Genomic DNA, 115,953 nt, shown 5'->3' on the forward strand with positions numbered 1-115,953 from the left:
AGCGCTAAGCAGGATAAGTAACTACCTTTGTCATTAGATTCTGGTATGTCTCGACCAGAGCACATAATGCGATGCCTTCGTAACGGGAACAAACGCTTAGCTAAAGTTAAACTAATGTGAAGCAATGGGATCCATTAAGACATTGTTAGAAAAAAGAAAGTATAAAACTTAAAAGCCGCCTCTTACGATCATGCACTTGGGCAGCAGATTCTAGAAATGCCTACGTCCTACTCGCAGGGAAGATATGTATAACTATCCACACAGATAGTCATTTAGTGGTCAATGACCGCCTATATATCCATATATATCAATCAGGTTTTATATACTTGATATCCAGGATTACACACTCTTCAACACCAGCCGCTTGTCTTTCTTTTCTAGCCCTTTCCTCCCATGTTTGCGCGCCATCTCACCCTGATCAAGAGGACTACATTTTAAGGGCGATAACTCCTGTGGAAAGTCAGAACTCGGAGAATGTGTTTTGATATATATCCCCAAGGAAAATATGAATGTCTGCTATAAAGTAGAATTATTACAAACAGAATTTGTAGAAGTTGTAGGTACTTGTAAGAGCCTTTTGGTGCGAAGAAATATGTCGTCCAAACAGCTGGCCCCAGGGCTTCCAAATTCTGGAAGTCGATTTATCTTTGCTTCGACAATAGAACCGTTATAGAAACAATATAATATTATGACACTGGAATACTCCAGCATTGTTTGCTGTTTGCTGCGATCTCGTCTATAATCACCTATAATCGTCCAATATCTATACACCAAGGAACTGATCTCAGGTGTTGATCAGTCCTAGTAATACCCAATTGGGTATAAAACAGAGTACTGGCAGAACTCTGATATACAACAGTCAGCCCAACGGAATATGTGTATTAGGTTTTTCATATCACGAAATCTTATGGGAAATCTTCTGTGCACGATAAACACGTATAGCTTTTCTCTGCTCTCCGTGGTAATGCGTCAATGTACATTTCAGAATAATGTATCTATTATGTTTCATTCCCTTGTTTTATCTTCGTGTGTCTTTTTGTTCACAATTACGGTAAAAGTTATCAACTTTATTCGTTTTTTGCTGATATTGTTATCATTTAAACTTGAATCGTACCTGTCATTTGCTTGGTATTGGCGAAATGGTACTGGTTTTGATTTGGTACATGTATTCGTGGGTTTGGACATTTTTTTGACACATTATTTATTCCCTTGGGCTTGGCCATTCTTGTGATTTTAATTGTTCAGCTTTAAGGTCACCTGACCCGAAGGGTCAGCATGACCTTTAGCCATCGTGATACCTCCGTCGTCGTGCGCCGTTAAACTTTTACTTTCAAAACGCTACTCCTTCTTAACCCCAAAGCGGAATTCTACCAAATATGGTGTGAATCATCATTAGAGGAGGGCAATCATATTTTATATAAATGAGGCTGGTGAAAACCAAGGGGCCCGAATGGCGGGGCTCCAAAAGGGTAAATATGGTAAATTGTTGGTTTGAAACCCTACTCCTCCTTCACTCTTTCGTGGATTACATCAACATTTCGTGTGAAACATCAATGGGGAGGGTAATCATATCTTATATAAATGAAGCTGGTATGGCCCCAAGGACAGAAGAGTGGGGCCCAAAAGGGGAACTTTGCTAAAAACTCCTCCTTAACCTTTGGGTCGATTACATTGTATACCCGAATTTGTTGTGAAACATTATTTGGGGAAGGCAATCATATTTCATTAAAATGGGACTAGATTGACACGAGTGGTAGTTCCTAAAAAGGGGAACTTTAAAACCCTACTTCTCCTAAAACTTTCAGTGGATTACAACCAAAGGAGTAGGTGCATTTAGGGTCATTTTGGCCCCATCTTTGATTTAATTGAATTGCATACCAGAATAGCAAAGACATATGAAATTTATGAAATATGGAGTTTCAAAGAATTCTGACATAAGGTTGCCTAGCAACAGGCCTGGTAACGCACCTATTACATTTACTCAATTTAATGGTGAATTGTACAGTTTTTCTTTAATTTTATATCTTACAGTTTGCCAATCAATGTTTAAACTTGAGAATATGGTTATATCTAATTATATTGTAAACTTTAATGTCATAATGTCTAGGTTACCTAGATCTAGTTTTTACCCTTGTTATACATAGCAACCATTTTTTTTCTCCATAGCAACAGAAAGAAAATTTCAATGAAATTGGGAGATACATGTTTGAATGTTACAAGAATCTTTATTTGACTATGATCTCTTTGTAAATACCCTGGTTATCCTTATCCATAAGTACAGCTTAATTAAAAGTATGACCCCCTACCAGAGAAACCTGGGAGACTAGCTTTTCTGTCTGCCCATCTTGTACAGACATGCATATATGTATTCAACTGTATATGTCATAATGCCAAAGTCAGTCAGCACTCTAGTGACTTCACTCCTTTAGGGATTTTGATCAAACTTCACAGTGATATGGGACCATAATATATCATCTAATTTTTAATTTCAGAGCTTTTGTATCAAGGTTACTGATACTGTTTTTAGAAGAGCCTGTAGGGGACATGTGTTGCTTAAGCAATATGCAGTGTGCTTTTTTGAGGATAACTGTGGATTTAGCATCCTTTTAGAACAGACTTAATTCCTAGGTATTGAAGCATTTCTACTGCATCTCTGAACCCTCTGTCAACAACAATGATGTCTTCTTCTGTTAACCAGTTCATCATGTTTTTCATATTTCCTTGTACTGTATGTTTAATAATTCCAGCATCTTTATTCTTGGAATCGGACAAAAAAGGACCCATGACAGACACAATATAGCCTGTTGTAGTCACATACACCATTGGCTTGACTAGAGGTCGGTTCTTATAACTACGTCGTTGAAACTGGAAGTTCCCACTCTTCTGGATGAAAATATATGTTCCATCTATTACTAAGATACCTGGAGGATTGCTAAAATTTCCAAATAGCTCTTGTGCTAATGGGCGGTTATGTTTACTGATAACCTTTTCTCTGGATATGTGATGGAATCCAAGAAATTTTGGTACAAAATTAACCCACAATGCCTCTCATGCTGAATTTATGGCCCGTCTTATCGCTGATTTCCCAATGTTAACATGGTTGATATCAGTCTATTGGACAATCCTGTGCGAAGTTTGACTAGCAGTACTGATAGGCAGGTTCGGCTTGTCCCATTCTTAGATAACTTCACGGTAGAGATATACTGGCTTAGATCCCCAAAGTCATTTTAGTTAGGCCAGTCAGGCTAACGTAGTCCCCATCAGTTAAAGAATATGGGTCATAAGTCAATCCTCTTCTGTTCATTTCTTATAGCTATGGCACGAACATTGTCAATCAAACTGAAAATCTCGGTACGATCGTATTTTTGACACAAAAAGTGAAAAAAAGATGTGGCCGCAGGCGTGCCCTTCTACCAAACTGATACCATATATTAATTACAGCATGATAAAATTATAAATAATAATAAGCATAATGAATTATTTTTCAAAGTTTGCTAAAAGGGCACACCTGCGGCCCACAATAAAACAGCAGTTATAGGTCTTCAAAACAGCAGATTTTCAGAAAAACGCTGGTTCCTATGGAAACTAAGGACGCGAAAGTTCCTCTTTCGACGAATAATAATCACAAAATAATTAATTACGAAAAAGATTACATATTGTAGAAAGAAAAAACAGCAACACATGGTTGAGATACTAGATTTTATTTTTTTTATGAAATCTAGGGCCGATTTCACCCCCAAACGGACTTGATCCTTTGGTTTGAAACATCATAAGGAGATGGCATTTATAACTTATATTAATGAGGCAGGTCCAACCGCTAGGGACAGAGGGGCATGGCCAAAAAATGGGAGCTTGGCTGAAATTTTGCTTTACGATGTTGCTCCTCCTTTAAGCCAAAATGGATCGAAACCAAATTTGATCTCAAACATAACTGACTGCCTATAGACAATCATGGTAATGATGCTGGATTTAGGGGTATTTGATTTCGTGTAGTATTGTCTAAACAGGTAAGATATTTAATGACGTGTTTTGTTCTTATAGAATGGTGTCCTGAAGACTCGAGGCGTTTCTCTAACTCTCTAAACAACATAAGCTAATAGATAACAAAATAAAAGAACCAAGTCCGTCCGATATAAACATTTGCGGGTTTTTAAGTCCACGTGACATTTATGTACAAATATAAATCACGTTGGACTGTTGCTTTGTGAAAAGCTTTTTAGGTTGTAATTGGATTGATGTGTATAGGCATAATGATGTATATTTTTACTTGGGTTTCTTTTTCTTTTGTAGGATAATATTAAACAATGTAAAGCTAAACTGTGTGCTCTTAAAAAAACAATCTATAAGATATAGCCACCAGCTGTTTATGTTTTGTTAGTTGTATGATTTCATTCCTATTATTTCCATGTCGAATAACGATAACTACGTCAATCAGAAATTCATAAAATACCCTGTGTAAAGGGTCACCACTGAAGTACACAATTTGAACTCATAGTCGACACAAAATGACTAATAAGGGAACAAATGAGACATCACAACAGAAGGAAATACATCATGTCGTTCTATTGTTATTTTTTTGTTTTTTTTTTTTTTGTTTATTTTTTAACGCCTCGCAGATATTTAAGCAAAGCCTGTTTGTTTTTGTCAATTGCGTATGTTTTCGGGAGTCTGCGTTGGTGTGAATCTCCATTGGTGTGAATCTCCATAAGACAGCGGGGAACTGATGCCGAATTAATAGTACTTCCTCCGGTTCGCATATTGTTGAGGACATCCAGGATACGGTTATATCAGTATGACAACGGGTTAACCAGTCGTCCCATTCCCAAAATGCTGAACGTTTAGCAGAAAGTAGTAACTACCAGCTTGATACACTACTGTATGTAACAGCCAGGTGTTAGATCCGAAAGTGGCGAAAGGTCAATTGAAGACCGAAAGTTAAGTTGCCTTTTACGCAGCAGAGACATTTTGATAACAGAATATACATGTATATGTACTTGAACAGTTTGAGAACATTAACTTTATGGACGTAACTTGAAAACATATACGAACAAAATGAAAGCCCTCTGCCAACCCTGGGAAACACATCAAGAGTATCATATTAGTCTGTATGGGTGATACTTATTTGTTGTACCCGAGGCACTTGCTCATTCCGGGAAAATAAACCATCTATATTAAGTCTGGCCATCGCAATCGATCAGTTGTGCAGCATATTTAGGATAAAGACACTTTTTTTTTAGCCTTGTAATCACCGTCAGAGTTAATTTATATCATTTCATATTTCATATAACAGTCAATTCTTGTATATTGTAGTCTATTCTGGCCATGTATACCAAAATGTATACCATTGTTCACAGCTATTTATATTATACCCGATGTTGTCCCCATAGTAGACTTCCGACGTATTTAAAGTAGATCCCCCTCTCTCTCTTTCTCTCTCTCAAAATTTCAGCAAAATTCCCCTTTTTGGACCCTGCTCCTCTAGCCCTAGGTGTCGGACAAGCCTCATTTACATTAAACATGATTGTCTTCCCCAAAAATGTTTTACACAAAAATTGGATGTAATCCACCAATGGGTAAAGGAGGAGTACGTTTTTAAAACGTTCACAAATGTTCCCCTTTTGGGGGTGGCACCACCGTTACTTTTTCTAAAATATGAACGCCCATCCCCAAGGATGTTTCTCAGTAAATTTGGATGTAATCAGCTTTGGAGTTAAAGACGAGTAGCGTTTTGATAGTAAAAGTCTAACGGCGGACGACTACAGACGGAGCACGATGTATATAGGTCATTCTGACCCTTTGGGTCAGATGACCTAAAAATATATTCGTTCTCTATTGCATTGCAACACTTGACATATCCATGTTTTTTCTTTCTTTCTGTGCTTTGTTTTCTTGCTCCATGTGTTAAACGTTAAACCTCCGAAAACTGAATCTAGTAATATACATATCGACATTTTTTTTATTAATGAAACATCATATAATAGGTTCAGCCTTTATTTGACTTGAATTCTGGTTGTTTCTTTAATCCGAATGACAGCATTATAACCATGTTTAAGTAGACAAATTATGGATGAATTAGTTAGTACGTGATATCATCATTTCAAAGCGTTATAATATCATGGCGTTTGAAAAATACATATGACATGATAGATTGATTAAATTTTGTTGGGTTATGTGCGAATCGTTATTTTTTTTACTTGACAAAACCTCGCATACCACAGTCTATAAAAATGGTTGTTACTACCCCTGCTTTGACTGGTTTGCCCGTTGTCAGTTTCAAGTGACTGGATGGGTGTTCTGTTGGATGTCTTTTGTAGCATGCTTCAATAAGGGAACGCTATGAAGTCGACATCAGCATCGCCCTGTCACAAGGAGATGAACAGAAAACACAACACAGCCTTCCAAAATACACACGCGTACACATCCTTAAATGACTATAGCTGTTAATAGGTCGTTAAACAATACTAAACCAAACCAAACCCTTTGCCAAGACACAAATACATAAGTATAATTCACATCAATAAATTATAATTGGAAACATTACAGACAAAGAATGATTTATGAAAAAGTTACACACAAAAATGAAGTAATTTCTGACAATATCCTAGAATATAATATATATAATATGACCAAAGCAATCTAATTGGAGTTTTTGGGGAAGAGCTCTTCAGCCGATTCTTCCCAACTCCAACATTATCTTTTAAACAAGGCGACATATAGGTATCACTATGTCGGCGGCGGCGTCGTCATCCGCCTAATGGTTTTCGTGTGATAATTCAAGTTCCCTTGAGCCAGTCAAATTCAAACTTCATACATTGCTTCCTTCGCCCGTTGTCAGTATAATGTGACCGAGTTGGGTATCCTGCTGGGTGTCTTTGGCAGTATGCTTCAGTGAGGTAGCACTATAAATCGGCAAAAGTTCCGGCCAATCACAAAGACACATAGCACAAACATACCACAGCCTCCCAAAAACACGCTACGCACTAACCACATGCATATCGTAGGCACGGGAGGCCGTCCTTAAATTACCTTAGCTGTTAATAGGACGTTAAACAAATAAAACCAAACCAAACCTTACCAAAAGTTTTTGCTTGGGATTGTTTTTCATGTTCAAAGGTCAAGGTCACTGTTACTATTAACAGAAAATTGGTTTCTGTGCAATAACTAGAGTTCCCTTGGGCCAATCAAACTCAAACTTTGAATAGCGATTCTTTATTAAAACTTGTTGCTTGGGATTGCTTTTCAGGTTTGAAGGTCAAATGTCAAGGTCACTGTTACTATAAATAGAAAAATTGTTTCTATGTGAAAACTCGAGTTTTCCTTAGTCAATCAGGCTCAAACTTCATATAGTGCTTTCTTACGAAAAGTGCTTGCTTAGATTTATTTTCGTGTTCAAAATAGAAAAATGGTTTCCATACGATAACTCGAGTTCCCTTAATGGGCCAATCAAACTCAATTTTTGTATAGTGCTTCCTTATCAAAAGTGCTTACTTGGGATCGCTTTTCAGGTTCGAAGGTCAAGGTCACTGTAAATAAATAGAAAATCTGCCCAGTTCCCTTTAGGTCAATCAACCTAAAACTTTATATAGTGCTTACTGGTATCTGTATCAAACCACTTAAATTTTGTTTTTTGTTTTGGATTTGCGGAGATTGAAACATCTTCATATATGTACATTGAAAAGCTTACTTTTAATTATGGAGTTAGGAATGCACTAGACTTAGTGAAACAAGAGATCCCAGAGGGATCTTGGCGCCCACCATTGAATGATCTTCATAGGTTCCATGTCAGATTGATCTTTTCTCTACTTTTCCCTTCATTTTACTAATCTGTGCTAATTGAGACATCCCTCCAGTATTTTTCAAACAAGGGAATCCTAGCTATATAAGAAATTTGAGATTTAACGATAATGGCTGTTTGTTTGCCAGGTTGTTTTCAGGACAGACTGGTCCAAAAATGCAATACAAGGGACCAAGGGGAACCTACTTATGAAATTTGAGAAAGATCCATTCAGTACTTTGAGAAATAGTGATAAAAAACTTCAATTGTCAAAATCCAAGATGGCGGTCTGTCGGCCATATTGTTTTCCAATTGATCTCAAAATGCAATAAGCATAACGAGGCACCAAGGGGAACCTCCATTTGAAATTTGAGAAAGATCCCTTCAGTACTTTCTCAGAAATAGTGATAACAAACTTCAATTGTCAAAATCCAAGATGGCTGCCTGTTGGCCATGTTATTTTCAGATTGGTCTCAAAATGCAACATGCATAACTAGGCACCAAGGGAAACTTACATATGAAATTTCAGAAAGATCCATTCAGTACTTCCTCAGAAATAGTGATAACAAACTAATTGTCAAAATCCAAGATGGCTGCCTGTCGACCATGCTGTTTTCTGATTGGTCTCAAAACGCAATATGCATAACTAGGCACCAAGGGAAACTTACATATGAAATTTGAGAAAGATCCCTTAAATACTTTCTCAGAAATAGTGATAACAAACTTCAATTGTCAACATCCAAGATGGCTGCCTGTCGGCCATGTTGTTTTCAGATTGGTCTCAAAACGCAATATGCATAACTAGGCACCAAGGGAAACTTACATATGAAATTTGAGAAAGATCCCTTAAATAGTGATAACAAACTTCAATTGTCAAAATCCAAGATGGCTGCCTGTCGGCCATGTTGTTTTCAGATTGGTCTCAAAACGCAATATGCATAACTAGGCACCAAGGGAAACCTACATATGAAATTTCAGAAAGATCCATTCAGTACATTCTCAGAAATAGCGATAACAAACTTCAATTGTCAAAATCCAAGATGGCTGCCTGTCGGCCATGTTGTTTTCGGATTGGTCTCAAAACGCAATATGCATAACTAGGCACCAAGGGAAACCTACATATGAAATTTCAGAAAGATCCCTTTAGTACATTCTCAGAAATAGCGATAATAAGAATTGTTTACGGACGGAGGGACGGACGGACGGACGGACCACGGACGCAGGGCGATTTGAATAGCCCACCATCTGATGATGGTGGGCTAAAAACATGTTTCTCTTAACGTCACATGCCTGTTAATATCGTGTATCTGTCTGGCAAATGCAACATGATATACAGTAATGAGGAATGCACTGTATCAATCCCGAGTTCATTCACTGCATGGGAATCAATCCGGCAAACCAAACAAATTCCATTTGGAATGGATACAATGAATTTCCAAGCTGTTTCATCTCCTAGCTTGTTGCGCAGGCGACACATCCATTTCCGTGGAATTCTTGTTTAACGGTTCTTCTTAAATACTTGTACTTGTTAAATTAACAATTCACTATTGACAGATAGTCGATGGCTTAAGGCTAATGTGTCAATACCAAAATGTACATGTGCGTCTATATTTTTTTTAAACCTCGAGCAGAATGGTCGCATTTGATTGGTTTAAATCGGGTAACATGGTGACCGGATTTGAGACTATTGGGGTTCTGTTAAATTTCTTATATCTAGAGCGCAATATTGTGACGCTAGTCTGTCGCTTCGAAACTGAAACAAATCAGGTATAAAATACGCCTTCTTGTGTGTTTGTTTGTACAAAATATTAAAAGCAGTTAAAACAGCATAGGAGTTGCATCCCCTACGCCAGTTGAAATTAGATGACCTCTCGCTCGACATGGCGTTATGTGCTATTGACAAATATGGGTCGATTTGGGCAGACGACAAAACACGCGGAGAAGGCTTTATTGGTTTGGGTTGCATACCAAACATGAAAACTTTTATCTTGAACAAATTCAGAAGTTATAGATAATTGTTAGATTCATTGTAACCGCTTGAGCATGACAAAATATATGCCTGATGTATCAAAGGTTCTTGGTGCGATGAATTCATTAGACTGTTTTTTTCAAGATTTAAAATATTGATATGGGATCCGGACGATTAGTTCATAAACAAACCATATTACGAATAATCTACAATCTTTTAAATCAAACGGGATTCTGATAGACAGTGCCATTGTAAGTGTCAAGCATTTCGCCAACATTGGATGGATTTCTGAGGCAACTGTTTACGAATCTGGCAGCCCAGGGTCGAACCAGCTCGATCTTACTTATATCTTGTTTGAAGTGGAGATACCAAACTGGGCTTGTGTCTTCCAGCTTCGGCCTGACCAGTGCTTAGTTGGCATTTTCCTTGATCTTGGTAGCAAATATTTTAAGGTTATGCTTCAGAAAAACCAAGGGAACTATTGTAAATGTTAACAATTTTACTAATGTGCGTCCCCCACTTCAGATCAGAACTGATAGCAACACCTAGGTACTTGGCCTTATCTACATGATCCATTACCTGCCTGTGAAGTTAGTTATGATTCAGTATGGGATTTCGGGATTTGAATAAGGATTTAACTTGACACTTTCCTGAGTAGAACGCCGTTCTCTTCCCTTCCCCAGTGACAAGGTATCGAGATCTTTTTGCAGAGAGACTGCATCACTAGTGGATTAATTGTGAGCTACATAATTTTGCAATCAGCAATCAGCAAAATGCCTGGCAGAGGGAAGGTACCGTTAAAAATATCGTTGATGTAAAAAAAACCAATCTCGGCCCTAAAGCTGGCCTGATTTGATAGGTACAGCGTTGAACGATTCACCATATATGTTTGGATCTGCCGATGAGGAACATACTTTTTGTTTTGCCCTCAATGCCATATTGATCTAGCTTATGGACCAAAAGTGGCTGGTTGACCTTAGCAATAATAGTGATGGATCGACTCATCGACTTATCCCGATTGAAACGCTATCGATGTCAATGCATCGATCCAGAAATATAAAATCAATACTATCAATAGTCAGGATAGTAAGCAGCAATAGTCATGTTTAGAAGGAATAAAGCGTCAGGCGAGTTCGTATTTATTAGGGGCGCTCACGTCATCATTGTAAACAAAAAGGCCGGAGCGGGAGTATGGAAACATTTTTGGATTAATAAAAACGGCCACAGATAGTGATAAAACCAGGGTAGGTTGCCGTCTCTGTATGACAGTACTTAAATACACTACAAATTTTACGGATCACATTCGCAATGAACACCTGGCTATTGACGTTACGAGCAAGACTGTAACTGTGTGTTGTATAATCCACTTTATTTTACTAGCTTTACCTTAGTCATAATCAGTCTTTTGTGTAGTTTGATTTAGTCAACGGTTAACCATTATAATGGTGATATATCACATTGTTTAATCTAGTTGGATAATTTTGTTTTCTTATATATGGGCAGAGTGAGAGTGTGATGAAGAACTGCCAGAGATTGTCATTGTGTTACAGTTTCGTGCTGATATTTTGTCTTGTCAAGTCATTAAAATGTTTGTATGACTTTAATACTGTGCATTATGTTCAGGTATACACATTTTTAAGTCTCAAACTTCATTTTTGACTAAAACTAAAACAGCAGGAAAGGAAATGATTCGTTGGAACTTAGCGAGAGAAGAAAAGGGAAAAGACTCGAATTCCGATAATGCCGGACGTCTATTTGATTACTGGTTAGCTTTTGAACAACTTCAGCAATCTAAAATTGTATCGATGTTTTGTTGTATGCATATTGCTACATTTTAAAATTAAGTATTTAAATGTAAACTTTGTTTATTTTGTTCAGTTATTACGCGAATATTCTGTTAATATGTTTAAATGAAAGCATTATTAGGCAAAGTTCACGTATGCTCAATATGTAAACAACAGCCATGTGTGTAGTTTATGTGCAGTGCACGTTGTTATAGCCTCGTTCTCGGCTCCGTGACAAATCTCGCTGAAGCATACTCCCGAAGACATCCAGCAGCACACACCACCCGGTCACATTATACTGGCAACGGGCGAATCAGTCGTCCCACTCTTAATATGCTGAGAGCTAAGCAGGAGTAGAAACTACCATTTTTAAAGACTATGGTATGTCTCGGCCAGGGGAAGCACCCAAAGCCTTCCTCACAGGGGCGAACGCTCAACTAAAGGCCAAAAGTGAGGCATTGTCAAGGGAGACATTAGGAAGAAGAAAGTTGTTCAGAAAGAAGGGTCATGAAATTCACAATTTTGGTGAAGCACCTTAAGACCTTTCTATCTGTGAAGAGTATTTGATTCTACCATAACGGGAAGTTAAGAAGATTTTTGAAATTTAAGACAATTTGACCCCTTTCGGCCCCGCCCCTCAAGCCTCTGGGAGTTGGGGACCATATAATTCACAATTTTGGTTGACATTGTGCCATGGAAGCTTCCTGCCAAATTTCATTGAACATGGTTGAGCGGTTTTGGAGAAGTCAAAAATGTAAATTGTTAACGATGGACGATGGGAGTGGGAGGAATGGTTCGCCTGGTAGTATAATGTGGTCTCCTGCTTGGTGACAAATGGAGACAAATACAAACATATCGCAGTCTCCAAAAATACACATGCATACACCTCGCGCATGCATTGAATGACCCTAGCTGTCGATATGAATTAACCAATATTAGGATTTACAATCTCGTCCATTTAACACATCATTGAACATACACACCTCACTGGCAATTTGCCTGTCGAAGGTGATACAGTGCAGACACCAAAACGTCGGGCTTCAATCTAATACTGATATACCTAAGTATACACCTACACCGTTTTTGTGTCGCCTTGAAAAGGGTGTCTTCGGCAGTATGCTTCAGTGAGGTAGCACTAAAAATCGGCAAAAGTTCCGGCCTATCACACGGAGACTTAACGCGAACATACTGCAGCCTCCCAAAACACACATACGCACTCGCCACACGCATGCATGTCGCACGCACGGGAGGCCGTCCTTAAATGACCTTAGCTGTTAATACGACGTTAAACAAAATAAACCAAACCAATCAGTTTTAAGGAGACAACCACGAATATATTGCAGCCTCCAAACACGCACACACACACATTCATAACACGCATGCATCTCGCGCTAAGGGAGGGTCGTCTTTAAATGACCATAGCTTGATAGGGCGTTAAACAATACAAACCAAACTAAATCAGTCACAGTAGCAGAATTAATGGATCAATATGTAGATAACAAAATATATTTCCTGATTTAGGCAACTATTAGTAAAGGGACTCCTCGCTAGAGACAGTCTCCGAGACGAGGTTTTACCTTGCCAATCATAGAATGATTAGTATATGTACCAGGCATTCTTACTTATTGAAACGTGAGGACCAGTGTCGGTGCGTTGTATGCAATGAACCATTTATCGTTAGACAAATTTTAGTGGATTGTATTGATCTACATCTTGTCACAAACAGCTCCTCTAACAGTATGATATGTGTTAACGAAAGCAAAATTTTGAAAATGCTATTGGTCTGTACCATAAGATATGATTAACCAAAGCAACATCTGTAATTTCATATTATACACGCGAGTGTACCGTGATAATTTTTTAAAGTATTTTGTTTGTTTGATGTTCCATTTAGTACCTAATTGTCTTACCACTTACTGCCACTAATGCTATTTTCAGTCTTAGAACGCCGTTAGGAATGTAATAATAATAAACATACAAAGCTGAAAACATGTTTGATAATAACCGAATCCACAAGCAAAGTAACATGTTTAACCTTGCAACACTGACTTGTATCTTAAATCTTTCCTCAATACTTTCTTTCAGTGTTTTTCATACACAATGTCTCCTTGACACATGTCCTCACATGACCTTGATCGTTGCGAGGACGTTAAACCCCTTAAAAAGAAAAACAAAGAAACCTTGAATATTCACATGCGATTTAAGAGCCGAATTTAGCTATTTCAAAACGAACCTAAAAACACTTGAAATTAAAACCCGATATACTCCCATCGTTCTCTGATACCATATACATTTATTTACTTTGTTTAGGTTAATACAAGGAATTGTTAATCCGATAAACATGATTTACCCTTAGGCCGAGGTAAATAACACCTTTTGAATCTGAACAATTCTTTGTATTGACCTCAACATGATAAATAACTGGTTTGTTGGAATTATATCCTATTTTCGCAGTGTAAATTATGTACTTAACACAAGAGGTTATTATAATGTGTATGTTCAATGAAATATTGACGGCAATAACTAAATATTCCTTTCGATAATGAATATCGTCACCATATTGTTACTTACGCAAGTCAATGTATTCAGGATTCTTAAAGACAGAGTATGCAAACATTTTATCTTTGTCATGTAAAACAAGAGACTTCACAACTGTACATTTGTACGTGAATTGACGCCGTACAAAAATGAAATCCCTCATTATTCTGTTAATTATCCAGATTTCAACCAGAAATATCATACACGTGCATATTTTTGTCAAATGGCAACAAATCTTTTGTGATGCCACTTTCTTGTTGAATATTTTGAGATTTTATATTTTTTGAAGACATCATTATGCTGTTGTCAATTTCAGCTTATCGTAAACCCGTCGTGCATATAGTAAACGATTACCGAAATACCTACGCCTTGTATACGTTCTGAGCGTACAGCCAATAAATGATCGTCCAAGATTTCTTTTGATAATCTTAAGCTTCAGAATCAATCAATTCACCGAGATAAACTGTAGACTAGAAATTCGACGGAAGTTGTCAACCAAGTCGGAAAGTAACTATAATTTTAGCTACAAAATTTAGGTACCGAAATATTTCATTAAGTAAAAATATCAAGATTAAAATTGTATATATATGTACTACATGACCATTCAAATTTAGATACATATAATGATGGATATATATTGGAATGTTGCAGAGCATCTTGACAGCTAAGGCCAAGGAAAAAAATGTTGTGTTTCCCCTTTCGTCTCTCAAAAAATTAGGGTAGGTAGGTAGGGATTTTTTTTTTTAACTTTTTTTTTTAAATAAATAATCAAATGTTCATATTTGAATATTTATATATGCTGTATATATCATTTCAATATCATTATATTTCAGTGTTTGATCATTCTTCTACCTAACTTCATTTTGAAATGCAATGTATTGGGAGATGAAAATGATATTAAAAGTATATCAAACTTTATTTGCAGTGTTTGTTATCTCTTTTCAGATAATCTCAAATAGGAGCATCATATTAATAGTCAGAACAGTAAAACCATGTCATTATAAACGCAGTTTATTGAGAGTTTCCACTCTTCGATTTTTTTCCGTATGGACGATAACATGGAGGCTGTTCATGTTCGAGACATTCTAGACACACGGGCAGAACAGTTTTATATTGTTTCTTTAATTCCTGATCAACCTCCCCATCACAACCACCACAATAGTAGCACAAATCGAGTCGTCCAAGAGATGCACTGTAAAATGGTACTTCGATGGGATTAGCGCAGGTGAGGGTCATTCTAACCAATGCTTTGCCATGAAGACCGTGGCCAGGGGGTGTCAGAGGTGATCCACATGTATATATGTATTCGCTCATTAGTTCCGCAAGTTGCAGTTCCTGTCGGCCAGAGAACTTTAATTTACTGTACACAACACGTGGCTTGCGGCACTCGACACAAGTTACGGAGGATCTTGCGGTCTGTGCTGAAAATGAGAAGTCTCCCTCCAATTCATTTTCAGAAATGAAAGATGTTTTAGGCTGCCTTTTTTTGGGAACTGATCCACATTTCGTAGTTGGGGTCACAGTAGACTTCTTCATATCAACTGTGTTCGTTGGCATCAAGTCTGCAGTTTCAAGACCTTTCATCTCATTGTAAGTCATGTAGTGATCAGCATCTCTCAGAACAGGGTCTTGAAGCCATTTTGGACGAGTGGAATTGGGGATTTCCTGTAAGCAGCAAGCTGGGTTGTCACATTTTCTAATCTGGAAACTATACTGTCTTTCCTGGCAATGTACTTCCTTCCATGCAACATATGCAGGAACTTTCTTGGTGTGTACTTTCTGAAGCTTATCAAGATCCATCTGAGGAAAAAGCTCTCGCAGGTGTCGCTTTAATACATCAATCGCTTCATCTGTAACTGGATCTGATGCTACAATGGGGTTTTCTTTCAATTTTAACCGTCGAAATCTGTTGCTGATTAGTGCTTGAACTGGCTCAACTGATTGTGTGTACAAATTCCGTAGTTCCGGTTTCTTTGAAGCCATCTCTCGTATTTCTTTCATGCTACCACATTTACCCAACATCCTTTCGCTGTCAACATCTAATGATACTCTTTCTAAGGCACAGTTCTGCAAACCTAAATTGAGTATGGACATAACCCTTTCTGCAGGATTTCTCCAGCTATGTCCCGGAGCACATCTTCCAGCTACAAGAAGATCAAGGTTGTGCTCCTTGAACAAACAGATACTGGCACATTTGACACTTTCAAGCGTGTTCCTGTGGTCTACACCACCATCAGTGTACTTAAGTAGAACTTGAAGACTCCTTCCAGCGAGACGCTTTGAAAGTGATGCAGCATGTCGGAATGGATTTGAGGTTTGAAAGACGGAATCATTTACGGTAACCGAGACCTGTCCTCTGACAAATGACTTTTCAACTGTATCAGGAATGTCACACTCTAGTATAACTGAAGGTGTTAATGATGACTTTGTCATATCATGATCAGCCGCAACTAGGGTTGTTGAAGTCGGTGCTATGGTTTGCTTTCCTCTCACTCCAGTGCTGACAGAAAAACCTTGTTCCCCAATCGGCACCTTTGCCTTGTCATCACAGCTAAATAAGGCAACAGAGACTCCCTCTTTCTGTAATTCAATTGCCATTTCCTTCATGTATTTAAAAAGAGCATTGCAGTAATGTTGATCGGGGTGATTCATCCTTAGCTGACGCCTCTGTATTTTGTACTGCACATCAATCTTTGATGTAAAGTTCCAGGCTGATTTAGCGTAGGGGTTTCTGGGAGCAAATTGCAGTCTGACTAGACTTTTTGATGGAATCAGTGTCATTTCTGGACATCTTTGACGAGCTTTTTCAATCATATCACTAAGGGATATCCATTCTGAGAGGTGAGAGGTTCCTTGTCTGCGTTCATCTGCTGCTGTGGATTCTTCAACTAAATCGGCTAGGTGCTGAAAAAAGGTATCAAACTTTTCCGATGGTCTGCCTGGATTGCAATGTCGTAGATCAGCAATGAGGTCAGTCTCGCCCAAAGAAATCAGACGTAGCCTTTCTTGTGTGTCAGGATGTTCAGCTGTTGTTGCATCCATAGTTAATTCCTTATAGATGAAGTTCAAAATCATTGGAGAAACATGAGCAATGTTGTTTATCTTATTCTTGAAAGCGCGTTTCATTGACCTGGTGTGAAACTCACAAAAACTGTCTTTATTTGTCATAACAAATTTTGCCCCATCTACCAAGATCTCTTTCTCACTTCTTTGTAGCTTTGACTTTACAATACACACTGTTGATGTTGCACTTCCCCCAGGTGAAAACTTGTAGACATCAACAGGGACAGATAACTGTAAGTCCTCGAGAAACCGTAAACGTTGCAAGGCACTTTCAAATGGGACTTTAACATGTTTACTTTCATCAAAAAAAAACAAATGAACCCTCTTCCTTTGTCTTTAATTCTGCATCAAGGTTTAGATATTTCTCATTAATTTCTCTTCCTGGCTGTCTATGCTCCACTGTTGTGTTTTCCCCCACTGTTCTTACAGGGTGTTCAAGTTCGTGATTAAAGTTCATTTCTTTTGCTTTGTTGACAAGATATGTTTTGTATGAAGAGAGGCAATCAGCAAGACCTTTAATGTTGTCATGAACTTCCTTCCATGCTGGGGTGCTCTGTGTTACAGGTTTCAGCAGCAAGCTATACAGGGCTTGACTATGGCTTTCTAATTGATCAGCTGATAGATTTTCTTGTTTTATTTTCTTTTTTCTTGTGTCATTGAAATTCTGATATTTATCAAAGACCTTTGGTACACTAACAACACCTTTGCGTCTGCTTTCACTGTTGATCCTGTCATGGTGGTTGGTGATATACCATAATGCATTGCAGAGTACCTACAACAACAAAAGACATATTTACAATATAACATATTATTTACAAAACCTCCAGTATAACCTGTATGATGTTTTTCAATCTCATGTTAAAAATAAATATTGTGTGCATATTTTTATTTTTATAATATATTTAAATGATCCACCATTTTAACAGTACTTTTGTAAACAATTCATTTTTGTGCATGTTTAACTTTCAAATTTTATTAATTTTGTACAACATTTTAATTTTACAAATTAACCTGTATGTAAAGAAGGCAAATTAAAATAACCACAAGACAAAGTATTAAAGATCAAATTAAAAAAAAAAAGAATGAAATATTGACACAGATTAAGATTCCAAGATATATATCCACAGAGCAAAGTTAGTGTTTTTAGTTTTTATAATATAGATCTTCTAGTATTGGCTATGGCTGCAGCACTTCTTCATCACACACTGGATACCATTTGTGGAATAGTGCGAGTCAGATTTATATATGTGCACTAGATATAGGGACAGGAAAGGCAGCATTCAAGACAGAGTTTAAAAGCAAAACTGAAGGCAATTTTGAGATTACAATGAGTTAAAAACACATAGCAGGTTTAATATATAGATATACATATTAAACTACTATTCACACCACTAGAGTTTAAATAGACAATACGAACCTCAATGTGTCCTTTAATCCTGCCACAAGAAAGATATCATTTAAACTATATATATTCTAACATCAAATATTTGATATCTTAGACAAGTATTAAAATTGAGTATATTAAAAAAAGGGGGAAAATAAACAAACCTGTACAATATAAGGTCCATCAGTGTTGACATGTGCTTTGGGGAAATCGACTTTACTCGTTTTGAATTCATCTACCAGTCCATTAAATAATTCATCTTTCTGGTTCAGACCTTCTTTCACTCCAGAACTATGCAAAATACAAAAATTCCAGAATGAATGTTCTGAGGATGGTATAGTTCAGTATCATATTATATCAACATATTTGAATTATTTCTGACTGTCAGGATAGTATACATATGTTTGGGCTGTTCCCCTTATGCTAGCAGGAACATGACATAGTAAATGCACACTAAGTACTGTTGTTTTAACATTCAATACATACATTCGTTCCTTCTTTTTAACGAAATCTCGACCCCCTGCCATCAAGAGCTCAAAGGCATTGATTGCTTTTTGTGTTGCTTGTTTGGATGAGTCCTCGATCTTCTGTTTAAGTTCCTCTACCTCATCATCGCATCGACAGTGATATTCCAAGCTCTTCACATTGAAATTCATAACATCGCCAACAGACAGCCCTGGTCCAACCTCAAAGGTAGTCGACTGTCCAACCTCCCTCCCCAATATAACACAATCACCTTTTACAATTTTTTCGTGATATCTATAAAATATATCTCCACATAGCGTTGTTTGCGGCAGTGATGTCATAATTCGCTTTTCGTCCATGTGTTTACATTTTTTTATCGTCAGTGCCAAAACAGACGACGGCGTGCAAAAAGCCGCCATGTTTTTTGAACATCGAGGTCATCAATACGCTTTAAAACCAGTGCCCGTCATATACAAGCGTTTATAAGACTTGGGTGTGTATAATAATAAAACGGAAAACGGGCTAAATTTACGAAAATTTCCGGATTTTCAGTATTTCAAACAAAAAAAAATTAGGGTCGGTGGCCTAAAATTAGGGTCGGTCGGGAAAGGGGAAACACAACATTTTTTTTTCTAGGCCTAAGTACGGTCTGTTCTCACATCCCAGTACAGCATCACTTTCTATACCACTCCTGTACAAGCTAGGTAAAACTACTTTCATTTCGGTACTATGTACTCTTTCAGATTTTATGTTGGATTAATCACTCTCGTCGGACAGTAACAAACATCGCAGACGAATTAACCGCCTACTCTGTCTGTGGAAGAGGTTTGGTTTGGTTTATTTTGTTTAACGTCCTATTAACATCTAAGGTCATTTAAGGACGGCCTCCCGTGCGTGCGACATGTATGAGTGTGGTGAGTGCGTATGTGTGTTTTGGGAGGCTGCGGTATGTTCGTGTTAAGTCTCCTTGTGATAGGCCGGAACTTTTGCCGATTTAAAGTGCTATCTCACTGAAGCATACTGCCGAAGACATCCAGCAGCACACCCCACCCGGTCACATTATACTGACAACGGGCCAACCAGTCGTCCCACTCCAAATATGATGAGCGCTAAGCAGGAGTAGCAACTACCATTTTTAAAGACTCTGGTATGTCTCGGCTAGGGGACAGAACCCAAAACCTTCCTCACACCGGCGAACGCTCAACTAAATGCCAAAAGTGAGGCATTGTCAAGGGAGACATTAGGAAGAAGAAAGTTACCAAGAAAGAAGAGAAAAGATAAGAACCCAAGTTTAGTCGCCTCTTACAATCATGCAATGGGGGCAGCAGGTACAATTCTTACAATAGTTGAACAGTTGAAGCGTGGTAACTAAAAATACAACTGTCACTACCATTTATGGATTTGACCATTTTGCTATGTTCTGATTGGTGGAAATGTATATGTTCTTTAGATGTTTTTATCCACAATTCAGTATTAAATCTCACTGCGCATGTGCTCCTTAGCGACGAAATGAATCGTCAACGGAAACAAAAACGGATTTTGAAATGTGGACCGACCTGCGCGGTGCACCTCAGGACGACCAACAAAACACTGCGCCCCGTGCGTCCGTGTCTTGTATGGTCTAGCGTGACAAGATATGGATACTTACAAAACAAAGGTGTGTATCACACACATATAAAAGTTGTCAAGTTGCACACAATGTTGATATATCTAAAGTTTGTGAAACAGCTGTGATAGATGTTACCTTCTCTTGACATTGATCGTCTATATGACCCAGTTTTATTTAGATATAGCGATTTAAATGACAGCATGATCATTCACCAGTCAACGTTTGCTTCTCCTCGTCTCTATATCGACGACACGAACCTGAAATATGACTTGAATGCGAATTATGTATTATATTTTTGATTCCCGTTGATAAAAAACGGTTTGATGTTTCTGTTTACGGGGGATATGATGGATAATGTCTGCGCAGCATCCGTCATGCATTTTAGTACTGTCCTATATAACACACCTCTAACACAGATTGATCAATATGTTATGTTAAAGTGTGTCGCTTCCAGACCGAAACATTCAGCCCCGAAGCGCCTGACAGACAGAAGTAGAAAAAGATATCAGTGGTAGAGACACAGATAGTAGAAGCAGAGACACAGATAGAGGTAGCAGAGACAGATAGTAGTAGTAGCAAAAAGACAGATACATGTAGTAGTAGCAGAGACACAGATAACAGTAGCCGAGACAGATACTAGTAGCAGAGACACAGATAGTAGTAGCAGAGACAGATAATAGTAGCAGAGACACAGATAGTAGTAGCAGAGACACAGATAATAGTAGCAGAGACACAGATAGTAGTAGCAGAGACACAGATAATAGTAGCAGAGACACAGATAGTAGTAGAAGAGACACAGATAGTAGTAGCAGAGACACAGATAGTAGTGGCAGACACAGATAGTAGTAGTAGCATAAGACAGGTAGTAGAAGAGACAAGGATAGTAGTAGCAGATACACAGATAGTAGTGGCAGAGACAGATAATAGTAACAGAGACACAGATAGTAGTAGAAGAGACACAGATAGTAGTAGCAGAGACACAGATAGTAGTGGCAGACACAGATAGTAGTAGTAGCATAAGACACAGGTAGTAGTAGAAGAGACAAGGATAGTAGTAGCAGATACACAGATAGTAGTGGCAGAGACAGATAGTAGTGGCAGAGACAGATAATAGTAGCAGAGACACAGATAGTAGTGGCAGAGACAGATAATAGTAGCAGAGACACAGATAGTAGTAGAAGAGACAAGGATAGTAGTAGCAGAGACACAGATAGTAGTGGCAGAGACAGACAATAGTGGCAGACACAGATAGTAGTGGCAGAGACAGATAGTAGTAGTAGCAAAAAGACAGATACATGTAGTAGTAGCAGAGACACAGATAACAGTAGCAGAGACAGATAATAGTAGCAGAGACACAGATAGTAGTGGCAGAGACAGATAATAGTAGCAGAGACACAGATAGTAGTAGAAGAGACAAGGATATAAGTAGCAGAGACACAGATAGTAGTGGCAGAGACAGATAGTAGTAGTAGCATAAAGACACAGGTAGTAGTAGAAGAGACAAGGATAGTAGTAGCAGATACACAGATAGTAGTGGCAGAGACAGACAATAGTGGCAGAGACAAGGATAACAGTAGCAGACACAGATAGTAGTGGCAGACAGATAGTAGTAGTAGCATAAAGACACAGGTAGTAGTAGAAGATACAAGGATAGTAGTAGCAGATACACAGATAGTGGCAGAGACAGATAATAGTGGCAGAGACAAGGATAATAGTAGCAGACAGATAGTGGCAGACAGATAATAGTAGCAGAGACACAGATAACAGTAGCAGAAACACAGATAGTAGTGACAGACAGACAATAGTGGCAGAGACAAGGATAATAGTAGCAGACACAGATAGTAGTGGCAGAGACAGATAATAGTAGCAGAGACACATATAGTAGTAGAAGAGACACATGTAGTAGTAGAAGAGACAAGGATAGTAGTAGCAGAGACAAGGATAATAGTAGCAGACAGATAGTAGTAGAGACAGATAGTAGTAGCAGAGACACATAGTGACAGACAGACAATAGTGGCAGACAGATAGTAGTAGTAGCATAAAGACACAGGTAGTAGTAGAAGAGACAAGGATAGTAGTGGCAGAGACAGAAAATAGTAGCAGACACATATAGTAGTAGAAGAGACACAGGTAGTAGTAGCAGAGACACAGATAATTAAAATACTTTGATAAAAAAATTGTTCTGCATAAAATGTATCGTTATATTGAAAAGACATGCATGGCCACTATGTATGTCATATTTACGTCGCTGTGTATTGTGATAACGTCAGAAAAGGACAACCTTGTGACAACCAACGTGCGACGTTACTGCTGCCCTGCAGGTAGGGCGTAAGAATTGTACCTGCTGCCCCCATTGCATGATCGTAAGAGGCGACTAAATTTGGGATCTTATCTTTTCTCTTCTTTCTTAACAACTTTCTTCTTCCTAATGTCTCCCTTGACAATGCCTCACTTTTGGACTTTAGTTGAGCGTTCGCCGGCTGTGAAGAAGGTTTTGGGTTCTGTCCCCTAGCCGAGACATACCAGAGTCTTAAAAAAATGGTAGTTGCTACTCCTGCTTAGCGCTCAGCATATTTGGAGTGGGTCGACTGGTTGGCCCGTTGTCAGTATAATGTGACCGGGTGGGGTGTGCTGCTGGATGTCTGCGGCAGTATGCTTCAGTGAGATAGCACTTTAAATCGGCAAAAGTTCCGGCCTATCACAAGGAGACCTTACACGAACATACCGCAGCCTCCCAAAACACACATACGCACTCACCACACGCATACATGTCGCACGCATGGGAGGTTGTCCTTAAATGACCTTAGACGTTAATAGGACGTTAAACAAAATAAACCAAACCAAACCAAACCAAACCAAACCAATACACGTGACCCATAGCATGAACAATGACCGTAAAGTGTCTTGCCCAAGAACGACGGCAAAGACTGGTCCGGGTTTTTTTCACCTTCCCGAGAGAGACAACCCGACACAGATAGAGTGTCGACTTTTCAATTCACGTGATTTCGTTATTATTGAGTTTTAAAGACGTGACCTACTTAACTTTCAATTTAATCTGGCGTGGTTTTTCTCAGCTTTGCCCAACGTAGCTTATTGAATTTTTTTGTCGTGAACATGAAGGCTTATGGTTAGTTTCTTGATAGGTTTATGATAAGAACTGGATAGTTCAGTGCCTGTTAGAGACAAATATACGACCTGTGGCCAGTGTCCGGAAGTGTTCAGGGTGATTACGCCGTAAAATAGTCAGTGTGTAATATGAAATCATATCTGTTCTAAACAAATGTCTTCTTCCTTATGTCTCCCTTGAAAACATGCCTTTGCCCTTTAATTGTGCGTTCGCGACTGTAATGAATGCTTAAGCTTCTGTCTGCTGGCCAATACATACCAGTCTGTATAAAATTGTTGCTGCTGCTTCTGCTTAGCATTAAGTATCTTACGGAGTTGGACGACTTGTTTCCCCGCTGGCAGTTTAACGTGACCAGGTGAGGTGTTCTGCTGGATGCCTACGGCAGTATGCTTCAGTGAGGTAGCACTATCAAGTTTACATAAGTTGCGCTCCATTACAAGGAGGCAAATCGGAACATATCGTAGCCTTCAAAAACACATAAACAATACGCAAACAGCTCGCACACAGGAGAAGCCGTCCTTAAATAGATGTTGATATTACGTTTTACAATACAAAAAAAACATACCTACTTTCCGAGAGTCGAATTGCTATATCTCAACTCTCTGGGTAAGATTCTTACCTGCGAAATAATCATGTTTGATAACATGTTTGATAACTGCAAAAATATTCACCGACTGGAAATTTAAACTCATTTAAATGTCTTCCATAAAATCGGTGCGATTTTAATTCCTTGGTGATGGAAACGACGGAAAAGACAAAAAAATCAGCGGTCATTGTAGTCAGTTGACCCAACAGAGAAGTATTGTTGTATCAACCTTTCAACCTCCATGATCATATTGTTTTCTGCAAAATAAAGAAACATTGCAATCTATTAATACCCCTACATGTATACTTTACATTGTATCGTCGGCAGCAAGATGACAAAACCCAGACTTTTTGGCACAGCTGCTCTAGATGACTGCTTGATTGTATGGAGCCTGTAAGGTGTTCGTCGAATCCAGATGTAGCAAAACACATGATATCCTTAAACGTGACGTTATTGTTGTTTACGGTACAGACAGGAACATTCGGATACAGTACGTAGCACCTTCAGTAGTGACTCTACAGGAATTATTAAGTGTTCACCATATTCAAACCCTGATGTTTTTCTTATGTCAGTGCTATAAAAGTCATAAGTTCTGTTGAACCAAGCTGTTCCTGGTGACCTTTGGAAATTAGCTTGGGGACTTGATAAGAGTATTGATATAATGTTACCAAATAAAACTACACTAGACTATCCTACTGATAACTACAATGTTTCAGCATTTCGAAAACCAAGTACCAACAGGGGAGTAGAATGCTGTATTGTATGAGACAAATAAGTTACACTTGCTCTTGCGGAGACGTTAAATATCTTACAGTAAAACATTTCTAAAAGTCTGCGTGCGAACACACACAAAAAGCAAAACAATTCTCCGGGTGCATCCAATTTATTGGTCAGTTGGAAACGAAAACGATCAAAAAGTTACGATAGGAAATAGTGCCTAATTAATTTACCTCATTTACCAGGATCTTCGATTGGAATATATTACCGATGAGCATAAACTTCGATTCGATCATGTCTAGTACTCGAGAATATAATATACAAACCGGCGGTCAAAACACGAACGAACATATTTTCGTACCAGTCACGTTACAATTATCAAGCAATATGTGGATAATATTCAGAAATGACCACTAGTTTATATATATATAATACATTTCCCTAGTCTACAAACATATCTTTCCTTTTGGTATTGAAAGTTCAGTGTCCTCTACTTTCTTTTATTAAATAACTTAACTATTTTGCAGATCTTAGTGATTCTCGTTTTCATGTTTCGGTGAAAGAAATTTTATGATCGACCTCAAATGCATTTAATTTCAAGGAGTGTACGAAGTGCACTTTGAGACATTAGCACCTTTCGACAAAAATGAGGGTTAGATACAGTAGTGCCGGTGAAAAAATAAACTATAGCAAACAGCTGTTGCGTCAATTAGAACTCGTCTGTGATGCCAATGGCTTGAAATGTTGATATCTTGGAGGGGGATTAAATAGGTCAAAACAAATGTCAAAATCTAGACGGAGAGGTGCAAATAGCCCAATTATTCGATTTATTTCTAATTTTCACTTTTTACAAAAGAACGTCAATTATTCTTAACTATGTCGTTATTTAAACGAATTAGAGTCGGGCATATAAATTACGTCAAACCTGTGGGACAGGTTCATCAACAGTGTCTACCAGCAGCAACATCACAGGATTGAACAAAAAAATATCAGTACTTTTCAATATAAATTGCAAATATATACGAAATTTCGCAGATAACATGTTCCAAGGGATGCAACTCAAATTAACTCATTGAAATTAACTGCCAGGCTGATTTGAGCTTTATGTGATTTTAAGTTCAAAGTGAACGACAGCCTTTACTTTATCCAATGTGTAATTAGCCGCATATGTACATTATATATCTACATTGGAGGGTTTTTAAACTCGAAAGAAATATTACTCTAGAAATGACAACCTCTGATAACAACGAGATCTAAATATAACAGAAATTAATCAATACAACGAATAGTTTGGGTTATTCCCCTTCCGCCAACAACTACTTTAAGCACACCTTAAAAAAAGAAATATGCTTAATCGACAAACTTCATACTTAAGCATTCAAGAAAATAGAAAGTACGAAAATGAATAATAACTATAATTAAATATTTCAAATCACATCTTTCCGGTGAAAATCCTCAGTTATTCAGAGACTGAATAGTCTGTAGTTCAAATCATTCTAGGGAGTGCATGATTATTAACTGGCTCAAAACGAGAAGAAACGACACGCAACAACTAATATCAATGAAAAAAGTTTTTTCAGGAGATGACAGGGCGTTAAGACAACCATTTGGTCCTATATAATCAGACTGTCTTGATAGGACGTTAAGACTACGTTAGGGTCATGTATTATCAGGCTTTGTTGATAGGATGTTCAAACTTCCGTTTGGTCCTATAAAACCCACATACGCACTTACCACAGGCATGTATATCGTACGCACGGGAGTCCGTCATTACATGACATGAACTGTTGATAGGACGTTAAACAAATAAAACCAAACCAAAGAAAGTATAACCAGATTGTGTTGATAGGATGTTAAGACAACCGTTTGGTCCTGTATAATCAGACTGTTGATAGGACGTTCAGACTACCGTTTGGTCCGGTATAATCAGACTGTGTTGAGAGAACGTTCAGACTACCGAGTGGTCCTGTATAATCAGACTGTGTTAATAGGACGTTTAGATTACTGTTTGGTCCTGTATAATCAGACTGTGTTGAGAGAACGTTCAGACTACCGTTTGGTCCTGTATAATCAGACTGTGTTAATAGGACGTTCAGACTACTTTGAGTCCTGTATAATCAGACTGTATTTATAGGACGTTAAGACTACCGTTTGGTCCGGTATAATCAGACTGTGTTGAGAGAACGTTCAGACTACCGTTTGGTCCTGTATAATCAGACTGTGTTAATAGGACGTTCAGACTACTTTGAGTCCTGTATAATCAGACTGTATTTATAGGACGTTAAGACTACCGTTTGGTCCGGTATAATCAGACTGTGTTGATAGGACGTTCAGACTACTGTTTGGTCCAGTATAATCAGACTGTGTTAATAGGACGTTTTGACTACCGTTTGGTCCTGTATAATCAGACTGTGTTGATAGGACGTTCAGACTACTGTTTGGTCCAGTATAATCAGACTGTGTTAATATGACGTTTTGACTACCGTTTGGTCAGGTATAACCATATCTAAGGACGTTAAACAATACAAAATCAAACCTACTGTTTGTTTTCCTTTGCTTTTAGGTGTTAAACGTCCTCTCAACTGCAAGGGTCATTATCAGGACTGGTGTCAAAATGAGACACCTAGATTAGGAAGTGAGGAAAGAGAGGAAGGGTTTAAGATCACAAGTGTTCCGATGGGGGTGGCAGGATATCCATTTTGGTCTTTTCAGTATCTCTTAGATAGAAGACATACTAATATTCCCGATTCTTCGTGCAATATAATTAAAATCTAGATGGTCATTCTCACTACGTTACACGAACATCAAATTACTTATCATTCAAGTGAATTCCGTATGTCCAAAATAGCATGACTAGAGTGCATGGTTTGCAGAATCTGACAATTTCTTTCATAGGGAACCAACCAATTGAAAAAATAAACTTTTGAAACATCCCCTGTGTATAGAAAGTTGAGCCTGGGATAAAATGTCTGGCAGCCACTGATTGGCCAGTATGCTATGTAACAACATACAGTCAAACCTGTCATATGTGACCTTCCAAGGGAGTCGATAAAAAAGGTCACATATGACAGATGGTCTCTTAATCCAGGTTCATAGAAAATGAAATGTGACGAATGGGTGGGATCGATGACATCGAAAAATTGTCAGTTAGACATGAAAGTGAAATATTGAGGTAATCCTGATATTACCCCTTATGCGAAGTTGTTAGGTGTTCATGTAATGCAGTGAGCATCTCCATTTTTTGTAGCGGAACTGAACTGGGGTCGATCGTCGGCAACCAGGTATCTCAATTGGTAGATCATCAGGCTAGTGTTTGGAGGTCCCGGGTTCGAAGCCCGGTCTGACCGTGCATTTTTCCTCTCCTTTTACATATGGCGTATAACAAAAATACCCACGGAGGTGGTATAGGGTCTCGTGTGTGTCTTCGGGGTCGAAGACTTTGTTGAAGGAGGGAGGAATGTAGCGGAACTGGACTTTCTTTCCTGGTCTCTGTTGGAGAGCCACAAGACGAAGATAAGGAGTTTTCCAGTGCTTCAAGAACATCTGAAATGCTGCGCGTATCACACTGAAATTGTAGAGACAGATCACTTAGGGCCCCAAGAATATCCTGAATGAAGTACATATAGTGGAGCAGTTTTTGGTTCTTCAGATGTTTCAATATGTTCTTTGCCTGACCTTGAACATCTGCACTTCCCTTCCCTCCTCAACAATGTCTTCAAAATGTGTAGAATTTCGAGTGCTCTGCTGTGTGGCATCCAGCGAGTACGCTCAAGGTTTGCTGGTCTGAGCATTTTGACTTCCATAGCTTCAGTCACCCTTTTTAATTCACGTAGGGCCATTGCGGAATAGTGCTAGTGCTTGTCTTGTGGAGATGCATGAGGGCTGACTTTTATATCAGCTAACAGATCTGCATTTCTGCTCTAGCTCTAACCAAGATGCAATAAGCTATTCCTTCCATCCATCCACACCTGCCATTGCCTTCTATATACCCGCTAGAACACTGACTGCATGTGCATGTTCAACAGCTTTCATATTTACATACAAACACTGAGGAGCCCCTTGCGCCATCTGAAAAAGACATAAGGCACGTGTGTCATTAAATAATCACAAAGTAACATGAATCTTTAGAACTGTGCCAACAAAGTCAGCACAATATGTCAAATGATTGTCACTGACAGTAACAATCGTTTACCATTTTGTGCTAATATAGAATGCCCCCAGAAGATGACAAGAAAACATCAATTAAAATCGGTCAGTTACCCCATGACGGCGAACAAAGCCTTAGTAAGCCAAGTCAATAGTTATAAAAGTTTGAAGGTGTCAAAGGTAAGTTATGCAATCTAGGTCAATCTACTTGTTTTTACACTTTAATGAGCTTAAAGTAAGTTACTAGTCTAGCATACACCAGTTCATTTTTACACCCTGGCGTTCTTCAAAAGTTCGAGGGATGCACTTATCAGGTCCTTATAGATGGATTCAATGAATCTGAAAAGAAGGATTTGTGATCAGATTGTAGTATTATTAGCTCACCTGCCCGAAGGGCAAGTGAGCTTATGCCGTGGCGCGGCGTCCGTCGTCCGTCCGTCGTCCGTCCGGCCGTCCGGCCGTCCGTCCGGCGTCAACTTTCCATTCAAGCAACTTCTTCTCAATAACCAAAAGGTCTAGAGACCTAATATTGGGCCTGTAGCATGCTGGGGTGAAGGGCTACCAAGTTTGTTCAAATGAATGACCTTGACCTTCATTCAAGGTCACAGGAGTCAAAAAGGCTAAAATCTTCAAACGACTTCTTCTCAACAACCAACAGTCCCAGGGAGTTGATATTGGGTCTGTAGCATGCTGGGGTAAAGGGCTACCAAGTTTGTTCAAATGAATGACCTTGACTTTCATTCAAGGTCACAGGAGTCAAAAAGGCTAAAAAAAAATTAGACGACTTCTTCTAAATAGCCAAAAGACCCAGGGACTTGATATTGGGTCTGTAGCATGCTGGGGTGAAGGGCTACCAAGTTTGTTCAAATGAATGACCTTGACCTTCATTCAAGGTCACAGGAGTCAAAAAGGCTAAAATCTTTAAACGACTTCTTCTCAATAACCAAGAGTCCCAGGGACTTGATATTGGGTCTGTAGCATGCTGGGGTGAAGGGCTACCAAGTTTGTTCAAATGAATGACCTTGACTTTCATTCAAGGTCACAGGAGTCAAAAAGGCTAAAATCTTTAAACGACTTCTTCTCAATAACCAAGAGTCCCAGGGAGTTGATATTGGGTCTGTAGCATGCTCGGGTGAAGGGCTACCAAGTTTGTTCAAATGAATGACCTTGACTTTCATTCAAGGTCACAGGGGTCAAAAAGGCTAAAATCTTTAAACGACTTCTTCTCAATAACCAAGAGTTCCAGGGAGTTGATATTGGGTCTGTAGCATGCTGGGGTGAAGGGCTACCAAGTTTGTTCAAATGAATGACCTTGACCGTCATTCAAGGTCACAGGAGTCAAAAAGGCTAAAATCTTTAAACGACTTCTTCTCAATAACCAAGAGTCCCAGAGGCCTAATATTTGGCCTGTAGCATGCTGGGGTGAAGGGCTCCCAAGTTTGTTCAAATGAATGACCTTGACTTTCATTCAAGGTCACAGGAGTCAAAAAGGCTAAAATCTTTAAACGACTTCTTCTCAATAACCAAGAGTCCTAGAGACCTAATATTTGGCCTGTAGCATGCTGGGGTGAAGGGCTCCCAAGTTTGTTCAAATGAATGACCTTGACTTTCATTCAAGGTCACAGGAGTCAAAAAGGCTAAAATCTTTTAAACGACTTCTTCTCAATAACCAAGAGTCTCAGGGAGTTGATATTGGGTCTGTAGCATGCTCGGGTGAAGGGCTACCAAGTTTGTTCAAATGAATGACCTTGACTTTCATTCAAGGTCACAGGGGTCAAAAAGGCTAAAATCTTTAAACGACTTCTTCTCAATAACCAAGAGTCCCAGGGAGTTGATATTGGGTCTGTAGCATGCTGGGGTGAAGGGCTACCAAGTTTGTTCAAATGAATGACCTTGACCGTCATTCAAGGTCACAGGAGTCAAAAAGGCTAAAATCTTTAAACGACTTCTTCTCAATAACCAAGAGTCCCAGAGGCCTAATATTTGGCCTGTAGCATGCTGGGGTGAAGGGCTCCCAAGTTTGTTCAAATGAATGACCTTGACTTTCATTCAAGGTCACAGGAGTCAAAAAGGCTAAAATCTTTAAACGACTTCTTCTCAATAACCAAGAGTCCCAGAGACCTAATATTTGGCCTGTAGCATGCTGGGGCGAAGGGCTCCCAAGTTTGTTCAAATGAATGACCTTGACTTTCATTCAAGGTCACAGGAGTCAAAAAGGCTAAAATCTTTTAAACGACTTCTTCTCAATAACCAAGAGTCTCAGGGAGTTGATATTGGGTCTGTAGCATGCTGGGGTAAAGGGCTACCAAGTTTGTTCAAATGAATGACCTTGACCTTCATTCAAGGTCACAGGGGTCAAAAAGGCTAAAATCTTTAAACAACTTCTTCTCAATAACCAAGAGTCCTAGGGAGTTGATATTGGGTCTGTAGCATGCTGGGGTGAAGGGCTACCAAGTTTGTTCAAATGAATGACCTTGACCTTCATTCAAGGTCACGTCGATCAAGTATGCTTAAATCTTTAAATGACTTTTAGTGAAAAGCCAAAGTGCAGAGAGACATTATATTGGTCCTGTAGCATGCTTTCAAATAACTGCAGGATCCATATATGAAAAGATCACTGCATTGCAGGTGAGCGATTTGGGCCCATTGGGCCCTTGTAATCTTATTTGGTTTGATAGATCATAGCATGTATTGCTTTAGTACTCAGTGACACTTCACTGCCTTCTTATCATGCCTTTATATATTTATCTAATTAATTTTTTTTTTCAGAAAAAAACCCATTATCAACAAAAGATCGATCCCAGGCCAGGCCTGGTCCATGCATTGACAAGTGTATTAATTGTTTTGTGAAATCCTGAATTGTGTATAAATTTAAAATCGTTAAAATAAAATTTGCTTTAACTTACACATGTGTTGACTTTAATAACTTCGGCATTGTCACTCATGTAACTTTAAAAAAAGCTGCAGGTCAAGAACTGATGGGTAGAGGGTGAAGGGAAGTTTGTTTCTCTTTCATAAGTTGAATTGTTCCTTTTTTTAAAGCATTGCATGAGAAACATAGTTTTCATGACATTTGATCGATTCTACACGAAATGTTGGATAGCCAGTTATAAATGGATAAGTTCTGTCGTCTTAATAAAGTTCGTATATTTTATTAAAACATTTCCCCCTTTGTTTCATCGAAACGTAACCATTCAAAAACCTTTAACCGTTTTGGGAGAAATTCCCTCTTCCTTTTAAGTTTGTAATTCTTTTAATTGGTTTCTTTCTGATTAGGGGGGGGGGAGCACTTTGAACCCATGACACATATTCTATGGGACATCTCTGTTCATACTCTGTAGGTAAGCCCACTATAACATCTAGGGGACATAACAATTTCCGACCAGAATCGGACTATATTATGTACTACCATGTCTTGTTGCTCTGTACGCAATCCTCACATAAGTGATCACCCCAGTCATAACTGTTTTCGTTGATTTCTACTAGTTCGTCGGACTGAGGTATGTAAGGAGCTGTTTTAGTTTTATCTATCCCTTACTTCTCACAAATAGCCTTGAACAGGTCAGATTAAAACTCACGACCTTGATCTGTGTTTACTGACAGGTGCACCATATCTGCATACAAACTCTGTGACTGTTTGAGCAGTGTGATCTACTACAGCGTATGCTTCCGCCCATTTAGATAAATAATCCCCAACTACTACGATATAGTCGTTTCCATTCTCTGTAGTTGCAGTCCACCTAGGATGTCTAGAGCTATCGCTCTAAGGGAGCCCCCACTGGCACTGAAGGGACAGAGGAGTTCGACCTGTTGTGGGACTTCCTGCGGGCATATGAATCACAGGTATTACACCATTTTTTACACCATCTACAAGACCGGGCCAATACAACCGTTTCTGAATGAGATCAATCTTTTTATCACGACCAAGATGACCTGAAGTTCTGGAATTATAGAAGTAACACAGGATTTCCTCTCTAATACATGACTGTATGAGCCACAACTTGCTTAATTTTTCTGCCTCACAAGGTTGTCAATCCTATTTCACACAATATTACCTGTTCATCCAGGGCAGGTACATGTAATTCCCACATATGATACAATTACTTTAAGTCTGAGGGAAAACCTGGAACAACTGCTTTATGGGGTTTATCTTCATATCCATCCTTAAGCAGTTGAAATTCCCCTAATATTGCATCCTCCCTTTCCCAAGCCTTGATTTGCTCATGACCCCATGTCTGTAACCAGTTTGTTAACACTCTTTCACTTTCTATTTTAGGTACCCCTTGGGAGTTAACTGGACTAACTGGAAGTTCTCCCACAGACTGACTGGAATCATTTGATCGACTGTCTGTAGGGGAACATACTGAATCAAGAGAGATAACTCTCGTGCTGGATACAGCTGGACTTAATTGCCTATAGCTTTGACATTTAACCCTTGATTCTGAACATCGTGGATAACGAGACAGGCTGTCAGCATTACCATGTTTACTGCCTGGCCTGTGCTTCACCTCCTTATCATACATATCTAGGACTATTAACCGCTCGGCGAGTACACCTTCAGAGTTCCTAAAATTTATCAGCCATATTAAAGACGCATGGTACATTTTTAGCAGAAATGGTATACCCCACAGAAAATGCTTGAAAAACTTGACAAATATAACAACAGCCAGAAGCTACCTATGAATGGTACAGTAGTTTGTTTGAGATTTGTTCAGTGTCTCACTGAGAAAATTCGCTCCTCCCCTTCCTGTATCTGGGAGAGCACAGCCCCTACACCTGTGGCGCTAGCCTCCGTATCCAGAACAAACTTTCCTGTATCTGTGGGATACCAAAGGATAGGAGCACAAATCAGGAGAATTTTAATTATTTTAAAAGAACTGTCGCACTCTGGATCCCAAAATAATTTCTTATTTTTTCTAGACAAACTAGTGAGGGATGAAGCGATAGTTTAAAAGTTTGGTATACATATCCTATAGTATCCTGCTAATCCTAGGAAGCTTGTGACCTCTCCAACATTTGTAGGTGTAGGCCAATCACGTACAGCCTTGACCCTGCTAGGATCGCAGCTTTTTCTCTCAGCCGAAATCACATGCCCTAGATAAGAAACTTTGGTTTTAAATTGACATTGACATTTCTTAGGTTTGAGTGTAAGGTTGGCTTCCCTCATATACTGAAGAACTTCCCTAAGGTTGTTTAGGGCTGCCTCAAATGTATGACCAAACACTATAAACCCATCTAAATAGCACAAATACCTAGTCAAGCACCAACTGCATTAGTCTAGATAATGTAGCAGGGACATTACACAGTCCAAAGTGCATAACACTGAACTCATACAGCCCCTTATGGGTTCTAAATGCTGTTTTCTCTCTGTCTGACGGTTTCATTCTACATTGCCAATAACCACTAGCGAGGTGGAGAGTACTGAACCACTTAGCCCTAACTAATGTATCCTTGGCAAAAGGAGCACATCCTTCTTTGTGACCCAATTTAACTTTCGATAGTCAAACAGAAGCGGACAGAACCGTCCTTTTTAGACACTAATACAACAGCAGCTGCCCATGGGCTATTTTTTGGCTGAATGACACCATCACCGACTATTTGGTCTAACTCTTCTCCACAACAACTTTTTGAGCTGGTGAGATCCGTCTAGCGGATATTTTAATGAGAGGTACATCCCCAGTGTGAATACACTGTTCAACTACTTTAGTTTGACAATTTTTTCACTTTTGGACTTTGAAAAATATCTTCGTTCTCAACTACCAGATCTGTAGCTCTGCTTTTCTCGGACGGAGACAGTTCTGGTGAAAACCTATCTACCAATGGTTTTAATGATCAGGTAGGGACCTAGGGTCCATGTCTATTGATTGAACCTCGCCCACAGGCGATAACTCTCCCACAATTGTGTTATGTTGTAATTCCTAATGCCTTGGGAGGTGGGGTTCAATACCGATAGGTTAATCTCTTCCCGCGTGGCATCTACTAAAACCTTGACCATCATTAACCCATGATAAGCTATGTGTGAATTGGGTTCTACAAATCCTCTGTTCGATGAAGAGCCCATTTACATGAACCTTAATGTGATATTTTGAGTTAGCCGGCATAGAGATTGTGATACACACCCTTACGCGGTAAGAATTGTACCTGCTGCCCCCATTGCATGATCGTAAGAGGCGACTAAACTTGGGATCTTATCTTTTCTCTTCTTTCTGAACAACTTTCTTCTTCCTAATGTCTCCCTTGACAATGCCTCACTTTTGGCCTTTAGTTGAGCGTTCGCCGCTGTGAGGAAGGTTTTGGGCTCTGTCCCCTAACCGAGACATACCAGAGTCTTTAAAAATGGTAGTTGCTACTCCTGCTTAGCGCTCAGCATATTTGGAGTGGGACGACTGGTTGGCCCGTTGTCAGTATAATGTGACCGGGTGGGGTGTGCTGCTGGGTGTCTTCGGCAGTATGCTTCAGTGAGATAGCACTTTAAATCGGCAAAAGTTCCGGCCTATCACAAGGAGACTTAACACGAACATACCGCAGCCTCCCAAAACACACATACGCACTCACCACACGCATACATGTCGCACGCACGGGAGGCCGTCCTTAAATGACCTTAGATGTTAATAGGACGTTAAACAAAATAAACCAAACCAAACGCGGACACACCCATTGTACCCTTTAGTAGCTAGGTTGACACACTGATCCTCTAACCTAAAATTAATTTCACCTCCATGTTCATTTAGGAAATCTACACCTAATACTCATGACAACTGGTCTAACCTAGCCGCTATAGCCTCCTGGTCATAAACCAACTTTCCTACCTGAATCCTAAAATTAACATTACTAGCAACTGCTAATTTGTCACCTGAGACCGGGAATAGCACAATACCACTACTTTTTAACTCTGGCCTTCTATCAGTTGGGATATAATTTTATAGATCTTGAGTAACAATTGTTACTGCTGAACCAGAGTACACCAGATACCTTAAAGTTTTACCACACACTGAAGCATCTACAAAGAGACACCCTCTGACAATAACATTTAAGCTAACCTTCCTAAGCCCTTCTGATCCACTACCAGATGACTCCTGCTCATCCAGATTGGTATGATCACCGACCAAACATTCGGGCTCAAGCTTGACTGGAACTAGTGTTTTGGTTCCTTTAATGTCAGAACATACGGACCCTGCCACAAAATGCCGACACCTATGACATCTGCTATCATTGTCACGATACTGATTTTGGCCTTGACATTTACTATGACCTTGACCTCTCCTGTTTCCTTTCCCTCTAACAGCATTAACTAGCTGCTTTCCAAGGGTTTCAAAACCTTCACACAACACAGTAGCTAGTTCACTATACTGCCTATTAATTGATGGACTAGTCTCCTGGACAACTTGTACATGGCCTTGATCGACCTTGTTTACATAAGCCCCTGGTTTCTTTTCAGGAGCTCGTAACACCTTGTTAAAAGCCTCAAACTCGATAGCAAGAGTGACAGCATGCATAAACTGATCAATCACATGGACCTGAGGAATCTGCCGACATACCAGGGAATGCAAAACCAGCAAACCGTCTTAGTTCCCGGCCATAAGTAACTAAACTCTCCATCTTGCTATGAGTCCTATGTTTCAGCTGACACCTATATCCTGTTTCTCTACCTAGAGGATCGAATTGTGCCGCTAACACATCTCGTAATCTCCGGTAATCCCCTATCTGAGCCAGGGTCAGAGTGCTGAGAACTTTTTGAGCGGGTCCCCTGAACCTCATGGCTAACTGTTGCGCCTTCTCATAATTTCCACCTCTGATTCCAAAGGGCCACTTGCTTAAAGTGTAAAATGTAGTCATTAAAGTAACCAGACCCATTAAAATGTTAGGGTTCTTTCTGCTTTCTATGTGCCTTAGTAAACTACCAGAGTTCCCATGATCCCTATATGAAGAAGATCCCGTACTAACATCATGAGGGGGTCTTTGAGCACCTAAGGAGGTACTAGCATACGGAGGTGGAGTGTGTGTAAAGACTTCTCTATTTCACTCGGTCCTGTGTATTCCTGTACCCTAGATTGCCTGTACTGTTGTGGGGATGTTTTCGGTACAAACATCCTATCACTTTTGGTATTCATGTATCTATCCCAGAATATATAAAGGCTGACCACCACAGCAACAACAACAACGCCCCCCCCCCCCCCCCCCCCCCCCTTCAGTACGACTGTGCGTCGACCGCATTGTCTACCCCACTAATAATGGACACGAGTATGGGCCGAGCCCCTGTGCATGTCTGATTTCCTGCGTACCTATGACTATCATTGTACATGTAGATCCCCTGTTCTACTGAGTTGGGACCATAGGTAGTACACAAATATCTCCCGGGATCCCATTTGTATCTGTACAAGTGGAACATGGAGGAGTTGTAATACTAGTAGTTATACATGTGGTAGTAGTGGGAACTGGCCACGTGTACAGTGCCCCCGCATCCATAACGGGTACACTTGAAATGTGTTTATCTGCCATCACTTCAACTCAGTTTTCACAAATTAATGTTATTATACCAAAATGTCAAAAATGCCCAACACGGGTTGCCAAGATCCTGGTCAGTACCGCACCAATGTAAAAGGAGCGGCTTTTTACCCCAAACCGACACCTTAAGATATTTATACCATGGCTCCTTTACCTTGGGTCCGTCAGGGTCTTACAGTCTGAGTCATAATTTGTAAGTGAAGTACGTCTGGCAAATAAACACAAACTCAAGAAACATAAAGTTCAGGTAGTTTTATTAAGACAGCACTATGAAAAATATAGACATATGGACAAATTATACAACTCTGTCACACACTCAAACACACACTCTGACAACATGACAGTAGGTTTTAGCAAACTAGCGGCTACATGGCCATACTCCTATGTAATAGATGACGTTATAATAAACCTACACAACTTGTTCCTTGTCTTAATACTGACAACTACATGACTGACTGGCAAACTATTCTATCCTCTATCCCCTAACATAATCATTTCTAGCAGTACCCTACATAATCTACCTACAACTATTCCTATCAGGGAAAGAGAGCCAAACCAGTCTTGTCAAGACTTTTATTTTGACTGACTAACAACACCGATGTACCTGCTTAAATAGATAACCGCAGCGATCCGCACGTGCAATATTCGTGCCAAATTATTCAAAACCTCCCGCTGCTATAACTAAGAGTTCCGAATGGTATAAACTTTTCCGGTGTAAGAACGCATTGATAAACCAGATTATGGTAAGCAGACGATAGACAAATCTACCTTATGATTTTCCTCAACGTTTACATTCGTAATGTCTCCCTTCGACAATGTCTCACATTTGGCCTTCAGGTGAGCGTTCGCCCCTTTGAGGAAGGCTTCCGGTTCCATGGCCGGATCATACCAGAGTCTTTAAATATGGTAGTTGCTACTCCTGCTTAACGCTCAGCATTTTGGGAGTGGGACGACTGGTTTGTCCGTTGTCGGTATAATGTGACCGGTTGGGGTGTCCTTGCTGGGTATCTCCGGCAGTATGCTTCAGTTAGGTAGCACAATAAATCGGCAAAAGTTTCGGATTATCACCAGGAGACTGAACCCGAACCTGCCGCAGCCTCCCAAAACACATGCACGCACTCACAACACGCATGGATGTCGCACGTACGAGAGGCCGTACTTAAATGATAGGACGTTAGACAAATAAACAAAATCCAAACCTGGAACTTTCAAACGTATCGACCAATCAGTGGCTATCAAACATTGGATTCGTAGCTTAATCTTTAATAAATGAGTAATTCTTTATAGTATGTTTTTCAATGGAACTATGTAGGGTATTTTTTTCTGACATAGCTATCTTACATAAGCAAAATCTAAATAATGGCGAGATATTAGAGATTATAAACATTCCCTTCGGGACATCTGGTCTTGTTCTCCGTATTCTTTTTGAACGGTCGCCATGCAAATCAAGCCTCCTAATGGCACACACACATGTATTTTGCACACAGGGGAGGCCTTCCTTAAATGACCTTGAAGTTGAACAAATCTCACAGTTAGGCTGTTGCTAATGCACTGTTTAGATGCATCCTTTCGATAGGAAGTACTGTTCTGAATGTTAAATGTGGTTTTGCCCGCTTGGGCAGATACAATCCATGATGGTGTTGATTAATTCAACTAGCTCAACACCAAAAGGGAAGTCAGGGCGTCATATCAATATGTTAACATCTCACACTCGACGTATTAGGACCCCATATAGTTATCACTGTCTTTCCACCAATTTTACTCCTGGCTATAACTTTGGTTTTTATTGACCGATTAACATGAAACTTGGTCAAGATTGTCAGTTTTTTCAATTGCATTCTAAGATAAGATTCCGCCTTTTCACTGATGAATGTTTTGTTATGACATGATGGAGCAAAAACTGACCGAAGGTCAAGGTCACTGGGTCCAAGGTCAAATTCTGTAGCTGCTGTCACTTCATTTTGTTGTGACACTTTGAAGCTATTTGGCTTTGACATTAACATAAGGGCAACCGATGTCAAGATAACAGTGTCAAAAGTTTATGACGTATCGTTTTACTGATTTCGTTATGACATTTTGAAGCAATGTTGGTCAGCATTAAACAAGTAGTCAAATGACTTGATTTTAGATTTATCTTTTCTTCTTCCTAAGTATGTCTCCATTGACAATGCCTCACTTTTGGCCTTTCGTTGGGCGTTCGCCCCTGTGGGGCCCACCAACCAATTGTTTTCCCATAGACTTTAGTGTTAACATTTTGGAGTATTTCATTCAAATTCTTGAATTCAATATGACAATTATGGTTTATAACAAAAGTTTAGGGTCTGATATAACACCTAATCAAAAAAAAAAGTTGGGACCTTCAGCTCAAATTTTCTCTAGGGTAGCCATATTGAAAATGGGTGAATTTCGCAGTAAAAATTCTCAAAAATCTTAAATGTTTACCTGTTTATTATTATTACCTGAATTTTTGGGAAAAAAATCAATCGGACTTACGAAATTTATATCAAAATTTCTTATTGATAGTTACCTATCAGGCTACATATCTATTTTCCCACTTCATAACATACTGGCCAATCAGTGGCTGCCAGACATTTTATCCTTGGCTCAACTTTCTATACACAGGGGCTGTTTCAAAAATATATTTTTTCAATTGGTTGGTTGTTCCCTGTATGGAAATGATTTGGGTTCCGTCCCATGGCCAAGACATACCAGGGTCTCTAAAAATGGTAAATGCTACTCCTGCTTAGCGCTCAGCATTTTGGGAGTGGGACGACTGCTTTGCCCGTTGTAAGTGAATGAGTGAGAATACTAAATCTGACCTTGACCTTGAACCTTTGGACTCTAAGACCCTGATCTTTGTTCAGTTGACTCAGAAGTTTACTGCTGAAGACACCCAGCAGGTCAAAGGTTCAAGGTCAAGGTCAGATTTAGTATTATCACTCATTTACATTTTGTATGGCATTATGAAGCAAAAATGGCCAGAATTATTGGATAAGTCAAATGATTAGAGTTCAGAGCAATTAGGGAAAGTGTCCTTCTAAAGTGTTTTGTTTCTTTGCTTAGAAACACACGGCTATGGGTTCTGTTCCCTTGCCTTGACATACCAGTCTTTGCAAATGGTAGTTGCTACTCTTGCTTAGTACTAAGCATTTTGGGAGTGAACGACTAGTTTATCCGTAATGTGACCGATGGGATGTCCAGCTTGGTGTCTTCGGAAGCATGGTTTAGTGAGGCAGTTCTATAATGTCGGCATCAGTTTTGCGCTATCATAAGGAGACAAACATAAATATACTGCAGCATCCCAAAAATACACACGAATACATAAATGACCTTAGTTGTTGATGGCACGTATAACAATACTAAAACAAACCAAAAGTGTAGAACAAATCATCTCGGTTCCAACCAACTCAGCTATCTTAGCCTCCTGACTAGATTTAAGGTCATTTGGTCTAAGGTTAAAGACAAAATCGATCTCCGACTACGACTCTGCGTCTTGATAAGGAGGTTTTTAAATAAAACTAACAAATGAAGAATGCACCAGCATTTACATTTCTGTTAGACCAGCGAATATGTAGATGGAAACAAAGAGTCATATCATAGTAAATATAAAATGTTCATTTTACTTTTTGAGATTGTTTTTGAAATTCAAATGTCCAACGTCGACCCCAGCTGTATAAGCAGGTGTTTTTTTACGATTGTTAGGGATATATTGCAACAAGGGGTCCTTGCTAACCTGCGCCCTGCAAGTAGGGCGTAAGAATTGTACCTGCTGCCCCATTGCACGATCGTAAGATGTGACTAAATTTGGGATCTTATCTTTTCTCTTCTTTCTTAACGACTTCCTTCTTCCTAATGTCTCCCTTAACAATGCCTCACTTTTGGTCTTCAGTTTAGCGTTCTCCCCTGTGAGGAAGTCTTTGGGCCTGATCGAGACATACCAGTATTTACAATTGGCAGTTGCTACTCCTGCTTAGCGCTCAGCATTTTGTGAGTGGGGCGACTGGTTGGCCAGTTGTCAGTATAATGTGACCTGTTGGGTGTCCTGTTGAGTGTCTTCGGCAGTATGCTTCAGTGAGGTAGCACTATAAATCGGCAAAAGTTCCGGCCTATCACAAGGAGACATAACACAAACATACCGCAGCCTCCCAAAACACACATACGCATATCGCGCACACGGTAGGCCGTCCTTAAATGACCTTAGCTGTTATCAGCATATGTCAGTTGAGAAGGGACAATTAAACAGAACATTTGAAGTTGATTAAAAGATATGCCATCAAACGACGTAGCTAAATCAGGTTGCTTACTCGGGGTTTCCTTTGTCGCCACTGCTATTTCGGTGATTGTCTGTAAACATCCATCTGCGAAACGATAATATAAGTTGAATAGACATTAATTCAAGAAATGCTAAAATATGGAGGAATACGATTTGGTTTACCAAGTACACAATCGGGATTCCGCAAAGATTCACGGTATCAGCTGGATGTGATCGAGAGGGCCTCAGCGTCTCGGTATAGTACGCTTGTAAAACGTATTCAATTTCAGTGGAAACAAAATGAATCACAATGAGCAAACTACGATTGCCCAAAACGTCATAATTCGGTTTTTGTAGTGGACTTACTTGTCGCCTGGTCGTAAATCAATGTAATTACGTCAGCATTTAACGTTGTTTTTCTCCACTTGGGAACCACAGGTGGGAGATTGGCTATTGTTACAGTGTTGAGTGTCCGTGATTGACTGACAAGCCGTGTGGGCGATCAATGCCTGCGTAAAAATGTCGCCGTACACGCTGTTGGGATTCCGATCACCTTTACTTCACCAATACATTATCACATAATATTCAATTACAACTACGCACTTAACATTTGTGTTATGTTCAGGTCGCGGCTATTAGTAAGTAGAAGCCAGATATTACAGATATTGGACGACGAAGGTGGGTTTCAGTTTCCTTCCAAGGACTGCTGCACAACTCTCTAGAGTACTATCCAAGTCTAAAGACCATTACATTCAGCGTGTTTAGGTTGTTGGTTTTTTTTCTTGTGTTTTACTTCTTTTTTCCGCAAAAACAGCGTAGTTTTGAAGCTGTCATTGTAGCTGTCATGATGAAACTGAGAAGACCGCTATTTTAATTTAATTTTACCAATAAATACAAGAAATGATCAATTTGATAAGTTATCATCACTAGTGATTGAACTTACTAGAGTTTTCTACTGCCCGTACATTTTTAGCTCACCTGGACAGAAGGTCCGGTGAGCTTATGTCATGGCGCAGCGTCCGTCGTCCGTCCGTCGTCCGTCCGTCCGTCCGTCCACATTTGCTTCAAATCGCTACTAGTCTAAAAGTTCTAATTGGATTTTGACCAAATTTGGCCAGAAACATCCTTGGCAGAAGGGAAACAGATTTTGCATAAATGGTGACTCTGACCCCCGAGGGGCCAAAGGGGTGGGGCCCAATAGGGGAAATAGAGGTAATTCCTTTAAATCGCTACTAGTCAAAAAGTTATGAATGGATTTGAACCTAATTTGCTCAGAAACATCCTTGGGGGAAGGGGAACAGATTTTGCATAAATGGTGACTCTGACCCCAAAGGGGCCAAAGGGGCGGGGCCCAATAGGGGAAATAGAGGTAATTCCTTTAAATCGCTACTAGTCATAAAGTTATGAATGGATTTGAACCCGATTTGGTCAGAAACATCCTTGGCAGAAGGGGGAACAGATTTTGCATAAATGGTGACTCTGACCCCAAAGGGACCAAAGGGGCGGGGCCCAATTGGGGAAATAGAGGTAATTCCTTTAAATCGCTACTAGTCATAAAGTTATAAATGGATTTGAACCTAATTTGGTCAGAAAATTCCTTGGGGGGAACGGGAACAGATTTTGCATAAATGGTGACTCTGACCCCCGAGGGGCCAAAAGGGCGGGGCCCAATAGGGGAAATAGAGGTAATTCCTTTGAATCGCTACTAGTCATAAAGTTATGAATGGATTTGAACCCAATTTGGTCAGAAACATCCTTGGGGAACACATTTTGCATAAATGGTGACTCTGACCCCAAAGGGGCCAAAGGGGCGGGGCCCAATATGGGAAATAGAGGTAATTCCTTTAAATCGCTACTTGTCAAAAAGTTATGAATGTATTTGAACCCAATTTGGTCAGAAACATCCTTGGGGGAAGGGGAACAGATTTTGCATAAATGGTGACTCTGACCCCAGCGGGGCCAAAGGGGCGGGGCCCAATAGGTGAAATAGAGGTAATTCCTTTGAATTGCTACTTAAGTCATAAAGTGATGAATGCATGTTCTTAAAGCAATTCTTGAGGTCTTTCAGACCTTAGAGAGTCTGGACTTCATTAATCTTTAAAGCAGTTCGGATTACCGCACTATAACCATATATAGCATTGTTAGAGATTTACAAATAAAACAAATTGAATATGAACATTATTTTGACATTTGGCCTAATCCAACCAGGTGAGTAATGCAGGTCCCATGGGCCTCTTGTTTTTATTGTCCAGATATTAATAAGGCAAAGGTAAATGCTACAATCCCTATACGTTTGTGATATTTAATTGGTTTAAGTGGCGTCACTGGTTATATACAATTTGATCAATTACACTAAAATCTTCACTCAATATCGTTTTGACAGCAAAAAGTTACTCGTAACTTGATGAGAGTACGTTTTTAAAGATAATGCGTTTTATCAATGGGGCATCATAAAATATTCAATCATATCTGCTGATAGAATGTTGAACAATACTTTTGGTTCCGTATGCATTAATTTTGTTTAACGTCCTTTAAGGTTTTTGAGGAGTAAGTACCCGGAGAAAATTTGGTTTGATTTGGTTTATTTTGTTTAACGTCCTATTAACAGCTAAGGTCATTTAAGGACGGCCTCCCGTGCGTGCGACATGCATGCATGTGGTGAGTGCGTATGTGTGTTTTGGGATGCTGCGGTATGTTCGTGTTAATTGTCCTTGTGATGGGCCGGAACTTTTGCCGATTTATAGTGCTACATTTTTAGCCCACCATCATCAGATGGTGGGCTATTCAAATCGCCCTGCGTCCGTGGTCCGTCGTCCGTCCGTCCGTCCCTCCGTCCGTCCGTCCGTAAACAATTCTTGTTATCGCTAATCCTCCGAAAGTACTGAAGGGATCTTTCTCAAATTTCATATGTGGGTTCCCCTTGGTCCCTAGTTATGCATATTGCATTTTGAGACCAATCGGATAACAACATGGCCGACAGGCAGCCATCTTGGATTTTGACAATTGAAGTTTGTTATCGCTATTTCTTAGAAAGGACAGAAGGGATCTTTCTCAAATTTCATTTGTAGGCTCCCCTTGGTGCCTAGTTATGCATATTACATTTTGAGACCAATCGGAAAACAACATGGCCGACAGGCAGCCATCTTGGATTTTGATAATTGAAGTTTGTTATCGCTATTTCTGAGAAAGTACTGAAGGGATCTTTCTCAAATTTCATATGTAGGTTCCACTTGGTGCCTGGTTATGCATATTGCATTTTGAGACCGATCGGAAAACAACATGGCCGACAGGCAGCCATCTTGGATTTTGACAATTGAAGTTTGTTATCACTATTTCTGAGAAAGTACTGAAGGGATCTTTTTCAGATTTCATATGTATGCTCCCCTTGGTACTTAGTTATGCATATTGCATTTTGAGACCAATCGGAAAACAACATGGCCGACAGGCAGCCATCTTGGATTTTGATAATTGAAGTTTGTTATCGCTATTTCTGAGAAAGTACTGAAGGGATCTTTCTCAAACTTCATATGTAGATTCCTCTTGGTGCCTAGTTATGCATAATGCATTTTGAGACCAATCGGAAAACAACATGGCCGACAGGCAGCCATCTTGGATTTTGATAATTGAAGTTTGTTATCACTATTTCTGAGAAAGTACTGAAGGGATCTTTCTCAGATTTCATATGTATGCTCCCCTTGGTACTTAGTTATGCATATTGCATTTTGAGACCAATCGGAAAACAACATGGCCGACAGGCAGCCATCTTGGATTTTGATAATTGAAGTTTGTTATCGCTATTTCTGAGAAAGTACTGAAGGGATCTTTCTCAAACTTCATATGTAGATTCCCCTTGGTGCCTAGTTATGCATATTGCATTTTGAGACCAATCGGAAAACAACATGGCCGACAGGCAGCCATCTTGGATTTTGATAATTGAAGTTTGTTATCGCTATTTCTGAGAAAGTACTGAAGGGATCTTTCTCAAATTTCATATGTGGGTTCCCCTTGGTGCCTAGGTATGCATATTGCATTTTGAGACCAATCGGAAAACAACATGGCCGACAGGCAGCCATCTTGGATTTTGACAATTGAAGTTTGTTATCGCTATTTCTCTGAAAGTAGTGAAAGGATCTTTCTCAAATTTCATAAATAGGTTCCCCTTGGTGCCTGGTTATGCATATTACATTTTGAGACCTATCGGAAAACAACATGGTCGACAGGCAGCCATCTTAGATTTTGACAATTGAAGTTTGTTATCGCTATTTATCAGAAATCGCTGAAGGGATCTTTCTGAAATTTCAGTTGTAGGTTGCCCTCTGTGCCTAGTTATGCATATTGGATTTTGAGACCAGTCAGAAAACAACCTGCCCGACAGGCAGTCATCTTGTATTTTGACAATTGAAGTTTGTTATCGCTATTTTACAGAAGGTACTGAAGGGATCTTTCTGAAATTTCATATGTAGGTTCCCCTTGGTCCCTGGTGTTGCATTTTGGGACCAATCCGAAAATAACAGAGAGCCATTATCGCTAAATCTTAAATTTTATGTATAGGTTACCGTTGTTTGAAAAGCACTAGAGGGCTGTTTCTGAATTTACACAGATTAGTAAGACTTAGAGGAAGGGAAAAGTAGAGAAAAGATCAATCTGACATGGAACCTATAAAGATCATTCAATGGTGGGCGCCAAGATCCCTCTGGGATCTCTTGTTTTATATTGTACCTCACTAAAGCATACTGCCGAAGACACCCAGCAGCACACCCCACCCGGTCACATTATACTGACAACGGGCGAACCAGTCGTCCCCCTCCAAATATGCTGAGCGCTAAGCAGGAGTAGCAACTACCATTTTTAAAGACTCTGGTATGTCTCGGCTAGGGAACTGAACCCAAAGCCTTCCTCACAGTGGCGAACTCTTAACTAAAGGCCAAAAGTGAGGCAGTATCAAGGAGACGTTAGGAAGAAGAACCACCGGCCTACGGTCAGTACCAGGCAACTCGGCCACCGCACATAGCTTGTTTGAGCAGAACCCAGTTGTCTTCGTTTCTTTATGACAAACTCGGTGACTTTGCTGTCCACATCAATATTGATACACCGATAGGCATGCAAAATGGCAAGAACTGACATCCTATCGTTCTAAACGGATGACCTGATGTAAGTATCCCATAGGCGCTTATCTGTGAATTAACTCTCCGTTGATGCTGTGGACACGCTAGGATACAAACGAGGTTCTGTGATAGACGAAAGCGCAGACGTACTGTAAGCATACTGGTTTGTCATGTTCAATAACCCATCTGGAACACCGACGCTGAACCTCCTGTTTGAATTCCGTGTCGTCAGCTGAAGGGTTTCGCAGTATGTTGTTGACAACACGGCATTCTTTGACAGCCTTAAAAAACTCGGACTGAAATATGACGCAACTGTACAATATTAGCCGAACAGTATGAAATATTTCTGTAAATCATAAAATCGACAGAAAATAAGCCCAAAGCATCACTGTTATCCTACATTAATTAAGTAGCGTACACTAATATTTCACTGTCTTTTTTCAAAGTTTACAATGTAATGTGTGCTAAAAACACATTTGAAGTGAAAGTACACATCACTGGCTGTATTACGACGGCCCTGGCAGGTCACGTGACTGGTAAAGGTAAATGGAAACAACATCAACACCGTTTAGAGATTTTCGTAAAGTGCAACCTCTAAATCACCTTTTTAATAGGGTGTCTGGAATCACCTGAATTTTTACTAATCATTTTACATCAATAAGTTCATTTCCTATTTGAAAAGCCTTATTTCATATTTTTCATCTTAGATACAAGGTTGCACTTTTGGAAAACATTGTGATCGATGTTAATGTTCATGTCCATATACAGTAACTCTTCGGTGTATCGAAAGGCGGCATAGAAACGAACAAACATTGATAAACACTAATGAAATAGTTCTGATTAATTAAATTAATTATTTGCAGATAATTTCCAAAGATAATGTGGATTGTGTAAAACGTTTTCAGTAATAAAAACTCAAGTTCGTACATTAAATATTGTGTCAAGATCACGGTATCCATCTTTGCCATGATAGCCCCTTCCGGCTGCAATCAGGAATGTAGTTACAAAGGGAAAGTAGAAGACTTGACGGTTTTCGTAAAATTTATTCATAGCTTGTATGATTTGGTGTTGTACCATATCTCATCAATTTCTGCCCTGCAGGTAGGGCGTAAGAATTGTACCTGCTGCCCCCATTGCATGATCGTAAGAGACGACCAAATTTGGTATCTTATCTTTTCTCTTCTTTCTGAACAACTTTTTTCTTCCTAGTGTCTCCCTTGACAATGCCTCACTTTTGGTCTTCAGTTGAACGTTCGCCAATGCGAGGAAGGCTTTGGCTTCTGTCCCCTGGCCGAGACATACCAGTCATTAAAAATGGTAGTTGTTACTCCTGCTTAGCGCTCAGCATATTAGGAGTGGGACGACTGGTTCGCCCATTGTCAGTATAATGTGACCGGGTGGGGTGTCCTGCTGGATGTCTTCGACAGTATGCTTCAGTGAGGTAGCACTATAAATCGGCAAAAGTTTCGGCCTATCACAAGGAGACTTAACATGAATATACGGCAGCCTCCCAAAACACACATACGCAATAACCACACTCATGCATGTCGCAAGCACGGGAGGCCGTCCTTAAATGACCTTAGCTCTTAATAGGACGTTAAACATAATAAACCAAACCAATCTCATCAATTTAAACATAGAAAACAAACAAATAAACTGCAAAATACTGAATGCAGCCTTCGGGGTAGGAAGTGCCGACACAAAGGTGAACCTGAAAAAAATGAGACGTCATTGGAATGTTGAAGTTTTACATGGATGTACTCACCAGCAACGGAATATGGCCACCATTAGCCCACATATGTACGAAGCAATGAAATACAATCCCTAGAAGTCAACAGTGTACACACTTGCGTCTTTAACCAATACTTGCATAAAATATTTTATCCTTTGAGCCTTCAGTTCCGAATTCCCCTTGGAGGAAGATTGGTTTGGTTTTATTTGTGCACGTGTTATATCTCCTTGTGATAGGCCGGAACTTTTGCCGATATATAGTGCTACCTCACTGAAGCATACTGCCGAAGACACCCAGCAGGACACCCCACCCGGTCACATTATATTGACAACGGGCGAACCAGTCCTCCCACTCCTAATATGCCGAGCGCTAAGCAGGAGTAGCAACTACCATTTTTAAAGATTATGGTATGTCTCGGCCAGGGGACAGAACCCAAAGCCTTCCTCACAGGAGCGAACGCTCAACTAAAGGCCAAAAGTGACGCATTGTCAAGGGAGACATTAGGGAGAAGAAAGTTGTTGAGAATGAATAGAAAAGATAATATCCCAAATTCGTACGCCCTACCTGCAGGACAGTTGACAAACGTTGCATATATGGTGGTTAAATGACGGCAGAAGGAAATGAGGACATGCAGGTACGTCCGTCCTCTAAATCGCTACTAATCATAGAGGATCAATGTATTTTGACCAAATTTGGTCAGAGGCATCCTAGGGTAGGGAAACAAATTTAACATAAAGGATTACTCTTGTGCTGGAGGAACGGAGCTCAATCCGGGAAATAAAGCAAGAATGAATTGATAAGCTCCATGTTTGGTCTGAAGAATACTTAGACGAAAAAATTACGCGCAAAACAAGCACAAGAGGAGTTTATACAAATTAAATGTCTATCACCATAACACTTGTTTTTGCTATTGTTTAATTAAAATTTTGAATCAAACATTCAGTGTCTCGGTATATGATTAACAGAATAAAACATCCATATCACATGCCATATCTGCCAGAAGACCCAATATCAGACAGAGGGCATGTAGTATTCTCTATATATTGACACATTTGCCAAGTTGTTTTGTTGTCAAAAATCCGGTCCCGTTCTAAAATGGACACGTGCTATTTTACTGAACTATATGTATAACGCTTGTCATCTAAAACACAGAACGCGCTTTCTTTTCCGAAGAATCTTGTTGGCCTGCGTCCACATAATTTTCCATGTAGTATTTCACCCTAGTGTCATCAGACTATGGCGCGATCTCAGATGTGATTTGATTTTAATGTAAGTAGCTTGTCCCTTAACATCATAGTAGGTGGAAATGTTCTAAGAAATCCAATTGTCGAAATGTTTTTTATATTTGGTCAATCTTGTGTTAAATATCTCCAGACTAAAACCATCAGTAGTTCTCGTTACTTTAAACCAAATAATTTTTGATGACATTAAATTATTTCTCTTGGGCATAGTGTTTATGGTTTTACCTTCCATACGAAATATCTAAGTAGTCTTTTGACAATTGCAACTGTCGCTTTTAATAACGTTGTCAACATAAACAAATTACCTTGCTACAAGACTATGTTAATATCTTAGTTATGACAACTTGATTAATTTACAATCCTTTATGAACTACATTGAGTATTAAGCCAGTGACTTTATTTGATTTGGGACACAACCTAACACGAATGTAACATTCACCAAGAACATGGCTATGTTCCAAAAGTAGATGTACAACAAATTTCAACAATTCACTCTTTTAAAGTTACTTTGATATCAAAACATTTTTCCTATGAACAGAAATACATACTCATTTCTCCCTTGCAGGGTCGGGGTTGGTTTCTCGTATGTCTTCTAATCAGAGGACATTGAAGAGATCAATAATAAGGGCCTCTGTATCCCACTGCATGCTATTCACACAAAGCGACTAAAAGTAGGGTCCCTTACGAATCGGGGCTTTTCTTTCGTATCTTCAATTTAGGTAACATTGGCAAGTCAGAGGTAGACATTCTGCTTGCATTGCAACACTAGGTATTTAATTTTCCCTTTCTTTCCTCATTGATTTGTCTTTCTGTGTGTTTTGTTTTGCTTACTCTTAACTGTCATATTGATACCCGTCCTCGTATGACTGTGGCTGTTGCAAGGATGTTAAATCTCTAAAACAAACAAGCATTGACAGAAACAATCGATGGTTTATGCTCGATATGTTTATAAGGTATGGTAAGTGTGCCGTTTAAAGGTGCTACGTTACAATGCATCTCCATTTCCCTGAAGCGTTTAAGACTAAAATGTACTTAGTCTTCAATAGACAAATAGGTCCATTTAGGGTTTTTTAGCATCAATGTATATGTTTTTATTCTTTCCTTTCGTGCTATTTTATTGATTACTATATATAGAATTTAGTTGAATTAAATGACATTCCGTAATCAATCATTTCAATATAGATCTTCCTGTCCACATCAAACAGATGTCCAAGCCACGTAGGACGCTTGTCAGATGCCCGAAGACATCAATAAATAACACTTTGATAAGTCATTATTCGATGTCTGGGTTGTAATAAATGACTGATTCCAGTTCGATAACAGAATTGTGCTGTCTGTTGGAAGGCTGGTATCTTATAATGATGTAACATGTATCAGCCAATATGATCTAATCGATTAGTGTGATTCCAGCCAACGTTTATTCTTGTAGATGAATGTTTTACGTCATAACCTATTATCGGGATATCCTTTTGAATGATATAAAAAAAACAATTAGTAAATTTAAATATAAACCAACAAACAAACTACAACGATGGCACGAGATAAATTTAAAGAAGGTCTCTCGACATTATAAATGTTTCTAATATGAGTAAAGTAATTAGTTTTAACAATTTGTACACTTTTTTGTGAAAGGCAATCAACACGGCATTGACTATAGCTAAGCATGTAGCCTACAGAAGAAAAAAATATATTCATTTTTTACAGAACATATCAAACCAACAAGCTTGTGAGTTGTTAACATGGAGGTTGCACATCGAGTGGTTGTTTGATATGGTTTTTTTTTTTTATTATTTTACTAAGCTCTTGTCTTTTGTAAGTTTTTAGTAACTGGAGACATTTCACGTGTCTCTACCACATTAGGTTGTTCAAATAAGGCTTAGTGATATTGCAATGAATAAAAGGTCACACATAGCTTATTATTCATTCATTATTTCTTATCGTTGATCCTATTACAGACCAGACCAAATAAGCTTACAAAAATCAGTTTCTCTTGTTTAAATCCTTTTGCGACAATTTTTTTCACCATCTTATTTATTTCAATTCTCCCAGTTAAACACCTGATTTGTAGCCTCACCAAGATTTGGCCGAGATATGTCAATCGGTCATGGGTCGGTGAAACAAAGACGCTTACTCTTTCTGAACACCTAGATTTAGCCGTCATATACTTTTTTAAGGAATCATTATGCAAATATATTTTAAAATGTGTCCTCGTTTAATCAATTTTGAGTTTTAATTATGGTTTATTGTCCTTTAATTCATGTTATTTTACACTTCTCCTTGTCATGTTGTGTCACATATAAGTGTTACTATCTTCTGATCTTCTAAAGGAGGAAGACCCATTGTGCGCGTCCTTGTGGGCTCGCAAGAATGATTAATATAGGTTAATCAGTATCTTTTTTTCCCCCCTTGTTTTTTGTCTTTTTGTTTTGTTTTGTTTTTTGTTTTTTGAAAACGTTGTAAAAGAAATAAAAACAAAATTGCGGAAAAGAATCAGAAGCCAGACACTCCCACGGCACCGCACGTTCCTTTAAACAGATGTGATCTACCTTAATTAATCATACAAGATGAATTTGTGACCTTCAAACTAATCACAGTGTTAAAATGCCAAAACATGGACGTCACAGAAATGATGAAACCGAATCCTAAAAACAAAGTATCAATACGTTAATCTAACAAAAGATCGGTCAATTATAGAGCTAAAGAAAGAACATAACAAAGTGATTAAGACTACCCGGTACTGTCCCGGGTTATATGGGTACCCTCCTCCCACGGACAGGCCAACAACCATATACATCAGCTGGTAGAAGGACATGCAATTGTAGATAATTAGGGTATCTAGATAAACACCAATATAGTAATTCAGCTGATCGGCTACAGATTATGAAGGTTTCTGTCAAAAATATCAAATTATGGCTGATGATTGTTCCGATAATCCCCGCCTCGGCTTCCCAACTGGCCGCTCGCTCAACGAACAGCGCTTAACTCGGTCCAAAAGTGGGATATTCCCCAATTAAGATTAACGGCGGGGCTCTGCTATTTATTTCCCTGCTAAAAGATGTCTTCTCAGTGCGGTACACTGACTGGCCACTTCTAGGCGTGACGTGCAACTAGGAATAGGATATACATATCGGAAAGCTTTGGGTAAGTGTTGACTTCAATTTGTCAGGCCCCGTTGTACAGCAGTATATCAACGTATCACGGTGATGTTTATACACGTGGGCTCTGGCTGATAGAAATAATTAAATTGAAAACCAAACTGATTTAAAGAAAATGACATATCTGATTTTTATTGTTTAGTTTTATGCCAAGTATGTTTAATTACATTTTTAATGAACAATATATAAAATGTCAATTGAAAGCTTATATCAACAGGCGATATAACATAAATAAAGACATCGAATGTATCGTATTATACTAAGTGATAGGTTGTGGCGCTTCTTGGTGTTCTATAAATATACACACCATACTATAAATCTTTTATACTTACTGATAGGATAGAGCGCTTCCTGGTGATCTATAAATATACATACCATATTGTAAATTTATCATACTTACCGATAGGATACGGCGCTTCCTGGTGATCTATAAATATACATATATTGTAAATTTATCATACTTACCGATAGGATACGGCGCTTCCTGGTGTTCTATTAACATACAGACTATACTATAAATATATCATATTTACTGATAAGATACGGCGCTTCCTGGTGTTCTATTAACATACAGACCATACTATTAATCTATTATACTTACTGATAAGATACGGCGCTTATTGGTGTTCTATTAACATACACACCATACTGTAAATCTACTTACTTAGGGATCTTCAGGTTTAGCGCATTGTTTAATGTTTTAAGTTTGCATAATGCAATGAACAATCGTTGCACTGAAAATATTACAATAGGAAACAACACAGATAATGTTTTTAGCAAAATCATAATCTAGGGCAATGAATGAAGTTCGAAAACCCCTAGTTGAAAATAAGACTATAATTGCATAAATGCATGTCAGTATGGAAACCTTGGAGCGAGTAACTGCTTCCGACACGATAACCATCAATTTAAACACTCATGTCATATGTTTTGTGTACATAAAGGGATGCAATATGGTCTGATGTGACTTCAAAAATGATACTATAATTTTGTAAAATTTTCGGATTTGATCAATATTTGAGGTGTAGTCTCAGGACAGAAGAAGATCAACCTTCCGATGTCCCTTTAAATGTTCTCCATACAAATCAATATCTTTGTTAGTTATTGACCTCGTTTCCTACATGTAGGGCGTAGGAATCCTACCTGGGTATTGCATGATCGTAAAAGGAGACTCGGTTTGTGATTTTGCCTTTTTTCTCCATTCTAGAACTTTCTTTCTTATATATACCTCCCTTGACACTACCTCATCCCCATATGAGGAAAGTTTTATGTTTTCTCACCTCACTAAGACATACCATACCAGCGTCTCTGAAATCTGTAGTTTTCTACTCCTGCTAAACGTTATTCGTTTAAGGAGTTGAACAGGAGGTTGTCCGTTGTCAGTATGATGTGACCGGGTGTGGTGTTCTGCTGGTTAGCTTTTGTAGTATGTTTCAGTGAGGTAGAACTATAAAACACGAATATGCTGCGGCCTCCCTAAGCACACAATCACCCTCACCGCACGATTGCTTATCGCATACAGGGGAGGCCGTCCTTAAGTGATAATAGCTGTTGATAGTACATTAACAATACTAAGCCAAATTAAACCAATCGTTTCATCAATTCTGTGCTAGAATTACGGTTTCGTTATTATGTCATTGTTCTCTGTTGTTTTGTCCAGGCAATTTGACATCTAGGATCGATAGAGCCAAGTTAGTTGAAATGCGTGATTGCTCTTACTTGTCTTTTCCTTTCGCAAATTTAGAGATTGATGGATTAATTACTTCAATTTCATTATTCAATTTGTTAATATGAAAAATGTAATATCTTAAATACGTAAAGGATTTTTGCGATTTTAACAGGATTTCTATAATATTTACTTCCCACTATTCCCATTTAGTCATTGTTAACAAACAGTTAAATTAAAATTTAAGAATGTGGTTTGTAGCGCAAAGCTAATTGACGACCGCACTACTTTTGCACACATAGAATGGTAGAATGAAGTTTAATCGAAATTGGGTTAAACTGCGAAATGAAAAACTACCACAAACGTACCAAATTCTTATTAAGACAAAACCAAAAGTCTATATTTGTTAATCACAGGGCAGACTAAGCCGGTGAAAAATTCAGATTGTCTGTATAGTGTTATTCACAGTCTGTGGTGTTTCTATTCTTAGGTATATTTTGAAGTCTATGGGTTTATGGAAAAAACGTTTGAAACTAACGTCCAGCCATTGCATACATCCCTGAATTGAAAATCATCTGGCTTTTTATCTTATCTCGAATGAATTTTTAATATTGATTTAAAAATAATGTATTAATTCACTTTAACAAAAGGGATAAAGCACAAGTTATGACACCTTAGAAACGCCTTCTTCCACTTGTGCGCGGTATATATTAACAGTCGATTAACAGTCCTTAAAGGAGTGGAAGAATAGTAATAATAATCACAAATAAATACAGCCCTCACTATTGCTCTCTTCAATAATATATTGCGACATATATTGGCAATTCATAATTTCATAACGTATTAAATATAAGCTAAATCATCCCGCATTTTACCCGTGGTTGAGCTTATACGCTTATATATGGCATATGTGTAATATAAAACATTGTATATTCTTAACTGTACAACATCAATACACAAAGATTCGCTACACAACAAAGGATACCACGTGATATGAATATGTTTTTAATTTTAATCGTGATTTGGAAATAACTCTCATCTAAACAATTTACATTGTTTCGAGTTTGATGATTTATTCCACCTATTACACGTAAAAAACTACAAAATGTTTTAAAATAGTTGTTGCAAAATGAAAGAAGAAACACACACACGCACACACGCACACACACACACACACACGAGAATATCAACGTACTATTTATTATCGTATATCTTATCAAATCTCTGAGCAACTCATTTTAATTGTAAATATTGACAATTCTGAATAACATGATTATTGGAAATATTAACATATCTGAGTAAATCAACCTCGTTTTATACTCACGTATTAACAACGCTCTGAGTAACCTAAATCGTTTAAATTAAATAAATTAACAACTCTCTCGTTACCTCAGACTTATTTAAACATTTAATAACGATTCTCTGAGAAACACACCATTGAGGTTTGTTGGAAACGGTCTTCCGTTTTAAAACATGTTATTGCTGCGATTTTTGTTCTCCAAACCGTTTTTCGTTTGATTTTTCTTAACTTTGTAACAATCCTAAAGATCTTTTTGTGAGTTTGACAAGAGTCTAAGTTGTCATCATGTTGGTGATCGATTTTGTGAACTTTTGTACCCTTTTGTCTCGCTCAATCATATATTTTCTGCTCAGATTCCACGATATTTTCCCATGGTTCTTATGCCTGGTTTCTTCATATTCTATAATGCATATGCCTGTTTTCTTGATGAATTGTCTTGATATTTTTTTGTATAAACGTGATATATTTTACGAAACGATTCTTGTATTAGATACTGTTGTCTGTTGCTCCTTTGTTTTGCATTATGTTGTCGGTCTCTTTCTCTTTCTCATTCATTGGTTTTTGCGGTTTTGACTTTTTTTGTATTGGGTTGTCCTTTCGCTCCTCCTGTAATATGCTATCGTCATTTTCCTACAACCGTATGTTGTTTTTGTGGCCGATACTCCAATGTGTTGCCGTTCTTGTGCCAGGTTAGAAAATGTGTTTTGCTTAGTTCTGTGTTATTATCCCTGAGTACGGTCATGTGTTATTATTTCTGAGCCCGTTTACATAAATCGACGGTATCTTTCAACCTTACTCTATTGCCAGTTATATAAATCGACGGTATCTTTCAACCTTACTCTATTGTCAGTTATATAAATCGACGGTATCTTTCAACCTTACTCTGTTGTCGGGTATATAAATCGACGGTATCTTTCAACCTGAATGTTGTCAGTTATATAAATCGACGGTATCTTTACAACTTAACTCTATTGTCAGTTATATAAATCGACGGTATCTTTCAACCTTACTCTGTTTTCAGTTATATAAATCGACGGTATTTTTCAACCTTACTGTTGTCAGTTATATAAATCGACGATATCTTTCAACCTTACACTGTTGTCAATTATATAAATCGACGATATCTTTCAACCTTATACTGTTTTCAGTTATATAAATCGACGGAATCTTTCAACCTTACTCTGTTGTCAGTTATATAAATCGATGGTATCTTTCAACTTGACTGTTGTCAGTTATATACATCGACGGTATCTTTCAACCTGACTGTTGTCAGTTATATAAATCGACGGTATCTTTCAACCTTACTCTGTTGTCACTGCCCTGCAGGTAGGGCGTAAGAATTGTACCTGCTGCCCCCATTGCATGATCGTAAGAGGCGACTAAATTTGGGATCTTATCTTTTCTCTTCTTTCTGAACAACTTTCTTCTTCCTAATGTCTCTCTCTTGACAATGCCTCACTTTTGGTCTTCAGTTGAGTGTTCGCCCCTGTGAGGAAGGCTTTGGGTTCTGTCCCCTGGCCGAGACATACCAGTCATTAAAATGGTAGTTGCTAATCCTGCTTAGCGCTCAGCTCAATAGGAGTGGGACAACTGGTTCGCCCGTTGTCAGTATCATGTGACCGGGTGGGGTGTCCTGATGGGTGTCTTCGGCAGTATGCTTCAGTGAGGTAGCACTATAAATCGGCAAAAGTTCCGGCCTATCACAAGGGGACTTAACACGAACATACCGCACCCTCCCAAAACACACATACGCACTCAGCACACGCATGCATGTCGCACACACGGGAGGCCGTCCTTAAATGACATTAGCTGTTAATAGGACATTAAACAAAATAAACCAAACCAAACCAACTCTGTTGTCATTTACATAAATCGACGGTATCTTTCAACCTGACTGTTGTCAGTTATATAAATCGACGGTATCTTTCAACCTAACTCTGTTGTCAGTTATATAAATCGACGGTATCTTTCAACCTGACTGTTGTCAGTTATATAAATCGACGGTATCTTTCAATTTTACACTGTTGTCATTTACATAACCGAAGGTATCTTTCAACCTTATTCCGTTGTCTATTCCGTCTACTTCTCTTTTGAGATTGGTGCTTTCATAACAGTTATATTCCTGTGTTCTGATATAGGTACTTTAAACCATATCATCTTTATTGTGAACGGTTCCGGCATCACATATTATAATATGCAGAACTCCTGTACACACTGGTTCTTCATTATCTTGCTACACTCCTGCCTAACGAGTCATGAACAGAAATTACTCAATGGTACTACCTGGTATTTTCAGGATTCTCTGTCAGAAAGAACTCCATCTTATATAGACATTTGTTCATCATGATGTAACTGGGTCAAACGTTTGAGGAGATATTCTCGTTAGACGTCACGTGTGTAGATGCATAAGGAACATAGGCTAAACCTAAATCAAAGGCTGTCTCAATATTGCTTGAATCAATGACGTATAATCAACAAATCAATAAACTAGTGAATGTCTAATTTGGAATAAAATTGTGTAAATAATTGAAAACAATATGTTTATAACATATTCAAATTTGTCTGATAACTATTAATAGTAAGATTACATTCATAGTGACGCCACGTATGCTGTATAGGAGTAAAGTTTTATTACCATTGCAGACGAGCAAGCAGACACAATAACAAGTTGTATGCATTAGATCAAATAAAGATATAGCCCCCATGTACGTACTTCGGCGGACATTTTGCTGAAGGGGTGCGTCATTTTGCTCTCCAATAAATCACCAACTAGACAAAAGTAATATGCATGGATTCCAACTCTAGCATGCACTTCAAGTACAGATCTTAGTAAGAACAATGTATTACAAGCGATACATATCCCCTTGCAATAGTAACATTTATGCTTGCCCAAATGTCTGCCATGTTGAGAAGACATCTGAGCAAAATAGACGCGCACTTTTCCGATACTTGAAGGAAATACAGTAAGGGATATTACTTAAGTTGGCTAAGGACCGCGCATTTGATGCTACAACTAAAACGGATTCAGCTTAAAAAAATTTAACTCCCTTTACGGGGTAATTCTTATTTCTAACCATCTATTTGAAAGCACAAAATGTGACCTGAAAACACTTCTCACAACACACGATCCTGGCAAGAACTTCAATGAGCTTATCTTCCTACCCACACAAGAAGAAATAACTATTCATAATATTAGTCTGATTACGTTAATTCGTATACTTCAGAAAAAGAATCAATACCTGCCAAGCAACCCAGTCTGATACACGATGACGTATACTCATGACGTGAATGACGTATTTTGGGCTGTTTGACGTGCAGATATAAGTGTTCCGTTCTGAAAACGCTAGCTACCGCATTCACTCCCGGCAGTAAAAATGTGGTAGTGAAATGTTAAATCACAGGGGAAATGACGTAGTGGAAGTAGAGTGACAATTCACCTCTCACAGCTTTCTTCTACGTCGAAAAAAAACCACTTTCGCATACCAGGATGTAAAGAAGTACCAACATGACAACTACTAATTTGCATGCACAGCTATGTATAATTACACAGGAGTGGAAAGGTGCTTTGACACGTCTGATTGTGGGGACTTCCCCTGCCCTGTCAGAATTTCTGGTAAGTAGGGCTGCTCGTGTTACTTACCGGCGGACCGTGAGTAATACAATAGCACATGCGCGTTCTGTTTAATAGCTACGTCTCAAATATCTACTTAGAAAAACACTCAAGCTTTTTAGCGCCAGTTTCTTATTGAAGTAAAATTGCCTGTCCGTTTTAAATGGCATGTACTGGTGGTTTATGGTTTTCCTATTTCAGCTGAAATGGGAAGGTTTGATATATATATATACGTAGATATATATGTAACTAGCAGAATGAAATATCTTTTTTAACGTAGTGGTTATGTTGTGTTCATATCAGAGGCATTTAAGATTTTAATTTCGGGAATCCGACCTTACAGAATCGGTAAGTAACACAAACACTTTTCGGATAGTTAGAATATACGATGATTAGTTTTACAGTTTTCCTTGTTGATAAAAAAACATATTTCTACGAAGTGTTTCTGGTCATTCAGTTCCTCAAATGGCTCTTTATTGCAGACCTTTTGATGTAGTTCGAATATATTGATCTCGAGCCGTACCCTCCTCTCGCTAAGTACTGGGGTTTAAAGATGAGTTATTAAACATCTGTTATTACGCATATTTCAATATGTAATCGCATTCTATCACATGAAATACTCTGATAGCTGATATAAGTTTAATGTAATTATGTTATAGGCCAATATGCCTACAATATATCTACGTTTATCAATGATTAGCAAACACACGGGTTTTGGTGGTGTCAATGCTTTAGTATGATATGTCCATCCCAATAGTATTCACCGATATATACGTATGACATGTGCGTGATACTCCCACTTCATTATACACTTATGTACCAAAGATAGTATGATTGTATCAAATACACATTTGAGTGGTGATGCCTCAATGGTACTAGTATACTAGTGTTAGTGAAGTGTTCGTTTGTTTGCGGGATATTGAAAATAAAATAAAATTGTAAAAGCAATGAATGTGTAAAAACAGTATGCTAAATAAAGTAACATTTCAAATGACAATCGATGAAATGAGTCTGGTAACTTTTTTTGTAAGTGCTGTTGGGTTAAACCTAATAAACAACGAGACGAGTTTCAAAAAATCTCAAAATTGAAATGAAAACTAATCTAAAATACGATTGTATCTCATAGCTTAGAAAACTGTCATTGTGACAGGTTTTAAAGTCAAACGGAGGCAACTGTTTTGTTGCGCCAATTTCGATTCATGATGTAATAGCATTGGCCCTATTGTTACGCCACAAACAATGTCTTACTGGCGCAATCAATGGTATATTACAGTATTGGCACATGCGAAAAATTAATTGGCGAATTCAATGTACAACAGTTCGATTATATGACAAAACGATCAATGGGAGACCTCGCATGCTATGAAGGGCGATTGGGGTAATGCATCTTGTCTAAGGGCACAACTATCATATCATAATTGAAAGGTCCGTGATCTAAACATTCTGAGAAACCACAAACCACGTCATTTCCGTAGTTGAACACACTGAATTTATGAGCATACATTTGTAATGAAATTATCGCTAATTCTTCAGCGTATAAACAAAATCAATTTAAATTTATCAAAACATCCTATAGGTAGTGTCCAACATTGACTGGAGTGCTAATAGGCTATTCTAAGACATTACAGAGCGTTTATCCTTGTTCACGGTTACAGTGTCTGTGGTTCCATCTAATGCTTCATTATCCTGTGCTGAAGCCCGTGCTATCTATCACACCATTTAAAACCATAGAGATAACAATGCATCATAAGAAATTATTAATTTTGACTGTCTTACAGACTCTTAGCAACTCAGATTCCCTATTATGTTTTGCTGGTTTCCTGGACATACGGGGACAAATGAACATGAAACAGTAGATCGCGCCGCAAAAATGACATGATTACTTCCGCCAACTGATTTTAAGCTTCATTTTGCCGATTGTAAACAATTTGTAAATAAATTTTTGATATATCACCGGCGATATCAATAAAGTCGATATGAGGACAAATTACACTCAATTCAAAGCAACTCTCTGTGAATAATCTCCTTGCTGCATATACAGTCGCCGAAACGACTTTGTGTCTGTCCGTCTTAGAATGGCTTACACAAATATAACGCATTCTTACTTATTGAAGCGTGAGGACCAGTCTGAGTACATTGTATGCAAACAGTTCTTTACCGTTAAACAAATTTTACTGGATCGTATTGATCTACAACCCACAAGAGATGTATACAAGCAAAGCAAATATGTATTTTCAAAACTGTTTAGAAATACAAAATTTTGAACTACATGTATCTAATCGCTATATGTCTCTACCACAAGATATGAGTAATCATAGCCACATTTGTTATTTTTAAATATACTTCCCGGGATGTACTTTCACATGTTTACACATGTTTACACATGTTTACACATTGATGTTGTTGCGTTTCATACCCTTTTTACCGCCATATTATGCCATAACGACCTTTGCAGTGTTGACGGGCCGTTAAGAATGTAATAAAATGAATAAATAAGCAAGAGATCCAAGGAAGAACTGTTGACGAAATAGCGATAATAATCTTTAAATGACAAAATTCAAAATGGCCGCCGTTTTCCAGGTCAGTCTCGAAATGGAACATTTACCACTACGGACCTAGGGTAACCAACAGGTGAAAAAAACATTTTAACAATAGTAATAAAAAACAGTGGTCATCTTGTTTTTTAGATCAATCTTAAAATTCAATATGCACGATATGAGGAAAATCAACATCGTACTTTCTGAGTAAAAGCATTAACAATCTTCAACATGTTAAAATTAAAATGGCCGCCTGTCGGATAAGTCTCCAAACTCAATAAGCACAACTAGTGATCATGGGGAACCTACATGTACATATAACATTTGAGAAAGATCCACACCGTCCTTTTTGAGAAATAGGAATTACAAACGAACTTTGACCTTTCAAATTCAAAATGGCCGTCTGTCCGACGTTATTTAAAAACAAAAATCCATACAGTTCTTGATGAGACAGTAACAGGAATTTATAACATTAACCGACCATGTGATGGTAGGCTAATTAATAAACAACATACACTGCTCTACTCTTGTGAAATTCACTTGGGGTGTGTTTGAGGAACAGTGAAATGTCTCTAAAATCTAAGAACCAGGCACACTAAATCAGCACTAGATAGTTAGAAACTGGGACTTTATTGATGTCGGTTATTTACAATAAATCTAAATATCTTGGCGCGCTTATTTGATGATCTCAAGGCCACGTCCAGGTAAACTTCACTCCTTTCATTACAGGTAAGTCTCATCTATCACATCATCGTTGTCATTGTTCATTTCGTCCATTATCAGCTGGATGGGTGCGAGCTCTGATTTCTTCCTTCTTCCGCTGGAAACCATCAAATAAATAACTCTTAACAATAAAATAATAGTTGTCGTAGCTAAAGGATAGTATAAATGTATTTTATGAATGTTAATATCAATGTGATCTGGACGCTAATTATCTCTTAATTTAGTAAATATTATTGACGTGGGATCATTATTTGTCATTATTTTTATTATCGTGAACAGTAACTCCCAGATATCGTACATCTAAAATATGATGCCCCAGTGTGTCATTTGTTGGTTGGTCCGTAAAATTAGTACTTTAATTCATAACATTAAACGAGATAAATTATTTAATATATATTAAAAAAAGTAATACGTATTTTGAACCAGGATTACTTAATCAAACTGATTCTTTCGGGTGGTGGTTAATTGGTCCATCTGCAGCATGCATGTTTAGCTTAACGTTCACACATGTAACGACTGTTCAAACTCAATATTACAACACAAAACTCAATTTCTATATGGTTCAAATTAACAATGAAAAGAAATTCAATATCTCTATTTAAATGACAACTAATTTTATAGAAATTGAATGACATTTCCTATATGTAAACAATTCTTCTCCATATTTCATCGTTGTTATGCAGTTATAGTCCTTTGTTCTTTGTAGCTGTAAGTCAACAACATATCTCAGATCGACAGAACCAGATGACTTTACAGTTTAATCACAAAGGTTGAATCATATATTTCGATCGATCATTTCCGGTCAAGCGGCTAGCCTTTTCTTTACACGATTTCGTTCATCATCCAATATACGTTTTATTTCGTCATTATTCCAAGTCAGTTAATAACGGAGTAATTGCGGATGCCACCCACGGAAACAAAGTAGGTTTCCCGGGAAACATGAGGTCAGCACTGTTCAATAGGACAAATAGTCACTTACCTTCCAGGAGTTTTACCTGGTGGAATATGACGTCATTAGCTATAGCCCGTGCTTGAGATTTAAATATGTTTATTGATGATCGGGAAACGTCAGTACGCCGTGTGGAGTGCCGCCTAACCTATGGAGATTTGTAATTACGACAGACTGAAGGGGCTCAATATTACATGGGCTTAGTCTATGTTTGTTTTAACATCTAATCACTTACATGGAACGAGTGACGCTAAACTACTTCCGTTTCCGTAATAAGGGTTTATATATAAGGTACAAGTTTATTTTAAAATCGATAATAATAGTATTTATATGTCTTATCTCGGGTCAACATCAGACGAAGTATTTAAATTCTTTTCAACTCACTTGTATTCCTCTGTATCCAACAGGTATATCACCCACCTCTACATTATTTTATCACATAATGCGTTTGAGTTTCCTGAACTACACGCATACGCTGTACAGTATTTTGAACCATTGCACGGCTTAAATGAATATTGCACGGTAACGTGTGAACTATTGAACACCGCGTGACGTTTAAGAATTCAGTCCTACCCTTTTAAGCGTCTAAGTCACTCAGATGTCAACACTGCCAGACGATAGTCATGGCGACTTCTAAGCTTAAAAGGAAAGTCGAGATTTCAGTGATTCGAAGTATTTTTTAGTGATTATGAAATAAAACAAGTATATCATGGGTGTCTATGCAATAGTCAAGAATACTTGAACTTCGGTACTGGTATTCGACCGATGTTCTATTAAAACTTCTATTAAAACATCGGTCGATTACCAGTACATCGTGTCAAATATTCTGGACTTTTGCACAGATACCGATGATGTAATCGTATAATATAGCAGGTATAGCATCACCCTTGTATATCATCATACAACCGTCATATTACCCCACCTCTTTAACCGATATCACCCCATCTATATATTTCGAACCACTTTGTCTTTTCTTAGCAGATATATTTAACCTTACCTGTCCATTTTCTATTTCACACATCTATATACATAACTTGCCAATCCTAATAATAACAATTGGCAAGAAAGTGAGTGTAACTACAGAAATCGGATCATTTCATGGGTCTCTATTCAGACTCGTCCATGAAGCTCGAACTGCGTGGAAAAACGTTAATATTTTGCTGTGTACATGTATATATCATTTTGCTGATTACTTACCTTTTAGTAAGCTACGTGATAGATACATACCTCCTAATATGATGTCGACAAGCCCTACCGTACTTATGATAGCTAAAACGGCCATTAACTCACCTCCTGAGGACGTCCACTAACCCCCAGCCAATGTTCCGACAGTCTCTGTTGTAGAAGTTATTTACTGACATGCATGCTCTATACTGTGCTATTTTAAAATCTGCGGCCTGTCGGCGGACTCTGTGAAAGAATAAAGGATCTGAATAAGTGACACTATCGTGATATAAAGTCGTATAACATGACTGGGTCATAATATCCAATACACTTCGCTGTACAGCGTTCGGCTACAACATGTTCGTCTCTTATACTTAACTCCTACAATGTAATTTAACAGCTTGATAATATAACAATGTGAAAGCCAGTTTATCACGTCATTTAATATAACAGTGTGATAGCCAGTTCATCACGTCATATAATATAACAATGTGAAAGCCAGTTTATCACGTCATTTAATATAACAGTGTGATAGCCAGTTCATCACGTCATATAATATAACAATGTGATAGCCAGTTTGTAACGTCGTATAATATAGCAGTGAGGTAGCCAGTTTATCACGTCATATAATATAACAATGTGATAGCCAGTTTGTAACGTCGTATAATATAGCAGTGAGGTAGCCAGTTTATCACGTCATATAATATAACAATGTGATAGCCAGTTTGTAACGTCGTATAATATAGCAGTGAGGTAGCCAGTTTATCACGTCATATAATATAACAATGTGATAGCCAGTTTGTAACGTCGTATTATATAACAATATATATGTAGCTAGCTACTGGTATTCATAGCCGCAATGAAAATTTAAAAAATCTATTCAATCCATATATGATAGCCAGTTCATCACGTCATCTAATATAACGCTGTGATAGCCAATTTATCACGTCGAATACTTTAGCAGTGTGATAGCCAGTTTATCACGTCATATAATATAACAATGTGATAGACAGTTTGTAACGTCGTATAATATAACAATGTGATAGCCAGTTCATTACGTCATATAATATAGCAGTGTGATAGCCAGTTCATCACGTCATATAATATAACAATGTGATAGACAGTTTGTAACGTCGTATAATATAACAATGTGATAGCCAGTTCATCACGTCATATAATATAACAGTATGATAGCCAGTTCATCACGTCATATAATATAACAATGTGATAGCCAGTTTGTAACGTCGTATAATATAGCAGTGAGGTAGCCAGTTCATCACGTCATATAGTATAACAATGTGATAGCCAGTTTGTAACGTCGTATAATATAGCAGTGAGGTAGCCAGTTTATCACGTCATATAATATAACAATGTGATAGCCAGTTTGTAACGTCGTATAATATAGCAGTGAGGTAGCCAGTTTATCACGTCATATAATATAACAATGTGATAGCCAGTTTGTAACGTCGTATTATATAACAATATATATGTAGCTAGCTACTGGTATTCATAGCCGCAATGAAAATTTAAAAAATCTATTCAATCCATATATGATAGCCAGTTCATCACGTCATCTAATATAACGCTGTGATAGCCAATTTATCACGTCGAATACTTTAGCAGTGTGATAGCCAGTTTATCACGTCATATAATATAACAATGTGATAGACAGTTTGTAACGTCGTATAATATAACAATGTGATAGCCAGTTCATTACGTCATATAATATAACAGTATGATAGCCAATTCATCACGTCATATAATATAGCAGTGTGATAGCCAGTTCATCACGTCATATAATATAACGCTGTGATAGCCAATTTATCACGTCGAATACTTTAGCAGTGTGATAGCCAGTTTATCACGTCATATAATATAACAATGTGATAGACAGTTTGTAACGTCGTATAATATAACAATGTGATAGCCAGTTCATTACGTCATATAATATAACAGTATGATAGCCAATTCATCACGTCATATAATATAGCAGTGTGATAGCCAGTTCAGCACGTCATATAATATAACAATGTGATAGCCAGTTTGTAACGTCGTATAATATAGCAGTGAGGTAGCCAGTTTATCACGTCATTTATTGTATACTTAGTAATAAATACAGTTTTTTTTGCATATGCATTATGGCGCCAAATCTCCTGATCCGTAATCCTTACCCATGCATTATTGATTCAGTAATGCACCCCAAACCCTGTATTGGCCCTCTTCGCGGAACACCTCTAAATTTTGCGTCTCATCAAACTATTCGGGTCTCTCGGGTTTTGACGTAGGTGCTGTGTTGTCAGCGAAACCAAAACAAACAACATGGCGTCGAGTAGACGAAGGAATGAGGACATGGGAGAGAAGCTTTTAAATTCGCTTCGGCATGTAGGGGCAGGAAAAGAGCAAGGATGATAATTGACAGTGATTCTGACTGATTCAAATCAATGTTTATTCTTGATCCTTGATCAGTGACATGGTAGAAACACCTTTGGAAAGGAACTTATTTAGAAATCATTATAAATTTGACAGATATGAACTTCATAAAGACTTAAAAAACTTCAATATTATAAAGTGTTTATAATTCAATACATTAAAAATTTGAATCTGATTTTTCTTGTCAAGTTATAATTGTTGTTTTGATTAATGTTCTGTGATTTATTACTAAGAATACAATAAATTGAATAAAACATACCTTTTTCCATATCGGACCCAATATTGGCCCCGAGACCCCAATATTGGCCCTCGGGCCTTCGGCCTTCGGCCCTTGGGCCAATATTGGGGTCTCGGGGCCAATATTGGGTCCGATATGGAAAAAGGTATGTATTATTCTCTATATAATATAACAATGTGATAGCCAGTTTGTAACGTCGTATTATATAACAATGTAATAGCCAGTTCATCACGTTGTAAAGCAATAACATAGCCAATTTATCACGTTGTAAAGCAGTGCGATAGCCAGTTGATCACGTCGTGGAATGTAACGCTGTGGTAGCCAGATCATCACGTGGTGTTATATAACAATATGGTAGCCAGTTTTTCACGTCATATAATATATAACAGTGTAATACCCTGTTTTTCACGTCGTATAATATGACAGTGTGATAGCCTTTTTCTCACGTCCTATAGTATAACAGTGTGACTGCCAGGTGATCACGTGGTCTTCTTACTTTTTTCCCTATATCTTTTTTGTATTTATTCATTTTTATTTCGATTATGATTATCTGTTTCTGGCCGAATATTTATATTGTGGTATTACCCTTGTCCTGTCCGAACTGTATGATATTTAATAACCTGTTATAAGACCCTAGCGTTAAACCAATATCCAGTATAATTTAAACGAGCGTGCGTCTTTTGTCAAAATGTACATTGTAATGATACGCTAGAGTTTGGTGCATGTAACCTTATGCCAGAACGAGACGAGGAAAGTTCAAAAACGATATCATTCGTTCGAAACAATGCATGTCTAGCAATAAGATGAAAATATTACAAAATTTTCTGAGTTGCTTGGTCATTGATATTGTCAATGGAGCAATGAAAACGTCATACCAGATCAATATACACTGTGTTGTAACGACTATCATGGTAAGTAAGGAAAGGCGCTATCACCATAGCTCTTTAAAACCCTACTCTAGTGAGAATCATGTATCCATTAATACTGCTCTTATCTTTCCACAGTATATAATGACTAATAAAAACAGACAATAGTGTATAGTATATTTGTTTATGTGTATTATATTTAAATCTCGTTCAAAGGTTCATTTTTACTTTGAATGTATTTTTTTAATAATACCACCACGTAAACAATTAAGTGAGTTGTAAAGACTGCAGTGACCTATCATCAGATGATATTGGGAAATCAAGCAACCATTCATGATAGTGATGAGACTTTAAACGAACGAGAAAATTGGCTTTAAATCATAATAAAAAAAACTACGAAGTAAAACATTGCGTTCAATGACAGAGAATGTCTTTAGTAGGACTTACTTACAGATCAACCACAAACCTAAATTAATTTACATCGCGATTCATCTGCACTTTTTGAGATTCTAATACAACTTGATACTTTGTTTAACAACAATTTGACAAGTAGACAAGCTACAGAGACCAACCAACCAATTGTTTTCCCATAGACTTTAGTGTTAACGTTTTGGATTATTTCATTCAAATTCTTGAATTGAATATGACGATTATGGTTTATAACAAAAGTTTAGGGTCTGATATAACACCTAATCAAAAAAAAAAGTTGGGTCCTTCAGCTCAAATTTTCTCCAGGGTAGCCATTTTGAAAATAGGTGAATTTCGCAGTAAAAATTCTCAAAAATCTTAAATGTTTACCTGTTTACTATTATTACGTGAACTTTTGGGAAAAAAACCAATCGGACTTACGAAATTTATATCAACATTTCTTATTGATAGTTACCTATCAGGCTACATATCTATTTTCTCACTTCAGAACATACTGGCCAATCAGTGACTGCCAGACATTTTATCCTTGGCTCAACGTTCTATACACAGGGGCTGTTTCAAAAACATATTTTTTCAATTGGTTGGTTGTTCCCTACAACAACATTGAGTATGAAGCTTACCAAATAAACAACATACCCCTGACTAGCTACATAAGTGAGTGTGTGGCTTACCAAATAAACAACATACCCCTGACTAGCTACATAAGTGAGTGTGTGGCTTACCAAATAAACAACATACCCCTGACTAGCTACATAAGTGATTGCGTGGCTTACCAAATAAACAACATACCCCTGACTAGCTACATAAGTGAGTGTGTGGCTTACCAAATAAACAACATACCCCTGACTAGCTACATCAGTGAGTGTGTGGCTTTCCAAATAAACAACATACCCCTGACTAGCTACATAAGTGTGTGGCTTACCAAATAAACAACATACCCCTGACTGACTACAAAAGTTAGTGTGTTGCTTACCAAATAAACATTTTATCCTTGAATGGCTACAAGACTGAGTGTTTGTCTTATCAAATAAACAGCATATCCCTTAATAGCTACATAAGTGAGTGTGTGGCTTACTGAATAAACAACATACCCCTGGCTAGCTACATAAGTGATTGCGTGGCTTACCAAATAAACAACATACCCCTGACAAGCTACATAAGTGATTGCGTGGCTTACCAAATAAACAACATCCCCGTTAATAGCTACATAAGTGAGTGTGTGGCTTACCAAATAAACAATATACCCCTTAATAGCTACATAATTGTATGGCTTACCAAATAAACAACATATCCCTGACTACAATGTAGCTACAAAAGTGAGTGTGTTGCTTACCAAATAAACATTCTATCCTTGAATGGCTACAAGAGTGAGTGTTTGTCTTACCAGATAAACAACATACCCCTGACTAGCTACATCAGTGAGTTTATGGCTTACCAAATAAACTACGGTTTTGGTATATAACTAAAGGAGTATAGGATATGTTTGTATGACCGCTTACAGTAACCAGTATGGCACATTATGTGCTTCACAAATATCAAAACAAACGATAGTGAAGCTTCAAAATCACAGTTGTTTACCAAACGAATAACCGGACAGCAACCCGGTATAGAAGTGCTACCTCGAGTGCCTGTTTCTCCCTACAATCACAATATGCATAAGTTACACCTTATACCCCTCTCCCCTGTGATATACAAGGTCACGTGAAGGTCTTATCTAAAACATGGTATTCTGAATCATAGAATATCAAAGGAAAATCCTCTGTAATTATATGACTCAAATTACCAATAAACCCCCTTGTATAGTATGCAACCACGGATGCAAATGCAGACACTCATGCTTAATTAGTGTTATTACCCAAAACACAAGCGTTATTTATATAATGCTAAAATCGCATGCATCAGATTAGTTCCTACTACTTCCTCATTCCTTCCGTCCACGAGAGTGTTGATCATTAAAACCTCTACTTTCATTTAAAGTAAGAACATCAAGGAAAACGGAAACAACTGTTATTGAAATATGCAGTAACAAACATGATACCATAAAAGGGATCAAGGGATCACATGCATTGAGTCTAGCCATTTTAATATAGCATGCCAATATTAACTTATATATCCTTTTGCTAGTTTTTTTGAAATATGTTCTTTTTTCGCAATTTTGTTTCTGTCAATTATGTTAACAATCCTAATTGAATTCTTTGTTAATATGTAATAACTGATATATTTTTTTTACATTTAATTTAATATTTCTGCACATGAGTTGTTTTATCACAGATGTATGACGACGACGTTTGTCAGAATTAATCAATAGCATTTGCTTGGTTATATTGCTACTTCAACAACAAAAGGTGAAGTTTGTGATAACGAATGAGATGACGAGCTCCTATACTGATTATAACTGACAAGACTGGGGTTTTAGCTGTGTATGTTATTTTTTGTTATCTTATTTTGTTAATGCTCCGTAACCATACTATGTAATATAAATTTGAAACCAGCATTTGTAACTAATACGTATTTCATAGAATAAATGGCAAAACGTCATATGTCTGTATTGCCTTGTTTAACCATATATTTTGTAGTGATAAATATGTACTGTCGACCATTCCATCGTCTCCTGCGTAATAAATATACAACAGAAGACAATTACAAAAATACATTATGACACCTTATTGAATATTAACTTAATAATACTGAAATCTCGAAATATGTATCGTGATATCTATTTATGCATACACATGTATAGCTAAATGGAAATGGTCATTTGATCTATTTCCGTACAACGGTATCAGTGAAAGATCCACGCATGTAGAAATAATGATGAACATCAATATCGTTTCGTATTGAGTCTGCGTCAAATACATTGTTATTCTTTTTTTATTCGTCGTTAAATCTCAGCTTCCAGTTCGGCTAGCTATCTTGTAATGTAACGGTAAATGAATTCTCGGATACATTTATGTACCATTTCTAGTAGCAACGCTGTCAGTTACATCGGACTCTGCCAACCTAATAGCAACATTTCGGCAGATTCCGTCACTGCCCAAAACCTTGACGGAATCGACCGAGATAATGAATTACTCCCTATCCACCATGTATGGATAAACGAATGAAGTATAAAAAATCTTTAGATAGTGATGCCGATGATACTGTTTGACGAGACAAAATGTCAATACAAATTTAAAATGTATTTAATTTGAGAATAGTCGTAAGTTATCTATACAGATCACTGGAAATACGTTACTGGGAAAGGAAATAATGCGGTTATTCATATAGCCGTTCAGGAAACCCAATAATAAAGTACTTTGTGTATTTTCAAAATTACCAGTGGCCAAAATAATCAAAATCCATGTTTCATGAAGGTATGTGTAGAAATAAAGCTACATTAAAGGTGTCCATATCACTCTGTATACGTTTAGTTTATTTTTAGTCGTATTTCTCCCTTTTTTACCTATGTATTTCCGCAATGATCTATGTTCTGGTTTTATTTTGTCCTATTTATTGTAGGTTATATTACATTTTCCCCTTTTTTACCAATTAGAACTATGGAAGCAGTAACAGTAAACACTATACAAATGTTAGCGTTCGTGTTTCTCGACGCGTTCATGTCATTTACGACTCAAATCACTTGTGAATGGTTTGTGTGCTATCTACATTCGAATTGAATAACTATAACAGACCTCACGCGATATTATTAAAATCCTAAATACATAATAACCTCGTGAGACACATTCTGGTAGGACATTCTCTGTAAACTGGTAACTGATTTGGACAAAGCATTACATAACTGATTTGATTATATATATACTTTATATTTGAGGTTAGCTTTTTTAACGAAAAATATTTATTACCAACATGATTTGTCAAAAGTTAATTGTTAACAATGTCATAAAAGCATAAAAGATACATCCTAATCCTTCAACCCATCAATAACATCGATTTGTTTATGGAATCAAGTGTCGGGGTTTTGATTAAAACCTTGTCGTTTGTAATGAGTCACTGTGAAATATTAATGTTTATGTTTGCGATTTTGAAACTCTAATGATTAGAGGTATCCCTCTCAGCTCTAGGAGACACTAAGCGTTGCGTTATGAAGATAAACAATACGTTCAACCATTCGTCTGGTTTCTTTAACTTTATTTGTCCTATAGAAAGATGGTTTAAAACAAAAATTAGAAAGTAGTTTCCTAAAAATGTAGTATATCGGAAGTTGAAACGCTCTGATTCCAACGGTTATCAATTCAAGCGACTGTCGGTACATTCACATTGACAGGCTAATTATCAACGGGATCATATGGCTTTTTTAAAAGTGAAATCTAGATGTGGAGACTGGCATAAATACATTTAGCTTGGAATGTAATTGCAAAACTCGATTTAAGCGTGTTTCACATTTGAAGAAAGTAATTGAGCAATTTACTTTCTATTCAGTTATTTGTTAGATATTCTTTAATATACAGCAGCCTCCCAAAACACACATACGTACTCACCACACGCATGCATGTCGCACGCACAGGAGGCCGTCCTTAAATGACCTTAGCTGTTAATAGGACGTTAAACAAAATAAACCAAACCAAACCAAACTTCAACATTTTTGACATTTCATTCATTTCATTTTAACACACAATAAAAACAACATTCATTTAAACTTTGGAATATATTGTCGGTAATACAATAAAAAAAAGGAGTACCAGTGAAGGATTAAGTGAATCCTAATTGTTTTACCGAAGTTGTAACTTTGATCAAATTCCTGAATAATGACAACTTCAATGTCCATATTGGTGTTGATAATGGTTTCAATCATTATTTTTAGACAAAGAACGTCACTAGATTCCCAGCATCTCTACGATGACGAGCTTAGAAAGACATTACGCCTTTTGCGTTACCAGTTAAAGCAATAATGCTAGAGACTTTCCGTGTGTAACTTTGACTTGACATTTTGATGACGTTCTTTATATTCTCCATGGAATGTCTGCAAATCTGGATAATGTCAGTATCGCAACATACAACAATGTTGTTTCAGTTTTGTGTTTTGACTGTTTTCCCACTTTATATTTACTCTGTGGTATTCCCTTATACTTTTGCTATCATTGTTAATATGTTATAATATATACCTTATCTGTACTCTAAGAACCCCTCAGCATTCTGGTCACACAGCTGAATCGGAGTAAATAATCACTGGTTATGTTGGTACTACCTCTCAAACTATTGTGGTATTATTGCATCAAAGTTATAGGTACATACAGTTAACATACATTAACACTCCATCTTACTTTTTAAAGATATTATGTATAACAATGCATCTCTTTGGCCTCGTGTTTTCGTGTGATTTTGATATGCTGAATTATGACATAATGTCTTACCTTAAAACTATACACCGAACTTAATAGGATAATTGCATTTTCGAATCGGTTGCATTAAAAATGTAACATAGCCAACAGTCTTTATTAAACAAATCTACTACGCCATAGAACTGTCGTCCTGAAACAAAAAATTAAGAAACGATCTTATATCCTCCAGTTAAATATTTTTACCGTCTGGTTATGAAAACATGTGTTTTACCATTAGTTGAGATGAGTTTGTTTTCATTTTTTTAATGATTTGAATTACACGCTCTATTAGTCAGCTAAAGTAAATCTATAGAAACCGCACTATTGAAAAAGAAAAAAAGCAGGAATCACGAGTTATAGAAAATTAATAATGCAATACACAATGCCAAAGAGAAAGAAGTAAAAAAGGTAGTACGTAAAATACTGCACGCTGCATTTGAAAAGTCATTGTTTCTACATACATGACCACTGACTTATTAGTCTTCCTGTAGTAAATATAAGAAAAAATATTTTCACTGCAAAAATTGTACATTCCCCTATCAGATCTTATACTTGTCTGGTACAAAAACATAAATAATAATCTTACCTGTGGTCTCTAGGTGCTGCCGCCCTAGGTGTGACCATGACAACACAGCAGCATAGGCAAACGAACAGCTGCACGTACATCGTCGGTCCCGTTGGAGTCTGTAAATAAAGTCATGGCTCATTTGTAGAGTATAAGATGCCCATATCCCCAAGTATCGTGCTGAACCCCAGGCGAAATTTTCAAATTTTTATTTTGGTTTTACACATCTTAAGCGGATATTATGACTTTGATTGACCAATATTCCCATTTATTGAAGTTAATGCGATCAAGGAACAGCTCTATTTAGACAAAAAAAAAGCTTATCGAACGTCATTTAACATGTTCTCCTTGCTAAGACATGCTGATTCGAAGTTATGCAATATCGTGACATTAGTTCAATCCTCGTAATTTTAATCAAGGAGTGACAGAAAGTAGATTTATCTTACCGAACGGAATATTATTGATGAGATAAATGTCTAAAAGACGACGTCATCTAGAAAGCTCCCTGTCTCGTGAGATTTACGAGTCCAACGTCAATGTTAATTGATAGTGTACGGTGATACGATGTTATAAAGTGAAAATATGTCAGCAAATTTCTATCTTAAATTAACATCATCATTTAGTCGAAAATAAACTGAAGACGGGTTTAGACCGGAAATGGATATATATTCGGGTGAAAACGATAGTAGTGCACATTTCATAAATGTGGGTGTTATTATCCCGTCTGAAATAAACATTTACTTCACATCAACATATTACATGTATATCAAGCTCGTTGTATACAGAAGAGGCCGCCATCTTTACTTAAAATGAAAAAAAATATCCAAATAGCACTTATATACCTGTGGAAAAAAATATAGAAATTCAACCAAGTACAATTCAAAATACCGGTTTTCTGTTTCAAAATCCATGCTTAAATACATCTTTACACATATATAGAGGATATTGAATGGTTTCTCGTTTGAAATAACATATATTTCACGAGTATGACAGAATATCGATATTTTCACGAGTGCGAAGCACGAGTGATAAATATCGAAATATTCTATCATACGAGTGAAATTTATGTTATATTAAACAGAAAACCATTCCATTTTCTTTTTATTGCATTTTATATAATTCAAAACAAAATTAAAAACATCGAAATATAAATAGTGTCAAAAGGTGCGAGAATCAGTAACATAATTCGTGAGTCATCTCTTTGTGACGTTACTCCACGTCAACTTGACGCCGCCATTTTCAAAGGACTGACCAGCGCAAAAAGCTAACGTCAAGTGAGTATTTTGCCAAAAACTAGCCTGAATATTTCAGAAAGACAGCAAAATAACCAAGTAAGGTTATTTATCTATTTTCGCTTCGACTTGAAAAATTGGCAAGTTTCAACGAGAAGAATACAAAGGTTCGCTCTGATTGATCAAAAACGAAAAACTTATATTTTCACTGCAAAATCTCATCGCTGCAGCAAAAATGCAATATATATATATATATACAATTGTACAATTCACTTTATTATCAGAGTAGAAAATTGTGTTAGTGACATAAGACAACGGCAGTATTATCATTGCTGTAAATCTATCAATTATAATATTTTAAGAATAATTTCCTTATTGGTTAGTTTGGTTTACATAATCTCCGTTCTCGTTGATAGTTTCTTTAAATGTGAGACGTCTTATTTCTCTATACTGATATGGAAAATTTGACTATATAACATACCTTGGTCTCTGGGTGTCCACACGTCCAAGCGTTACTTAGTACAACTGACCAGTTCTAGTGACGACTCCTAAGTAACAGGCTCTTACTTAAAAGCAAGCTTCTTTTTACTGCTCTACACAATAGACGAAATTAATCTTTCTAGTTTTCCGATAAAATAGCGGATGTTGGTCTCTTATTTTAAGCGATATTTTATCCTGCCCATCCTTTTATCTTCTAGTTTTACATCCCTTTATGGGTAAAGGTAATTGATAGGTAGGATGTAGAAAAGCTAGCCTGTATATAGCTAGAGTGGTAGAGAGTTTTACCTGACAACCCCACGGCATGCGCTGAATACGTCTAATCACGTCATAGAAATGGTAGGGCCATTTCGTGGAAAGCATTTAAATGAAAAATATGCAAATAGCTTAATACAGCAGCCATTTTCATTAGGTAGTATTATATAGAATTGGTAACTACACGCCCTTAGATATTCTCTGACTACTTCATATGACATTTAATTGGCTGTATCTGGTGTTTTTTATTTTGAAATCGCGATCTTATTGAAAGCAATTCTACAAATATTGATCAGTTGTTTGACACTTTGGTTTCAATAGATACATTGTTATACAACATAATGTACATCCACACTATGGTTTTCACTGGCGCTCACGCCATCGGATTACTCGCCGGAAATCATCAGAAGAACAGTCAGTTACCCGGATCTGTCAAAGAGCATCGGGGACTTTAACATACAGAACATTTAACGATATGTAAAGTGTTACTAGGATTACTAAACCTCATGACGCATATATAGATATGTATACTATAAGTATAAACAACTGGTCGCATTTTAATATTTGGCAGTAGCGAATGAGCTATAAGTATTAATTTCTGTCACGAACTAAATATTAACAAACAGCTTGTATTTATAGAAATGGAGTTCTACAAACAATTTATGTATGGATCGTCGAGACATCAATCATTCCATTGTCCTGCAGGTAGGGCGTAAGAATTGTACCTGCTGCCCCCATTGCATGATCGTAAAAGGCGACTAAATTTGGGATCTTATCTTTTCTCTTCTTTCTGAACAACTTTCTTCTTCCTAATGTCTCCCTTGACAATGCCTCACTTTTGGTCTTCAAGTTGAGCGTTCGCCCCTGTGAGGAAGGCTATGGGTTCTGCCCCCTGGCCGAGACATACCAGAGTCTTTAAAAATGGAAGTTGCCACTCGTGCTTAGCGCTCAGCATTTTGGGAGTGGGACGACTGGTTCGCCCGTTGTCAGTATAATGTGACCGGGTGGGGTGTCCTGCTGGATGTCTTCGGCAGTATGCTCCAGTGAGGTCGCACTATAAATCGGCAAAAGTTCCGGCCTATCACAAGGAGACTTACCACGAACATACCGCAGCCTCCCAACACACACATACGCACTCGCCACACGCATGCATGTCGCACGCACGGGAGGCCGTCATAAAATGACCTTAGCTGTTAATAGGACGTTAAACAAAATACACCAAACCAATCAATCATTCCAAAACACAGCGTCGTGATCGTTTCACGATACAAAAGATATTGGCATTATCATGAGCCTTCCATTTCAAGAACATGTTCTCTCATATAAATGAAGTCGATACTGTTATTAAAAAAAAAAAATTCTCGCAATTTTTTTCGACAGAAATGTGTTGTTTAGATTACGTTGGACCATAAATAAATAAGATCAGACAATTCTTTTTCATAATGTCCCCCAAACGAAGTCCTTACCCACTGCATGATCGTATTAGGTGACAAAATGTGGTATGTATTATTTCTAAATAACTTTTCTTCTTCCCACTGTCTCACTTGGAACTGCCTTTCATTTTGTCTTTAGTTGAGCGTTCGCCCATGTGAGGTAGGATTTCGGTTCTGTCCTTTGCTGAGGAATACTAGTCTATACAAATGGTTTGTCGCTCATCAATTTGTGGGTCGGACACACACTTATACACTTCACACATTTTCCACACTTAAGAGGTGTCCTTAAACCGTAAATGACCGTAGCTAATAAAAGACGTTAAACAATACCACGCCAGGCAAGATTTTCTTTCTTCTTCTTCTTCTTATTCAGTCATGAATGTTTCCACAGTTTTTCTCTGAAACTACTGGTCGCATCATCATGAAAAGAGTTTGTCTAGATATGCCATCTGTGCCGCTAGAGTCTCCTTCTGCTGTAGATAACGGCTGTTGTGGTAAACTGATTTTGAAAATGTGTGATTGGGTATTACCAATTACACAGTTAAAACCTTACAAATGAGTATAGGTTTTTAAGATATGCCAAACAATGTTAATTTCAACAATCTTGGTTGCCATGGTGATGAAATTGAGGCAGTTGATTGGTAACAAATTTACGTGTTGTCCGATAACTTTTGATGTTTAGGCGTAAAAGGATTAAAGGAACAACATTGACGCTTCTATGAGCTATGATGGGTCGTTTTGGGGATTAGTAGTTTCTTTTGTTCCTGTTCCGATATCACCAAAGTAAGATCATATATATATATATACAATTACTACAGAAATTCACGTAATTCAAAAACTACACTAAATATAACTAGACAGAGTGAAGATAATGCACACTACTTGGGGCCCATTAAACGATACTATGTTGGAAACATGTTGTTACCAAGTAAATGTTCCCATTAATAGCATTCCAATAGCCGAGTATAAAGGTAGGCGGAATAATGGGACACATTCATGTTTTATATTAGAAATTAAACTTATCGAAACAAAACACTTAACTGATGTGGAAACGACTCTGATTTTGCCCAGGACAATAGTGGGTTTTTTATTCTTTGGTAGACTAGACAAAATGATTTGAGATATTCAAAAGATAGGATTTGTTTACATAACTGTATGGCGATTACTGTACTTGTACAACAGACCCTGTTACATTGTTTTATGCTTCACGTCAGAGAACAGTGGTATTCGTTTCGATGACTTTAAGGTTCTTTTCCTTTCAATTGTACTTTTTATCTCGTGATCCGCATTCACTTAACCGATTCGATTGATACAAAAACCTCGTGGCTGACCGGAAGTCGGTTTATCACATACATTTATGTCAGAGAAATGTTAATCACTTCCGCCGGAAGTTTTTGTCTGTGCTAATGTGTATGTTCTCAGACTCTGTTTCACTAGTGATGCATCGTCAGAATTTACTGATGTACAGTGACGTTAGTTTTGATAAGACGAATAATCTTGTTGGTTGGATGGGTGGGAGTTAGGGGGGGGGGGGGGGGGGGGGGGTAATAAGATGAACATATAATTTATATCAAACGTTAAATAGAAGACATTCATATAATATACTACCACAATTATAGAACAGTATTATCACAATAAAACTATGATATTACCGCATTTATAAAATGATACAGTATTTTCAAGATAATAGTATTTTTATCACAATAAAACAATAGCATTACCAAAATAAAACAATAGTACCATCACAAATCCATTTGAACCGTAAAATGAAGTGATTAATACATTGTAATCCTAAGAGTTTGGTTTGGTTTGGTTGAATTTGTTTAACGTCCTATCAACATCTATGGTCTTTTAAGGACGGCCTTCCGTGCGTGTGCTGAGTGTTTATGTGTGTTTTTGGAGGCTGTGGTATGGTTATGTGAAGTCCGGAACGTTTGCCGATTTATAGTGCTACCTCACTGAGGCATACTGCCGAAGACACCCCAGCAGGACACCCCACCCGGTCACATTATACTGACAACGGGTGAACCAGTCGCCCCACTCTTAGTATGCTGAGCGCTAAGCAGGAGTAGCAACTACCATCCTTAAAGATTATGAAATGTCTCGGCTCGGGGGCAGAACTCAAAGCCTTCCTCACAAGGGCAAACGAAAGTTGGTAAGAAAAAGAGAAAAGATAATATCCCAAATGTATTCGCCTCTTACAATCACTTACGCCCTGCCCCTGCTGGGTAGTTAATCTTTAGAGCATACACACAAAATGGGCTTTACATATTTAGCAGTTGACAAGTCATATCTTAATGCTTACATACTTAGACAATATATAGCACACTTACAATGTCAATATACAAATGCCTACCGTATGCAAACGTCAACTTTATCAAGCGTCAAATTATGATATAAATAAATCTAATCGTGGATATTGAAGGACGAATTAATCAAAGTGAAATGATACCAGGACAAAATAGTATAAAGCGTGATTATACAAGGGCGAATTAATCAAAGCGTCATGATGCCAGCACAAAAAAATCAAATAATGAATATACAAGGACAGATAAATTTTAAAAAAATGTCAGCATGAAGGAGAAAATATATCAAACTGTCGACACACAGGGCCAAAATATATCAAACCGTCAACATACACCGCAAACATACCAAACCCTCAATAAACAGGGCAAAGCTAAATAAAACCGTCAACATAAAGGGCCAAAATATATTAAAACGTCAATATACTGGGCCAAAATACATCAAACCGTCAATAAACAGGGCCAAAATATATCAAAACGTCAACATACTGGGCCAAAATATATCAAACCGTCAACATACTGGGCCAAAATATATCAAACCGTCAACATACAGGGATAAAAGATATCAAACCGTCAACATACAGGGATAAAAGATATCAAACCGTCAACATACAGGGCCAAAATATATCAAACCGTCAATAAACAGGGCCAAAATATATCAAAACGTCAACATACTGGGCCAAAATATATCAAACCGTCAACATACTGGGCCAAAATATATCAAACCGTCAACATACAGGGATAAAAGATATCAAACCGTCAACATACAGGGCCAAAATATATCAAACCGTCAATAAACAGGGCCAAAATATATCAAAACGTCAACATACTGGGCCAAAATATATCAAACCGTCAACATACTGGGCCAAAATATATCAAACCGTCAACATACAGGGATAAAAGATATCAAACCGTCAACATACAGGGCCAAAATATATCAAACCGTCAATATACTGGGCCAAAATACATCAAACCGTCAATAAACAGGGCCAAAATATATCAAACCGTCAACATACAGGGCCAAAATATATCAAACCGTCAATATACTGGGCCAAAATACATCAAACCGTCAATAAACAGGGCCAAAATATATCAAACCGTCAACATACAGGGCCAAAATATATCAAACCGTCAACATACTAGGCCAAAATATATCAAACCGTCAACATACTAGGCCAAAATATATCAAACCTTCAACATACTAGGCCAAAATATATCAAACCTTCAACATACTAGGCCAAAATATATCAAACCTTCAACATACTAGGCCAAAATATATCAAACCGTCAACATACTGGGCCAAAATATATCAAACCTTCAACATACTAGGCCAAAATATATCAAACCTTCAACATACTAGGCCAAAATATATCAAACCGTCAACATACTGGGCCAAAATATACCAAACCGTCAACATACTAGGCCAAAATATATCAAACCTTCAACATACTAGGCCAAAATATATCAAACCTTCAACATACTGGGCCAAAATATATCAAACCGTCAACAAACTGGGCCAAAATATATCAAACCGTCAACATACTGGGCCAAAATATATCAAACCGTCAACATACTGGGCCAAAATATATCAAACCGTCAACATACAGGGCCAAAATATATCAAACCGTCAACATACTGGGCCAAAATATATCAAACCGTCAACATACAGGGCCAAAATATATCAAACCGTCAACATACTGGGCAAAAATATATCAAACCGTCAACATACTGGGCCAAAATACATCAAACCGTCAACATACAGGGATAAAAGATATTAAACCGTCAACATACAGGGATAAAAGATATTAAACCGTCAACATACAGGCAAAAATATAGCAAACCGTTAAAAGACAAACATTTCAAGATGCCAAAGGATGAAAAAAGACCACAGAAGCTGAATAGTGTTGGTCAGAGTATGGAATTTATATTACATTTGCGTTCTGATGTACAAGTCGACAACACACTAATTCCATTGATCGGTAATTTACTCGGCTCGGTCTACCGTCTAGCTTACTTTATGTCGGACAATAAAACATGGGATTGTTGCGTCCAGCACAAGAATGGAAACGAATATCTATGAACGACTTACAGGAAATTAATCAATGTTAAACAATATTTGCTTTCATAAATCTGTTGAATAAAATATATATTTCAATGTAAATTGGACAATATATTGACACGGTGTGATGTGATGAATATTTAAACAAGCATCGACGTAATGCCCAATTCATCATCTAATCGTTTTGAAGACGTGCGGGCGTTTTCTCTATTCAGCGTTTCTTATTCATTTCACGGTTTGTTTTGTGTATACACATGTTTGATTGATGACCCCCGGTTGTCATTGTCCCGAAGAGATCTCATTCGGAATTCCTTGCCAAATCCTATTTCCAATGCTATGGGGCTCCGCACCATTTTGAGGATCCCAGTCACATTACGAAACTCCAGACCAGTGATTTCCTGTCAAATAACCATTCTTTATAACATCAGATTAATATTGCTCGTGTAATAGTATCCATTCCCCCTCAAATGATTGTAAACACGCTCATTTACCATCCAGATATGGAGGCAAGTGAAGTGACATAAAAATAATATTACGATTGTGTTTATTATTTGTTCTCGGAAGTGACATTTAAACCCATCAACCAATGAAAATTAGAGGTATTCTTTGTAAGGGTTGAAGGGTAATAAAGGTCTTGTGATGTTCATCAAACGCAAAGAAACGTCGTACGCCAACAGCTCCACACTGATCAGGTAAATTACAAATTCTCTGGATTGGTGCCATCGAGTTTGTGTTAATTCTATGTAATAGAACACATTGCAGAAAGGATACATCCAAAAATCGTTTAAAGTGAGTGATGCTCTGAAAGTTCCTAAACCTGTGTTGGCTGTACGGGATTGACCTATCAATCGCATGTGCTGTAAAAATATAACTTACCGATGTATATTTTGTTTTACTGCCATTTTAACAGGTAATAAAACACATTTATATGACTATTGGAGTATGACGGAAACATTTCGACAGGATACAAGTGATGCTTTATATCAGAAGTAAAATCGTTGTAATGAATCACCAACTGATTGGCTAACGATGACCAACGTCATCATTAAATATTGTTTATACCTCTTTTAAAGTAGTGCAGGAATCTTACTATATATAGCAGTTTTATTGGACTCTTTATGCATATATGAATATCAATGTGCATACTTCTTTGTCATGAAATTAGTCGCTACATTATTTACCTTTTAAAAAAAAAAAAATTCCCCCTAATGCTGCATTGAGAAGAACAGTTCATTTCTTAAGGAAGCCAATCATTTTAATGATAACTTTGAATGCTCAAATACACTGTCTATAGATGAACATGTAAATGAATGGAGCTTGTCCTTTCGGCGCAACGTTATGGAAGGTTTCTGGGAAATGGTTGAGCAATTTAATTTGGAACACCGTAGTAGAGGATTGTATACCGTTTTATACATTTTGCTGACCTTATTGTTTCTCCGTAACAAATATACAGATATACGGTTAGAATACTGAAATGTTATTTGATGTTAGTGGTTGATGTAAATTGATCGTTTGTGATAGGTTTACCGATATACGTCAATGAATACGAATAAAATTGAAGTTGTATGTATATACTTTAATGTATACGGATATCTGTAAGTGTATGCGGATATACGTTAAGGTGTATGTATATACGTCAATGTATACCGATACACGTTTATGTATATGGATTAACTAATATACTAAATTGTTACATTTATACCAGTGAAATATGGAACATTTTCATACTATAAAAAAATATATTTTCACTAGTGACCAATCAAAACACTGCTAACAAACGACAATGGGGAAAATTAAAAGTTGATCCGGTATATTTTGCTAAAATAATGTAGGCATATTAAGCAAAATATCAAACAGTAAATTCAGTAATATTAAATATTTCACTATTGCGGCTAATATTTTGATCTTTTTTTTTTCGCTCGTGCGCACTCGTGAAAAATATAAAAAGTATTAGACCTACTCGTAAAATGTATTTGGTATTACCGAAGACACTGTTAGATATCCTCTTTGTTTACGGCTATACATCAAGGTTCATGGCTATACGTTAAGGTGAATGTATGTACGTTATTCTTTATTATATGTTGTTGTATGATGTAAGTTGTTTCCTTTTTCAGGTATGAGGTTAGACGTATCTATATTAGTAGCGTGTGGTTTATCTTTGGTCTTATCCCACTCACTCGGAAATTTGGATGGTAACATCATCAAAGACAGGTAAGATTTATTGTCTTTTCGCATGAACTCAATAAAGAATTAATGACATGACCACAAGCCTGTAAAGTATGCATGACCACAAACAAGTAGAATATCAATCACTAAAAACCTGTAGTGTTAGCATGACCACAAACCAGTAATGTTAGCATGACCACAAACCTGTAGTGTTAGCATGACCACAAAGCAGTAATATAAGCATGATTACAAACCTGTAGTTTTAGCATGACCACAAACCTGTAGTGTCAGCATGACCACTAACCTGAAGTGTTAGCATGACCACAAACCAGTAGTGTTAGCATGACCACAAACCAATAGTGTTAGCATGACCACAAACCTGTAGTGTTAGCATGACCACAAACCTGTAATGTTAGCATGACCATAAACCTGTAGTATCAGCATGACCACAAACCTGTAGTGTTAGCATGACCACAAACCTGTAGTGTTAGCATGACCATAAACCTGTGGCGTTAGCATGACCACAAACTTGTAGTGTTAGCATGACCACAAACCTGAAGTGTTAGCATGACCACAAACCAGTAGTGTTAGCATGACCACAAACCTGTAATGTTAGCATGACCATAAACCTGTAGTGTTGGCATGACCATAAACCTGTGGCGTTAGCATGACCACAAACTTGTAGTGTCAGCATTACCACAAACCTGTGGTGTTAGCATGACCACAAACATGTGGTGTTAGCATGACCACAAACATGTGGTGTTGGCATGACCATAAACCTATGGTGTTAGCATGACCACAAACCTGTAGTGTTAGCATGACCACAAACTTGTAGTGTTAGCATGACCACAAACTTGTAGTGTTAGCATGACCACAAACCTGTAGTGTTAGCATGACCAAAACCTTGTAGTGTTATCCTGACCACAAACCTATGGTGTTAGCATGACCACAAACCTGTAGTGTTAGCATGATAACAAACCTGTGGTTTTAGTATGACCACATATCTGTGGTGTTGGCATGACCACAGATCTGTAGTGTCAGCTTGACTACAAACCTGTAGTGTTAGCATAACCACAAACCAGTAGTATTAGCATGACCACAAACCAGTAAAGTTAGCGTGACCACAAACCTGTAGAGTTAGTAATAGCAAAGTCTAGTATTGTTAGCATGACCACAGACTTGTAGTTTTATCATTACTTTTTGATATCAAGACAATAATATAAGACAACGAATAGTAGAATCTATTTTCCAAATATGTAAAAGTCTTGCTTTGGAATTTTCTAAAGTTTCTATCCATACACAGTCCGGACATTACTTAACGAATTACTGCTGTTGATAATCAGTATCTATTTCTGTCGTTAGCTGTTTGATGACAGGGTGAAAAATATCGGGACGAGATAATGTCTTTTAAATCTTGTATTTAGTCTCAGTGCTGTATTTGGTAAAATTATTTTGGGAGTCAGACATCAAAATAAATCGATGTCAGTTTCACTGGCATCCATAGTTAACAAACAGACACCTGTTGATCAAGAGTAACCTGTCTATATCCGTGATATATAGCGATCCGTATATTTCGTTTTTATCAAAACAAGCGTTTATAGTTTTTACGTTTTGATGATGATAACTTAGGAGTGAATATCGTATTTGTAATTTGTACAATCCTTTGAGAGTGCAGGTAGTATACAATGCTGGTGGACTTTATTCCCCGACGATAGCCGGAACCTGCATGTCACTTTTGAATTCATACGCGTTAACTTGGCATTTTTTGACATACACTATTGAAAATTATGTAATTGAAACATGAGGTCATTGCACCTCTGCCTATTTATCTATATATCTGTAGATTTAGATACCTCTTTCGACCTATCTCAGTCCACTTAGTCGTATCCTAGGCTTCAACACTTTAGGCCCTTAACACCACTGACGAGTTCTACAAAGGCGAAACATCTGTATGGTGTCGCTAGCAACACTATCGAGTCCTACAAGGGCGAAACAGCTGCAAGGTGTCACTAGCATCACTGACCAGTCATACAAGGTCGAAACAGCTGTATGGTGTCACAAGCACCACCGACGAGATCTACAAGGGCGAAACAGCCGTATAGTGTCGCTAGCACTACTGACGAGTCCTGCAGGGGCGAAACAGCTGGATGGGTCATTGGTGACTCTACTGGATCTTACTCTAAATTTTTTTTGAATTGTCTTAATATATAATGCCATTGTAAAGTCATCTGACTACGTTAAAATAATGAGTGTATACTGTGAGATTTTACGAAAAGTTTTACATTCCGAAAATTCTTCAACTAAAACCATTCCTGCATTAATTCGGCATGCAGTTAAACCGTTATAGAGAATGCTGTCTGAGCGCTCCCAGAATAATCAATTGAGCATGCAATATTTCATGGCTTGCATCTCTCGTATAACTTCACATGAGTTGGAGATTTATAAAGGCCCCGCGGAATTTCTTACCATTTAGGATGAATAATGCTTGATAATAAATTCATCCTCCATTCTGAAATTTAAGTAACACAGGCAATATATTTAGACAAAACCTTTTGGGATTGCATTACATAGGTCGTACATTTTTTCCTTAGCTGTAAACAATTATATCAATGGAACCAATCATAACGTGCTTTAAAAGGTCAATACATGTACAATATGAATAATATTCTAGACATCCACTTTATTTTCAAATTTGAAAATACTTTTGAGACTTTACATTTTTTCAACATTAAAATCTGGATGTTGAGTTTTACGTCCTGAATGTTAAAACGTGAAGTGATCATCAATAATAGGAATGGACAGTGATTTGTAAGGCGAGATAGATTAAAAAATACGTACGTTATAATTTCTACCTATCAACCGATCAAGGACAAAAGGTGATATAACATTACACTGGGGCGTATACTCGTTAAGACCAAATGTTCAGGAAGGGACACCTGCTTCATCGATGTTGTTCTCGTAATAAGAACCGCGTACAACACCCTTGGGTAAATTATATACCCTGTATGTTAATCCACCGTGTTGGACATGTCACGATTAAAAGTAACTGAAAGTGTGCATCGTACAAAATTATTAATATTAAACCATGGTCGTGTCACGGGAAAGTGTCACTTTCTCTTCCAATCAGCACTGCATTGTTCGTGTTCGGTAATTATACCTGGATGGAGTGTTTTATTTATGGGGATGTCGTGTGCGAGTATGAGCCAAGGCCTTATTTAGAGTGATTAAGCTCTGTCTTGAGAAGGGATAAAGTACGTTATGTGGATTTAATATCTATACTTTTCAAATCAATATGGAGAGAGAGGACACCTATTACATGAAATGTGAGCTCAATAAAGCTTAAAAACATTACGCCTGGCGGATAAAAATCAAAATGACAAAGACTAGATATGTTTTTATTGTTGTCGCTGCATATGTGCCTGGAATAAACATCCCTATGGCACTATGGCACTGTAACAGGTCGTAATGTAATGATGTAGAACTAGGCCACTGAAGATTACTTTAATTTTTAGACACCTACCTTCATCATTCTAATGTTATCATTTATCATTTATGACTTTGAGGTTTCTTTTCTTATTTGTACATCGAGCTCCATATATGGTTGCTTACGTGAACGATGAGTAAAAAAAAAAAACAAGCAAAAAACAAAAAAAAAACTCCTTGTCAATACACAACGTCAAACTGTTAACAGTAAAAACACGAGTAGAAAAGATGAAGGTAGAAAAAAGGAAAGATGTCCCTTGAAACTTCTAGGATGGTAACGCTAAAATGTTTCCGAAAGAAGGCGTGTCTTTCAGATTACATCCCGATATTTCCTAAGTACATGTATATGGATAGTTATTAAGAAAAACATCAGTAACCATGGTAATACTGTCAAACTCTTGACCTAGATCAAAGGTACAAAGTACGGCAAGATACCAATTGCAGCGTTCGAAGCTATCATGGCACGGTTGTGCGTTTACAAACCGCTGACCTAGATTAAAGTAAAACAAGCACTGCACGGCAGAACCTGAAGTATCAAAAGTCAGGTCGTGGTTCATTGCAGTGTGAATGTCACGGGGTCAATGGCAGAACACTGGCCTAGTACATTTAGTTCATTGGTCAAGAGGAACCATAATCTACAATCCTGATATACAATCGTTAACTAGATTTAAGGTGTTTTTTTTTATATTTTCCTCGAATATTCCGGATCATCCTTCATGTATACTTAACTTTTACCAGAAATTTGTCATTTATCCAAACTATCGAAAGGTTATGTACTATTTCAAAATATAAAATCGAGGATTCCCCTTCAACTGAATTATACAAACAAAAAATGTAATCGATGTGCAAAACAAATTCAGTTGTAAAAATTGTATGAATCCAAGCATACCCATCGTATGATCGGTGTCACTTAATCACTTACTCTTCCATAATCCTTATCTTTTACACTACAGTATAGCTGTTCCAGTCAAATAATCTGCAATGATGAGTTAATAATTGAAAAGTAATAATAGTGATGGAGTTATCAGTGTGGAATTAAAGTTTTCCTAGTGATGTCGTCAGTTATGTAAATAGCTATAATGTAATCAACATGTTTCTGATTTAAGTGAACAACATACAAAATAAATAAGATATAGGCAATATCCCTTATTAAAAATCAATTAGATCCGAGAAATGTGTAATTACATAAATAAAGATGTAAATATCGGGCCAATGTAAATCGTGGAGATGGCGAAATCACATGCAAATGATGCTCCCATATAGAGCTTCCCTATGACATAATGCATTACGAAACCTGTTGTTATGAAATTAACAAAAATGACCGAACGAAACCGTGCTTGAAAGAAAGCATTAAATGAGTCCGCCACATAAAGAGAAAAAGAATATGATACAGACGGAATTCTTAGATGTCTTTGGAAGGAAGCATAGATTGCGGAAATGTCGCCAAACAGGAAACGGCAAAGCTTGCTTCCTCCCTGATACCGAACGCAGTGTACTTGATTGGAAAGTGTTTTTAATTTTTCTTGTTAAGCTGGACACAACGCTTTCAAATAAAGTCAACGAAAAAAGATGGACATCTAGAGGCAAAATGCATTTTGATATTTTCCCGAGATTTTATTAAATTGGCATTGACCACTTTTAACGCCTATATAATAGCCAATCAAAATGCTTGAAATATGCATCGGCAATATAGGTGATTGTGATATGTAAATCGTAGGTAATTATGTCAACCAGCCCCCTATATCATAAGGCAGTTTCCATTCTACGGTGAATACTTTTCAAATGAAAGTCTCAAAAAAGTAAATTTTCACTGAATACTTACCGAAAAGTAGTAAAATGATAAAAAGCTAATAACAGGCAGACAGTTTATGATTAGATGATATGTTGTATTGTTAGACCTGGTATGGTATGCGCTTTGTTCTGTGATATTTGCTTTCTCTCTGTTTCATATTAATTTTTTTTTGTTCTAAAGGACAAGACGCCACATCAGTGAGCTGAAGATGTCCGAATACCTCTCCCAAATCGGCAACATATGTAACTCGGTCAACTGTGACTTCCAGGACATCATGATGCTGTAGGTATACTACAATATCAAATTTAAAAGCACGTCAGTGATGAGAAGTGTGATATTGATCATGTAACGTGGTTGATTTTTATAAATACTTACAATAAAGGTTAGGGATAACCTACGATGTATATATTTTCCTGCAACAAGCACTGCTGCTCTTAGATACACCTGTCATATATAGTTTGGTGTTAATTCCGATCTGGATGGAAAACATCTGTATTCTAATGCATTTCATTAACCGAAACAAATATCTATATTATTTACATATTACTTATGGAATAGCGAATGGTATAGAATTGTGTATGTAAATTTACATAGACGAAACATCCAAAGCACAATTAGGTTTGAAACTATATTTCTTCGGGAGGTTGCTATGCATACGTTGACCAAACTTCGGTTTCGGTTTGACAGCTGGTTGGAAGCTTTTTTGGTCAAAAAGCTAAATTGTTTAAACTGTTCATGACTTGAAGGTGGATTTTCTAATAGGTTATAATATAAATGGAATACATAGACAGTTTCTTAAAATATAAGCTTTTTTTGGTTGTGAAGTGAGTTAAAGGTAGTGCTTCACTCATTTTTACCTTTTATGTAATACAGGTTTTGTTACTACGCTGACCAAGTATTCTGTTTAGTCTAGTATTACATTAAGATTATCAAGGGCAAAGTAGTACGACCCCTACCGCACCACACACCCCTAGAATCGCTTAATTTATAATTTCGACTTGTACGTCCGATTTCAAGTATGACTAGCCAAAAAATCCGTTTAAACTATCTGGATTCGAAACTTCAATGTATCGCTGCATAACCCAACTGCCAACGGAATAGTCCTAAAAGCAGATCATCATATCGAATCCCGCGAGTTATACAGTTCTGTCTGTAACATTCACACTGTATAGTGAGTTCCCGGGGTCGTGGTGGTCGAGTGGTTAAGGTGTCCCAACATTTTATCACTAGCCCTCCACCTGTAAGTTGCGAGTTCGAAACCTACGCGGGGCAGTTGCCAGGTACTGACCGTAGGCCGGTGGTTTTTCTCCGTGTACTCCGGCTTTCCTCCACCTCCAAACCTGGCACGTCCTTAAATGACCCTGGCAATAAATTAACATACCAACGCGATGTATGGTACAAAACAATACAAAATGATTACTGGTGTATCTTAATTATTTTAATCTGTCTGTGTTTACATCTTTGAAATATTTTCCGTGATGTTGTAAATATCCGATGATCCTCCCTTGACATGCATAACACTACAACATGTTTCACTCGCCTCCTTTCACTATTCATTACAAAAATGTCAAATTTCAGCATCAAAATAAAGACATTGTCTATAAAAGCTGCCTCTCTGTTACCCCCCGGGGCATTCCGAGAGCTCTTAAATTTCTAAATTATTCGTCAACAGAAAAGAAACACCTTGTTGGAGAGATTCTTTCAAAGCAACGACATCAACAATTCACAATCAAAGTTTTGTTTTGAACATTTTAGGAAAATGTATGCATAAATTATTTTCCATAACCTCAATTGTCTGCTTCATGAGTGATTTGTTTTTCTTTGACAACGAGTAGAGGGAAGCGGACTATAAGTGCGGAACGCCGAGGTTTGTCTGCCTACAGGCTTTGTTGTCGTAGGTAACGCTGGGTAAGTACAAACAGAACTCGCTTAATATTGGTCGATGTGAAACCCTTTGTATTAAATGTTTGCAGGGTATTTTAACAGCGAGGCACTATTATATAATAAAATATATTTCAATTATAATGTCTACTGTCTAGTTGATTAAAGTATTGTATACCATTAAGTCAATTATATGTATTATAAACAAAGTCACTTCAAGTACTCTCCTAGGTTTTAGGTTCAAGACACGGTAACTGTCAATATTATGTTAACTTGCCTATTATGTAGGTCCCTGGTTACTGAGACTACATTCGAGATTATCTCCCTGTAATTGTCAATTTCCAATATCATCTTTCATCTTTCTTTTTCCTCTGTTGTAGATTCCTGGTTTCTGGAACCGTAAAACAGAAGATCTCTTGTAACTGATCATTAACCGGTGATGTACTGCTGATAATCTTTCTTCTCCGTGATCACTTTTTTCTTGGAGGACACTGACTACCCGGAACTGAAAAGCAACACAATCTTGTATAAATATAATTCCAGTAAACTTCCTGTCGTCGGCCTGATAAATGGTCATCGGACATCCTATCTCTCGCATACACGTAAACATGGCGGTAGTTTATCCGCATTTTAATTTATTTGCATTATTTGTTATTCATTTGTATTTCCTGTAGATAGCGGGTTGTTTTAACATATTCCATGTAGAAGTGCCATTTTAACCTACACCCCTTATGTGATACCATTACTTTGAATGTACCTCGCTTTAAAAAAAACCATATCGACTTATACATGAAAGGGTGACAAGCATATATCAATATCACATTTATGATACAATATTTGATGTGGAAGCTTGTAATGTCTAATTTCGACTTTCTCAAGACAGTATACAAGGAAGGGTCTTACAGTAGCGTTTAAATTGAAAAAAAAAACACATTCTGTGAACAATGTAACATAATGATATAAATTCTGTATGAGGTATTGACTTTTCCGTTTCGTCTCATCAATCCGTTATTGTTATTGCCAATTTCTGTTTTAAAATTTTGAATTAATTTATGATTTTAAACGAGCCAACAAAAAGTAAAGTCGATGGACGAAATAGATGCTTTTGTCTTTATTCCATTATCTGCGAATCCAGTTATAATGATCATTTAGAAACGCGGATATTATCATCCTAGATATACATCCTTCTCCGAATTACTGTAAGACATGCAACTATACAAATCGCTCCAGGAAAGGTGAATAATTACAAATCTCTTGAGGTACTTACAAGAATACCATTGTCTTTTATTTCCTATCAGGTGAAGAAAATATATCAAATAGATTAAAATTGGCACTTTTGATTATACAATGTATATCTAAATCGAAAATAGAAAACAGTGTTTACTTTTGTTGAAAAATAATAAAATACACTATATGACAACATGTTTTGTTTGATTTTATATTGCGTACGTCAGATGGACCACCCTCACAAGTTTGTTTTTGTATGTCGTACGTCTGATGGACACCCTCACAAGTTTGTTTTTGTATGTCGTACGTCTGATGGACACCCTCACAAGTTTGTTTTTGTATGTCGTACGTCTGATGGACCACCCTCACAAGTTTGTTTTTATATTCCGTACGTCAGATGGACCACCCTCACAAGTTTGTTTTTGTATGTCGTACGTCTGATGGACCACCCTCTCAAGTTTGTTTTTGTATGTCGTACGTCAGATGGACACCCTCACAAGTTTGTTTTTGTTTGTCAGATGTCTGATGGACCACCCTCACAAGTTTGTTTTTGTATGTCGTACGTCTGATGGACACCCTCACAAGTTTGTTTTTGTTTGTCAGATGTCTGATGGACCACCCTCACAAGTTTGTTTTTGTATGTCGTACGTCAGATGGACCACCCTCACAAGTTTGTTTTTGTATGTCGTACGTCTGATGGACCACCCTCTCAAGTTTGTTTTTGTATGTCGTACGTCTGATGGACCACCCTCTCAAGTTTGTTTTTGTATGCTGTACCTTTGATGGACACCCTCACAAGTTTGTTTTTGTTTGTCAGATGTGTGATGGACCACCCTCTCAAGTTTGTTTTTGTTTGTCAGATGTCTGATGGACACCCTCACAAGTTTGTTTTTGTTTGTCAGATGTGTGATGGACCACCCTCTCAAGTTTGTTTTTGTTTGTCAGATGTCTGATGGACACCCTCACAAGTTTGTTTTTGTATGTCGTACGTCTGATGGACACCCTCACAAGTTTGTTTTTGTATGTCGTACGTCTGATGGACACCTTCACAAGTTTGTTTTTGTATGTCGTACGTCTGATGGACCACCCTCACAAGTTTGTTTTTGTATGCTGTACCTTTGATGGACACACTCACAAGTTTGTTTTTGTTTGCGATAGATCTGATAGAACACCCTCACAAGTTTGTTTTTGTTTGTCAGATGTGTGATGGACCACCCTCTCAAGTTTGTTTTTGTATGTCGTACGTCTGATGGACACCCTCACAAGCTTATTTTTGTATGTCGTACGTCTGATGGACCACCCTCTCAAGTTTGTTTTTGTATGCTGTACCTTTGATGGACACCCTCACAAGTTTGTTTTTGTTTGTCAGATGTGTGATGGACCACCCTCTCAAGTTTGTTTTTGTTTGTCAGATGTCTGATGGACACCCTCACAAGTTTGTTTTTGTATGTCGTACGTCTGATGGACCACCCTCTCAAGTTTGTTTTTGTTTGTCAGATGTGTGATGGACCACCCTCTCAAGTTTGTTTTTGTTTGTCAGATGTGTGATGGACCACCCTCTCAAGTTTGTTTTTGTTTGTCAGATGTCTGATGGACCACCCTCTCAAGTTTGTTTTTGTTTGTCAGATGTCTGATGGACCACCCTCTCAAGTTTGTTTTTGTTTGTCAGATGTCTGATGGACCACCCTCTCAAGTTTGTTTTTGTTTGTCAGATGTGTGATGGACCACCCTCTCAAGTTTGTTTTTGTTTGTCAGATGTGTGATGGACCACCCTCTCAAGTTTGTTTTTGTTTGTCAGATGTCTGATGGACCACCCTCACAAGTTTGTTTTTGTATGCTGTACCTTTGATGGACACCCTCACAAGTTTGTTTTTGTTTGCCATAGATCTGATAGAACACCCTCACAAGTTTGTTTTTGTTTGGCATACGTCTGATAAAACAACCTCACAAGTTTGTTGTGGCTTTCATTATTGCGTACCTCTTCACCATCTTCACAAGAACACGTCTATTTTGTCAAGTCTCGGTTTATTCATTAATTTTTATTGTTTTATTCCAAAGAATAAGAATTATTGATCACACAAGTACTACATGGGAAAGTACTAGATGAGATACGAAAACAAAACGACTGTCAGCCTTTGCAATTGAAAAGACAACAAGCAAGAAATGCCAACCACAAATACTTCGAGATTCAGTTCCCGAAAGCTATCGTGTATTGATGTTGTCTTTGATTTATCCCTCACTCAATGAAGGTTATAGGAGATACACAAACGGGCTCTGTCCGGGGGAGTTTCCAGAGCATCTATCAAAAACTGTTTTAAGATAACTTCATAAATCAGTTCATACCGATCAATCTAGTGTATTGTTTGTTTGTCTTTTATCGGGTTTTTTATGAAGCAGTTTGTTCAATATCTTTTTATAACCATTAATGATTTCAACGTTCCGAAACTGTTCAAGATGCCTTAACGAATCTTTTGGAAATCAATCGAGTTGTTCAGTGGGTTTCCATTTTGGTATTTCTTTGGTAAGCATGGTCATAAATAGCCCAACTCACTGTTTCAAGAGTTTCCGGAGCATATTTCCAAAACCATTTGAAATAACCTCATTAAATTTTGTTACACGTCTATTGGGTGTCCTAAACACAATGTCTGAAATTGAAGACTAACTTTCCACCTTCTACAATTTCTACAATACGTTTTGGTTGTGTATTTATTCTTGTTCCGTAATGTATGTTTTTTCTAGAGGCTGTATGAACGTTATCGAGTTTGTGTAGGTGTGGTCAATGCTGCATTAAATTCTGGATGCGTAGGTTTTCCATGTATTATAAAGAATTCCTTAATGTCGTATGAAGTATGGTGTTTCTAGAGGATGTATGAACGTTGTTATGATTGTGTAGGTGTTGCTATTGTTGCAATAAATTCTTGAGGTGTGGGTTTTCCATGAGTTATAAAGATTGTATTGTATATCTAGTATGTGTGCTCACTTATGCACTTATGTTTACACTAACAAGTTAATACAGACAGTAATTATGTTTACACTAACAAGTTAATACAGACAGTAATTATGTTTACACTAACAAGTTAATACAGACAGTAATTATGTTTACACTAACAAGTTATTACAGACAATAGATTATGTTTACACTTACAAGTTATTACAGACAATAGATTATGTTTACACTAACAAGTTATTACAGACAGTAAATTATGTTTACACTAACAAGTTATTACAGACAGTAAATTATGTTTACACTAACAAGTTATTACAGACAGTAAATTATGTTTACACTAACAAGTTATTACAGACAGTAAATTATGTTTACACTAACAAGTTAATACCGACAGTAATTATGTTTACACTATCAAATTAATACAGACAGTAAATTATGTTTACACTAACAAGTTAATACAGACAGTAAATTATGTTTACACTAACAAGATAATACATATAGTAAATTATGTTTACACTAACAAGTTAATACCGACAGTAAATTATGTTTACACTAACAAGTTAATACAAACAGTAAATTATGTTTACACTAACAAGTTAATACAGACTGTAAATTATGTTTACACTAACAAGTTAATACCGACAGTAAACTATGTTTACACAAACACGTTAATACAGACAGTAAATTATGTTTACACTAACAAGTTAATACCGACAGTAAATTATGTTTACACTAACAAGTTAATACAGACAGTAGATTATGTTTACACTAACAAGTTAATACAGACAGTAAATTATGTTTACACTAACAAGTTAATACAGACAGTAGATTATGTTTACACTAACAAGTTAATACAGACAGTAGATTATGTTTACACTAACAAGTTAATACAGACAGTAAATTATGTTTACACAAACAAATTATTACAGACAGTAAATTATGTTTACACTAACAAATTATTACAGACAGTAAATTATGTTTACACTAACAAGTTAATACAAACAGTAAATTATGTTTACACTAACAAGTTAATACCGACAGTTATTATGTTTACACTATCAAGTTAATACTGACAGTAAATTATGTTTACACTAACAAGTAAATACAGACAGTAAATTATGTTTACACTAACAAGTTATTACAGACAGTAAATTATGTTTACACTAACAAGTTATTACAGACAGTAGATTATGTTTACACTAACAAGTTAATACAGACAGTAAATTATGTTTACACTAACAAGTTAATACCGACAGTAAATTATGTTTACACTAACAAGTTAATACCGACAGTAAATTATGTAACACTAACAAGTTATTACAGACAGTAGATTATGTTTACACTAACAAGTTAATACAGACAGTAGATTATGTTTACACTAACAAGTTAATACCGACAGTAAATTATGTTTACACTAACAAGTTAATACATATAGTAAATTATGTTTACAGTAACAAGTTAATACAGACAGTAAATTATGTTTACACTAAGAAGTTAATACAGACAGTAAATTATGTTTACACTAACAAGTTAATACAGACAGTAAATTATGTTTACACTAACAAGTTAATACAGACTGTAAATTATGTTTACACTAACAAGTTAATACCGACAGTAAATTATGTTTACACTAACAAGTTAATACAGACAGTAGATTATGTTTACACTAACAAGTTAATACAGACAGTAGATTATGTTTACACTAACAAGTTAATACCGACAGTAAATTATGTTTACACTAACAAGTTAATACAGACAGTAGATTATGTTTACACTAACAAGTTAATACAGACAGTAAATTATGTTTACACTAACAAGTTAATACAGACAGTAGATTATGTTTACACTAACATGTTAATACAGACAGTAGATTATGTTTACACTAACAAGTTAATACAGACAGTAAATTATGTTTACACAAACAAATTATTACAGACAGTAAATTATGTTTACACTAACAAATTATTACAGACAGTAAATTATGTTTACACTAACAAGTTAATACAAACAGTAAATTATGTTTACACTAACAAGTTAATACCGACAGTTATTATGTTTACACTATCAAGTTAATACTGACAGTAAATTATGTTTACACTAACAAGTAAATACAGACAGTAAATTATGTTTACACTAACAAGTTATTACCGACAGTAAATTATGTTTACACTAACAAGTTATTACAGACAGTAGATTATGTTTACACTAACAAGTTAATACAGACAGTAAATTATGTTTACACTAACAAGTTAATACCGACAGTAAATTATGTTTACACTAACAAGTTAATACCGACAGTAAATTATGTAACACTAACAAGTTATTACAGACAGTAGATTATGTTTACACTAACAAGTTAATACAGACAGTAGATTATGTTTACACTAACAAGTTAATACCGACAGTAAATTATGTTTACACTAACAAGTTAATACATATAGTAAATTATGTTTACAGTAACAAGTTAATACAGACAGTAAATTATGTTTACACTAAGAAGTTAATACAGACAGTAAATTATGTTTACACTAACAAGTTAATACAGACAGTAAATTATGTTTACACTAACAAGTTAATACAGACTGTAAATTATGTTTACACTAACAAGTTAATACCGACAGTAAATTATGTTTACACTAACAAGTTAATACAGACAGTAGATTATGTTTACACTAACAAGTTATTACAAACAGTAAACTATGTTTACACTAACAAGGTAATACCGACAGGAGATTATGTTTACACTAACAAGTTAATACAAACAGTAAATTATGTTTACACTAAGAAGTTAATACAGACAGTAAATTATGTTTACACTAACAAGTTAATACAGACAGTAAATTATGTTTACACTAACAAGTTAATACAGACAGTAAATTATGTTTACACTAACAAGTTAATACAGACCGTAAATTATGTTTACACTAACAAGTTAATACAGACCGTAAATTATGTTTACACTAACAAGTTAATACATATAGTAAACTATGTTTACACTAACAAGTTAATACAGACAGTAAATTATGTTTACACTAACAAATTAATACAAACAGTAATTATGTTTACACTAACAAGTTAATACCGACAGTAGATTATGTTTACACTAACAAGTTAATACAGACAGTAAATTATGTTTACACTAACAAGTTAATACAGACAGTAAATTATGTTTACACTAACAAGTTAATTAAGACAGTAAATTATGTTTACACTAACAAGATAATACATATAGTAAATTATGTTTACACTAACAAGTTAATACCGACAGTAAATTATGTTTACACTAAGAAGTTAATACCGACAGTAAATTATGTTTACACTAACAAGTTATTACAGACAGTAAATTATGTTTACACTAACAAGTTAATACCGACAGTAAATTATGTTTACACTAACAAGTTAATACCGACAGTAAATTATGTTTACACTAACAAGTTAATACAGACAGTAAATTATGTTTACACTAACAAGTTAATACCGACAGTAAATTATGTTTACACTAACAAGTTAATACAGACAGTAAATTATGTTTACACTAACAAGATAATACATATAGTAAATTATGTTTACACTAACAAGATAATACATATAGTAAATTATGTTTACACTAACAAGTTAATACAGACAGTAAATTATGTTTACACTAACAAGTTAATACAGACAGTAAATTATGTTTACACTAACAAGTTAATACCGACAGTAAATTATGTTTACACTAACAAGTTAATACAGACAGCAGATTATGTTTACACTAACAAGTTAATACAGACAGTAGATTATGTTTACACTAACAAGTTAATATCGACAGTAGATTATGTTTACACTATCAAGTTAATACAGACAGTAAATTATGTTTACACTAACAAGTTAATACCGACAGTAAATTATGTTTACACTAACAAGTTAATACAGACAGTAAATTATGTTTACACTAACAAGTTAATACCGACAGTAAATTATGTTTACACTAACAAGTTAATACAGACAGTAAATTATGTTTACACTAACAAGATAATACATATAGTAAATTATGTTTACACTAACAAGATAATACATATAGTAAATTATGTTTACACTAACAAGTTAATACAGACAGTAAATTATGTTTACACTAACAAGTTAATACAGACAGTAAATTATGTTTACACTAACAAGTTAATACCGACAGTAAATTATGTTTACACTAACAAGTTAATACAGACAGCAGATTATGTTTACACTAACAAGTTAATACAGACAGTAGATTATGTTTACACTAACAAGTTAATATCGACAGTAGATTATGTTTACACTATCAAGTTAATACAGACAGTAAATTATGTTTACACTAACAAGTTAATACCGACAGTAAATTATGTTTACACTAACAAGTTAATACAGACAGTAAATTATGTTTACACTAACAAGTTAATACCGACAGTAAGTTATGTTTACACTAACAAGTTAATACAGACAGCAGATTATGTTTACACTAACAAGTTAATACAGACAGTAGATTATGTTTACACTAACAAGTTAATATCGACAGTAGATTATGTTGATACTAACAAGTTAATACAGACAGTAAATTATGTTTACACTAACAAGTTAATACAGACAGTAAATTATGTTTACACTATCAAGTTAATACAGACAGTAAATTATGTTTACACGAACAAGTTAATACCGACAGTAAAGTATGTTTACACTAACAAGTTAATACCGACAGTAAATTATGTTTACACTAACAAGTTAATACAGACAGTAAATTATGTTTACACTAACAAGTTAATACAGACAGTAAATTATGTTTACACTAACAAGTTAATACAGACAGTAGATTATGTTTACACTAACAAGTTAATACCGACAGTAATTATGTTTACACTAACAAGTTAATACAGACAGTAAATTATGTTTGCACTGATAAGTTAATACAGACGGAAGATTATGTTTACACTAACAAGTTAATATAGACAGTAAATTATGTTAACACTGATAAGTTAATACTGGTAGTAAATTTCTCAATGCCAACTTGGTATACCAGATCATATGATTTTAACACAAACATATTCCCTTTTCCTAATTCAAAACATATAAGATTTAAATTGGATTGGACAAACATGTTTTTATGGAACAGCAATTCCGAAATTCTTTCAAAATAGTACGTGTTTAAACCATTGCATATAAAGAGAGGTTGAACATTCCTACGCGTACGTTAACTGCAGAAGGGCAATCCCCGATTTTTTTTGTGTATGGCGTCATCGATTTATGTAGTTTTGCATCAACATCTTGTAGCGCGGTGTTTATAAGTAGGTCAAAACGTGTGAACAATTATATGTGTACGAAGTGGTTTCACATTGAAATTTGGTGTAATTTTTGTTTTTGACCATCTGTATTTTCTAACACCATTTGATCTTTATTTGTTTAGAAGAGGAATCGAGTGTTCAAAGTAGATGCTAAAACATTACCTTCATACCCTTACAAATATATGGCGTAGGTCGTTTTAAGACATTCGACATGACTTCAACTTGTATTGTAGTTTAAACGAATACGTACACGTAAGGTTGCTTAACCTCTCCAATATATGGTTATTGCATAATTTAGCTTAGATTATCAACGAGTAATACACCTAGCCCATGATGATATCCCCCCAAATCAAGAAATATGTAACACGAAAGTCGATCGAGTGAAGTCAGAAAAGGATGGAACAGTACTGATTGATCAAACATGTATGATGCGTAGACACGCATTTGAAAAGGGAAACATTAAATTGATATCAAAATAGGATTTGTCCTCATAATTTATAGTTTATTTTAGCACGAGATTCTGATACAATCGCATGACTCTTGACACCGAAAGATAAGTTTAAAACACTTATATCTTATTTGGAGCCAACGAAATGATTTAGAGTTACACTAATATCAATGTACTGAATTTATTGTTTGATGTTTATTGTTTTGTAGGAGAAACAAAAATGTATTTAACGTATTAAATAGCGACAACGCACCATATGTTCCCCAGCTAGTCATTCGGTATATTGATACAAGTCTCTTAGTCGTCATTTTTCTCCCCCCCCCCCCCCCCCCCCCCCCCCTTTAATTCCTTTTATTTCTCAAGAATCCCTAGAAAATGATATTACGATATTGTAGTTATCAAATAGCTTTGTACAATGTATATGTTTTTTTTCGATCTGTATTGATATTTAAGAGGTCGCTTTATTTACTAAATTATTTTAACAGTCGCCAGATTTATTCACTGTCAATTTAAATGTAATCTGGATGACATATAGATCGAATAAAACTCGTAAAAATGTGAGGATTCATTATTTTTTCCGATCGCATTCATTCGTCATATTTCTATTTTTAGCCCACCATCATCAGATGGTGGGCTATTCAAATCGCCCTGCGTCCGTGGTCCGTCCGTAAACAATTCTTGTTATCGCTATTTCTCAGAAAGTACTGAAGGGATCTTTCTCAAATTTCATATATAGGTTTCCCTTGGCGCTTAGTTATGCATAGTGCATTTTTAGACCAATCAGAAAACAACATGGCCGACAGGCAGCCATCTTGGATTTTGACATTTGAAGTTTGTTATCGCTATTTATCAGAAAGCACTGAAGGGATCTTTCTCAAATTTCATATGTAGATTCCTCTTGGTGCCTTGTTATGCATATTGCATATTGCATTTTGAGACTAAACAGAAAACAACATGGCCGACAGGCAGCCATTTTGGATTTTGACAATTGAAGTTTGTTATCGCTATTTCTCAGAAACTAATGAAGGGACCTTTCTGAAATTTCATATGTAGGTTCCCCTCGGTGCCTAGTTGTGCATATTGCATTTTGAGACTAATCGAAAAACAACATGGCCGACAGGCAGCCATCTTGGATTTTGACAATTGAACCGACAGGCAGCCATCTTGGATTTTGACAATTGAAGTTTGTTATCGCTATTTCTCAACAAATACTGAAGGGATCTTTCTGAAATTTCATATGTAGGTTTCCCCCGGTGCCTAGTTATGCATATTGCATTTTGAGACCAATCGGAAAACAACATGGCCGACAGGCAGACATCTTGTATTTTGGCAATTGAAGATAGTTATCGCTATTTCTCAGAAACTTATAAAGGGATCTTTCTGAAATTTCATATGTAGGTTTCCCTTAGTGCCTAGTTATGCATATTGCATTTTGAGACTAATCGGAAAACAACATGGCCGACAGGCAGCCATCTTGGATTTTGACAATTGAAGTTTGTTATAGCTATTTCTTAGAATGTACTGAAGGGACCTTTCTGAAATTTCATATGTAGGTTCCCCTCGGTGCCTTGTTATGCATATTGCATTTTGAGACTAATCGGAAAACAACATGGCCGACAGGCAGACATCTTGGATTTTGACAATTGAAGTTTGTTATCGCTATTTCTCAGAAAGTTATAAAGAAATCTTTCTGAAATTTCATATGTAGGTTTCCCCCGGTGCCTAGTTATGCATATTGCATTTTGAGACCAATCGGAAAACAACATGGCCGACAGGCAGCCATCTTGGATTTTGACAATTGAAGATAGTTATCGCTATTTCTCAAAAACTTATGAAGGGCTCTTTCTGAAATTTCATATGTAGGTTTCCCTTAGTGCCTAGTTATGCATATTGCATTTTGAGACTAATCGGAAAACAACATAGCCGACCGGCAGCCATCTTGGATTTTGACAATTGAAGTTTGTTATAGCTATTTCTCAGAATGTACTGAAGGGACCTTTCTGAAATTTCATATGTAGGTTCCCCTCGGTGCCTTGTTATGCATATTGCATTTTGAGACTAATCGGAAAACAACATGGCCGACAGGCAGCCATCTTGGATTTTGACAATTGAAGTTTGTTATCGCTATTTTACAGAAACTTATGACGGGATCTTTCTGAAATTTCATATGTAGGTTCCCCCCGGTGCTTAGTTATGCATATTGCATTTTGAGACCAATCGGAAAACAACATGGCCGACAGGCAGACATCTTGTATTTTGGCAATTGAAGTTTGTTATCGCTATTTCTCAGAAAGTACTGAAGGGATCTTTCTCAAATTTCATATATAGGTTGCCCTTGGTGCATAGTTATGCATATTGCATTTTGAGACCAATCGGAGAACAACATGGCCGACAGGCAGCCATCTTGGATTTTGACAATTGAAGTTTGTTATCGCTATTTCTCAGAAAGTTATAAAGAGATCTTTCTGAAATTTCATATGTAGGTTTCCCCCGGTGCCTAGTTATGCATATTGCATTTTGAGACCAATCGGAAAACAACATGGCCGACAGGCAGCCATCTTGGATTTTGACAATTGAAGATAGTTATCGCTATTTCTCAAAAACTTATGAAGGGATCTTTCTGAAATTTCATATGTAGGTTTCCCTTAGTGCCTAGTTATGCATATTGCATTTTGAGACTAATCGGAAAACAACATGGCCGACCGGCAGCCATCTTGGATTTTGACAATTGAAGTTTGTTATAGCTATTTCTCAGAATGTACTGAAGGGACCTTTCTGAAATTTCATATGTAGGTTCCCCTTGGTGCCTTGTTATGCATATTGCATTTTGAGACTAATCGGAAAACAACATGGCCGACAGGCAGCCATCTTGGATTTTGACAATTGAAGTTTGTTATCGCTATTTTACAGAAACTTATGAAGGGATCTTTCTGAAATTTCATATGTAGGTTCCCCCCGGTGCCTAGTTATGCATATTGCATTTTGAGACCAATCGGAAAACAACATGGCCGACAGGCAGACATCTTGTATTTTGGCAATTGAAGTTTGTTATCGCTATTTCTCAGAAAGTACTGAAGGGATCTTTCTCAAATTTCATATATAGGTTCCCCTTGGTGCATAGTTATGCATATTGCATTTTGAGACCAATCGGAAAACAACATGGCCGACAGGCAGCCATCTTGGATTTTGACAATTGAAGTTTGTTATCGCTGTTATTCAGAAAGTACTGAAGGGATCTTTCTCAGACAGCCACTATCGCTAAATCTTCAATTTTATATATAGGTTCCCCTTGTTTGAAAAGTACTAGAGGGCTGTTTCTGAATTTACACAGATTAGTAAGACTTAGAGGAAGGGAAAAGTAGAGAAAAGATCAATCTGACATGGAACCTATAAAGATCATTCAATGGTGGGCGCCAAGATCCCTCTGGGATCTCTTGTATTGATAATCTTCAATAATCTCATGTCTACATAGTGAAGATAAAACTTTGTGTTTATTCATTTGGATGGACCCTTTAAACCATTATTTGATGATTGATGCAAAGTGCTGACATAATCAAGGTAAACATTGCGTCAACATTTCGTTTCAATATCGTGTGACAAAAAGGCATGCGTTCTTCTGTGAATGAAAACAGGATTACCACATATTTCAATGTTTACAACAATAGTCACACTAGAGTTAAAAGGAATAACCTCCGGGTTTGTATTCGGCAGCTAAAGAATCTTCAATGTTTTATCAATATATAATTTCACCGGGGGATGATCAGCAGACCTCAGAGAACACATACGTATTGGTATTGTACAATATCGGTGACGTCAGAAGATCATACGAGTTGTCGTTCTTGCAGTCTACTGCATCTCAGTGGAAGAGCCATAACTCTTCCTTGCGTAATTCAAGCAGGCGCGTGTGTCTCTTGCTAAGCGTGGGGTGAATATACTCGCTATTTCACTATTTGCCGGTAGCGCCAAACCTCAAATGAACAGATTTTTAAGCAACAGCTGGAACTGGTTGATAAGACTTATTAAATGACACATCAATGTTACAATTAAGTTCAGTTACAGATTCATGCTTCATTTCTATAGCCATGATTCGCCTTGAACTGTTGTTACAAAATCATGAAATAAGTATTAGTAACTTTATGCTAATGTTACAGATATATCCCTAGTGATGTTATACATATATCTCCAGTAGGAATGTCATAATAATGCTAAAGAGATAGTTAGGCAGTGACAATGGAGACATTATAATGAAGTTGATTAGAAAATCGGGAAATGATGAGATAATCCAAATTAAGTCGCCTCTTACTCATCCTGGAATGAATGATGACTTTGGTTCGGTTATTATTGTTTAAAGTTCTATCAACAGTTCTGGTTATTTAAGGACGGTCCCTCCTATATGCGTGCTGCATACGTATGGTGAGTTTTTTCTGTTTTGCGGTATGCTCGTGTTTGTCTCCTTGTGTAAGTGCTGCCTCACTACCTCAAAAAGTCCTTCGTGAATTTGAATCAACTTTGGTCAGAAAGGTCCTTGGGGGAAGGAGAGCGTATGTTGCAAAAATTTGGCCTGGGCGGATGGGTGGGACCCAAGAGGGGAAATAGTAGTAATTGCTTGAAAATTAAATCGTTACTGGTCATAAATGACTGAATGATTTGAACCAAATTTGGTCAGAAAGACCTTTGAGGAAAGGGAACAGATTTTACTTTGCATAAATGGTGACTCTGACCACTGACTTAAGCTACTAATTAATAAAATGTAATAACATTGTACATCGAAATACATTACCAAATTGGTCATATCACTTTTTATTATTTAAAGCATTCAATAATTTGGTCCTTATGCCTGCTTCTTCATATACTGACCAAAGACACAAAGGTCAAAATTATTACCCTTGCACTGATCGGCCCACGAGCAGATATATTACGTTGTGTGTAACCCTCAAATGCATATCCTTATGTAAGAGGCCCACATATGTTATTTTAAAATATGTAATATGAAGATATACACTGTAATAGTTTTTAATTAACTTTTATATAGTTTGTTTTTATAAAATTTGTTGACATGTGCAAGTTTACGTCGAGTCCCTTCTGCGTTTGACACGGAACCGAAATTAAAGCATGTGATTGACTCTGACGTGTCTTATTCGGAGCCATTGCTGTCTAGTGTGTACATAACCTTGATCCCGATGAACCCATTTTAATATGTTTAGATCATCTGGGCCGATCGTTGCCTTTCAATCACAACTAGTCATAGAGTACTGAATATATGTTAACGAAATTTGGTTAGAAACATGCTTGAGGGAAGGGAAACAGATTTTGCATAAATGGCGACTCTAATCCCCTGATACAAGAGGGTTGGGGGCAATAGGGGAAATGGAAGCAAATCCTTTAAATTGCTACTTGTCACAAAATACTGAATGGATTTGAACCAAACATGGTCAGAAATATTTGTAAGGGAAGGGGAACAGATTTTGCATAAATGGTGGCATTAATCCCCCTAGGGTCAGAGGGAAAGGGCCAGATGGAGAATTAGAAGTAAGTCCTTAAAATTGCTATTTTTCACAAAGTACTGATTGGATTTTAACCAAATTTGGCCAGAAATATCCGTAGGAGAATGGAAACAGATTCTGCATAAATGGTGAGTCTGACTTCATTGGAGAGAGATGGGCGGAGCCAATATGGAAAATAGATTATTTTCTAAACCGTTGAGATCACCACCCCATAACCATAAACAGCATTGCTGCGCATGAATAGATTAACTAAGTTATGTTGTAAAAATAGACCCTGGGGTCTTTTCCCACACCTAGAGACTTACTGGTAGTTCCTTAGCTATATTTCTTTAACTGTTGAGATCCCCATCCCATAACCATATAAAGTATTGCTGGACATCAAATGATAAACACAATCCCGATGTGAAAATTGGCCCTGGTGTCTTTCCCCATCCCAGGGGACTTAAGTTATTGGTTATATGTTTGAAATCATTGAGATCTCCTCCCCATGATCGTTATAGCATATGCTATACATCAAAGATAAGCACAATCCAGATCTTTCCCCCTCCCCAAGGTACCTAGCTTCTTTAAACATAATAATGTTTTAATAACAATCCCTGTGGTCTTTTCACACCGCTAGGGAGTCTGGACTTCGTTTCTTTGAAACAGTTGAGATCTCCACCACATGATCATATATAGCATTGTTCGACATCAAAAAATAAAGCTATTAACGAGTTTGTCAAATCCAACCAGGTGAGCGATTCAGTCCCTCTGGGCCTCTTGTATTGTCGGTATTATCTGATGGTTCTAAGTTAGAATTACGGTTTCGTTATAATGTCGGTAATATCTGTTATTTTTACCATATATAGTATACGTTAGTATAACACTGTTCACTGACTATTGTAAAGACAAAAAAAATAATAATTTATATAATAGCAATAATAATATACAAAACATTATAGACAACTCATATTGTACTCGTCGTCTGAGGTAATTACAAGGAGACAGAAAAATCGCCCACATATCGGATACTAAGTACTATACATTTTCACTGATTTCTAACGTAATTGAGTTAGGGGGGTGGTACTGCAATATCATCCTGTTCACAAGACTATCTTTTGTTAAATGGCATCAATTATTTGCTAGAAATAGATGTATGTTCTGCGAGATTGAATTACAGAACTCCTGAAAGGTCAGTCCATAAGCAAGAAATCACTGTCAAACGACTGCACACATTCAATGAAACGTTGGATTACGATCAAATACATGAACAATTAGGAGACCTGAAGTATTTATGCAACTATATTTAAACCTGATATTTAAATGCTCTTAGAATAGGAAAGGTTCCGTCAGATTAAGATAAAGTCCCTTTTTGAGAAAATTTCTATTCACTTTTTCTCCTCGTTTTATCGCTTTTCAGTTAGACTTACTGTGTGGTTAATATGTCGGTATTCTGTGTGGTATTAAGTTAGACTTACTGTGTGATTAATATGTCGGTATTCTGTGTTGTTTTGTGTTAGACTTACTGTGTGGTTAGTATGTCGGTATAAACTGTTGTTTTGTGTTAGACTTACTGTGGGGTTAATATGTCAGTATTCTGTGTTGTTTTGTGTTAGACTTACTGTGTGGTTAATATGTCGGTATTCCGTGTTGTTTTGTGTTAGACTTACTGTGTGGTTAATATGTCGGTATTCCGTGTTGTTTTGTGTTAGACTTACTGTGGGGTTAATATGTCGGTATTCTGTGTTCCGTGTTAGACTTACTGTGTGGTTGATATGTCGGTATTCTGTGTTGTTTTATGTTAGACTTACTGTGTGGTTAATATGTCGGTGTTCTGTGTTTTGTGTTAGACTTACTGTGTGGTTAATATGTCGGTATTCTGTGTTGTTTTGTGTTAGACTTACTGTGTGGTTAATATGTCGGTGTTCTGTGTTTTGTGTTAGACTTACTGTGTGGTTGATATGTCGGTATTCTGTGTTGTTTTGTGTTAGACTTACTGTGTGGTTAATATGTCAGTATTCTGTGTTGTTTTGTGTTAGACTTACTGTGTGGTTAATATGTCGGTGTTCTGTGTTTTGTGTTAGACTTACTGTGTGGTTAATATGTCGGTATTCTATGTTGTTTTATGTTAGACTTACTGTGTGGTTAATACGTCGGTATTCTGTGTTCTGTGTTAGACTTACTGTGTGGTTAATATGTCGGTATTCTGTGTTGTTTTGTGTTAGACTTACTGTGTGGTTAATATGTCGGTGTTCTGTGTTAGACTTACTGTGTGGTTAATATGTCGGTAGTCTCTGTTGTTTTGTGTTAGACTTACTGTGGGGTTAATATGTCGGTATAAATTGTTGTTTTGTGTTAGACTTACTGTGTGGTTAATATGTCGTTATTCTGTGTTGTTTTGTGTTAGACTTACTGTGGGGTTAATATGTCGGTGTTCTGTGTTAGACTTACTGTGTGGTTAATATGTCGGTAGTCTCTGTTGTTTTGTGTTAGACTTACTGTGTGGTTAATACGTCGGTATTCTGTGTTGTTTTGTGTTAGACTTACTGTGTGGTTAATATGTCGGTATTCTGTGTTGTTTTGTGTTAGACTTACTGTGTGGTTAATATGTCGGTATTCTCTGTTGTTTTGTGTTAGACTTACTGTGTGGTTAATATGTCGGTATTCTCTGTTGTTTTGTGTTAGACTTACTGTGTGGTTAATATGTCGGTATTCTCTGTTGTTTTGTGTTAGACTTACTGTGTGGTTAATATGTCGGTATTCACTGTTGTTTTGTGTTAGACTTACTGTGGGCTTAATATGTCGGTATTCTGTGTTGTTTTGTGTTAGACTTACTGTGTGGTTAATATGTCGGTGTTCTCTGTTGTTTTGTGTTAGACTTACTGTGTGGTTAATATGTCGGTATTGTCTGTTGTTTTGTGTTAGACTTACTGTGTGGTTAATATGTCGGTGTTCTCTGTTGTTTTGTGTTAGACTTACTGTGTGGTTAATATGTCGGTATTCTCTGTTGTTTTGTGTTAGACTTACTGTGTGGTTAATATGTCGGTATTCTGTGTTGTTTTGTGTTAGACTTACTGTGTGGTTAATATGTCGGTATTCCGTGTTGTTTTGTGTTAGACTTACTGTGTGGTTAATATGTCAGTATTCTGTGTTATTTTGTGTTAGACTTACTGTGTGGTTAGTATGTCGGTATTCTGTGTTGTTTTGTGTTAGACTTACTGTGTGGTTAATATGTCGGTATTCTGTGTTCTGTGTTAGACTTACTGTGTGGTTAATATGTCGGTATTCTGTGTGGTATTAAGTTAGACTTACTGTGGGGTTAATATGTCAGTATTCTGTGTTGTTTTATGTTAGACTTACTGTGTGGTTAATATGTCGGTATTCTCTGTTCTGTGTTAGACTTAATGTGTGGTTAATATGTCGGTATTCTGTGTTGTTTTGTGTTAGACTTACTGTGTGGTTAATATGTCGGTATTCTGTGTGGTATTAAGTTAGACTTACTGTGTGGTTGATATGTCGGTGTTCTGTGTTCTGTGTTAGACTTACTGTGTGGTTAATATGTCGGTATTCTGTGTTGTTTTGTGTTAGACTTACTGTGTGGTTAATATGTCGGTATTCTGTGTTGTATTAAGTTAGACTTACTGTGTGGTTAATATGTCGGTATTCTGTGTTGTTTTGTGTTAGACTTACTGTGTGGTTAATATGTCGGTATTCTGTGTTCTGTGTTAGACTTACTGTGTGGTTAATATGTCGGTATTCTCTGTTTTGTGTTAGACTTACTGTGTGGTTAATATGTCGGTATTCTGTGTTCTGTGTTAGACTTACTGTGTGGTTAATATGTCGGTATTCTGTGTTATTTTGTGTTAGACTTACTGTGTGGTTAATATGTCGGTATTCTGTGTTCTGTGTTAGACTTACTGTGTGGTTAATATGTCGGTATTCTGTGTTATTTTGTGTTAGACTTACTGTGTGGTTAATATGTCGTTATTCTGTGTTGTTTTGTGTTGACTTACTGTGTCTGTTTTGTTGTTTTATTAGCACAATCAGTATAATTAGATTTGGCCTAATATGCCTCTTTAATCAAAGCGTTATACACTTACAATCACTGACGACTCCTAGAAGGAAGAAAAAACAGGGTTTTGCAGTTTAATTCATTTTGGCTATGCTCTGTCTTTTACTTTGTTTTAAATGTGTTAATATATTGTTGATCTTTGTACAATCCATCAAATCTTGTATGTTTTGCTTGTCTACAAGTTTTCTAAACAAGATACCATGTTGTATTCCTCGACAAATGCAACATATGACTACACAAAATATAATTTGTTGATGTTTTTCTTGGATGCTTCGCACGAAACGAAAAAGTGAAGCTAATTTAACATAAACTGACATGGAGGGTCGATTCGATAAGTATCTCCAGATTACATCTACAGGCTATGCGATGCAATTAAAGACATATATTTTAAATTTCGATAGTCAGTGCTTTACATATCTCCTTTTGACACAGTTAGGCAAATCTTTCCGAATTACAAAATAATTTACCTCACGAAATTCCTACAATTCCTATAATTACCATAGGTAAATAATGAACTGCGAGATTAAGATATATTATTTGGACATTTGTAATGATAGTCGTACAATATACACAGAAGGATAACACATTATTTAATTGTACATTTCTGCCAGTATAAAGACGATATTGAATGGGTTCATAAGAGTGAAATATATGTTATGTTTAACGGGATACCATTCAATTTTCTTTTTGTTTCATTTTTTGAAGACGAAATAAAAAGAGAGATCAAATCTTCGCAACGAAAAAGCGCAGGAACCTGTAGATTTATTGAATCCTGATGACAACATGACAATGCCATTTTTGATGGGCTGCTCAACGCAATCCTGGCGTTTTCTGTCTTCACCTGGTTAGTTCTGCTTCCATACCAGTTTCAAATGCATATCTTATTAAAACCTGAAACGTATACTGTAAAAATGGGGTAAACTAGCATCTTATTACACTTTCGCTTCAGTTGCATCTGCGGATTTCAATGCGATGGATACAAAGCGCCGTTCCGTTTGGTAAAAAAAAAAAGCTTAAATCGTCACCATGATTTTCTATATCACCGCTGCAAAATCTTACATCATCACAGCTGATATAAGTTGTTTATAGTTTCGTCTTTGTTTGGATCGTTAGTGATGGCTGGTGACAAAAAACTCAAGAATCCAGAACATCTAATCGGGCTTATCAACTCCAAAATATAGGCATTTGTTGGGCGCACATGCTAGTTTCTTTCTTTTTTTTCTTTCTTTTTCTTTTTATCATATTGAATTCAACAGAAAGAAATTAGAGAACAGTTATTTGGAAATCACATAGCAAACATTGGTCAATCTTGTAAAACTGTGTTTGTATTCGCCAAAAAAGTGACATTTGATCAAAATATGTTAATGTGAAGTTGAGGGTAAGTGGAAAAAAAACTATGGAAAAGCCTAGATCGAATACTTTCAAAATTGGCCAGGAATTACAAATATGTTTTCCATGTGTCATCGTTTGACACAATGTCCTATATGAATACGTGCCCAAGTTGTGGAATAAGGAATCACCGAAGCATACGAAACGTTAATTGACCCTGTATGGTATACAATTACGTAACTTGTTAATGTAATTAATCGTTCATGATTAAAGGACATTTCTACTTTTAGATTGGTGGTTTGCGGGGGGGGGGGGGGGTCCCTTGATGATTCTCCGTTGAGTATCACGGGGGATGCTGCTTGGTGTTAATAACAATAGGAGTGACATCACTGATTCGGCTGATAACGATACGACATTCGGGAAAAAAGCGACAATTGTAAGAGTACTTGACCTACTTGGGTTTGAGTGGAGTGGACAGATGGTCCAGGTCAGTCCCACACTTGATGATGACGCCACAACATCACCATTACTAACAGGCATTACTTGTCTCCTAAATAGTTACTTTGTATGTCATATGGCTGTAGTACCTATCGATCGGGATACCTCGGAGGTTTTTCTGCTAAATAGGGAAACTGTTTCTGTTATTACTTTAAGTTGAATTTCCGCTCAATTTTGGGTTACATTACAAACAAATATCTGATTTCCTATCCGTCAATTGTAACTCCGGAATATGATGATTTGGTTAAAAAAATAAGGTCAGTATTGAAAAAAGCAATATGTATATCCTTTTTATTTCCAAGTCATCACTTTTAAAGTTAAAGTAAAGAACACACATACTAAACAGTGACTTGTTGTTATTGTCAGTCGTTGCGTTCATGCAGATATATTTATAATTTTGTAGGTGTCCCGACACTTTATCACTAGCCCTCCACCTCTGGGTTGCGAGTTCGAAACCTACGTGGGGCAGTTGCCAGGTACTGACCGTAGGCCGGTGCTTTTTCTCCGGGTACTCCGGCTTTCCTCCACCTCCAAATCTGGCACGTCCTTAAATGACCCTGGCTGTTAATAGGACGTTAAACAAAAACAAACAAACAAACAAACAATTCATATTTTTGCGACAAATCCACAATATTAACTACTTCGATAGATATGTTATTTAAGAGACAATACTTGGCATCATTTTTTTATCATATGATATCATTTTATGCGTTAGAATAAATAATTTTATTTCCACATTTCCGGCATGAAATGTTTGAATGATCAAATTTTAAGATGTGGCATAATGTATATATACTTGTTTATATCCAACCGATAACACTCAGTCATCTCTCGGGTCGTATCATTTGCTCCGAGTCAAATGTGCCTACTATATAACAACCTTGCGATGAGTCAACTATTTTTTCTGACTTTTTGGGGTCGTTTCGTTAATGAATTCATCGCTGCCGATAAAAAATTGAAAAGATCTAATTAAAACAATAATGTTCCAATACAGAACGGCATTCATTACATGTACCGGTATGTGTACACCTAAGTATTTCTGCTTGTACAGTTTGATAATAAACAAAACTAAACTAAAGAAAAACATGCTAATAACATTTATATAATCCTTACTCTTCACAAATATGGTAAATACTTCAAATCCGTGTGGAATGGGCAAGTCACGGCCATGTTGTTTACCCTATTGACAGCTATAGATCGGTAATTTGGACCTCGTCCGGCGATTCACATTGACTCATCAATTTCATGTATATTCATGCACTTACTTTTAAGCCTACATTGGCAGACGAAGGGAGGTGTTCTGATTGGAATTTATCCACGCGCGGAATATGTTCCGGATGACAATCCTGACAAATCGAAAAAAAAATATGGCTCATAGTAAAATGTTATAGTCGATGCAAATAAATAACATGAGATAGTTGTTGGACCACTGTTAACCTTTTAATTACTCTGATGATATGGACAGATAACAGGGGATAGTTTTGGGACCACTGTTTGTTTTGGTTGGGTTTGTTTTTGTTTAACGTCCTGTTTACAGCCAGGGTCATTTAAGGACGTGCCAGGTTTTGGAGGGTGAGGAAAGCCGGAGTATCCGGAGAAAAACCACCGGCCTACAGTCAGTACCTGGCAACTGCCCTACGTAGGTTTCGACCTCGCAACCCAGAGGTGGGGGGGCAAGTGATAAAGTGTTGGGACACCTTTACCACTCGCCCACCGCGACCCCGGGACCACTGTTAACCTTTTAATTACTCTGATGACATGGACAGATAACAGGGGATAGTTTAAAGACGACTGTTAAATTTAATTACTCGGATGATATGGACAGATAATAGGGGATAGTTTTGTGACCACTGTTAACCGTTTAATTACTCTGATGATATGGACAGATAGCGGTGATAGTTTTTGGACCACTGTTAATTTTTTAATTACTCGGATGATATGGACAGATAATAGGGGATAGTTTTGTGACCACTGTTAACCTTTTAATTACTCTGATGATATGGACGGATAACAGGGGATACATTATGCCCTATCCTTTTATATACTGTTGATTTTGGGTGCCATTTTTCGAGAGGTAATTTGGACATTTTTGTTTCGGTTATGAATGCTGGTGAATAGCCGGCCATTTTGATAATAACGCACGTGAATCTTTTTGCTTTGAATGTCTGCCAAATTATCGCAATGTAACGGACATTGCTGAGCCTTTTTAATGAGAACATATGCCAAACACAGACCCGTAATAATTGAAATCGATTTATCGGACACGTCTGTTAATGCCGTCCATCGCCATTGAACTCTCTATGTAAAGGAAACATAGGAGTACTTCCGGTCACCACCAACTGACCGGTGTCTCATGACGTCACTGGCATTTGTCCAGAGCTCATCGATTGGACACATAATATGACCATCTCGAGTTTCAATTCAATCACTATTAGCGGAATGATTTATTTCACAAAACGCCAAACACATACAGGGCTAATCTATTATGTTCTTATTGATAAAATTGATAAACCTATGTTAATAGTGAATATCACTAGTAGATCCGGAAACACGTGTTCTCAATTACCCTATGCTTTTCTTTTAACGTTAAGTTAATAATTGACGCAGGCAAA

General features: G+C 37.1%; 1 protein-coding gene and 1 long non-coding RNA gene across 4 annotated transcripts; one reads left to right on the forward strand and one right to left on the reverse strand.

Annotated features, from left to right (window-relative positions):
- Nucleotides 1–14,812: 14,812 nt before the first annotated feature.
- On the reverse strand, nucleotides 14,813–18,965 carry LOC117336780. Its single transcript, XM_033897417.1, has 3 exons — nucleotides 18,677–18,965; nucleotides 18,546–18,564; nucleotides 14,813–17,900 (listed from the first exon to the last, which is right to left on the reverse strand). Exon 3 carries the CDS (start codon nucleotides 17,231–17,233, stop codon nucleotides 15,077–15,079), a length of 2,157 nt encoding a protein of 718 aa, XP_033753308.1. The 5' UTR covers nucleotides 17,234–17,900; nucleotides 18,546–18,564; nucleotides 18,677–18,965; the 3' UTR covers nucleotides 14,813–15,076.
- A 34,088-nt stretch (nucleotides 18,966–53,053) lies between these two features.
- On the forward strand, nucleotides 53,054–93,469 carry LOC117336394. Of its 3 annotated transcripts, none has more exons than XR_004534598.1 (5): nucleotides 53,054–53,138; nucleotides 84,842–84,938; nucleotides 90,349–90,450; nucleotides 92,001–92,076; nucleotides 92,430–93,469. It is a non-coding gene; the product is annotated as an uncharacterized LOC117336394 (long non-coding RNA). The 3 variants fall into 3 exon arrangements; XR_004534597.1 differs by having other exon boundaries at nucleotides 92,004–92,076; XR_004534599.1 differs by lacking the exon at nucleotides 53,054–53,138 and adding an exon at nucleotides 59,983–60,076 and having other exon boundaries at nucleotides 92,004–92,076.
- Nucleotides 93,470–115,953: the final 22,484 nt, after the last annotated feature.

Source organism: Pecten maximus, chromosome 10, assembly GCF_902652985.1.
Source record: "Pecten maximus chromosome 10, xPecMax1.1, whole genome shotgun sequence".
Lineage (NCBI taxonomy): Eukaryota > Metazoa > Mollusca > Bivalvia > Pectinida > Pectinidae > Pecten > Pecten maximus.

What these genes read in the sequence shown, in the direction of transcription:
- LOC117336780 (XM_033897417.1), bottom strand. Translation starts at nt 17,233, where the DNA reads ATGACAAATAAAGACAGTTTTTGTGAGTTTCACACCAGGTCAATGAAA.